Source organism: Dasypus novemcinctus, chromosome 9, assembly GCF_030445035.2.
Source record: "Dasypus novemcinctus isolate mDasNov1 chromosome 9, mDasNov1.1.hap2, whole genome shotgun sequence".
In the NCBI taxonomy this organism is placed as follows: Eukaryota; Metazoa; Chordata; class Mammalia; order Cingulata; family Dasypodidae; genus Dasypus; species Dasypus novemcinctus.
The window spans coordinates 130,550,398-130,685,022 of record NC_080681.1 but is presented as its reverse complement, the minus strand read 5'-3'; the positions used below and the strand labels follow the sequence as shown (position 1 = coordinate 130,685,022).

The 134,625-nt window shown below is 65.6% G+C and overlaps 4 protein-coding genes across 4 annotated transcripts; 2 read left to right on the top strand and 2 right to left on the bottom strand.

The window, feature by feature from the left end:
- Positions 1-35,320: 35,320 nt before the first annotated feature.
- Positions 35,321-66,016, top strand: PLCH2 (phospholipase C eta 2). The gene is given in 23 exon segments (XM_058304610.1): positions 35,321-35,402; positions 42,896-43,042; positions 45,408-45,650; positions 45,783-45,913; positions 47,945-48,115; positions 48,550-48,643; positions 48,706-48,909; positions 48,998-49,118; positions 50,272-50,443; positions 50,644-50,751; positions 51,786-51,941; positions 53,848-53,940; positions 54,225-54,307; positions 55,215-55,312; positions 55,595-55,777; positions 56,027-56,134; positions 56,581-56,705; positions 56,795-56,879; positions 57,306-57,452; positions 57,567-57,646; positions 59,508-59,588; positions 59,590-59,794; positions 61,287-66,016. Coding segments are annotated over 23 exon segments (4,008 nt in total). The 5' UTR covers positions 35,321-35,359; the 3' UTR covers positions 62,417-66,016.
- Positions 63,546-78,426, bottom strand: PANK4 (pantothenate kinase 4 (inactive)). The gene is made up of 19 exons (XM_058304609.1): positions 78,283-78,426; positions 75,084-75,166; positions 74,470-74,684; positions 73,833-74,016; positions 73,423-73,515; positions 72,898-73,051; positions 71,890-72,071; positions 71,251-71,332; positions 70,513-70,613; positions 68,806-68,961; positions 67,749-67,861; positions 67,263-67,350; positions 66,300-66,451; positions 65,352-65,407; positions 65,141-65,190; positions 64,821-64,925; positions 64,308-64,408; positions 64,151-64,219; positions 63,546-64,061 (listed from the first exon to the last, which is right to left on the bottom strand). Exons 1-19 carry the CDS (start codon positions 78,404-78,406, stop codon positions 63,848-63,850), a joined length of 2,322 nt encoding a protein of 773 aa, XP_058160592.1. The 5' UTR covers positions 78,407-78,426; the 3' UTR covers positions 63,546-63,847.
- Positions 78,427-80,155: 1,729 nt separating this feature from the next.
- Positions 80,156-81,530, bottom strand: HES5 (hes family bHLH transcription factor 5). The gene is made up of 3 exons (XM_004485199.2): positions 81,439-81,530; positions 81,194-81,359; positions 80,156-80,922 (listed from the first exon to the last, which is right to left on the bottom strand). The coding sequence occupies exons 1-3, from the start codon at positions 81,490-81,492 to the stop codon at positions 80,672-80,674; spliced, it is 471 nt and encodes a 156-aa protein (XP_004485256.2). The 5' UTR covers positions 81,493-81,530; the 3' UTR covers positions 80,156-80,671.
- A 19,237-nt stretch (positions 81,531-100,767) lies between these two features.
- On the top strand, positions 100,768-128,309 carry LOC105747618 (tumor necrosis factor receptor superfamily member 14-like). The gene is given in 10 exon segments (XM_058304741.1): positions 100,768-100,965; positions 101,127-101,221; positions 118,253-118,472; positions 119,623-119,785; positions 120,199-120,233; positions 120,235-120,325; positions 120,923-121,078; positions 122,180-122,270; positions 122,487-122,641; positions 123,443-128,309. Coding segments are annotated over 10 exon segments (1,461 nt in total). The 3' UTR covers positions 123,700-128,309.
- The last annotated feature ends 6,316 nt before the right edge of the window (positions 128,310-134,625 follow it).

Genomic DNA, 134,625 nt, shown 5'->3' with positions numbered 1-134,625 from the left:
GGGCGGTGACTATCCGAGGGGCTGCATGGGGAGGGGGAGAGGGATGGCCGAGGCTCGGCGGCACCTGTGGCGCTGAGGAACACAGGGGAGGCGAGGCAGGAGGGACACAGGTGAGGAAAGGATGACTTCACAAAAAATGATAAGCTGACATTTTAAAAATCATTAAAAGAAATAATATAAAATGACACGCATCGGAGATTTTATCAAGCCCGTTGTTAACGAGGTTGCAGTGAGACGTGCCCCCCAGCTCGGCGGCTCGGGCCGCAGTCAGACCCCTTAGGGGTCAGTGATGTCGTCAAGCCCGGGGACAAACAGAAGCAAAACTGGTGTCACCCACGGGCTCGAGGCGCAGGCCTCCTGGCACCAACGCGAGGAAGCCTGGCCTGCGCGTGGCACGGCTTCGCGAAGGAGGGCAGGGGGCGGCGCGGGGGGCTGGGCGGGCCCCCCTGCACATTTCCCGTCGCTGTCAGGAGCTGCCCTGCCGCGGCCTCCCAGCCCGGCTCCTGCGGGCTTGCAGAGGGTCCGAGCCCCCAGAACGGAGCCTGCCCTAGAGGCCGCGGCCAGCCCTGGGGGGAGCTGGGCAGCGGGGCGGCCACAGTGAGGGCGCTAGGCCTGCACCCCGGGAGGCAGCAGCTCCAAGGGGCTCAGAGAGCCCCTGGAACCCAGGCCTGCACAGGGCGACGCGGGGGTCTCAGGCGGCCTGCGTGGATATGTGTGTCCCCTGCCTGGGCCCTCAACCCCCCACCCCGGCCGACAGGGCCTCTCGTTGACTGAGAACGCGCCGTGCGTTCCCGAGTGCCCTACGCAAGGCCCTCCAGGGTGCCCCTGCCGGGGTTCGGGCTCTGCTGTGCCAGGAGGTGGCCGGGAGACGTGGCCTGGCCTGAGCACAGAGCCCCAGAGGACAGGGCAGGGCACGGCCCCCACCACCTGGCCCCAGGCCCCAGGAGGGAATCGGGACCCAGAGTGGGCAGCTTGGGCTCCTGTGAGATGGCCACGGCGGGTCACCGGCCACCAGCCCCCTCGCTGCCAGCGCACCCCGAGGTTGGCCTGGGAACGCATCACTCAGAAGCGCCTGCTGTCCCCAGCCTCGCCCGTGCTTGGGGCCTCGGCCCGCACCCCGTTTCCAGTGGCCCCGCCTTTGAGGACGCGGCCTCCATTTCCTCCTTCGCCCGGGAGGGGGGGGGTGGTGGGTGGAAGGTTTTGGGGGTCCCTGCGAGCCTTGCATCTGGGGGCAGGCCCCAGGACGGCCAGCATGGTGGCGCCGTTGGTCCGTTTACTCTTCCCCAGGCACGTTTGCATTTTCGGGGTCCAGGGTGAGGGTCTCGCCCCAAAGAGTGAGCCCCCTGATGGGCGTCCTGACACCATGGCTCCGCCGGCCAGGCGCTCGGGCTCTGCCCGGCCCACCTGCCGCCATCCCAGGACCCCAGGCACAGCCTTTGCGGACCCCCGAGCTCCCCTCCCCTCGCCACCCCACGACCTAAGGAAAAGGGGTGAGAGCCTCCCTCTTGGAAGTGCGGCAGGGGCGAGGTGGAGGCCCCCGTGTCCCGGATGGAGCTGAGGGAAGTGAGTCCAGGCACGGGCGGCAGCCCCCCGAGCGGGAGTTGGGGGAGGCACAGGGACCCCAGCCCGGCCGCAGAGCACCCGGCCGGGGCAGCAGGCAGAGGTGGGGCCCAGTGGAGTCAGCTCTGAGGTGGGGGAATGGGGGACCCCTGGGGTTGAGCCCAGCGGCCAGCGAGTGGAGCCTTGGCTGGGGAAGTGACGTCGGGCGGCTGCAGGGCACGGGGGGTGACCGGGGCTGCCGGCCCCGGGGCCTGTGCCCGCTGGGGGTCCTGGGGGCTGCAGAAGCCCACCCAGCCCCCCTGTGCCGGGACCTTGCCCACCGTCCCCCGGGAGCTCTGCCCTGGCTCTGAGCCAGCCCGGAGCAGGACGGGGGCGGGGAGGGGCGCAGGCTCCCCCGGGCCTGGGAGGGGCGTCGTCCGCGTTGCTGAGGCAGAGAGCCCGAGCTCGGAGAGGCCGGGCAGGCGTGGGTGTGACCCGGGAGGGTCAGGTTTGCTCCTGTGTCCGTCCTCTTCGCCTGCTTTGGGGGGTGGGCAACACTGGCTGGGTTGAGCTGGTTGATGCATTCACTAAGGGCTGGGCAAGGCCTAAGGAGGAGGAAGCCGGGGGGACTTCCCAGAGGAGGAGGTCTCGCAGTGGTAGGAGGAGAGGGAGGGCCATCCGTGGCCAGAGTCAACTCTGGGGGCTGATGGGGCTGACTGAGGACCCCGGGGCAGCCTCCCGTGGGCCGGTGGGCAGGGCAGCGCCCAGGACCCCGCAGAGAAGTGAGGCACAGGCCCTGTGGGCATGGGGCCAGGAGGGAGCACCCGCCAGGGACGATGGAGCAGGGCGCACGGGCCGGGGGCACCCGAGAGCAGCGCGCAGCCCACCCCCATGCCCCATCCCCAGCGTCGGAGGCAGGCCCTGCCTCGGGGTGCTGTAGACGGGGTGGGGGAGCTGTGCCTGTGCTGGGGGGCCACGAGGGGCCCCCACCCGCCACTGTCTCCAGCACTCAGCTTCCTCCTAAAGCGGGGGACGGGGTGCTCCAGCCCTGCCACCTCCACCCAGCAGGTGGCACCTGGGGTGGCACTTCCTGAGCCCCGCTTTCTCCTCTGCCACGCACGACCAGCAAGGTCCCACCTCCCCAGGTCTGCGGAGAGCCTTGGAGACCGGGTGGAGTGCTGGCAGGTGGGGGGCCTCGGGGGGCCCTGGACAGGCGGGGGGCGCCGGGGAGGCTGGGGGTGCCCTCCTGGGCCAGCCTGGGCCTTGCTGTGGCCCCTGTCCAGGTGGGCCCTTGGCAGGCTGAGTGGGCTCAGGGTGTCCGCCCCCCGCGCAGGTGGCCTCGGCCCCCGTCTGGTATGCACCCGACACTAACGTCACCTGAGGCCATTGGCGAGGTGTGGCCCAGCTGGAGATGCAACATGGTGTCCGTAGTTTCCTCCTCGTTGTTTAAGCTGCTTGTTTGTTGCCTGCCCGTGAACCGAGAGGGCTCACAGGCCCAGCTGGCTTCACAGAGGAGCCCCAGCCCCCTCTCCTGCTGCCCTTCCCTGCTCGCCAGCGTCAAGCCTTCGAGGAGGGTCTGGTGGCTTCAGTGTGCAGAAGCTGGGCCAGGACCCCAAGGCAGCCCCGGGCCTCGGCCTTCCGCCTGGCAGCTGGGGGGCTGGGACGGCCCCACTGCCCGCAGCCGCCTCGGCGGTCTGTGCAGCCACTCCTCACCGCGCTCGCGCTCGGTGGCAGCGCCGGGAGCTCCACGAGAACTGGAGGAGCGGGCGGGGCGTGCCGGCCCCCTCCCCACCCCGGCCTCCTCTCTGCCTCCTGCCTTGGGGCCCTGGAGGCTGTTGGGTCCGGGTTCAACCCACTGGCCTGGGATTTGGGCGCCGGGCTCCCCAGTGCTGGGAGATGGCGCGGGAGCAGGCTGTGGGCCCAGGTGAGGGCTGTGGGGACCTCTCCAGGTGGGGAGAGGTCCGCCAGGCCAGGCCTCCCTGGACCCTGGGGTGGGGTGGGCACTGTGGGGGTGGGGGTACTCTTTGCACCTCTCTTTACAGATAAGGAAAACAAGGCTTAGAGAGGGATTTGCAGTTGGGCAGAGGCGGGCTATAAGCTCAGTTCTGCCCTAAAAACCCCACCTTTCTAACCACCTTTCATTTGGGCCTCAGGGACTGAGGGCTCAGTATGGAGGGCTCAGGTGAGTGTGGAGGGCTCAGGTGAGTGCGGAGGGCTCAGGTAGGTGCGGAGGGCTCAGGTGAGTGGGGAGGGCTCAGGTGAGTGCGGAGGGCTCAGGTAGGTGTGGAGAGCTCAGGTAGTAGAGAGGGTGTTGGTAACGACCCTCACCACATCAGGCTGCGTCTTGTCATTAGCGGTTGGCTGGTTGACTGGCTGGTTAGCTGGTTGTTTGGCTGACAGGTTGGTTGGTTGGTTGACTGGTTGGTTTGCTGGCTGGTTGACTTGTTGGCTGGTTGGTTGGCTGATTGGCTAGCTGGTTAGCTGATTGGGTGGTTGGCTGGCTGGTTGGTTGATTGGCTGGTTGGTTGATTGGCTGACTGGCTGGCTGGCTGGTTGGTTGGCTGGTTAGCTGGTTGGCTGGCTGGCTGGCTGGTTGCCGTTCACATCCACCAGCGCCCTGCTCCCTCAGGCCCCGTTCTGATGGGTGTTGAGCATGCATCTGCTGTTTGTGTATATTTTTCAGGATGCGCAGTGCTGTTTTGTTGCCAGAATTTCTAATCTGCCGCTGGTGCACAAGCACTTTGATTTCAGGAGGCCTTTCTATCCCAAAGTGCTTCTGTCCGGAGGTCCCCTCCAGGGCCGTGCTGGAGCGGCTGGGGCCAGCTCCCCGGTCACTTTGTGAGCGGCTGTTACGCACAGCTGCTATTAAACATCGAATTGGACTGATTATATTACACAAAACATACACGAAGGCAACAAACACCCAAAGCTCACCACCCCATGATTTGACCCTCTTTCCTACTTTCTATGCCCTTCGGCTTACTTACGTCTGTTGTGGAGGAAATGAAACGCGGTGGTGCGCTGCCACACGTCCTGCCCAACGCCGTGTTTGGCTTGACTCGGCCGCAGTGGGAGGATTTGCAGGACGGGAACCGGCAACACGGCGCAGGGCTCTGCCCCTGCCGCGCCGGCCGAGCAGCGCTGGCCAGCATGCCACCCGTCGTACCAACAGAAATCAGAACCGACCAATTCAAAACCATTTATTCATGAACTCATTAAAAACGATACACTGATTCCATGCTACATACATATGTTTTGAAAAATCAACTATATTTTTCAAAATGAAAAATTTAGTGAGACGGAAGGCATTGCTTTACATTTTCCAAATCTTCTGGAGGACCACGGGGCTCTCACCTCTGCCTCTGCGTTCCATGCCTCGCCATATGCTGTTTCGGTGGAAGGAGATGACGGCGGCTGCTCACCAGCGGGCAGGACGTGTCGGGCAGCGTGGGCGTTCTTCGTGTTGCGCCGTCTCTGGACGAGTGGTAGCTTCTTAAAGTTGTTGTTGACGGTGGACTGTGAAACCCTCCGACAAACTTTTGTGTTCTGTTAGGCTAACAGCCTCTGCTTTGGTTTTTGCCCTGGATGCTGACCTGCGTGCGGCTTTGTGACATCTTGTTTTGGTCACTTGAATCATAATGGCCCACCACGTTATGCAAATTTGCCAAAGGTCGACATAGTTCATGAGATATTATCGAAAAAATCATGTTGCCCCATGCACCAAGGAACTCATCAGAAGATCTTCAACTGGAGAATCTGTCAAACACACGGCGGTGGCTATGAGGCTTCCAAAACGCTACTTGTCACTTAGGCATGAATGTTATTATTGGCAACAAATGCTGTCACTTTGGTTTTTTTTTTCTTTTTTTAAAAGACTTATTTATTCCCTCCCCTCCCTGAGGGGGCTCCTTCATCTGTCTGCTCGTTGTTTGTGCTCGCTGTCTGCTCACTGTGTCAGCTCACTGTGTTGCTCATCTTCTTCAGGACGCACCTAGAACTGAACCCAGGACCTCCTGTGTGGTAGGCAGGCGCCCAACTGCTCGAGCCATATCCACTTCCCTGTTGTTTTTCTGAAGTGGCGTTTTTGTGAACACGAATGCCAAATACCAAGCAGCGTACCTGCCGTGTGCCGTCTGTTGTTCTTTCAGGTCAAGGTGGAGCTGCAGGTAACCCAGGGCTGGTGCAGCTGGTAACACAGCCACTCAGGTGCCTCCTCTCGAGACCGCCGGGCTGTCGGACAGAATATTAGGAGGACGTGCACTCAGGGGTGAGATTTGATGCAGCAAATACTTTTCACTCTCCTCAGTGTCATCACAGGAAACCCGGCTTTGCCCCTGGAATCTGGGCATGCGGTGGAAGAAACGACTCCCGGGGCTCGCGGGAGCGCGGCCCGCTGGCTGGCGTGGGGTCGGGCCTCTGTGGCATCCCACCGCCCGGCCGGAGGGAGACACACAGCGTCCAGGGCTGCCAGGACCTCGCAGACCGGAGGGTCGGGGAGCGTTGGGGTTCCGCGGACCACACTTTGGGAAGTGCTGCGCCACGGCGCGGTTTTGGGCCTCTGCGTCCTCGGCTCGGCCCTGGGTGTAAAAGCCCGTCCCGTGCCCCTGAGCCTCAACGGCCGCCACCCTGACAGGGCCGCCCGGGCGTCCTCCCGTGAGACCCCTGGGGGCCAGAGGGGCCTCTCTGGAGCGGAACGCCAGGGCCCCGGCCTGCACGCCCGCCCTGCCGAGCGGCCTCCTCCCAGCCAGCCCAGGCCGCTGGCCTCTCCCTTGACCGGAGTCCTTCCCCTCCTGCTGGGACTCCGAAGACCCCTCCTGGGCCCTGGCTGGACCCCTCAGGGTGGGGGTGGGGAAAGGGTTAAGTTTAATTCCCCAAGAGGCAGCCGGAGCCAGCCCTGCCGGTGGAGGAGGGAGGGAAAGGGGTTCTAGCTGCTTTGGAGCGCCAGGAATTTGAAAAGTGGAGCCAAGGCAAGGGCTGGGGCAATGGTGAGAAGTGAGGGCGGGGCCAAAGCGGGAAGGGCCAATGGTGAGAAGTGGGGGTGGGGCCAAAGCAGGAGGGGCCAATGGTGAGAAGTGAGGGCGGGGCCAAAGCAGGAAGGGCCAATGGTGAGAAGTGAGGGCAGGCCCAAAGTGGGAAGGGACAATGGTGAGAAGTGAGGGCGGGGCCAAAGTGGGAAGGGCCAATGGTGAGAAGTGAGGGCGGGGCCAAAGCGGGAAGGGCCAATGGTGAGAAGTGGGGGTGGGGCCAAAGCAGGAGGGGCCAATGGTGAGAAGTGAGGGTGGGGCCAAAGCAGGAAGGGCCAATGGTGAGAAGTGAGGGCAGGCCCAAAGTGGGAAGGGCCAATGGTGAGAAGTGAGGGCGGGGCCAAAGTGGGAAGGGCCAATGGTGAGAAGTGGGGGTGGGGCCAAAGCGGGAAGGGCCAATGGTGAGAAGTGGGGGTGGGGCCAAAGCAGGAAGGGCCAATGGTGAGAAGTGAGGGCAGGCCCAAAGTGGGAAGGGACAATGGTGAGAAGTGAGGGCGGGGCCAAAGTGGGAAGGGCCAATGGTGAGAAGTGGGGGTGGGGCCAAAGCGGGAAGGGCCAATGGTGAGAAGTGAGGGCGGGGCCAAAGCAGGAAGGGCCAATGGTGTGGAGTGGGGGTGGGGCCAATAGTGAAAACTGTGCCAAGTTTGAAAAGCGCTGCAGGTGTGAAAGCAGCGTGGAGCCTGTGCAGCCCTCTGGGGTGTAGAGAGCACGGGCGGGAACTGAGAGCGGGAACCCAGAACTTAGACGTCTGGGATAGGCTGCAACCCCTGAAGTACCCAATCAGTGGGTACCTGATTGGGTACTCGCAGGGGAGGGACCTGCGAGTTAGGTTTAGGGTGTAAATGTCACTGTTTCTCGCTGTTTGGCGCCCTGGCCATTTTATCCAGGTTGTGCCAGTTTTTGCAAGATCATTAATAAAGCTTTTTTCTCCCCCCGAATCGGGTGAGCCTTTGTCCTCTCACAGGCGCAGCTTCCTCCTGGCAGGGGCTGCCCCTTCTGAGCCCTCGGCACCTGGCCCTGCCCCAGCTCCCCCCCCCCGCCCCTGACGTCGCTGTGCTCGGGCCTGTTCTCCACGTTCTCTGGACAGCCGCGGCTCCGGAGGGTCCCACTTTCTGTCCCCCGATAGGCCCCTCCCGCCCCCCCATCTCTCCCCATGGACCCGCTGGCAGCCTGGCAACTGCCCCACCCGACCCTCTGGGAGCAGGAGCTGCAGGGTTGGTCCGAGCTGGTGAGGCGGGGGCTCTCTCCCAGGGAGGAGGGCGCCTCCCGGATGGGGCCAGTCCAGGGGGCTTCTCAGAGGAGGTGGGAGGGCTGGGGGTTGGGGTGCAGGGACACGTGGGCTCGGAAGGAGTGGGTCCTGGCTGGCGCCGAGGGTCCCGCCTGGCATGGAGTTCCCAAGGGGAGCTGGGGGAGCTGGGGAGGGCGGGCACCCCTCTCTGCTTTGGGGTCTTGGGCCAGGGGTCCCTCCCAGGGAGGCGTGAGTCTGGGGGAAGAGCTGGGCTGGGTGGGGGCTGCCCTCTCTGGGCCAAGTTTCTCCCTCCAGAGACCAGAGGGGTCTTTTGTGGTCTTGGTGGCCGGGGGCAGTGGTGTCCCCAATGTCTCCTCCCCGAGGCAGTGGCTCCCACCTCTGCCACACGTGGAGCTGTGGAATCCCGGAAGCCAGGGAGACGGGTGGAGGGGGGGCAGCTGTTTCCTGGGCACAGACGTGGGGGGAGGCAACAGCACGAGTGGGGTTATGGGGGCCTCGGGGCTCTGGTGCCAGCCTTGGGGGCCCTGCCAAGAGGGGGCCGCGAGTGGCCCTCAGGGAGGATGGCCGACCCCCGAGCAGGTAAGGGACCCTCTGTGGGGCGAGAACGGCCGAGGGCGCAGGGGCTGGGGCCGACAGGGCTGCTGCTCTGCCTGCTTCCAGGGATGGCGGCGGCTCGTGCAGGGGGGCTGACGGGCGTCTCGCCCTGGACACGCAGGGCCAGGGCCATCCCGAGTCATCTGAGCCGGGCCTTATGTCCTGACCAAAGGGGGCCCTGCAGGATGGCGGTCCAGGGCAGGGGCTCAGCGGCCTGCCCCACCTGGCCTGGCCCCGAGGGACAAGGGCATGTGTGGCCCCCGGGGCGGGGGCAGTTCCCGAGGGCCGGGCGTCGGCTCTCCGCCCAGGCCACGTGGAGGCCAAGGCCCGAGATGGGTGGTGGGCGCCCCTGCTTGGCCTGGGGCCGGGGTTTGGGGGGTGGGCCTCGCGTGGACGGCTGCACGGCGCCTCCGACCTGCAGCCCCCGGCGGGCGGGGGGCAGGCGCGGGGCTGCTGGGCCCCGGGAGGGGAGCCCGGCGGGGGGACACGAGTCTGCTGACCTCACCACCTGTGCCCGCCTCGCCTGGCTGGTGGCAGGGCCCGGCGCGGCACCTGTCGCCAGGTTTGGCTTGGCCGTGCCAGCCCGGGAGCCTCGCGCCCGCTCTGCAGGCGTGTCTGGGCACAGCCTTGCTCCGGCTCGGCAGGAAGCAGGCGCTTCTTGGGTGCCCGGCCGCAGCGTGGGGACGGTGGCTGGAGCCAAACGGCCTCTGCAGGAGGCTGGCCGAGGGCAGGGTCCCGCTGAGCCGGGGGGCCGGCCTGGAGACCCCGAGGTGGCGGGTGAGCCTGGGCCCGGGCGAGCGCAGGCGGGGGCGCAGCGACGGGGCCTGCGGACGACCTCGGGCCTGGGGCCCCGAGACTCCAAGCTGCGGGCTGGGTCAGAGGAGGCCGCGAGGTGGGGGCGGGGTCCCCCCGGACCTGCCCCCCAGGCTGCTCTGAGGGGCCTGGGGCGGGGTGGTGCTGGGCAGCAGGGCTGGAGGGGCCCTCTTCCCACCTGGGTGGGGTGGAGCACCCCGAGGCGCATGGGAGGGCCCGGCCCCCAGAGCCAAGGCCCCCACCTCACCCCGGGCCTGGGGCTAAGGGAGGGGTTCCGAGGGGGGGGGAGGGGCTGGAAGGGGCTGGGAGGGGGTGGGGGGCCAGAGGACCGGGAGAAGGGAAGGAAGATTCCTGGAGGGAGCAGAGCCCGAGCAGAGGCTCAGAGGAGGGGCTGAGCCTCGCGGGAGGGCGGGCAGGGGGGGGGCGAGGAGGCAGGCGGGAGCTGGGCTGGTTTCTGGGGGCAGCGGGGGTGAGGCCGGGTCTCGGAGGCCCGTCCAGGCAGACTGGCACCGCCTCGACTCGCTGCGCTGGCCGAGGGGCAGCCCAAGTGGCCAGGCCCGGCTGGGAAGGGAAGGGGTGGCTGAGCCTGCAGCCCCCTCAGGCCCGGTGTGAGGAGGCGGCCGTCCGGCCTTGGGGACACCCCAGGCAAAATGGGCTCCTGTGGGACCAGCCGGTTTCTGTTAACTGATTCCTCTTTTGCCTTCGAATTTCACCAAGATGCGGGGAAGTCCCAGGCTGGGGGGCTGGGGACAGGAACACCAGGGGCTCGGCTGCGGCAGGGCCCTGTGGGATCCCCCCCCACTGCACGCCCTGCCCCCGCCCTGGCATTGGGGCTGCTCCTGGGGTCAGCGGACCCGGGTGGCAGCGCAGGGTCCCCCCAGCAGCGCACGCCGGGCTCGGCCGGGGCCACAGGCGCCCACCTGCCTGACTCCCACACCCTCTGGCTCTCCACAGGTCGTGATGTGCAGTGGGGGGCCCCGGGGGCCCAGGGGCCCAGAGCAGCCACCCCGCCTCCCGAGGGCGGCCGGCGCCAGCTGACCGGGCTGATCCCACCTTTCACTGGCCACTGCCCTGACCACCGGGAGCCCCAGACGCCCCCGCCATGGCGCCCCCGCCAGCCAGCTCCACACCCGGCCCACTGCCCAGCCCTGCCGCCCGGCCCCCTGCCTGGCCCCCTGCCCAGCCCGAGGAATGCAGGAGGTTCCTGGAGGCCAACGTCCTGCCTGTGGGTGAGTGGCCCCGGCTCAGGGTGCAGGGTGCGAGTCTCTGTCCCGTGGGCCCGGGCTCCACTGCAGGGGGGCTCGCTGCTCCCACAGAGCAGCCGGGGTGCCGTGGCGCGTACTGTGGGGAGGAGGGTCGGGGAGCACCTGGCACAGGGCATGGGGCAGCAGCCCAAAGCACACCCCCCACCCAAGGGCCCCAGTCAACACCGCACCTTCCACCTGGCCGGTGCGGGCTGGGTGGGTGCGGGAGATGCCCAGAGCAGGGCCGCACCCCTGCCGGCTGCCCCGCCCCTCGTGGCCACCATGGCAAGTACCCCAGGGGGCCCTCTGGGGCTGCCGGCCTCCTCCAGCGAGGTCCAGCTTGGACAGACCTGGGCACGCCAGGCCCAACTGGGTGGGTGCTGGAGAGGGTCCCGGCGCCTCTGGTCCTGGGTGTCCGTGCGCCCTTTCTCGGGCCATGGCCGTGGCTCCCGGAAGGGGTGCTGGGGGGGGGCTGATGTGCGCATCACTCTGTCAACCTTCAGAAAAGACTGGACTGTCGCATGCGCTGCGACGTGCGGACTCTGAAGCGCCCGGCAGGACAGTTTCACAAAGCGAACGCGCTGCGCAGCCGCCACCCAAATGCGGACACAGAACGTTCGCCGCTCCTGCGCCTCTGCCCGCCTCCCACATGGTTGGCACTGATGCCCGCGGCTGCTCGGTGGCTGCCGTATGTGGCCTCACGCAGCGTGGCCAGGGGCAAGGGCCCTGCAGCTGGCAGAGTCTGGGGTCCGCTGGTGGCCCGCCACCTTCCCTGGGCGGCTCAGACGCTGCTCTCTGGGCCGGGACCCCCATGGGTGCAGCTCCAGCTGCTTTGCCCCTATGTTACTTGCTCCACGTCCAGCCAGATAGCTGTGGATTGTTCCAGCAGCCGACTGGGTGTGAGCCTGCAGGCTGGGCCTGGGCTGACCTGGCGGAGGGCCTGGGACTGCTGGTGGCCGGGCTGAGGCCAGTCCGGGCTGTGTCCACTCGTTGGCCCCGGGCCTCAGGGACGGCCACCCTGCCAGGGCCTGCCTTGGCCAGACGCTGATCTAGCAGCCGCCCGCCTGGGGTGGAGTGGGTAGAGGCGACGCCGGGGGCAGCCCTCTGCCCGCCTGGGGTGGAGGCGGAGGTGTCCGGCGGCCCGGCGCGTTTCTTCCTAGATGTGTTGTCCGACCCGGGCGCCGTGCTCCGAAGGGCGAGGTTTTCGTGACACGGGGGAGGGCTCCAGGGTCTAGCCTGGGAACCCACCACACTGGCCTCAGCTTCTGAGCTTCTGCTCTGCTCGCTTTCCACCTCTAGCAGCCGGGGGGTCTCCCGGGCTGGGCGCATGTGTGTCCCTGGCTGGGCGCGTGTGCGTTGTGTGTGTGTGCATGTGTGTGCACACGTGTGCTTGGGGCAGGTCGGAGGTCCCCGTGGTTTCCTCCTGTGTGCGTGCTTGAGGGTCTGGGGCCTTCCGGGGGGTCTCGTGGGTCGAGGACCCCCTCCACCTCTCACGCAGGGCCCAGGGGGCCGGGGGACCCCGCAGCTCCTTGGACACTGACTCGGCTTTCCTGGGACGTGGGGAGGAAATCGACATGGGAGGATCCTGAGGGCAAGGGGACGTGGACCCTCAAGGGCCTGAGGCGGGGCGAGGGCTCCAGGCCAGGCCCCGCCAGCGCGGGGTTTGCAGGTGTGGCCGTCGGCCACGTCTAGGGGAGTGCGTGCGTGTGAGCAGGCACCTGCCCTTCTGGGTGCCCCTTGCTGCACGCTTGGTGGCTGCTCCCCGAGGGAGAGCCATGGTGGAGGTCAGCATTTGCAGGCAAACGTGGGCCCGTGTTTACGCACATGTGCACGTGTGTGCCTGTATCTGTGTGTACAGTGGGAGGGCCTTGCACTGTGAGCGCGGTGTGTGAGCATGGTATGTGAGTGTGCAAATACGGTATATGCTCTGTGTGTGAGCACAGTGTGTGCGTGTGCAAACATGGCGTGTGTATGTCCAAACATGGTGTGAACACAGTGTGTGTACAAACGGTGTATGTTGTGTGTATGTGCAAACATGGTGTGAGCACGGTGTGTGAACATGGCGTGCATGTGCACGTGCGTTCATAAAGTGTGTGCACGTGGTGTGTGAGCATGGTGTGTATGTGCACAAGTATGGTGTGTGCGTGCACAAGGTGTGTGGCCATGTTCTCGTGTGAGCAGGGTGTGTCTGTGCATGTTGTGCAAGCATGCGTGTGAGCAGAGTGTGAGCGTGTGAGCAGAGTGTGCGCAGGGTGTGAGCATGGTGTGCGCGTGTGTGAGCAGGCTGTGCGTGGGAGCGTGGGAGGGTGCCCCGCACGCCCGTGACCCGCTCCGTGTGCCCTGTGCCCCGCAGAGCCGCCCGGGCCGGTCAGCCCACATTCTCCGGACGGGCCTGGGCAGGGCTCCCTGCCCGCGGGGCCGTGTCTGCCGCCACGCGCGCCGTCCCCCGCCCGCGCCGAGGCCGCGTTCCCGCTGCTGCCGGGGGGAGGGGAAGTCGGCCCTCCTGGGGGCGGGCAGTGGGGGGCCCCCAGCTGCCCTCGAGGCTCTCGCGGGCGCCTGGGCCTGCGGTCAGCTCCGTGTCCCGCGGGCCCTTCCTGGCTGCTCCATCAGCGGCCACGGGCTTTGCCCCCTGACGCCCACGAAGCGTGCCCGCCGGTCGCACGCTCGGAGCTGGGCCTGGCTGTGGCGGTGCCTGCGGCTGAGCAGAGGGTCAGGCGGGTTGGTGGGGGTGGGGTGGGCTTGGCTCTGGCCGGGGGGCGGCTTGCTCAGAGCCCACCCATGGCCCCGGCGCCGCCTGGGGCCAGCCCCCGAGTCCCGCCCACGGCGTCCCACGTTCTCCCCTGAGCAGAGGGGCCTAGGGAGGCGGGGCGGGCCCAGCAGCCCCTCTGCACCTTGGGAGGCCTTTCTCCCCGGCCGTCCTCGGCCTGCAGCCCCCCCCGCCCCGTTCACCCCCATCGCAGAGTTCTGGGAGCACAGGGCCCCTCCGCCAGGGCGCCTCACAGCAGGGAGAGACGCCGTGCCAGGCTGCCAGGTGCTCAGGGCTGCCTGTGTGCCCTGCCAGGCTGGCCAGGGGCTGACCAGGGGCTGGAGGAGGGAGGGTGTCAAGGCCAGAAGCACCCAGGGCCGACGCTGGGCGGGGCAGGGAGCCCCGGGGCCCAGCACCCAGCCAGCCCCCCTCCTGCCAGCACCATCACTGTGGCCCCTCACAGGTGGCGCTGCCACCCCCACCTGATTCTCACCCCGATTTCTGGGTATCCGTGGTAACGGGTTTCCTGAGAGCTACTTAATCCAACCCCCTGGGCCAAAGGATGGGGAGCCAGCGAGGGGCCCCTAAACTTCCCGGGATGGGAGCAGAGACGGGGCCTGCTTTGCGCAGGGGTCCCAGCCCCCCTGGACTGGGGTGGATGGCGGCGTCTGGGCCCGGAGGCCTGTGGAGGCGCCGGGAGGGACCCCCAGGCCCTGCCAGGCGCTGACGAGCGCGCCGGCCGAGGCAGCCCCATCCTACGCTTCGCGGTGCCTGCAGGCTCCGACGGGGGGTGGCAGCGGCCCCGGGGGCCCCCCACGGGCTCCCCCACACCGGCCCGGGCTGTGGTCCCTGCTCCACTGTCCGTGGCTGAGCCACGGAGCCCACGGCCCAGGGCAGCACCGGAGGGGCTCAGGCAGGTGAGCGGGCTTCGGGGCTGCCAGGTGATCCCCGGGCAGGGTGCGGGGGGGAGAACTCGGCCCCCACCCCCTGCCCTCGCTGAGGGGCGGTGCCTCCGCCTGGCAAAGCAGGGAACGTGGCATCATGGCAGTGCCCAGCCCGGCGCCCCCACGGCTGGTTTGGCCTGTGCCCCTGACCCCCTGCCAGGTCCCACCTGCTTTCTGGCCCCTGGCCTGGCCTGGGGACAATGGCCGGGGTCCTCCCTGGCTGTGCCTGCCCGCTGGGCCCCCAGGTGTCCCTTCTCCAGGGCGCGCCCCTTCCTGTCCCATCACGGGCATGAGCGCTTTCTTCTTGGGCGCAGTGGGGGGGCCAGATCGGCGTGCACACTTCCTGGGTGGTCACCCTGCTCCCCACAGGCCAGGGGTGCTGAGGACGGCAACGTGCGGAGACCCCCGCTCACAGGCCTGGCCAGGGAGGTCAGGAGGCATGCAGACCGTGCTGCGGGAGGTGGGGCGCCGCGTGGCGCTGCCCCCAGGCTGGGAGATGCTGCCCCCCCCCGTCGTCCCTGGGTGGACGGGGCCGCAGAGGCACGTGGGGCCTTGGGGGGAGGCCTGGACGTGCTGGGAGCACGAGGCCCCGCTCTCGGGGGCGTCCCCCCCGTCTGCGTGGAGGGGCTGTGGGGGCGGCAGCCTTTGGGCCACGAGGCTGCAGGAGGCGACATGTGTCCCCGCGGCAGGCGGCGCCTGCGCTGGGCCCCAGGGAGCTTCCTGGCTTCAAAGTGCACTCGGATCCGCCGCCCCCCCGGGACTTCGCACCCCCGGCCGGCCTTTCGTGTGGCTTTTTTCTGACTATGAAAGCAAGACTGGCTCAAAGGAGAAGCTTTGGAAAATACAGAGAAACAGGAAGAAGCAAATGAAAGCCGCCCGTGGGGCCCGCTTGGAGAGCCCCATCCCCGCGCCGCCTCTTCCCTCGGGCCCTCGGGGCGCCTGGCTGTCAGGGGCACTGCAGCCCCCCGCCCGGCCCCCATCGCTGCCCTGTCCTCAGGGCCTGGGGGCTGCCGGGGGCCCCGGGCAAGCGCTTGCCCTGCTCTGTGCCCCAGTTTCATCCTACAGGCAAGTGGCAAGCTTGCTAAGGCCGGTGATGACTGGTCAGTGCATCCCCGTCCCCTCCGCTTAGTGGCCCCAGCTCAGCCATGCGAGGCTGAGCCCACGTGGAGGGGACAGAGCCCCTTCTGAGTCTGGCAAGGGACCACAAAGCCACGGACCAGGGGCCTGGGGTCTGGGGGTCCAGGCCCGCCCCCAGGGCGGGAGCAGGTGCCCACTCCTCCCCGAGCAGCCCCCTGCCCACAGAGATGCTCAGACTCTCGCCCGCCGCCCACCCCACGAGCCCGGCTGCCGTCCCCCTGCTGGGTCCCGGGGCGGCCCCAGCTCCGAGGCTGGAGGACTGAGACCCTGTCACATGCGCGCAGTTCCTGCGGCGGAGAACAGGACGTTTTAAGACCAGATGCTGGTGCAAAACGAAACACACACTTGCTAAATTTAGCCAGTCGAGAATTGCACATTTACCCAATTAGACCGATCGATCCCAGGCGAGGCTGCTCCCCGCCGCCGCGGCTCGTGCGCGTGCCGTTCCGGCGCTCTCGCTGGCCTCAGGCTGCGGGTGCCCACGATCCCGCTCTGCACGGCAGCTGGGCCACTGCCCAGGGGGTCTCGGGACCCGCTCCCCCGAGCAGAGGCCACCCCCGCGTCGCCCCAGAAGCCCGGAGCCGTGCAGGGCCGGCTGCGTGGAGGGGATCGTGGGGGTCACTCCTGCAGGGACCTCGTGGCCTTGCTGGGAAGGGCAGGGCAACGCAGACGCCAGCAAGGGCCACGGCCTGCCCTAGACAGGGCAGCTGAGGCTCCATGGCCGGGGGTGCAGCGCTCAGAGGGGGCCGCCTCCGGGAGGGCTTCCTGCAGGAGGTGTGGGAGGGGAGTGAGGGTGGGGCAGGGAAGCTTCCGCCTGCGGGGGCCTGGGGGCTGGGGGGCCTGGGGCCTGGGGCCTGGGGGGGCCTGGGAGCTGCCCACAGGTCCAGGCCCACTGGAGAGAGGCTGGGGGCCGGCGGGAGGAGCTGGAAGGAAGGCGGGCTGGGATGGGGCGAGGCTGGCAGTAGGTCGTCTCCGAGAGGGCACCGCCGTCGCGGGGCCTCATTCCTCTCCTCGGCCTCCCCCCAGCTGCCCTGGCCCCCACCGGCTCAGGGTGGCGCTTTCTTCCACGTCTCCGCCGTGCACTCCCATGGGCCCGAGCAGGCGGTGCCCACGTTCGTGGCTGCCTCCCTCTGCCGTCCCTCTGCGTCCTGGCCTCTGTGTCGCCAGCTCCCTGGGCTCTCGGCCCGTCCCCTGGGAGCAGGGAGCCCCTGGTCCTCTCCCCTGGGCGCGTCCGGGGGCCCCGCACTGCTCCGGCAGATAGCGAGGCTCTGCCTGGGGCCCTGCCCTGGCCCCACCGCCCCATTCCCGTGAGAAGACCCAGCCCCTCCCGCCCGAGCCGAGCCCACACGGCTGAGAAAGGCGCGCCTGGCCTGGGGGTGCCCGGGGCAAGGGGCGGGCGTCCCCGCAGGGCAGCTGGAGGCGCGCGCCCGGCAGAGTCAGGGACGATGGGGTTGCTCCGGGGACAGCCCGGCAGGGCTGGGCTGGGCCGAGGGCAGCCGGACCAGAGGCCGGAAGCGTTGGCGGCGCAGGGGTGTCCGGGCGCCGTGCCCACCCAGCGGGCAGGCCTGCGGGCTCCATTCATGCTTCCAGCACAGCCCGCCGCGGGCGCTCACTCGCGCGCGCCTCTTCACCGTGAATTCTTCCGCGCATCGACCCACTGTGCGGGCGTCCAAGCTCCCTCACCCACTGCTGCCCGGCGGCCATGGGTCCTCTCTCTTTCCCGCTTGAGGGTCCCAGGCCCACTTGGGTGGTCGGGGGGTGTGGGGAGGCAGGAGGGGGCACGGCCCCGAGTGGGGGTGGGCAGAGCGGGGGCTGCCTTGGGAGCAGAGCCGGGCCGGGGCGGGAGGCCTGTTGCGTGTGTGGCCGGGGGTCAGCGCCAGCCTCACCCACACGGGGGGAGCGCCGCTAGGTGAGCCTCGGGCCGCCACCCCCAGTGCCTGCGCTCCGCGGCACCCAGGAAGGGGCACAGTGCCTCGTGCCGCACTCTGTCCGCCCTTCCCGGCCTTGATGGGGCCTTTGTCCCCACACCCGGCCACGGAAGTGCCTGATGCCCCCCTGGGCCAGACAGCCCCCCAGCACCGCCCCGGGCCCAGCACCAGCAGCTCCGGGAATGCCATCGTGGACCCCCGTGCAGCACACCTGGAAAGACGAGGCCCACAGGCCGGCTCCAAGATGCGGTTTCCTGCCAGCTGGCCCTGGCACGGGAAGGGACCCGGAGCGCGTCCAGGGCGGCGGCCCGGGTGGGACCCACTCTGGGGCTGCAGAGCCAGGCTCCTCTCCGGGCCGCAGCTCCTGCAAAGAGCCCGAGGCAGCAGCGGGTCTCACACCTGGGGAAACCGAGTCCCAGAGGGGGGCAGGGCCCGGCTGAGGCTGCACACGTCTCGGGGAGCCAGGCCTCCTGAAGTGGGGCCCACGGTGCGGGGTTTTGCCTCAGGGGCCCCCCTGGCTGGCGCCTCTGAAGCCTGGCTCCTCCCCCTCTGCCGCCTGCCCCCATCTTCCCCCGGGGCCCCGGGCCGCCCGCGGCTCCCCGGCTGCTCCCTGTGGCTGGGGCGGGAGCTCTGCGGACCCCACGTGCTCAGGCCTGAGCACCCCCACCCACAGTTTCAAACCTCCCACGTCAGAGACCAGAGATGGGAGTGCAGGGTCCTCAGGTGCGACAGCGGCCCCGGGGGACGGACGCCGTGGCCTCGCCTGGCGGGCGGGGAGTGGGGGGCCCGGGAGGCAACTGGGGGCTGGGTCAGAGCTCAGCCAGGACGGGCAGGAGTCACCGAGGCCTCTGGGCACAGGCCGCCTGTCCCCCCCACCCAAATCCCCCCTCCCCCTCGTCCTTGTGGCAGACGGGGGACGGGAGGGGGTTCTGGGAAAGAAGCAGAGGCAGCGCCCCGAGAAGCAGGCCTGGGGGTTCACAGAGGAGGGTCCCCGGGCCCAAGACCATCTGGTGGCTGCTGATGCCCGGGGGCAAGGGGCCAGCTGCGGGGGGCGGGAGGGCCAGTCCGTTGGCACCAGCTTCCCTGCTGGCCCCTGGCTCTCCAGGCCCAGGGCTGCCCCCCCTCCTCGTGAGCTGGGGGCCCCTCCCCCTCCAGTTCCAGGCCCTTCTGCAGCGCAGCCCCCGTTCAGGTGGGGGAGGGGAGCCCCAGGTGCTCCCAGCCCTGGGTCGGGGGCAGGGGGATGGGATCGGTGGGCTGCAGAGCCCGCTGCTCCTGAGCGGGCGGGGACAGGACGGTGGTCCTGGCCGCACGCCTGGCCCCGCCCCCTTCTCACTCTTTCCCCCCCCCCCCCAGCTCCCGCCACTCAAGGGGGCAAGAGGCGAGCGTGCGGGGCGGGAGGGGGCAGGAGGGGGCGGGAGGGGGCGGGAGGCAGCCCCGGGACTCGTCTTTGGGGGCAAGCACTGTGGCCGCGGTAGGCGCGGGGTGAGCCAGCTGGTTCCGAGCGGCCGGCTATGCCCGCGCGCCCCCCGCTCTGTGCCTCGCGGAGCCTGCGGCCCCGGCCCCCTCCCGGCGCGGGGCGGGCAGGGGGTGTGGTGCGGGCGGCACGAGTGACAACGCGCTCCTCGCGCGGCGCCTCCACGGGCGCAGTGTCACCGCGCCGAGCTCACCGTGCGCACCGCCCCGTGCGGGCCGCGCGAGCCCGCGATGCGGGGGGAGCCGGAGCCGGGCCGCTGACGGCGCCCCGCGCCCCGCGCCCCGCGCCCTCGCCCCCGCCCGCCGCCGCCGAGGAGACAATGGACGCGGGAGCCGCCCCGCAGAAGCACAGTAGGTGCCGCGCGCCCCTGGCTCCTGTTGCTGCGCCCGCCGCGGGCTCCGTCGACGCGCGGGGCCACCCCGGGGCGGGCCGAGGGCCCGGGAGGGGGCCGGGAGGGGGTGCGGGCTGCTCGCCGCCGCCCCCCGCCCTCCCCCGCTGCCTGCGGGCAGCAGCTTCCGAGGCTTCGGCCGAGGAGGGAGGGCTCCGCGGGGCGCGGGCGTGGGCAGCCGGGCTGTCCGGGACCCTCCTGGAGGCCTCAGTTCCTGGGGTAAGGGATGGGGGTGGGGAGCTGCCCGTGCAAACTTTCCCTGAGTCCGCACCCCGCCCCTGCTCTGGGTGGTGGGGTGCCGCAGGGCTGCGACCCCTGCTCAGCCCGGGGCAGGGGCACGGGGGCACCCACGCCCGGGTCTGAGTGCTGGTGGACACTGGCAGCCCTCAGCACGCCCGGCAGGCCAGGCCCCGACGGGGGTCTCGGGGTGTTGAGCAGTTCCTGGGGCTCAGGGCCTGGGGGCAGAGTTGGGGGGCTTCATTTAGGGGAGGCGGGCACTTCTGGAGACCAGATGCCGTGGAGCAGGAGGCCCCCAGCCTCCCCTCCCCTCCCCTCCCCTCCTCACCCTCTCCTCCCCTTCTCACCTTTCCTTTCCTCTCCTCCCCCCTCCCCTCCCCTCTCTCCTCCCTTCCCCCTGGGCTGCCAGTGCCCCTTTGGCCAACAGGCTGGGGCTGTGCGCCCCCCTCAAAACCAGTCCCCCCCCACAGTCACCTCTGGGCCAGGCCCTGCATCCCCGCGTCCCTAACGCCCTGCTCTCCGTGAGGCAACGGTGGCCCTCCTGTGCCTGGACCCCAGTCCCCAGCGCTCTGTCACGGGAGCTCGTGTGTGTCCTGTTTCCCAGAGGGAAGTCCAGGGGCCACGGGGGCTAGGACTCAGGGCAGGTCAGAGGTCACCCTGTCTCTCCTGGGTCATGCCCCCTCCAGGGCTCTGGGCCCCTGCTGGGCCCCCGGGAGAGGCTCTGGTATCCCATGTTGCCTCTACGGGACCTTTGGGGGGCGGCCTGGGGGTCCCAGAGGAATGAGGGGAGGCAGGTGTGTGGCAGCTGCGGCCGTGCTGGGGGGGACGGCACAGCCCCCTCGCCTGTTCCCAGGGGTGCAGCCAGAGCCCACGCTACTGAGACGGGGCAGGGGTGAGCGCAGGGGCGGTGGGGGAGGGGCTGGCCCGGCCCGGGCAGGGCGGTCGCCACGGGCTCCCTGGGACGTGTGTGCCGTGCCCCAAGGCGCCAGGAGGCTCTGGCTGCGGGCCTTGGGGTGTCAGATGCCCCCCTCCCGGGTGCACCATGAACACGAGGCCGGGGTCTGCAGGTCCCTCCCGTCACCTGGGGCCACCACTGCCTGCTGTTGGGGACACTGAGGCATGCCTGTGGGTGCCTGCTGGGCCGGGGTGCGACGTTCCGAGGGTGTGGGGCGGGTGGTGGAGGGTGAAAGGCAGGGACCCCTCCTCCCCGTGCGAGGTCCCCGGGGTTCGGGGTGGGAGAAGAGCCCTGGCAGAGCCCGTGGGGTCCACGTCGCAGCCCCACGCAGGCCGGCCTGCGGGGTGGCCCTCGGCGGCCGCTGGCGCTCAGGTTACGTAATCCCCCACCCCATGCACCAGCGGCAGCCAGGGCTGACAATCGGAGTTGTAATTGGATTTTAATTTTTAATGACTGCGATAGATGAAGAGCTGTGGGCCAATTTGTAAGCGGCTCTGTTTCCCCGCACCTAACGGACGCATCGCGGCTGTAACCGCCCCCGCCCCCTGCTCCCCCACCTGCTCCCCGGCAGGGCGGAGCCGGCCCCCAGGTGTGTGCGAGGCCACCCGCCTCCGCGTCCACGCCGCCCGGGGCCTCAGCGGGGCCTCAGGCCAGCGCAGCCGGGCACCCCTCAGGCTGCCGCCAGCCCACCCCACCCAGCCCCGCTCTGCCCGCCGCAGGCCCCGGGACCCACTGCGCAGGGGTCCCCGCTGCCCATGGTTGCCGGGGAGGGAGGCGGCGGGGCGCTCAGGTTTCCCAGGCTGTGGCACCTGCTGGCCATCCAGCCGCCATGCCCTGCTCTCGGCCACTGGACCTGGCTGGGACTTCCCTGTGCACTCGGGGGCCCTGGCTCTCCTGCGGGGGTGCAGGCCTGCAGGGGGCCCCACGTGCCTGCCAGGCCCCCCGAGCTCGAGAGGTCCCAGGAGGCTCCGGCTCCCCTGCTGCGACCCGCCCTGCAGATTATTCTTAGGTCTGTTGTGTAACAGGCGAGCACCGGAGGCAGAGGGAGGCAGCTTCTGGGAGACGGCTCGGCAGCGGCCAGCCAGGGGGAGAGGAGCTTTTGTCCCCTCTGCCTGCCCGGCACAAAGGGACAAAGGAGGCTGCCTGCGCCAGCCGGCCCAGCACCGGGCAGAGGGGCCTGGACCAGGCCGCACGCCCTCCTTCCGGTGACCCCGGAGCCGAGCCTGGCTCGGGGGCCTGCCCTCACCTCCCGCCCCTGCTGCCGTGTGCGTGCTTGCGTGTGTGCGTATTCCCCTGCCCGGGCCCAGCTCCCGAGCTGCCCAACGCCCGGGTGTGAGGCCCACCCGTCACCCGGAGCTGTCCCCGCGCCCATCTTCCTACCTTCCGCCCCCCAGCCCCCTCCCATGCTCCCAGCAGCCTTTGGGGCAGTAATTCCAGGGCCCCCGCCCCCACAGATCCGAGCAGGCACCTCACACCTGATTCCTGAAAGCTCCCGCCGTGTGCCAGGCTCCGGTGGGCGGGCAGCTCCAGGAGGGGCCGGTCCTGAGCAGGGGGCAGGCCCCAGGGCGGCCGCGGGCAGGCCAGTCGCTCCCAGGGCAGGGCCCATGGCCAAGGCCTGGGGTGCTTAGCTGCTGGCGTCCTGCAGGGCCACCCCCTCCTCCTGCACCCGCAGAAGGCGTGCGCAAATTCACACACACACGCTCACACACGTACACTCACACGCAATGCTCACACGTGTGTGTGTCCACACATGCAGACACACGTGTGTGTAATGGCCGCGTGCACACGCTCACATGCATGTACATGCTCGCACGGGTGCACACTCGTGTATGGTGCTCACACATGCACGCACACGCACACGCACGGCAGGAGGCGTGCAGGTGCTCAGGACTTGACTGTCACTGCCGATCGCGGCTCTGTCTGTTGGGACGTCACCGAGTGGAGGGGTTGCTGACGCCGTGTGCGCGCTCGGTGGGGCGCGGGGGCCCTGGGTGCCTCTGAACCCCCTGCCCACCCATGGCCACGGGGCCTTAGGCAAGTGCTTCCCTCTTCTGCTCTGGAAAGCAGCGCCTGGAGCCGCCTGCCTGAGGGGAGTCACGGCAACTCGAGGTTGTTAGAGCTGCACGTGGCCCCGTGGCCCTCGGCCCGGCACAGCGGGCTCCGGTGGCCGTGGCTGCTGCGGCTGCTGCCCCTCAGGTGGTCCCGAGCAGCCAGGACGGGATGGAGGCGCCTGCTCATCCAGAAGGGCATTGCCAACAGCCCCGGGCTGTCCTCTGTCCTCCTGGGCTCCAAGGGGCCCACGCTTGGCCATGGCCTCCAGTCCAGCTCTAGGTGGCGTCTCCGTGTCCCGCCGTGGCCTCATCCAGTGGCCACACCTTGGGGGTCTTAAGACGCAGACTTCCTTCCCTCCCAGCTCTGGAGACTGGGAGTCCATCACCAAGGAGTGGGCAGGGCCTTGGGCCTCTGGGGCTCTCGGGAGGTGCTCCCTCACTTCTCTTGGCTTCCGGTGGCTTCCGGTGACTTCTGGCAACCCCAGGTGCTCCTCGTCTAGCAGGTGCGTCTCTCCTGGCCCTGCCTTCGGCTCCACCGGCCTTCTCCCCGCCTGTCTTCTCTCCTGCCTCGGACCCGTGCCCCTGGATGTAGGGCCTGCCTGGCCACCCTGGCTGAAGTCACCTCGAGATCCTTAGTTGCACCTGCTGAGCCCCTTTTCCGACGTAGCTCCCGCTCACAGCTTCTGGGACGTGGAAGCCCTCTTTGGGGACACTGTTCAACCCTCTGCAGTGGCCACGCGGCCCCAGCCTGCCCCACCCCCTGCCTGACCGTGTGTGACCCAGAGAAGGGACTGGTGTGAGGCCGCTGGCCTGAACAGAGCTGCTGGCACGAAGGCTCCTGCCCCGCCTCCTGCTCCCTCCATCCGAGGCGCTCCACCTGGGGGTCCTGGGGGAGGGGGGAGGGGTCCCTGAGGCACCAGCCTCGGGCTCCGTGACGGGAACAGAGGGCCGGGCCTCCCGAGCCGTCGCATCACGCCAGCCCCGCTGCCCTCCCACGCGCCCGTCCAAGCAGGCCCGGCGGCCCGGGTGCCCTGGGTGCTGCTCTGACAAGGCCTCCGGACGCCGGCGCTGGGACTGCTGGCCCAGGCCCGGGAGCCAGCGCCAGCGTGACCGGGAGCGTGGAAAATGCAGCTTCCTGGGCCCCACGCTGGAGGCCGGGCCCGTTGCGCTAGGGCTGTGCTCCCGGGTGGTTCCGCAGCAGGCGCCAGGCGCCTGACAACGCCGCAGGGAGCGCGCGCGGATGGGGGCTTGCAGGTCTCCACGGGGGGTCTCAGCTCTAGGCCGGAGGGGGGTCTCTAGGAGCTGCGGCCTTGCCAGGCGGGCTGGAGGCTGCAGGGCAGAACCCCGGGCTTGCAATGGCTTGGGTTCCAGTCCCGCCACCAGCCTCCGGGGCCCGGGCAGGGGCCTCGGCCGTGTGTTCACCTGCAGGATGGGCTAGGGGTGGCCCTGGGTGAGCCGGTGCAGAGCCGTACCCCGCAGCCCCAGACCCGGCCGCCCGCCGTTCCCCCGGCCGCCCGAGTGCACGGGCGACATTTGGGGTCCTGGGCCCAGGGCCGGCCATCGGCCACAGATGGCTTAGATGCGCAGCGGAAGGTGGGCTGGATCCCGTGCGTTTGCCCCAGGCCTTCGCGGGGTGTTTGGGGCCTGGGTGGCTGCCCTCCCGGGGTGGGCCGGCGGGTCCGCGTGTGGCGTTGACTGGTGGTGACGTGACCACTTCCCGAGAGCCTCGGATCACCTCCCTGACCTGCACATGCTGAGGGCACCAGAGCCTTCCACGATGTTCCGCAGCCTCCAGGAAACAGGAAAGGAGCTGGTGCCCGGCCCCACGCCTCGCTGGCCCACCCCCTGCCCTCCTGTGCACTCGGCTCTCCCCAGGAAGCCTTGGGCAGGCTCGACGGAGGCTCAGCACCCGGCCCCGGAACCACTGCCTGGCTCGAGGGCCCCCTCCCCTCTGTGGGCTCTTGCAGTCTCTCTGACCCTTAGTCTCTTCATCTGTCAAAAGTGGGTAACGATGGGCCTTGCCACACGGGCAGGTGGGGTTGTGAGAGGAAGCTAGTAAAAGTTTGGAGAAGGTGAGGAACGTGCCAGAAGGTGGGACCCCCCAGTGCAGCGTGGGAAGAGGGCTCCCGCACGGTGGCCTCAGTCCATGCCCCTCCCCCAGGGTCCGTCGCTTGGGCATTCAGCCCGTGTTGTCCGACTCCCGCGAAGCCAGGACTGGGGTGCGATTTAGAGCAGGGCTGGCCGGGGCGGCGGGGGCGCCTGGCCCGTTCTGGAGGGAGGCTTCCGTCGGCATCCCCGTTGCCGCCGCCTCCCACGCTGAGGCAGCTGGGGGCCCTGCCCTCACCAGCACGGGCGTCTGCGGGAGCGCGGCCAGCAGAGGCGGGTCGCAGGGGCTGTGCCCAGGAGCCAGGCCGGGGAGGCCAGGCCGTCACCTCTGGGCGCTGGGCCCAGCGTCCCTCCAGCCCGGGGCCACCGCCCGGCCCGAGAGCCTCGGAGGACAGGGGCAGCCCTGTCGGTGCCGCGGGGCCCGGGCTGCGGCGTGAGACGGTCAGCTGCAGCTGGGGGAAGAGGGCCGGCCCTGAGCGGGCATGGGGGCCCCGCGCCAGGCAGCTGGGCCGGTGGGGGGACGGCCAGGTGGGCCCTGCGGGGCCTGTAGCTGTGGACAGCGCGGGGCGCGGGCGCCGGCCCGGATTTGAGAGGCGCTGTCACCCGCAGGTGGGGAGGGGGGAGGTCTGAGGGCACAGAGGCACCCGCGGCCTGGGTCAGTGTCGTCCTTCTGGAGTGCTGGGCCCGTGCCGCGCGCGTCCCGTCCCTCCGCCTGGGCTGGGCTGACGAGTGGGTGTGGGTGGCCCCTGCCCGTGGCCGAGCTGCCCCCACTCTGCTCCTCCCACGGGAGCCCTGGCCGGTGCCGTGTCCATCCGGTTTACAGCAGAGGACGGAGGGCGCTGGGCACGGGGAAGTTTCCATGGCGATGCTGGGGGGCCCCAGCCTCAGCTGCCCCCCAGGCCTCACCCGGGACAGCAGCTGCCGACGTGTTTCATCTCAGCCCCGGTGCAGCCTCTGTCCAGGATGAGCGGCGGGGAGGGGCTGCCCAGGAGGGGCGGGCCCTGGCCTCACCTTCCCCGCCCGCTCCCGCTCCCCGCGGCCGGCCTGTGGGGCCAGAGGGCAGCAGGGGCTACCTGTACCACGCGCCGTCCCCCCGCCCTTGGCGCTGGGAGAGCGGCAGATGGGCCTGGAGGACGCCTAAATAATTCACGGGCAGCGGGCCTGGCACGCTCGGGCAGGGCGCCCCCGCCAGAGCTCGGGCACCAGCCCCCTGGGGGCCTGCCCCAGTGGTCTCTGTCCCGGGAGGGGACCCCCTGTCCCGGGGCACTGGCGTCTCCGGCTTCTCTCCAAGTCGCCTCTGCAGCAGGCACCCAAGAGAAGTGGTTCCTCGGCTCGGCGCCGGCCCGGTGGACCCCGAGAAGGACCTGCCCTGGGGCTGCCTGGAGGAGGAAGCGCCTGCTGGGCACTGAGGCCCCGGGTGCCCAGGCCGCGGCCGCTGTGGCCCTGTCCGTCCGGTCCTGGTGGGCAGCCCCCCGGCGCCCTCGGCGCAGCCCCCGCCGTCCACGCCCACGCCGGTCTGGGCTGCCCACCCGCCCCACAGCATCGGTGCCACCCGTTCCGGGACAGGACCCGGGCCCCCTCCCACCTGCCACAGCGTTGCACCCTCCCCCACACTTAGGGGCCACCGGCGATGACCGCCCCTCCCGCGTGGTGTTCCGTGTCCTCCCAGCCACGCCACAAAGCTGGTCGTGCCGTCGCCCCATGTTAGCGATTCGGACACTGTAGCTGGGGAGGGGAGGCGCTGCGGGACCCTCGTCCCGCACGCGGGGTCCAGCATCTGAGCAGGGCGTGGTCCGTCAGGGCTGCTCCCCCCTCCTACCGGACCACCCTGACCGTGGCATGGGGTCTCTCGCCCTCACGCCCCATCCCAGGGCTAAGGAGGAAGGTGGGGTCCCCCGGACAAGCCCCTCCAACCCCCCGCTGCAGCAGGCGCAGACCCCCACCCCCTCCCCCCTGCCCCCGCGGGGCCCCTTGCTCTACCGTCCCCTCTCGCAGCCCTTGGGGGGGCGGCCCCAGCTGAGCATGTCCCTGCCAGCCCCTCCCCCCGAAGTGTCCCTGCCCTGTTCCGTGGGCCCCACAGAGGGCCAGAGCCCGGTCCCCGACCCCCATGGCCCCCAGATGGGCTGTGGTGGCTGCCACGTGCCCAGGACGTGGCCCTGTGAGCCTGTGGCCGTGGCAGGGAGGCAGCTTCCCCTAGCCCCAGCCGTGGGGTGGCAGGGGTCTGGGGCAACTGGGGGCCCGTCGGCTGAGGGCTGCCCAGGCCTGCTCGGGGTGCCGGGCAGGGGCAGGTGGGAAACCCCCGGTCCAGGGAGGTGGGTGCACCTGGGGGGCAGGGCCTCGGGGTGGCGCCTGATGTGGGAAGCGGGGTCCACAGCCACGGCCAGTTTCTGGGCCGCCACGCCACTGTCCTCTTCTCCCGGGCGGTGCTGGAAGCGGCTTTGCCGCAGGGACGTTCCAGAGCAGAGCTCCAAGCACAGGCGCTTGTGGGGCAGCAGCGGCCGGCCTCCCCGGGCAGCTTACGGCGAGTGGGTGTCCGGGTCTCCCCTGGGCCTGCCTTCCTGTCACCCAAGCACTCGGGGACCAGCAGGCGGGGGCCCTGGAGGCTCAGCGTCCACTCAGCGAGTGGCTGGCGGCTGCCGCTGCCTCCCCAGGTGCCTGGAGCCTCAGCGTGATGTGGCAGGACGTGGTGGGACGGGGCATGGCGTGGTGTGATGTGGTATCACGTGGTGTGCCACGGCAAGATGTGCCACGGCATGGCGAGGCGTGAAGTGGCGTGATGTGCCGTGACGGTGCGATGATCTGTGGCATGGCAGGCGTGACGTAGTGTGGCAGGGTGTGATGTGCCATGGCAAGGCGAGAAGTGGCGGGATGTGCTGTGGTGTGGCAAGGTGTAAAGTGGTGTGACATGGCGTGGTGAGGCATGAAGTGGCGTGATGTGGCGTGATGGCGTGATGTACCATGGCACGGCGAGGCATGATGTGCTGTGGCATGGCATGATGGGCTGTGGCGTGGCGAGGCGTGAAGTGGCGTGACAACGTCGAGGACCACGTGCCCAGCCGGGAGGGGTGGTTTCGGGCTCCTTGTTCTGCTCTGCACAGGGGTGGGGTGAGGGGAGCCCACGGGGAGGGCGCACCTGCTGTTCCGGGGAGCGGAGCCGGATGGCCGAGGGAGCACCAGGGCAGGCAGGCGGGCGCTGAGGGGCCTGGGTTTGGGGGCGGGAGGAGGCCCAGGGCCCCGCCCCCCGCGGAGGGGATTGGCTGGGGTAAGCGCCCGCAGGACCTGCCGGCCCACGAGGGGGGGGCCCTGGGGCCAGGCCGCACAGGTGGGCAGGTGAGCAGCGCCTCGGGGCCTCAGGTGTGAGGCACCCCTGCCGGCCCCCCACCCCCGCCGTGAAGGGCAGGGTCTGGCCCAGCCGTGCCCCGGCCGCCCTCGTACCTGTTGCGCTGGCGCGTGGGCGCAGGCGGGCGTCCTCGTGGGCGGCTCCCTGTTTGTGTGTGTGTTTAAGTGTCTTTTTAAAGCACCTCTGCAGCTGCGCCTGACTCAGTTGTATTATTCGGCGGCAGCGCTGCAAGCAGCACATTAGGGGGTTATTTTGGGCTTGGCATTATTGAGAATTATTATATTCCGTATTTGTAAGGAAACCGCGTCGCGGGGGGACGATCGGGCCGCGTGCCGGTGGGGGAGGGTCGGCTGCGGTGCGGGAGAGCAGGGCCCAGAGCCAGCCGCGGCCAGGCGGCCCCCGACCCGGCGTCCACGGCCCCTGCCCAGGCCGCTCTGCCAGGCTGGGATGCGAGGGCGCCCTGGGCAGGCTTTTCCTGGGTGGGCACCCGTCCAGCCCCGCCCATCTCTACGCCACCCCCCGGGCGGGCCGGACTCCTGGTGAGGCCCCTGCCAGGCACTGTCTGCCCCCCTGTCCACTTCCGGGCGGCCTGCCCAGCACGGCCTTTGCGCCACCTGTGGGTGTCCGGGCAGGGCGGGGTCTGACCTGCTCATGGCCGCTGCGGGCCCTGGCGCCGGGCGGGGTGGGGCTCCAGAGGTCCCTAAAAGAGCGGCTGCCTCCTCCCAGGACAGGGCGGCCACCGCGTCACGTGCGAGGGGGCACCCCGGCCCCCGGGGCCCCTCGCTGTGCTGCAGCCCGCGCCCTGGAGGCGGGGGTTCAGGGCGCTGCCAGCGGCCGCTGGGAGGGATCAGCGTCACTTCCGCAGGCGCTCGGCTCCACGCTCGCCCTGACAGCGTGTCACGGCCGCCCGCTCCTCGTCAAAAAGACCGAAATTGCCCCTTTGCTCTTGGTGGAGCCTGAAAAAGTCCTGGCGGTGACTCAGCCCTCGGGCGCAGCGGGCGCGCTGGTGCACGGGCACACGGGGTTGGCGGGGGGGGGCCTGTCCCAGGCAGCGGGGTCACCTCCAAGCCCCGGGCCAGGCCTGGGCTCCGGCGGACGTCCACCCCCAGGCTGGCCGCCATCCTTAGCCACCCGCCCTTCCGGCCGTCGCCCCGGACCTCCTTGGGTGGCCTCTCCTTTCTGGGCCTCAGTTTCCCTGCCTGGGACCGGGGAGCCAAGCCCTCCTCTGACTTTGCTCAGGGGTCTTGGTGGGAGGTGGGCAGTGCTGTCTCCCAGGTGTGGCCACAGCGGCCTCGGGCCAGGCTCCGCCGGGCCCCCGGGCTGGCCAGCCCAGGTCCAGGGCGCCCTTGACCCTCGGCGCTCTCCCCGGACGAGCAGAGGCAGGTTTTCCCCTGCGGAGCCTCGCAGCCCCGGCGTGGGCTGGCCGGGGACGGGGTGAGGCTTGGGCGCGGGCAGCTGGTCACCCTGGTCTCGCCAGCCCCAGGGGCTGTGACAGCGAGGGGCTGGGGACCCAGCTGCCTCAAAGGGCCCTGCCACTGGCGGCCTCTCTCCGGCTCCCTGAGCGCCCGGCCAGCTGGGCCGCAGACCCCACTCCTGCCCCCTGCGCGGGCATCTCCCGGCCCCCTGACCGGCTGCTCCTGGACTCTGGGATCTGCTGAGCTGGGGGCACCTGCTCCCCCGAGCAGAGGGAGCTGCGGGGGAGGCGTCCCCACCCCACCTCTGCGGGGGGCCGAGCCCACGGGGCAGGCTTTGGCCCTGAGGGGCACCCGAGGGCTCCCCAGAGGAGGCGGTGCCCCTCAGGTGTCTGACCAAGGGGGAGGGGCGAGCCAGGTGGGGGAGGGGCTGCGTGTGGTGTGGGGGGGTGCTGGGCGGCCCGCCCCCTGCCCTCCCCCGAACGTCCCTGTGACTCACTCCCCGGCAGGCCGCCCCTCTTCCTTCTTCTTTTCTTTTCTTTTTTTGCCCTAAAGAAAAAATAAACATTTGCCTGCGTAGCGTCGGCTGCCTGCTGGGCCCACGCAGCTGGGGTGGGGGTGGCGCAGGGCTGGGGGTGCGCAGGGCGCGGAGAGGCTCTGGGAGTGGGGCAGGGGGCCCGGGGTGGCTTCCTGGGCAGACCCCCGCCCGAGCTCTGGCTTCTTCGCTGCAGGGTCTGGGTACTGGGGGGCTGCGTTGCCACCGTGGCAGGGGTGGTGGCCTGTCCCCACCTCAGGGTCTGTCACTGGAGCCCTGATGGCCCGGGAATTACGGCCGGGGCTGGGGGCTTTGGGGGCGGGGCAGGAGGGCCAGGCAGGCACTCGGGGGGTGCCTGGTTCCTGCAGGGGACGCAGGCAAGGGGTCGTCCATGTGTCCTGCTGCCGCACACCTTTGCCAAGGCCGGATGGTGGGCTCCCGGGGCCCGTGGGGTGGTGGCTGCGTGGAGCTGGGGTAGCAGCGGCTCACCCGCTGCCCGGACCCCGAGCCCCGGAGGGCGAAGCCAGGAGGGAAAAGTGGGGCGCGGGGCTGGGGGTTCTCGAGCCACGTTCCCAGGGCCGGTGAGGTCGGGGGGGGTCGCCCACGGCGACAGGCGAGAGGCCAGCACCCCCACAGCTGCGCCCCCGGCCCCACCGCGCCCCCGCGGGCCCCTGGAGGGGCGTCCCCGCCGCTCCCCGTGTCCCCAGGCGCTCACGCGGCGGCGTTTCCTCTGCAGGAGCCTGAGAGCGTGTCCTTGTCCCCGCGGCCCCTGCAGCTGTCCCGTCCCCCCCACCCCGGGCCCGTGCAGCCACGTCTCTGGTTTCTCCCGTTGGGTGGGAGACGTGTCTCTGGGTGCAAGATGTTGCTGAGGAAGCACTTTCGGGAATGATTTTTACCCAAAATCGCCAAGTCCGGGGAAGGAGAAGGCGAGCGCCCGGTGGTGGCGGGGGCCACCCTCAGCGCGGCGGGGACGGGGGCCGGCGGCCGGGAGCGGGGTCCCTCCAATGCAGGGATGCTGCCCGCACAGTCGTGACCCGGGGGTGGGCACTGGACCCCTTCTGGGCCACCCCCGCCTGCCCAGAGCCCTCCCGGGAGCAGGCTCCGGACCCCTGAGGCTGCGCCCTCTGGCAGCCTGTGCTTCCCAAGGACCACGCGGCCCGGGACCCCTCCTCTGCTCCCCGGGGGGCGGGGGCCCCAGCCAGCAGCTCCTGGCCTGCTCGGTGCTCGGTGCTCCCTCCCCAGTCCCAGGCGTGACATCCCGCACACAGCAGGTGCTTAATAAGTGCACATGGACCGCTGGGAGGGTGTGGAAGAGGGAGGAGGGCAGAGGAGGCAGTGGCCATGCTGGCCCCTGGCTTGAGGGCAGACCCCCTGGCCCTGGGGCGGGGGGCTCCCGGGGGGGCCGCGGTGCCAGGCAGGGGCTGCCCCCTGTCGTCTTGCAGGCAGTGCGCCGAAGCGTCTTCTGCCTGGAACGGGCCGCGTGGCCCACTTCCTGCTCTGGGGCCAAGCTGCCCCTCCCCCCGCAGGGCTGTGGCAAGCAGCGGGGGGCCTGGGAGCTGCAGTGGGGTTCGCCCTGCCCCTCTGGCAGCCCCCGGGACCCCCTTCCTCCAGCAGGCCCACCTGGGTTGGGGACTCCAGGAAGGACCACGGGGGCGCAGCACAGGCGGGGGGTGTGGGCAGGGGCGGGGGCCGGGCAGGGGGGAAGGGGTGGCCCTGAGGGCGGCTCTGGACTTGGTTCTGGGCTCCCGCTGGACTCCGTGCCAGGCCAGCGGCCGTTCTGCCTGGCAGCCGGCAAGTGGGCCGCGGAATCTAGGTCAGCCGGGGCGGGCAGCGGGCCGGGCGCGGGGCAGGCGCCTGCTCCCACGTGCTCGGGCACGGCTGTGGTGGGAATGCCAGGCCCGCGAGCGGACCTCCAGCAGAGGCTGTGCTTTGGGGGGTTCCTTGGCCGCTCAATCAGCACCCCGTGTTCCAGGTCCAGCTTCTCGGGGCTTCTTCCCAGAGGCCCCCTCTTTGGAGGTCAGCGGTGCCGGCCGTGCCTTCCCTGGGGGCACTGACCGGCACTCTGTCCTCTCCCTGTCCCCGTGCCTTCTCGTCCCTGCAGCCTGCAGTCAGGTGGAGTGGCCTGTGGCCTGTGAGGCGTGCTCAGTTCTACCCCTGGCCCCCGTGCTCTGCTGTGAGCCCCGTTCAAGGATGAGTGGGGCGACTTTCGTACCCCAAAGACAGTCATCCCCGGCCCACCCTGGGTACCCCTTGCCTCTCCCCCTGAGGACGGAAGCTGCTCAGCCCCCTTTGGGGTGTGCTGGGCAGGTCTGGGGCGTCCTGGTCACTCAAGGGGCCCCCTGGTGTGGCTTCGGTCTTACCGGAAGCTGTGGCTTTGGCGGGACTGAAACGGGTGAGAAGGCGCCGGTGGCCGGCTTCAGCGCTGAATTCGTCATCTTTCCCGGGGACGGACCCGGCCGGGGCCATCAGCCGCAGTGGCACAGCCGTCAGCGCCACCTCGTCACCAGGGCCACTGCCCCCAAGCCCCTTGACACTTTCCAGAGCCGTAGGACATGCCGGGTGGTGGCTGGGGTGGCCCAGGTGCTGGCACTCAGGGGGGCCTTGGAGGGAGCTCGGCCGGCTTTGCACCTGGGCTCGGCTGTGCCTCAGTTTCCCTATGTGGCCTGATGGTCTCTGAGCCCTCCGACTCAGCCACTCCGAGGTGGCCTTGGAGCAGCAGGATCGGGGACACGCTCGGGGCTTCCTGCACCCACCTCGGAGCGCCGCCCGGGGCCTGCCGGCCAGGGCCGCGGCTCGGCTCACCGTTTCCCGCGAGGCCATCGGGGCGTGTCCTTGGAGCCCCCCTGCAGGACGGGACGGGGGGGCCGCAGCCGCGCCCCGGGAAGGCCTCTGAGGCACGGCCCACTCTTCACCACTGGGGAGGCGAGTCTCCCGGTCACCGCGCCCCAGGGCCGCTGTGCTCCCCCGGGGACCTCGACTGGGCGTGGAGACCGTGCCGTGGGACCACCCGTGGCGCCACACTTGGGCGCACCCTGGTGGTCTGCCATCCTGGGCGCTGGCGGCAGGGGCCACTGGGACTGCGCAGCCGGGCGGACCTGCCCCCCAGCCTCCCTCCCCACTCTGCCCCCGCCCCCTGTCTCTGAGCCTCTGCTGTTCTGCCCCGGAGTCTCGTGGGGCTCCGTTTCACCTGTTCAAACCCAGGCCCGCGTGTGGCCCGACGTGGCTCACTCAGACGCAGGCATGTGCACGATGACACGCCAGCCAGCCCCGGCACACGCCTGTGCCCGCGCACAGACCCCGCCCTGCGGTCCAGCATCCTCAGCCCAGGACGGGGTCCTGCCTTCTGCGCTGTACGAGCTTCCCCAGCGCGGTGCCCGTCCAGAAAGATCGTGCTATCAGGGGCCGCACAGCGAGAAGCGTGGCAAGCGCCCAGGATCGGGGTGGACTGCGCGGTGGCCCTCGCGCTCAGCCTTTTGTGGCCCGGGTCCTGTGGGATGGGGAGGGGGAGGTGTGGGCTCAGCAGGCTGGATAACGGCTTCGGTCAGGGTGAAGCCGGAGAGGGGGTGGGTGCCAGCCGCTGCCCAGGGAGGGTGCGGTGTCCCCTGCCACAGTCGGAGCAGGAGCTGGCTGGGGGAGCTCTGCCACCTAGGGCCTGGCCGGGACCCTGGGGCTCTGGCCCACCCCCCTGGCCACCATGAACTCCGGCCTCCCTCCCAGCCGCAGCCCCGGCCCGGCCCTGTGGGGCAGGGGCAGCGTTTTCCAGCTGGAAGGCGAGGCCATGCAGGGAGGGGGGCGGCAGAGGGCGCAGCGCCCGGTCGGCCTCTGCAGCAGGCCCCAGGACGTCCTCCGGGGGCCGCGGCCCCCCGCCCTGGGCGCCCGGGCCTGGGCTCTGCCCACAGGGTTGCAGTGGGGTCTAGGGGTCCGTGCTCTTGGCCTCGGTCTCCTCGTCTGAATCTGGGGATGGCCAGGGAGGAGGGGGCTCAGGTGTCCCTTTCCCCCATACCGCCCCCTCCACACAAGAAGACAGCTGAAGCCCTCGGGGGCCGAGGCCCTTCATCCACGCCACCGGTCCCCAGGCCACGGCCCGGCCACGCCACCTCGGACACGAAAACTGCCCCGCGGCCGGGCGGCCCACGAGCTCAGGATCCGAAGCAAACCCCGGGCCCGCCGGTGGCGCTAATCACCGCCGGAATCGGGGGCCCCGTGAGCGCGGGTGGCGCTGATGGATTATTCAAGAGCACCTGAACTTGGGTTTCACCCGCCCGTCTAGCGAGGGCAGACTCGGTGGCCCCGAGCCCCGGGGGGACGTGGCCGGGCCAGCCCTGCGCCTCCTTCTCGCCCACCGTCCTCCTGGGGCCCAGCTTCTGGGTTTCCCTCCACCCCCCCTTCTCCCACTGCTCTCTCCCCACTCCGGTTCCTCCTCCTCTGCTGCTGCCCCCCCCCCGCCCCGCCTTCGTGGCTCCGTTCAGCCCCGCCCCCTCTGGGCCCCCTCCCACCGTGGCCGGCGGTCACCTTCAGGTGGGCTGGGGGGCCGGGGGACAGGGAGCTTCCACCTTCTCTGGCCCCGGGTGCCCTGACCACACGATGAGTGGGGGCACGAAGACTCCCCAGAGCCCACCGCGTGCCCCCTCCGCCCCGGCCCAGGATCCTCCATGGCAGGAAGGGTGCCCCTCCCCCACACCTGGGGCCCGGCCTGGCAGGAGGTGCCGGCTCCGAGGGGCACCGCCGCGCCGCGCACCTGCGCCCTCCCCAGGGCCCAGCGCCCCTCTGTCCCCGCACACCCGCAGGCCACCCTCAGGGATGCAACTGCCAGATGCGGCTGCGGCGGGCGCGGCGCCGTTCAGAACCGCTCAGAGATGGGGAAGAGCCTTTGCTGATCTGGAAAACACTGTTTCCCTCGGCTGCGGCGAGTGAAAGCCAAACGCGTCCCCAAGAGAAGCCAGGACGAGCAGCGCAGCCAGGGAGGGGGGGTCAGGGTATAGCGGGGGGTCAGGGCTGCTCCTGCCGGGCGGTGAGGGGGTGCAGGGCCCCCAACAGGGTCTCCGCTGCCCCCGAAACCCTCAGGCTTCAGATCCTGAAGCCTCTGCGGTCACCTGTGCAGCCAGGTTGCAAATATTGAGGGACAAGGGGGGGGGGCAGCCAGGGAGCACAAACAGCTGGCCCTTTCCCCCGGAGCAGGTCAGTGGCTTCTCGGGCCAGGACAGCTTCTGACCTGGCCGGCGGGGGATGACCCCCTGGCCCCCTCAAGGGGCCACAGCCCTGCCTGGGTGGCTTGTCCGGATCCAGCGCTCGGGCTCGTTGGGAGCCTTCGCAGGGGTCGCCAGCCAGGGGGCGTGCGGTGGGAGGGCCCCCCTGGGGGTCTGCGGGCCCCCGGGAGGGCGGGGGTGGGCCGAGAGGCCCCTGCAGCGCCCGGGGCAAGCGTGTGGCCAGCGCCCCCGGCCGCGCGCGCGGCCTCCGGCGAGGTGGGCGCCGGGCAGCGCAGGGTTAAGGGCGGGCGGGGCTCCGCGGGGGGCGTGCCCGGCGCCGGCGCCGCCCCCTCCCCGCGCGGGCTGCCAGGGGCGCTGTGCGCGGGGCGCCCCGCCTCGGCTGCGGGCGCGCGCGGGGCTGGTCGGGCTCCGGGCCCCGCGGGCCGTGCCGGTCGCCATGGAAGAGCCCGGGACCCCCGGCGGGCTCGGCCGGGACCGAGGTGAGGGGGCGGGGCGCGCGCGGACCCGAGGGAGGGGCCGCCCCGGCCCCGCGGGGAGCCCCGCGCCCCGTCCTCTTGGCCGGACGAACCCCTCCCCCGCCGTCTGCACCCGCCCGGCCCCGCCCCCGTGACCCGCCGCGGGCCGGGCGGCTCCGCGGAGAGGGGGCGCCCCTCGGTGGCCGCGGGGTGGAGCAATCCGGTGGGCGGCGGGGAGGAGGTGCCGCCCAGCCTGGCGAACACAGGTCCCCTGGAGGAGGCAGAGGGTCTGGGGGTGTCGAGGGCTTGTGGGCTCTGGATGGTGCAACCCCGGGGACTGCTGGCCCCTCCCCCACACGCCAGCCCCTTGACCAGGGCCCTGGAGGCAGTGGAGTGCCCGGGCTTGGTCAGCACCTAGGACAGGGCCCGCCCCCCCACCTTGCGCCCTCCCTCCTGGAGCGGGGGCCGCAGGCTCCTGCTGGGGTCCCAGGCACTGCCCTGGGCACACAGCGAGGGACGGAGCCGGTGTGGGCTGCGCTGCAGGGGCTGGGGGCGGGAAGCGGCGGGGGGCTCTGTCCCCAGGCTTCCGGGGGGGGGGTCTTTGGAGCTGGACGCAGCAGAGCTTCTCCTCGGCAGGTCGCGTCCGCAGCACTTGCTCCTGGGCCAGGGGTGGGGAGAGGCAGAGCGCAAAGGGGCGAGGGGCCAGGACCGACCTGCAGCAGGAGAGACTTGGTCAAGACAGCAGGAAGAACTTTCCAAGGGAGAACAGGAACTTGCCTGCTGGAGATTTATTCGGGTCTCGAGTGTTCTGGCCTCTCTCTGACCGGAGGGGTGAGGCTGGGCGAGGAAGGGGGGCCGGGCAGCAGGGGCTTCCCAGCAGCCTGTCCGGGAAGGATTCTGGCAGTGCTCTGACACGCGGGGTGACCTCACACAGAGCACAGGACCTCAAGCCTCCCGTGGCGGGCGGGCACGCAGGGGCCCAGGCGGTGGGGAGTCCAAGCCAGCGAGTCGGAAAGTGCCGGGTGCCCACTGTCCCCTGGCCCCCCTCTGGGCCGAGACCCCCTTTGTGAACGGGGTGGGGGGGCAGTGTGGCCCCTGCAGAGTGGCCCGTGGGGCCGCGCCTCCCAGGCCCCCGCGGCGGGTGGTCCCTGGGCGAGCCCGCTCCCTCCGGCCCCGCCTGCACACGGTTCCGGGCGGTGGGGGCCCCCAGGCTGGCGGGCCTCGGTCAGCAGCACGTGCCGCCTGTGGCCAGCGGGCATCGGGGCTGCCGTGCGGCCCTGCGAGGGGAGAGCGGCCGCCGGGCGCCCCGTCCCGGTCGTGGGGAGAGCGGGTGGTGGGTGGGCGGCAAGCCCACCTCCCGGCGCCGTCCTGCGGTCCTCAGGCGGGAGGCAGCGGCACAGCCCGCGTCTGCAGGGACACACGTGCCGCCCTGTCCCCCGCCGGCAGGGAACGCAGCCGAGGAGGAGCAGATGGGCCCAGAGGCTCCGGTCCCTGCCTCCATCTGCGCAGCTAATGAGCTGACGGCGACAGTTTCCTCCGCTCCTGGCACCTGGCTCTGGGAACGCGTGCGGCCCGGCCCTGCCCCGGAAGTGCCGCCTCTCCTGGGGCAGGGGGGGTGCAGGGGCCCCCGTCGCCCCTCTCTGGTGCCTGAGGCCGCGCTCCGCGTTCCCCGGGGCTGAGGAATCGACGGGCGATGCTTCCTCCCCAGGGCGCTTCTAGCACAGTCCATGTGGGCTCCGGCCGGCAGGCGGACTTCCTGCGCGGGGGAGGCGGTGGGCGTCCAGGCTGGGGACTGGACGGGCACGTTTGCTCCGGCTCTCCAGAAGCCCGGGGTGAGGCCGTCTCCCGCCTGGGAAGCCCCGGCTGCCACCCTACCTGCCGGGGGCCGGGGGCCCAGGTCGACCGCCCACCCGGGGCCTTGGGAGGTGGGCGGCCGGCAGGGAGAGTCCTGCCCGCTCAGCTCAAGCCGTGCTTGGGGCAGTGGCCGTGACACACCCTCGAGCTCAGCGCCCAAAGGCGGGGGTCCCGGGGGCCAGGGTGGAGCCTGGGGCAGGGGGCAGGGGGCCGCGGTGTCCTGGGACTGGTCCCCTCAGCCCGCTCAGGCCGAGCGACTCACAACGCACCACTTGGCGACCCAGGCCAACTTGATTTCAAGTGAGCAGGAGCTGGCCCGGCTCAGCCCCACATCGGCTCCTCTCCTTCATCTGGAACTTTCCACCGCTCCCGCTGTCCCGACTCCGTGGAGGCGCTGGGTTGGGGATGGGGACGCAGCAGCCGCGCCCTTGGAGAGGCAGCCCTGCCCCCTCCCAGGGCCATCCCCGGGCCGGCCAGGGGGTGTAAGGGCAGCTCGGCGGGGAGGCTCAGGAGGGGAGAGTGGGGTACGTGGTGCCCCAGGCCCCAGACCGGAGCAGCATGAGCTCCTGGGTGGGGGCTTCGGGGTGGCTGCTGCCCCTGGGGTGCCCACGTGCACCCTGTGTCCATGGCCCCCAGAAGGGTGCTGGGGGCTCAGAGGACGCAGCCTCCTGCCTGGTGTCCAGGGCTGACGGCCCCGGCTGCTCCTTCTTGTGTTTCCTCGCCCGGTGTGGCTCCGTGCCCGCGCCGCCCGGCCCTGCCAGCTGCCGCCTGCCCTCCCCCCCAGCCCGGGCTCCTGGGGGGGCATGTGGGGGCAGGGCCGAGAAGCCCCCCTGCAGGGGTGCCCCTCCCCGCACCCGGCCCCCTGCAGGGGTGCCCCCTCTGCACTCGGCGCTCGTTTCCTCCCCTCCAGCAGGCTCCGCTCCATCTGGGGCTTTTCAGGAAAGTGCCTCCACCCCCGCCACCGCCAGCCTGGCTCCCTCCTGAGCGTCGCGCTGGGGGCTCCTGGGCAGCGGCCAGGGCGCTGGACGTACCTGGTCACCCGCCCTCACCTGGGCCGGGGGCCAGGGTGGCGCCCCCTGGCCGGCTGGGCCTGCTCTTTGCAGGTCATGCGGAGGGAGGGTGGCCTTGGGGGCACGAGCGGCTGGCGCTGGGGGACAGGAGCCCCGGGTCGTGGGCGAGGGGCCAGCGAGAGCGGGAAACGCCCGGTGGGACCGGGGATGGTGACACCCACCAGGCCAGGCTCCGGCTGAGCTGAGCTGCCATGAGCCCTGGCTGGGGGGTCCGGGGGGGCAGGGAGGAGGCCCGACGTTGGGGGCACCAGGCGTCCCACGGGCACCCGGCAGCAGCTCTGACGCGGGGACCGTGCCCTGCTCTGAGTCAGGCCGCCGCCGAGAGCTTCCCCAGGACGCACAGCCGCCCCTGGCTTCCCCGGGGGTCCGGCCGGCCTGTTCCTCCAGGCCTCTCTGCCCCTTCCGTGGCTGCGGGGCCGGCGACGCCGTGGGCCCTCACCCGGAACGTAGGTCGTCCTGGTGGGAGTTGCCAGCCACGTGGGGGCACGGCCGCGAGAAATGGCTGTCCTGGCCGAGCGGGGGTCCAGGGAACCCCCTGCTGCTCCTGCCACTCCATGGGTGGTCTGGGCACCCTGGGTGCTGACCGGTCAGAGCACCTGGGGGGCCAGGCCGTGGCTCCTGGCCCGCGGGCTCTGCCCGGCGCCCCCGGCCCTGGCCACAGGCGCCCGCCGCGCTGCCTGCAGGAGGATGGGTGGGAGCTGCTCGCGATCCCCGATGGAGCAAAAATAGTTGGGGAGCAGAGGCGCCCAGACGTGCGGGGGTCGACTGCTTCTCTCAGACGCTGGCGCACTCCCCGCCATATGCGTGGGGGTCCCTCCCCCGCGCGGCGCTGGGCAGCAGGTGGGTGGCCCGGGGGACACTGCGAGTGCCTGCTGGTGGCTGGGGAGGGTCTGGGGCTCCCCGGCCCACTGCCTGCCCAGCTGGCCGGGCAGGGGGACTTCCCGGGTATGGGTGGCGGGAAGCTGGCGATGACCAGTGGCCCGGGGGAGGGCTGGGGTCTTGCCTAGACCCCCTGCTGCTGGCCCTTCCGGCGTGGGCTGGAGACAAGAGGGGCCCGTTGCAGCTCCTGCGGAAAGACGGAGGAAAGCTGGGAGGGCGAGATGCCATGGGGCCCCAAGCCGGCTGGGCTGGGGGCTGGGGGCTGGGGTTCCCGGGGCGCGGTCCCCTCGCGGCCCATCCCACACATCCACGCGCCCCGGCTGTGGGGTCTGGGGTGCCCCAGGGATCTGCCCCATGTAATTGTGCGCGTGCCGGGAGGCCCGGGCGTGTTAGTGGGTTTTGTGGAAGATTAAATCGATTTTCCAGCCTTCCTGGGGTGAGGCGGGGCTGAGCCGCACCGGCCTCTCGCTGCCACTGGGCCCTTGCTGGCGATTGCTGGGACAGGCTCCGTTCCCGCACAAAGCCGGAATCAGATGCTCGCCGCCGCCGCTTCCGATAGGCGCCCCGTTCCCGCGGTGGTGGGGGGCTGGGCAGAGCAGAGTCAGGTGGGGGCCCAGCCCTTGGCGGGGGGCCAAGGCTCGGCGGGGGGGGCCACAGGGCCCTGCCCCTGGGGAATGGTGGGCTCGGGGGCGCCCTGGGGCCGGCCCCCCAGACCCGGCACGGTGGCCTTGGCCCAGGGGCTGAGCCGCCCCTGTCCTCCCAGAGACCAGCCTCTGCACTCCTCCTCCGTGATGCCCCCTGCCCGCCGTCTGCCCCTCCTCGCCCCACCCATCGGGTGCGGCTGTGTTCCCAGGCAGGGAGCCGTCCCTGGGGGGGTCCCAGGTGCTCACAGCCATGTCCCAGCCTGGGGTAAAGCAGGTCTCGGGGCGGGGGCAGGGCCTGGAGGGGCTACAGTGATGGGGGTGGGGGCAGCAGGGGCGGGGCAGCGGGGCTGGGGACAGTGGGGTGAGACCAGGGTGACCTGCCCCGCCAGAGCCCCCGCCTGCCCTGGGGCAGGGCCTGCCCGCACGCGGCTGCTGCACAGGTGTGCCAGCTCAGCCCACCTGCCCCTGGGCCTCAGGTGTGTGGCCTCCAGGCTGGGGCCTCGCGGGAGGAGCCGGCGGCCGTGGGGAGGCCTGTGGCTGGAGCAGGGGACTCTGAGCCTGGCCTGGGGTGAGTGGGAAGGGGCTGCCCGTGGGCGTGGCGGGAGCTCCTGGGGGGTGGTCCACGGAGGGGCTGAGGGCCCGAGCTCAGGGCGTCCTGCCGGGTGCAGCCGTGGGGGCGTCCTCCACCCGGCGTCCACCTGCGGTGGGCTTTGCCCTTGGGCAGTGCCTGGGGTGGGAGGCCGCTGGGCCCCTTTTTTGGGGAGGTGAGGGGGGTGCTGGCCAGGTAGCTCTGGAGCCAGGTGGGGGTGCAGCCAGCCAGGGGTGGGCCCCAGGGGTGAGCGGCCGGCAGAGGGGCCAGCGGTGGTCCCACGGGGGCCACGTTACAGCGTGCCTGTCCGTGGGGTGATGTGGTCCTGGCTTCTTCTTGAACCTTTAAGCTGGAGCGGGGGGCACGGCGGGAAGGGGCCCCCTGGCCGTGTGCTGGCCGGGGACTAGGGCTGGCCACAGCGGTGCCAAGAGCGGGTAGGGGTCCCTGGTGTGGGTGGGGGCCGCTCCTCCTGGTTTGGGCAGCCGAGCCACCCTGGTCAGGAGAAGGGGTGGGCCCGGCCTGGGCAGGCCCCCGCGGTGCGGTCGGGGCCAGGGATGCTGGACGCCCGTGTGGGCCCTTCCTCGGTGGGCTCGGCTGCTGCGGCTCCACGTCCTGCTGTCCCCAGGAGGGCGGGGGCGGCGGGCTGCGCCCGGGCCTGCGGGTCCCGACGAGGGCAGCTCCGCTCCCAGCAGCCAGGACACGGCACGGGCCCCGGCCACGGGCAAGGCCGGCACCGGGAGACTGGACCGTGGGGGCAGAGGGTGGGGCCCCGGGGCCTCCAGGCGACGCCGGGGTCGGAGCTGAGCGAGGCCCACTCAGGCGGCCTGTCCCGAGGGCCGGGGGACGCGCTGCTGCCCTGTCCCTCTTGGGCCCTCCCGCTTCCGGACCCCGGGCATCGCTCGGTGGCCCCCAGGTGTGGGGAGGGGCGGGGTCCGATCACGGGCCCTCGGTGGCCTGAGCCCACAGGGCTGCCCCCACCCCAGGCCTGGGTTGGAGGGCCGCGGAGCCCGGGGACGCCCGTTCCGTCCTCCCTGCCGTCTTCAACCGGTGCGCGGCAGGGGCGCTGGCAGCCCAGGGCCTCGAGCGGCGTGGCCGCCCCGTCCCCCCTGGCCGCCAGCCGGGAGCTCCCTTGGCCTAAATCCTCTGACCGGTTGGATCCAAGCTCCGGATTAGCGCGGAGACGGGGCGGGGCCGCGGCGCCGCGGTGCCCCCAGCCCTGGCACGGACACCGCTCCTTTGGGGACTCCTAGAGTGGGCGGGCCTGGGGCCTTAGGGGCTGGGGCCCGGGCCAGGGAGGGGCGCGGGCCCCATGGCTTCCGCTGAGGGCACAGTCGCCTGCCTGGCGGAGGCGCTGCTCTGGGTCAGCGGTAGCGTGGCCCTGTGTCCACAGTGGCAGCTCGGTAAGGGGTCAGGCCTGCCCGGCTCTCGGGCCGCAGGGTGGGGAAGCGGCCGCTGGCTGCCCGCTGCTCCCTGGTCATGGCCTCGGTCCCCTCCCATCCCCAGCCAGGGCTGGGCCCGACAGGCCTGGGGTGGGCAGGGTCCCTCAGGGCCGGAGGGGACGGGAGGGCGTGGGGGGCTGTTTGGGCGGAGCCGGCCCCAGAAGACCCGGTCAGGGTGTCCGCCCCCAGCTCTGCTCGGCTGGCACACCCGGCCCTGCCCCCCCGTGGCCTGCCCCAGGGCCAGTGTCCCCGCACGACCCGCTGACCCAGAGGCCCCTCCCCTCAAAGGGCAGGCGTCGGCTCCTCCGACCCGCCCCTCCAGGCTGGGGTCACCACGACGTGGTCCTCCTGGGGTGTGGCCATGGACCCTTCCGTGCCTGCGGGTTTCCGTGAGCAGGGGCAAGGCCGGGCCTGGCCTGACCCCTCGGCATCTGCAGCCTCCCCGGCCATGGGCCTCCTGGCCCAGGGCTGGCAGCCTCCTCCCACTGTGCCCCACTGCCGGAGGAGGGAGAGGCGGCTGGGCCTGAGGGGCCGGGGCCCTGGAGGGGGCGTGGGCACAGCCTGGCCTGGCGCCGGCTTCCTGAGGACGCTGCCGAGCAGGGAGGGTGGGCGGGGGGAGACTGGGTCCCCTCAGCACGGCCGGGGGTCTGCCAGGCGGGCTGGGGGCTGGCATGGTCGGACACCCCCTCCTGGGCAGCTGCGCAGTCACCGCCTGCGCGCCGCTCCCTCGAGCTGCCGGCTCATCTGGGGCTGGTCCAGGGGGCCGCCGATGGGGGGAGGGCAGGGGCGGGGTCCCCAGGGCCCCTGGAGCTGGGCAGAGCGTGTGTGTCGGGGTGACCTTGGCTGGACGGGAGGCCCCGGTGCTCTGGGCCGGCTCCTTGGCTGGACAGGTGGGCGGGGAGGTGAGGGTCGGCCGTCCCTGGGCACCCCCACCCAGGTGCAGGGCCGCGGGCCGGCGGTGCAGGGGCAGGCTGCGAGGGGGAGGCACGGCCCGGCGCTCACGGCGCTGCCTCTGTGTCCCCGCCGGCCACCACGCGTCCAGTGGAGCGGTGCCTGAGCGCCATGCAGGCCGGCACGCAGATGGTGAAGCTGCGCGGCGCCTCCAAGGGCCTGGCCCGCTTCTACCACCTGGACGAGCACCGCTCCTGCCTCCGCTGGCGGCCGTCCCGCAAGCACGAGAAGGCCAAGAGTGAGTGGGTGCTGGGGGGGGGCCGGGCCGGGTGGGCGCTGGGGGGAGCCGGGCCGGGGGGTGTGGGGGAGGGGGCTGGGCCAGGCAGGGGCCGTGGTGGGGGTGCTGGGCAGGGTGGGCCCTGGTGACGGGGGGCCGGGCCGGGTGCTTGGGGGGGGGGCTGGGCCGGGGGGTGCTGGGAAGGGGCTGTGGCGTGGGTGCTGGGATGGGCGGGCACTGGCGGGGGGCGGGCTGGGCAGGCCCTGGCAGGGGGTCTGGGCGGGGCGGACCCTGGTTGGGGGCTCGGCAGGGCAGGGGTGTCTCTGGGGGGCGAGGGGCTCCATGGCCTCTGCACTTGGCGGTGACCTCTGGCCCTGCTGGCCCCTGGCATTAGCCGTCCGGGCCTCGGGGAGAGTGTGGCTCCCGTGCCCAGCACTGGGGTTCCCAGCCAGGGACCCCGGGGGCAGCAGTCCAGGGCGGGCAGCCCTCAGAGAGGGGCGTGGAGGCTGCTGGGGCCCGGGCGGGAAGGCAGGGGCGCGCAGAGTCGGGTGGGGGTCCCAGGGGTCAGGAAGAGCACCCAGAGTCCTCGTGGGATGGGAGGAGAGCTTTCTGGAAGCTTCTCTGGCTTCGACAACTTGGGAGGGACCCGGCGTCTCCAGGGCAGGGCCTCAGCCGGCGGTTGCCAAGGGTGCCGCCGCCGCCACGCGCCCAGGAGAGCGCCGCGCCGGGAGGCGCCCGGGGCCAAGCGGGGGTGACTGCGCAGGGAGGGCGCCCGCATGGGGGCGGGGGCGGGGCCCCAGCGCCGCTGCTGTGCCAGGAGCCTTTCCTGCGATGGGCGGTCCTGCAGGGAGCACGGCAGAGGCGGGCCTAACGCCCCCGCAGCGCAACGGGCCACCCCAGGGGACACGGTGGAGTGTCCCGTCATACCAAATGCTGCAGGGAGCCGCAGAGATGGCCGGCAGCCGGCAGGGGGCAGCGGGGTCCAGGGACTTCCAGCGGCTCCGGCCCTGCTCCCGCCCCCGCCCCTGCACTCGGGAGCAGAGCTCAGTGCTTGGGGCCCGCGGTCTGGGAAGGGCTCCAGGGCAGGCTGTTGCCAGGACTGTCGGCCGCTCCCTAGCCTGGGGTCCACGGTCCCCTCCCCGCCACCCACACGGCACCAAGTCAGGCTGGTCGGAGCCGAGGAGGCAGGGGTGAGGGCGGCAGAGAGAGCTGCGAGGGGAAACCGAGGCCCGCGGAGGAGCACGCGCCCCTCGGTGGCCGGGAGGCCGTGGAGGGGGGTGCCCAGGGCCCAGGACCCCCACCCAGCACCTGTCCACCCCATGGAAGGTCCTGGCCGGGCCCCTGCCCAGACTGGGGGCGCCGTGAGGTTGGGCGCAGCCTGGGGGTGGGGGCAGGCGGTGGGGCCCACTGCCCAGGGTGCCCGGCCGGAGCCCGCGTGTCGGGGCCGCCCCTCCAGCTCAGCGCTCACGGGCTCTGCGAGGCCTGGGGGTGTGAGACGAGATCCTCGAAGGAGCCTGAGTGGGGGGGGCCGCGCCACCCCACGCCACCCCCGGGCGGGCCACACCCCTGGGGTGCCCACAGGGTCCCCGGCCAGCGCTGCCTGTCTCTGAGCGGGCGCTCGGGCATCGTCCCACCTTGCCGTCTCACCCTGCGCGGTGATGTCTGGGGCGCCCCCCTTCTGGGGACGGGTCGTTTCACACCCAAAGGCGGGACCGCGCGACCAGAGCCCAGAGGCTGAGGGGCCAGCCACGCCCCCCGCCCCCTTCTCCCGCCCCAGCTGCCCGGAGCGCCCCTGGAGCGCCCCCTCCCCTAATGCCCCTCTCTCCAGGGCGGGTGGGACGTGTGGCCGCGTGGAGCCCCTGTGGTGGCCGGTCCCCCAGCCCCTGGCAGGACGCCCAGCAGGGCCGAGGCGCGGGGTCCCACGAAGGGGAGGAGCCCCTGGCTGGGCTGGGGGGCTGGGCCGGGGGGCAGGGCCGGGGGGCAGGGCCGGGGGGACAGGGCCGGGGGGGCAGGGCCAGGGGGGCAGGGCCGCTTACTGGCCCAGGTGCTCTGGGTCCCCTCATCCCCTCTCTCCTCGTTCCCCCACCTCATGCTCCCTCACCGTGCCCTCCCTCGTCCCCCATCTTGTCCCCCCACTTTGTCTCCCCCGTCCCCCTGCCTCGTCCCCCCCACCTCATCCCCTCTCTCCTTGTCCCCACCTTGTCTCCTCTGCCTCGTCCCCTGCCTTGGTCCCCCACGTCATCCCCTCTCCCCCCATCTCCCCACCTCGTCCCCCTGCCTCGTCCCCTCTCTCCTCGTCCCCCGTCTCCTTGCCCCCGCCTCGTCCCCCTTGCGGGCCTGGGTGCCCCGAGGCTGGACACGCGCGTGACCCCAGGACACCCCCCAGTCTCCATCGACTCCATCCAGGAGGTGAGCGAGGGGCTGCAGGCGGAGGTGTTCCAGCGCTACCCCGGCGGCAGCCTCGACCCCAGCTGCTGCTTCAGCATCTGCCACGGCGAGCACCGCGCCAGCCTGGACCTGGTGGCGGCCAGCGGCGACGAGGCGCGCACCTGGGTCACCGGGCTGCGCTACCTCCTGGCCGGCATCCGCGACGAGGACAGCCTGGCCCGCCGCCAGCGCACGCGCGACCAATATCCTTGGGGGCGGGCGGGGCCCGGGGCGCGGGCCGCAGGGGGCTGGGGGGCGGGGGGGGGGGCGGTGACGCGGGGCCCGGGCCGGGCGCCGGCACCGCGGCAGCCGCGTTGGCCCTAACTCGGCCCGAAGTGGCTGAAGCAGACGTTCGACGAGGCGGACAAGAACGGCGACGGCAGCCTGAGCATGGGTGAGGTGCTGCAGCTGCTGCACAAGCTCAACGTCAACCTGCCGCGGCGCCGGGTGAAGCAGATGTTCAGGGTGAGCACCCACCGCCCCCTGCACGGCGCCCCCCCCCCCCGTCCGCCAGCGCCCCCCACCCCCGTCCGCCAGCGCCGGGGCTGCCTTGGGGTGGACCGCCTCGGGGTGGGGGCCGGGGCAGGTAGCCCCCAGCACCGGCCGGGGGCCCAGGCGCCCCCACGTGAGCCTCCGGCCACGGCGCCCCCGCCCGCCCCGGTCCCCGCGGTGCCCCGGCCCCCTGGCGGCACAAGTTAGGAGCCGGCGGCCTTTATCGTCTGTAATTAGCTTTTCTTTCCGGAAGCCCCACTGGGCGGGGGGAGAGCGCTGCCAGGCCGGGGGCGGGCAGCGTGGGGAGGGCTGGGGGCGCAGGTGTGCGCTGGGCCCCCCCGCAGAGCGGCCTGCCCCACCCCTCCTGCAGGCCACGCGGGGTCACAGGCCCCCCCCACCAGGAGAGGCCGTGCCAGGGGCCCGGGGCAGCTGCCACCCGGGAGCCCCGGGAGCTGCGGTCTGAGGACCAGGCCCCGCGCTGCGTCCTCGGGAGCGGGTGGCCCGCGAGGGGCCCTTTGACCAGCCCCAAGGCCCCACCTCGATTAGGGAAGCCCCTGGCATGGGGGGCCGCGGGAGAGACGCAGGCCTCAGGGCTGGCTCTGCGCGGCCACCGCTGTCCCGTGACCCGCACCCACTGTGCGCGGGGGCCCCTGTTCGGCTGCAGCGCTCTCCTGACGCTGTTGCATGCCGGCAGCAGCGTGACCCGAGCAGGGGGCTGCGCGGTGCGTGGAGCGGCTGGAGCGGAATTCCCTTCGACCCGGGCCGCGCCGGCCTGCAGGCTCCCAGCGGCCAGCGGCACTTGCCCTTGGACCCATCCAAAGAGCGGGGCTCGTGCCCACCGCCCAGCAAGGCGGGCTCGGGGACTGGGAGTGGCTTCAGCCACCGGCGGTGCCATCGGCAAAACTGGGGTGGCTGTGCCACTGGGTGGGGTGTCCGGGATCCCTGGAGGCCGCTGGCATAAGCCTCCTCTTGCCTCCGAGAGGCAAGGGCGAGAAGCACGGGGGTCGCAGTCCCGTGGGCCTCATGGCCGCCCCCCCCGCCGCGGGGAGGGCCACCAGCCCCTCCGTGTCTCGCCAACACGGCCCCTTCCACATGCGCTTGGGCCCCGGCCTGGGGTGGCCGGCTCAGGCTCCAGCTGTCCACGTAGCGCCAGGCACGCGGGGTCTTCGCCAGGCACCTGCTGGCCCTGTCCCCGGGGGCTTGGTGCCACCATGGCAGGTGCCCGCTGTGCAAGGACCCAGGGGTCAGCTCCGTGATCGTGAGCCCCTGTCATGAGAGGACGGCAGCGGCCGAGGGGCCCACGTGCCACTGCCCTGGAGATGTGGAGCGGGGACGCTGCCGAGCCCCGGGGGCTGCTGCAGTTGGGGGACCCGGCCGTGTGGGCCCCTGGCGTGGGGGCGGGGGGTTCTGAGTGTGTCTTTTTAAAATTTTTTTAAGATTTATTTTTATTTCTCTCCCTTCTCCCCCCAGTTGTCTGCTCTCTGTCCATTCACTGTGTGCTTTTCCGTGTCCTCCTGTGTTCTTGTCAGTGGCACCGTGAATCTGCGCCCTTTTGTGTTGCGTCATCTTGCTGTGTCAGCTCTCTGTGTGTGTGGCGCCATTCCTGCGCAGGCTGCACTTTCTTTCGCGCCGGGCGTCTCCCCTTATGGGGCGCACTTCTTGAGTGTGGGGCTCCCCTACACAGGGGACACCCTGCATGGCTGGGCACTCCTTGCACGCATCAGCACTGCGCATGGGCCAGCTCCACACGGGTCAAGGAGGCCCGGGGTTTGAACCACGGACCTCCCATGTGGTAGGCGGACGCCCTAACCACTGGGCTGAGTCTGCTTCCCCCGTGTGTGTCTTAAAGGACCACTCGGTGGGGCCCGGGACACAGGGGTCCAGGGAGCAGCCGCGCGGCCGTGACTGGGCAGTGGCGAGGGGGGCGGGCTGGTGCTTCCGGGCTGGGGGCCCTGGGGGCGCGTTCCGGGGTGGCCTGTGCCAGGACCCAGGCCTTGGTTGCAGGAAGCGGACACGGATGACCGCCAGGGGACGCTGGGCTTCGGCGAGTTCTGCGCCTTCTACAAGGCCATGTCCACGCGCCGCGACCTCTACCTGCTCCTGCTGACCTACAGCGACCACAAGGACCACCTGGATGCGGCCGGCCTGCAGCGCTTCCTGGAGGTGGAGCAGAAGGTGTGGCCCCGGGCGCGGCTCCGTGCTGGGGCGGGCGGGGCTTCCGGCTGGCGCTGTCCCGCGCCGCTCACCCCCGGCTCCCTTGAAGCCCCAGCCGGCCTGCGCGGGGCGCCCCCTCCAGGGCCTGCGCGGCCCCCGCCAACCCTGCACCCTCCACCCCCCCAGTGCAGCCGCCGAGGCCCGAGACCCCTCCCGCCCCAGGTTCCCCCTCGGAGCCTTCTAAGGCTCGGGGCCGGCCTGCAGGCCACTGGCCGCTGTGTCCCAAGCCACGTGACTCTGGGATGTGGGCCGCGGGCCCAAGTGGGGGGCAGACTGCAGGGCTGGATCCTCCCCTCGCTGCGGCCCCCCTGACGTGGGGGGGCAGGCGGCAGGGGCGCGGGGGGGGGGGGGAGCTGCCCCAGGCTAGCCTGGGCTCCTGCCCCGCTCTGGCCTAGATGACGGGCGTGACGCTCGAGAGCTGCCGGGCCATCATCGAGCAGTTCGAGCCCTGCCCGGAGAACAGGAGGAGGGGCGTGCTGGGCATCGACGGTGAGTGCCGGGGGGCGGCGGGCGCTGCGCCGCGGGCCGGGCTGACCCGCGCGCCCCCCCAGGCTTCACCAACTATGCGCGGAGCCCGGCGGGCGACATCTTCAACCCGCTGCACCTGGCCGTGCACCAGGACATGACGCGCCCGCTCAGCCACTACTTCATCACCTCCTCGCACAACACCTACCTCGTGGGCGACCAGCTCACCTCCCAGTCCCGTGCGGACATGTACGCCCGCGTGCTGCAGGCCGGCTGCCGCTGCGTGGAGGGTGAGCCGGGGCCGGGCTGGCGCCGCCGCAGAGCGAGGACGCTCCCGGGCCAGGGCGCCCAGAGCTGACCGGGGCCTCCTGTCCGCAGTGGACTGCTGGGATGGCGCCGACGGGGAGCCCATCGTGCACCACGGCTACACTCTGACCTCCAAGATCCTCTTCAAAGACGTCATCGAGACCATCAACAGATACGCCTTCGTCAAGAACGAGTGAGGGCGCAAGGGGACCCGGGGGGGGGGCCCGGGGGCGGGCTGGGGGGGTTCGGGCTCTTCTGTCCCTCCCCCATGCCCCGTCTGGGACATGGGGCCGGCTTCGGGGTCCCTTGTGGAGAGAGTGGACGCCCAGCTCCGAGGGCACAACCGGCCGTGCGGGGCGGGCCGGCGGGTATGCGAGCAGCCCCCGCACCCCGCGCGCCTCAAGTGGGGGGGGGGAGACCCGAGCTGGGCTGAGGAAATGGGGTGAGAGCATCCCTCCCGGGAGGGCTGGCCCCTCTGTCCGAGGGCAGGGGGAGGAAGGGGCCCCCACTGGGCCGCCCAGCCCTGGCACTGCTGTGGGGAGGGCGTCCCCGGGCGGAGGGGCCGGGACTCGGGGTTCCCCTGCCACAGCCGAGGCCCCGGGCACCAAGCTCCCCAGGCAAAACTCCCGCCTGCTGTGCCCGCACCACCTCTGTGGGCGCCGCGCCCTGCCCGGGCCAGGGGGTGGCGCGGCTTGGCCCCACCCCGCTCGCCTCTCCGCACCACAGCACTTGCCCGTCTCTGGCTCTGGTGCGTGAACCTCCGTCTGGACCCCTCACACTGTCTAAAAGAATCACAGTTGCCTTTTGGTAAAAATCCAAGGAAAACGCGCACGTGCTTTAAAAGCAAAATAACTCCAGAGCATACTGCAGACTGAAACACGACAGAAAAGTTGACAAGGCGAAGTCCCCTGCTCCGCGCCCCGTCCTGCGCCAGCAGGCAGCGGCCGCATTCTGCTGGGTGGTGCATGCCCGTCTTGCGAGGCAAGACGCCCAAAGGGGCATGTCCCCAGTGTCGAGGTTGGGGGGATCTTCCTCGCCGTCCTTCTGCGGCGCCCGTGGCCCCTGGTCTACACCACGGCTTCCTCAGCCATGCCCTCCGGCTTTCCTGGAGTTTCTCGTCGCCTTTCTTTTCTCCTTACGGCGGGGGAGGCAGGTGCCTTCGTTACTTTTCCTGCGCCGTCTTCCAGCTCCTGTCCCACCACCCAGCTCCTCCAGAGAGCCAGTGGGGGCCCCTTCCAGAGTGGCCGCCAGCCCCGTCTCCCCAGGGCTCCCGGGAAGTCGCCGCCCTGCTCGGTGGTGCCGGGGCCCCGGGCTCGCCTCGCCAGCCCCTCCTGCCTGGGCCGCAGGTACCCGGTGATCCTGTCCATCGAGAACCACTGCAGCGTCGTCCAGCAGAAGAAGATGGCCCAGTACCTGACCGACATCCTCGGGGACAAGCTGGACCTGTCCTCGGTCAGCACCGAGGACGCCACCACGCTGCCCTCCCCGCAGATGCTCAAGGGCAAGATCCTGGTGAAGGTGAGACGAGACCCCGCCCTCTGGGGTCCCCGTGTGGCCAGGGGCCGCTCGACTCAGCCCCCCCCCCCACCGAGTCTTCCCCTCCCACGCGGCTGCCACCGCCCTCTGTCTTCCCACGCGCGCGGGAAAGCACCCCCCCCCATGCCAGCTGCTCCTCCGGGGCTCGGGGTGCCGCCCCCCCAATGCACCCCCTCCTCCAGGGGAAGAAGCTGCCGGCCACCATCAGCGAGGACGCCGAGGAGGGCGAGGTGTCCGACGAGGACAGCGCGGACGAGATCGACGACGACTGCAAGCTCCTCAACGGGGACGTGAGTGGGCCCGGGCAGTGCCGGCGGCGGTGGTCAGGGAGGGGCGTGGCCGGGAGGGCGGGTGGCCGGGGCAGGACCCGAGGCTGCTCGCGGAGCCGCCAGGCCGCGGGGCGCGCACTCGTCCTGGGCCCTCCACGCACACACATGCGACGGGCGCTCTGGCTCTGGGTGGCGGCTGACCCTCCGGGTGGCCGGCCCCACGCCGCATGGCCACTTCCCGTTCCCCTGTCCGAGCTGCCCCTCAGGCACTGTCCGCCCTGCACGCAAAGGCCGCGTCCGCTCTGGTCCCGCCCAGCTTGGCCCAGGGACGGAGGCCCTGCCCAGCCCCCCCCTGCCCGGCGTTGGCCCCCCTCAAAGGGGAGGAGGGGGCGTGAGGGCCTGGGGCTGTGGGCGGCACCGCTCCCCGGGACAGCTGGGGCGCCGTCCCTGTGGGGCAGCGAGGGCTTCCTGCGAGCCGGGCTCGGGATCGTTAGCACCTTCTCCCCACGAGCTGCTGAGGCGGCAGGAACTGTATCTGTCCCTGAAGGCCTGTAGGGTGGGAGGACAACTGAGCAGCGGCGTCCGGGCTAATTATTTTAGAACACCCTGAGGCAGGGGCCGCGCTGTCCCTGTCTGCCCGAGGCGCTGGCGAGCTTGTTCTGAGGCCCACTGGGCACCCACGGGGACGCGTGATGCCCGAGGCCCTGCCCTGGCCCACTCAGGCCACCTCTCCGCCAGCACCTGCCTGTCTGCCAGGGCGCGTGGGCGGCCCAGGAGGGAGCCGGCTCCTGTGCTGGCGGCGTGCTGCCCGGAGGCCCTGAGTCTGCGGCGGCAGCCCCGGGGGCCCGGAGTGGGCGGCCTCTTGCAGCTGGGGGGCCCGGAGCCGGACTCCACGGGCCTGCCGGGCGCTGCCTGCACATCCCGGGTCGTGTGCCTCCCGTGAGCCCTGGGTGGGCAGCACAAGGCTGTGGACAAGTGGCACGAAGTCCATGGCAAGTGGGGGTGTCGCCACCGCTGGCTGCGATAAGCTGCTGGACGCTGCCCGCCCCTTGCAGACCAGCAGCCGGAAGCGCGTGGAGAGCATGGCCAAGAGGAGGCTGGACTCACTCATCAAGGAGTCCAAGGCCCGGGACTGCGAGGACCCCGATGACTTCACCGTCTCCACGCTGCCCAGCCCCGGCGGGTGCAGGCCCCGGGAGGACGGCAAGAAGGTGAGGCCGCGCGTGCACACCTGCACACCTGTAAGCACGCACCTACACGTGTACCCTGCACAGCTGTACACACATACCCTGCACACACCTGCACACACACTTGCATACCTGCACGCACACACCTACACATGTACCTGCACAGCTGTACACATACCCTGCACACACACCTGTACACACACACCTGCACACCTGTACACCTGTAAGCATGCACCTACACGTGTACCTGCACAGCTGTATGTACATACTTTGCACACACCTGCACATCTGTACACAAACACCTGCACACCTGTAAGCACGTACCTACACATGTACCTGCACAGCTGTACACACATACCCTGCACACACACCTACAAATCTACACACACGCATTTTGCACATACCTGCATATACATACCTGCACACCTGTACACACACATCTGCACACCTGTAAGCATGCATGAATGTGTACACACCTACATATGTACCTGCACACCCATAAAACACAAAACCTGCACACACATCTGTGCACATACCTGTGCATGTGCCTTACACACCTGCACACCTGTAAACATGCACCTACACATGTACCTGCACACATGTACTCTGCACACACACCTGCACATCTGTACACACGCATCCTGCACACCTGTATATACATACCTGCACACCTGTACATGTACCCTGCACACGCACCTGCACACCTGTATACATGTACCCTGCACACATACCTGCACACCTGTACACACACACCTGCACACCTGTAGCATGCATGAGTGCATACACACCTACACACATACCTGCACACCTGTAACACACACCTTGCACACACATCTGTGCACACACTCCTGGGCTCCCTGGGACCCCCGTGCTGGCAGCATTCACGTGGTTTTAGTCCTGGGAGTCCCCAGGAGCAGCACCTGTGCGGCAAGCACACCTGCGGGCCTGGCCAGGTGTGGATGTCAAGTCCACTATGCTCCCTCCCCTGAGCAGCAGGCAAAGGCTGCACCCATGGGGGGAGGAGCCTGGCCCCAGGGGACGCCCCGCGTGAGGGGTCAAGGCTGCGGGGCAGTGCGCAGGAGGGCTTCCTGGCGGAGGCAGTGGGCACAGGCCGAGCCGCGGGGTCCCCACCCTCCTGCGCCAGGTGAGGACTCGGCCCCGGGTGTGCGGGGAGCCTCGGGATGAACTGGGCCGAGGACGTGGAGGCCAGGCAGCGAGGGGCATCCGAGCGGGCCCGTGGCATGACGTGCCTCCCCACCCCTCAGTGCAAGCAGTGCACCCTCCAGTCACAGACTTTGGGGGTGTGAGGCCTGGGGCCCTGAATTTTCCTGTACCCTAGAGGGGGGTCCCGTGGGTGGGCGGGGGGCTGGGGGCCCTGGCAGCAGGGGCCGGGCAGGGGTGCAGCTCATGGAGGCTGCGTGGACTCGTGCCCCTGTCTTGTGCGGGTGGTGGGGTGGCAGTGGGGGGTTGGGCGGGGGGGCAGGCGGCTTGAGCCGGGGGTCCCAGATGCTGCGGCGCTTGGGGAACCAGGCTCTCGTTCCCCTAACCTGGACCCGGGGGACCCTCCCAGGAGGACCCCTGCCCGGCGTGCCCTGGGCAGCTGCCGAGGCGTGGTCAGTGGGTGGCCGCCCCCCACCCGGGGCCCAGTCCTGAGGCAGGTGGTCAGACCCAGGACGCAGGAGAGCGCCGGCCTCAGGGTGCGGGCTGCATGGAGGGTGCCTGCAGCCAGGGTGGGGTCTGGGCGAGCCTTGGGCAAGAGGCGCTGTCCTGCGGCTTCTGGGGGCGGAGAAGGGTGTCGCAGCTCCAGCGCTGCCCCTCCCAGGCACGGGCAAGCCCACCTCTTCCGGGAAGGCCACCGGGCTGCCCCATCCCCTGTCCGGCTCCGGGCTGGGCTCTTAGCCCACTGTCTCCCCCTCTCCCCCGGGGTCAGAGCAAAGCCGAGGACGATGCAGATTCTGGGGAGGACGCCGGGGCCAGCCGACGCAGCAGCCGGCGCCTCGTGAGCAGCTTCTCCAGGCGCAAGGTCGGGTCCCTGCGCCACCCGGGCCGGCCAGAGTGGGGCGGGTGGGCACCGCCAGCCCCCGGGGCCCCTGGCCCACCTGGACCTGCTCCCGAAGCCCCTGCAAGGCCCCTGGCTGCCAGGGGACGCCGGCTCAGGGGCCCTCTCTGGCCAGTGCCTCCCCTGGTACCCTCTCGGGCACCCCACCGCTGCCCCGAGCGCCCCCCAGCCGGCCCCAGCCAGGGGAGCTGGGCCCAGCGCTGCGCCCTCCGGCCCGCCCGCCCTGATGGCGCCTCTCTCCCGCACAGAAGAAGGCCTGCAGGCTGAAGAAGGCGGCCAGCGTGGAGGAGGGGGATGAGCGCCCGGAGCCCCAGGGCAGCCAGAGCCGAGGGTCGGTGCCCGGTGGGGGGCCCAGCACCCCTCCCTGGGGGCAGCGCCCCGGGAGGCTGAACCCAGCGCAGGGCTGGCGGGACCCTGCCTGGCCAAGTCCTGGGGCCGCGACTCGTGAGCAGCTGGGGGTGCAGCCATTGCCCGGGCAGCAGCAGGAGCAGGGCGGGGGCTGGGGAGGGGGGACAAGCGGGGGCCAGGGCTCAGCCGGGCAGGGGGGACCGGGGGACACGGGGAAGCCCCGGGTCGGGAGGGTGGGGTCTGCCTCAGGTCGCCCTGGGCCCCCGCGCTGCTGTGTCCCAGCTTCCTTCCGGGGGCCACGTGCGCCCCGGCTTCAGAGGTCCCTCGCCAGCCAGGCCCTCGTCCCACCGTCCAGGCCAGCCTGGCCCGGCCCTCCAGCTCCTGCCGCTCCCACCCCTCCCCCCTGCTCCCACCCACCCACCTGTGCTCTGACCCTTCCCTCATGCTCGCACCCCTCCCCCGTGCTCCCACCCCTTTCTAGTGCTCCCACCCACCCACCTGTGCTCCCACCCCTACCTGATGCTCCCACACCTCCCCCATGCTCCCAGCCCTACCCAGTGCTCCCATCCCTCCCCGAGCTCCCGCCCCTCTCCGGTGCTCCCACCCCTCCCTGATGCTCCCACCTACCCACCTGTGCTCCCACTCCTCCACCTGTGTGGCTCGTCAGCACCTCACGCTTGCACAGCCTGCACTGAGCTCCGGGTCTCCCCACCACTTCCTGTCTCCCCTGGCCTCCCAGCCCAGGACTCTCAGTGTTCAAGAACTTGCCATGCTGAGTGGACGAGCACGTGCAGAGCAATTGCTGAATCTGGCTGCCCGGCCCGGGCCCGACTCGGCCGAGGGGCGAGGGTGCCGACCTCGGGCTCCTCACTGCCGCCCCCACCCTGCAGGGTGACGCTCCAGAAAAAAACCATGAAGCTGTCGCGGGCCCTGTCGGACCTGGTAAAGTACACCAAGTCGGTGGGCACCCACGACGTGGAGACGGAGGGTGAGTGGCAGCGGGCGTCTGGGTGGTCGTGCAGGGGCTGGGGCCAGCCGGCACGGGGCAGGGGCGAGGCTGGGGCCGGCGGGCGGGGGCGCGGGGCCGGCGGGCACGGGGCAGGGGCGAGGCTGGGGCCGGCGGGCGGGGGCGCGGGGCCGGCGGGCACGGGGCAGGGGCGAGGCTGGGGCCGGCGGGCGGGGGCGCGGGGCCGGCGGGCACGGGCTGGGGCACGGGGTGGGTCGCCCGTCGGGGCCCCCAGCCTCTGAGGCCCGGTGGCGCCGCGCACAGCGGCGTGCAGCTGGCAGGTGTCGTCCTTCAGCGAGACGCGGGCGCAGCAGATCCTGCAGCAGAAGGCGGCGGGGTACCTGCGCTTCAACCAGCGCCAGCTCTCGCGCATCTACCCCTCCTCCTACCGCGTGGACTCCAGCAACTACAACCCGCAGCCCTTCTGGAACGCTGGCTGCCAGATGGGTGGGTGCCGGGAGGGCGCGTGAGGGCAGCACCCGCTGTGAAGGGGACCTGCGCCGCCTGCCAGTGCCCCCCGGCCGTGGGGCGGGTGTGGGGTGGGCGCGGGGCGCGGGCCGGTCCAGGCCGCAGGGGCCCCGGCTCGGGGGAGGTGGATGTCGAGCCTGACCCAGGGGGCCTGGCAGGGGGCTGGCGAGTGGGGCAGCGCCCGCGGCCGCCCGGTGCCCAGTGCCCAGCGCCGCCTCCTCCCAACAGTCGCCCTGAACTACCAGACCGAGGGGCGCGTGCTGCAGCTCAACCGGGCCAAGTTCAGTGCCAACGGCAACTGCGGCTACGTGCTGAAGCCGCCGAGCATGTGCCAGGGTGAGGCAGCGGCGCGGCAGGGGGCGCGGGGCGGAGGCCACCGGGGATTTGGAGGTGGGGAGTTAGGGAGCCCTGGTCCCAGGGTCACAGGTCAGGCGCAGGCAGGATGTGTGCTGGGGAGCCGGCGCCACCCACCCTGGGCTGCAGGGTCTCGGGACACCCACCACACCCCACCCCGCCATGCGTCCCGGGCCCGGCCCCCACCCGAGGAGGCGTGGCCCCATACGAGTTGCTGTGCCCGCTCTGTGCACCTCCAGGGGCAGGGGCCCACGTCAGGCACCCGGGCTCAGCCACCTGCCCACGCACGCACCCCCCATGGGACGTTGCCCTGGCCTCACCCGGACCCCTGCCTGTAACCGGGAGGCGGCCGCGGCCGGCCCGAGTGCCCACCTGGCAGGTGACGGGAGCTGGGTGCAGGCCGAGCCCCACTCAGGCCCCTCCCCCAGGCGTCTTCAACCCCAACTCGGAGGACCCCCTGCCCGGGCAGCTCAGGAAGCAGCTGGTGCTCCGGGTCATCAGCGGCCAGCAGCTCCCCAAGCCACGCGACTCGGTGCTGGGGGACCGGGGCGAGGTAGGAGGGTGGCCGGCGGCCAGGGAGCGGCCCCGGGCGGGGACTGCACCCCGGACCCCGAGTGCCACCTGCACTGCCCTCGTCCCCAGATTATCGACCCTTTTGTGGAGGTGGAGGTGATCGGGCTCCCAGTGGACTGCAACAAGGAGCAGACGCGGGTGGTGGACGACAACGGTGAGGGCGGGGCGGGGCCGGGCCAGGGCAGGTGGGGTGGTGGGGCTAGGACAGGTGAGGAGAGGTGGGGTGAATGGGGCGGGGCTAGGTCAGGCAGGGCGGGGCTAGGCCGGGCAGTGTGGGTGGAGCTAGGACGGGGCAGGGGCGGGGCTATGATGGGTGGGACGGGGCTGGGCTAGGCCAGGTGGGGTGGTATGGGCGGGGCTGGGGTGGGCAGGGGCGGGCCTAGCCCTGGTGGGTGGGGCTAGGCTGGGGTTGGGGCGGGGCTAGGATGGGTGGGACGGGGAGGGCAGGGAGCAGGGGAGGGCAGAGGCGCCTGTGCCCCGAAGGTCCCGCTGTGGCTCCGGAGCTGGCTGCGTGTGTCTTCCCATGCCGCTGCCCGCTGGCCCGGCCCCGGCCCGAGGTGACGCCTCCCTGGGCCCTCAGGCTTCAACCCCATGTGGGAGGAGACGCTGGTGTTCGTGGTGCACATGCCCGAGGTGGCGCTGATCCGCTTCCTGGTGTGGGACCACGACCCCATCGGGAGGGACTTCATTGGCCAGAGGACGCTGGCCTTCAGCAGCCTCATGCCAGGTGGGCGGGCGGCCAGCGCAGGGCCCAGGGCAGGCTGGCGGGTGGGGCTTGGCTCTCGGGTCATCCTCAGGGCCGGCTGGGGCGGGCGCGGCCAGTGACCCCCGGCTGCCGCAGGCTACCGGCACGTGTACCTGGAGGGCATGGAGGAGGCCTCCATCTTCGTCCACGTGGCTCTCAGTGACATCAGCGGTAAGGTGAGTGCCGCCTGGGCACCTGGAGGCCATCCCCAGCCCTGCCCCAGCGCGGCCCACCCAGCGGGGCTGGGGTGGGAGGATGCGCCCATACCTGCCAGCTGGACCTCCAGCTGGACCTCCGACCCAGGGCCCACTGAGGTGCCCCTGCCCTGGAGGCGGCCCCAGGCAGCTTTGCCACCCCTGTGCCCAGGGCGTCACCAGCTCTGGCAGTGCCCTCCCCTGTGGCCCCCTCCCCGGGTCAGAGCGCCCAGCCCCCAGCCCCCCCTCCCCGCCTGGTTCTCTGTCCCCTCCTCCCAAGTGTCCTGTGCACGGTTTGCCACGCTCCTCCCAGCACACAAGCCCCTGCCCAGGGCAGGCAGACGGACAGCGCAGCCTCCACGGGGCTGGTATCGGGGTTGCCTTGTCCAAAGCGCAGGGGCACGGCCGAGGCCAGGCCAGGCGAGCCTCGGGGGCCTGCTGGGCGTGGCATGTGGGCGCACATGGGCACTAACCCCCTCTCCTGCCCGCTCTGGGGGCAAAGGTGCCGGCGGCCCGGCTGTGCGTGCACCGCGCCCCGCACTCGCCGCCGGTGCCCTCACCTGCCTGCCTCTCTTTGGTCTTGCAGTGGGCTTCTCTAGTCCATCTCCACCCCTAGGAGCTCGGCCTCGTTAGGAGCCGCGCAGGTACCCGGGGCGGCCGCCCGCCCCCGCCCGCATGCCAACATGGCCCCCCCGTTAGCATCTGTGGCTCCTGGGAGCATTTCGGAAGCTGTCAGCTCATGTGACATGGCTCACCCCCGGGGCCTGGGGTCCGGGGCCATCCGCAGCCTGAGCAGCATTTAGGAAGCAGATCCAGGGTCTCCGGTGCCCGCCCGCGCCCCTCCCCCACTCAGTCCCACCCACACCCCCGCGTCACTTTCTCTGTAAGCCCCTCTTCCTCCCTGTGCCCCCCGTGTTCTCCCTCTCTCTACCCCCACTTTGGGTAACTCCTTCCCCTCTTCTGCCTTTTCCTCCCCTTCTGCCCCTTCCCCCCCTCTGTACCCCTTTCTTGTCCCCCCCAGCCTCCCCCTCTCCCTCCCTGACTCCGCCTTTCCTTCCCCTCTCCACTCTGCCGATCCCCCACCCCACCCGAGCTTGGGCTGGGCCCCTCCCAAGGACCAGAGCTGGGGGCCGACCCTGGATCTCCTCCTAAACGGCTTTCCAGCCCCCTCCCCGAGCAAACCGCAGTGCGCGCGGCGTCTTGAATTGGGCAGCCGATTCAAGTGCTGGCCGCTGGGCTCCTCTCCCCTGAAAGGGCCGCTCCGCATACCAGCACGGCCATTGGGGGGCTGTTGGGGTCTCGGGGCGGCGATTTCTGTAGGGGCGCGGGCGAGCCTGGCACAGCAGCAGGAGCCGCAGCTTCCGGGCCTCTCCAGCTGTCCAGGGACCTCGCCTGTCTTGCTGCCCAGGAAGGCAGGCCAGGGCCTGGCACTGGTGCCTGGGACTGCAGGAGCTTGACCCCCCAGGGCTCTGCCAGTGCTGGCCCGAGAGGGTCTCTGCAGAGAGCCAGGGGAGGCTGCAAAAGGCTGCTGGGAGGAATGCAGGAAGGCTTCCCGGAGGAGGCAGCCCCCAAGGGAGCGGTGCTGCCCCAGGGAAGGGGCACCTGGGCTGACCGGGAGCCGGGGCTGGCACCTGCTGTGCCCAGAGTCCGACTGGTCGCCCTGCAGGACCCTCGAGGCTGGGGGCAGGGTGTGGAGGGCACGGGCGCCGGGGCTCTGCCTGGGAGAACTGAGTTCGGCCCCCCCCCCCCCCCGCCCGCTGGCCCACAGCCCCCTCCCCGGCGGGCCGGGCCTCGGGCTGGGCCACGCCGCCGCCGCCCGCCATGCTGCCTCTTCCTCTTGCAGGTCAAGCAGACCCTGGGCCTAAAAGGCCTGTTCCTGCGCGGCCCCAAGCCCGGCTCGCTGGACAGTCCTGCTGCTGGGCGGCCCCCCCGCCCGGCCCTCCGTTAGCCAGCGCCTCCTGCGGCGCACCGCCAGCGCCCCCAGCAAGACCCGGAAGCCGGGCTGCCCCGAGCTGCCCGGCTCGCAGGACGCGGGCGTCCAGGGGGCGGCCCACCATGCGGTGGCCGTGGGCCCCGGCCCGGCAGCCCCACCCCAGGAGGGCCCCGGCGGCGGCGGAGGCAGCCCCCGAGGTAAGGCGCCGGCACTGGCGGTGGCGCGCAGCCCGGCCCAGGGAGCGCCCCCACGGGCCCCCGCCGGCCCCGGGCCTGCCGGGGTGGCTGCCACGTGCATGAAGTGCGTGGCGGGCTCCTGCGCCGGCGTGGACCCCGAGGGCCTGCACCGGGGGCGGCCGCCCAGCCCGGGCCCGCCCGCGGCCATCAGCCAGCAGCCCCGGGCCCGGGCGGACTCGCTGGGGGCCCCCCGGGGCAGCAGGCCCCGGCAGCAGCGGGGCCAGGGTGGCAGGCGGCGCGGCAGCAGCTCCGCGTCGTCCGGCTCCAGCAGCCCCGATGGCCGGGGCAGCCCCGAGGCCGCCCCCCGCAGGCCCCCAGGGGTCCTGCAGAGGGAGATGGACGCCTCGCTCGTTCACAAGCTGGAGGACACGAGGAGTGAAGCCCCCGGGCTCTCCTCCGGTAAGGCCCGCCCCCGCCCACCGGCGTCGCCGGCCCGTCTGCCCCTGGCATGGCCTGAGCTTGGCGCTGCCCGCTGCCGCTGCCTTGTGGAGCCGTCGCCATCGTGCGCTTCGTCACGTCTGTGTTTGATTTGGCTCTGCCAGCTTGTCCTGTCTGGCCCTGACAGTCCCCCCAGCAGCCCCCCGTCGGCCCCCGTAACTTAGCTGTGAGGGCTGGGGTCCTTTTGTGGGGCTGGGACCTGGCACCCGGCCTCTGAGACCCCCGTGTCCTCTGAAGGGCCAGGCGCTGTGCTCACGAAGGGACAGCCCATCTTGCCTGGAGCCGCCGCTGGCCATCAGTCTGGGCCTCGGGGTGGCCGCCGAGTGCGTCCGGCTCGGTCGGTGACACTGGGGGACACTCGGGCTAGCAGGGCCCTCCTGGGCGGGGTCTGCAGGGTGCTCTGCCCCTCTGCCACCCCTGACCCCTTTCCCAGGCCTGCAGACAGCTCCCAGCACCCACCCTGCCCTGGCCTTCTTGTCCCCCAACCCTGCTCCCCTGGCCGCTGGGGCCCCTGGCTCTCAGGCACCAGCCACAGTCCCTCCCGGGGAGGCCGATGTGTCCAGGAGCCCCGCACCGAGCGCAGCCAAAGCCCACTCCTGGGCGCAGCCCGAGCGCCCCCCCAGCCGAGGCCGCGCCTGCTCCCCCTGCCCCCCTGCCCCTGCAGTCCGCCTGTCTCAGCCCGACGTGCTGCCCGCCCCCCCCCCCCCCCGCACTGACCCTTTTCTCCTTTCTGTCCCATGCACCCTCCGCTGCCTCCGTAGTTAGGAACTGACGGCAGCTGAGCGCCAGGTACGGGGCTGGCCCTGCTGTGCGCCCTGAGCTCGCCCCAGCCCCGGGGTCCCCGCCTGGACGGTGGCTCGAGGCACCGGCCATCTGCTCCCGGACAGCAAGCAGAGGGCAGGCCCCGGCGAGCAGGCGGCAGGGGCGTGCACGAGCCCGAGCCGTGGGGGTCGGCGGGGCCTGGCCCAGGGTCCTGAGGCCAGGGCCGCCCTGACATGCTCCCTCTCCCACCCAGACGCCCGCCCCTTCTCCACCCGCAGCCTGGAGACCATTGCCGAGGAGCCGGCCCCGGGACCCCCACTGCCGGCCGTCCCCAGCGCCTGCCGGGCGAGCCCCCCAGGGACCACCCTGGAAGTCCCCACGCCCCCTCAGCACAGGACCGGTGTATGCGGGGACCGCGGGGCGCCCCCTGCCAGCAGGCAGCAGGCGCGCAGCGGGCAGACCCCTGGGGAGGCGTGCGCAGGGATGGCCGACAGCCCGCCGGGCGGCGAGGGAGCCTCGGCTCCAGTCCGCGAGGTCCGGCGCGAGGGCAGGGGAACCCCGGAGCCCCGGGGTGGGCGGCTGCCTCCAGCCGCCCCCGCCCCAGCCCCCGCCGTGCGCTCGGATGCCACAGGCAGCGACCGGCTGTGGCAGCAGCTCAAGCCAAGCAGCCACAACAGCGTGTCCTCGTCCTCCAGCGTGTCGTCCAGTGACACTGTCATCGACCTCTCCCTGCCCGGCCTGGGCCTGGGCCGCAGCCGCGACAGCCTTGCAGGGGCCCCGGCCGGACACCCAGCCCCTCGGCCTTGCTCGGCCGCCCACCTGGACCTGCGCCCTGTGCCCAAGAGCAAGTCCAACCCCAACCTGCGGGCCGCGGGCCGGCTGCCCTCGATGCCTGACCAGCCCTGGCTCCGGGCCCCGCGGCCGTCCTGGGGCCGCCTCTCCCTGGGGGGCCTCCCCGACTGCCCCGTGGCCGCCAAATCCAAGAGCCTGGGGGACCTGACCGCCGCCAACTTCGGCCCCGGCCTGGAGAGCCGCGCGCCCGGCCTTGGCCCGGGCGCGCCACGGTGGGACGCACTGACGGAGCAGCTGCGCCGGCTCACGGGCTTCCAGAGGGCGGGGGACATCACGTCGCCCACCTGCCTGGGCCCGGCGGGGGCGGCACCTGGCGCCCTGCGGCGCTCCTCCTCCCGCAGCCAGAGCCGCGTGCGCGCCATCGCCAGCCGCGCCCGCCAGGCCCAGGAGCGGCAGCGGCCGTGGCAGGCCCTGGGCATGCGGGGGCCCCCCGAGGAGGAGCGGGGCACCCCCGAGGGCGCCTGCTCTGTGGGCTGCGAGGGAGGCGCAGAAGCGGCCGGTGCCGACAGGCTCCTCCTGCTGCGGCTCTGACAGTGGCCCTGGGAGCACGGCGTGGTCCTCCCTCCAGGGGTGCTGGCCCTGGACCGGGCCCCCGGTGTGCGGGCCGGGCGTTCGCCGCGTCTTAGACGGCCTCGCGTGGGCCGGGCATCCCTCTGCCGTTCCCCGGGTCTCAAGCTGTGGCCCAGCGCGTGCGCGCACCCCACCGCGTCCTGGGATGCGGCCCTGTGCCCCAACCCCGTGTACCCTGGACACCCGAGCCCCGCTCCAATAAGCGCTGCCGCTCCTCCTCCACCTGGGAACGGAGTCCATGCGAACCCTGCCCCGCCCCAGCCATGGCGGATCTGTGAGGACCGGCCACAGCTGGCACCCAGGGGCCCAGTGCTCGGGAGGCGGGGGTGGGGGTCCCACAGCCTGGGCTCTCGGTGCTCAGGCCCTGCCCCTGCTGCATCGGGACCACTGCAGAGAGGCCTAGACCCCTGCGCAAAGCCATCGGGAGACTGAGGCCCCCGCCTTGGCCCCCGCAGGAGGGAGGGCAGTGCCTGGGAGTCTCCCGGCAGCAACGGCGGGCAGAGCAGTCCCGCTGCTGGAGAGGCGGGTGCCAGTTCCCGGGCTCCTGCCCCGGGGGAGACGAGGAGCCTCCTAACACCGCACCCAGTGGCCTTCCCACCTGAGACCACAGCCAGGGACGCCGCCCCGGCCACTACCCGCCAACGTGTTTGCGGAGTCTGGCCTCTGCAGCTGGGGGATGCTGGCACCCCGAGCCGGGGGCTGGGGCGCTCCCCGCTGCCCACTTCAGGGTGGCTTGGAGGCGACAGTGACAAACACTGGCGGGCCGGGGCATGGGGCCCACAATGCGCCCTCGATGGCGCTCCAGCCAGGAGCCGCCGCTGCCGCCAGAGGACGAGGCGGGGTCAGGGCCGGGTGAGCACCCGCAGCCGAGCCGCGGAGCGGAGCCGGCACTGCACCCCGAGACCCCGGGGCCACCGCCACCCCAGGGGAGGAGCCGCAGCGCAGCCCCGCACGGTCCCGGGTCCAGGGGGCCCGCGTGCTCAGCGGTGGAGACCTCTGTGAGAAAGACCTTCCACAGAGAAGGGTCAGCAGAGCCCCGGGCACGCTACAGCCCTGTCCACCCAACAGCGAACGTGAGGCTGCACCAGCATGGCTTTAAAAAACTCTATTTGCTGTGAGCCCCAAGCCCGCCGGCATTCGTCCGGGCCCGTGTGTGCGTGCTCACGTATACACACGTATACACATGTATGTACAGGCCAGTTAACAGTCAGACGCGCGCCAACGCAGGCGTCCCGCGGTGGAAGCACACGCACTCAAGCAGGGCCTTGCTGAGCAGGACCTCTGACCAGGCAGCACGTGGGGCCCGTGGCTGGGGGGCCTGGGGTCGCGGCGGCCGAGGTGCGGGGGGCGCAGTGGGTGCCCAGACGGGGCTGCGCAGGGCCAGTGGTGCCGTCACTCGGCCGGGACCTCGTACTTGAAGATGACGCTGAAGAGCTGGCCGCCGAGCCGGTCGGCCAGCCAGGGGTTCTTGATGACGGCGAGCTTGAGGCTCTCGCAGCGCAGCGCGGCGTGGTAGTTGGTGTGGACGGCGCGGCCCATGCCCTCGATGACCACCAGGTCCACCCCGCGCTCCCGCACCAGCACGGCCAGCCCCCGGTCCAGGCGGCTGTGGGAGGGAGGGGGCCGTGAGGCGGGGCGGCGAGGGGCCGGAGGGAAGCAGCGGGGGCGCCCCTGCCCGCGTCACCCCACGGTCACCTGAGGTCCAGGCACGGGGAGCTGGAGCCCGTCGGCACCAGCAGCAGCCGCCCTTCGCGCAGTGCGGAGCTGGGGGCAAAGGAGGGCAGAGCTCACGGGGCGGGGCCGCAGCCCAGCTCGGAGCCGCCCCCCACCCACCCCCCCTCCCCACGCTCACTGGATCAGGGGGTCCATGCCCGCGATCCGCTCGGCCACGAGGAGGGACTCGCTGTGGGTCACGTCGTTGAGGGCGGGCCCCGAATTGCAGGCCAGGATCACCTGCGCGGGAAGGCCGGGCTCGTCAGGCGCCGGGGGACGCCCGCGCCCACCCAGAGAGACCGCGGCGGCTCCGCGGGGGGCCAGCACTGGCCCTGCCAGCCTGTCGGGAGCCCAGACCCCGCCTGGCGGACCCTGCCCCGGGGGATCCCTGCCACGCCAGGAGGGAGTGCCCCCGAGGGCCTCGCCCTGACTGCAGACACTTGTCCTGACACGGGGGCTCAACTCCGCCTGCAGCCCTGATGGGCGCGGGGGTGCTGGGGTGCTGGGGCGAGGCTGGGGCTGCCGACTCCGGGGCCCGGAGGGCCAGGCCACCCCCTCGGCTGCCGGCCGCCCCCTCGCTCCTCCCCTCACCTACCTGCGCCGACCCCGCGAGCCCCGGGGGCTCCCACCGCACACGCCCCTGGCCACTCACCTCGGTCCCTCTAAAGAGTAGCTCCCTGACAAAGGGGAAGACTCCCAAAATGAGGTCTATTCCACTGTTATCTGCGAAAATTAAGGCACATTTATGAGGGGGCCCCTGAAAGACAAAACCAGGATGCTCAGTTGGGGACGGGCGAGTCCAAGCGTCTCGGCCCCACGCGCCTGCCAGCCCGCCCCGGGGACCGCCAGCCCGACGGCGTCCGCCTGGGCCCGGGGACCCAGCGCCTGACCTCTATGGGGCCGGGGCCTGCCCGCCGCTCGGGGAGGGGCTGCCTCCCGCTGCCCCCGCGGCCCGTTTGGGCTCCCACGTACCTTCAGCCGCTGCAGCCACTCGCCGTAGGAGTCGACGAGCCAGGGGCGCGCTGTGAGGGGTGGAGGGCACCAGTGAGCAGAGCAGTGGGTGGGGGCACGTGGCCGTGCTTCTTGTCTCACCGCCCCGCGCTCAGAGCACAGGCCCGCAGGCCCCTGCGCCCTGGCTGCGCGGCGCCTGCACCCGCCCCGCAGATGCCCGCCGCGGGCCTACCTTGCAGTTTCCTCTTAGCTTCCTCGAAGCCGAACTGGGGATCCGATTCCAGCACGCTGTGCGGAGGAGGGAGGAGTCAAAGGAACGAGCAGAGGCTCCTGCCGCCACCGCCGCCTCTCGCAGGAGCCCCCGACAAGGCGCCCGGCAAGGCTGGCGGACATGCCCGCGACGCGCTCCGCAGGAAGCTCGGGGGGCGCAGCCTGGGCTCTGAGGGACCCTCCGCTGGGCTGCGGCGCCCACTCGAGGCGGCTTGGGGGCCTTCCAAAGGCGGGGTGGTGACCCTGGACACACAGCGCGACCTCCACGGGGCAGCGCACCCATGAGAGCTGGACACCACCGACCACGGGACAGACGGACGGATGTGTGGACGGCGCGGCCTGACGCGGCAGGGAGGGCGCGAGCGACGCGAACCTGCGGCAGCGCACCGCCCGGTGGGCCCGCTTGCGGGAGGCCCGGCCCGCTGCTTCTGGGACAGGGCAGCCCGTGTGGCCTCAGACCTCACCAGGGGGCCAGCTCTGTGCCCAGCCCCCAAGATTCACCTCGAGACACCCCCAGGCCTGGCCCCCAAAACAAGGGACCCCTTCCCTGGGCAACTCGGGGGCACTGTGGGTAAAGGCCTGTGCTCCGCCAGAGAACATTAAAGAGCCTTTGGTTTCTACCGGGTACGGCAAGCGTGATCTTGGGTTTTTGCTGCCAAAAACCTCGGGCCTCAGGTTCAAACCTGCCCCCACGGGCCGCCGCACGCCCGCTCGGGGACCCGAGGGGTGGGCGCAGGTGGCTGGCTGCCCTGCCCCTCCTGCCCTGCTCACAGCTAAGTGGCCCACGGGGCGGGGCTGGCCACGCGGCAGCCACCTGGACACTCCACGCCAGGGCCCGCAACGGGCCGAGAACCCTGCGACACGCAAACGGCTACAAGGACACAGGGAAGGCCGGGCCCTGGACACCCACTCGGACACGGCTCTCGCGCCCCAGTCGAAGACGTTGCCCGCCAGGAGCCCCTGCACCAGGGCCAGCTGCCGGTCCTCCCAGCACAGCGCGTCCAGGCCGCGCAGCACGCTTGGGAAGCACTTGAGCGCCACGCCGTTCTCCTTCTGCTTGACCTGCGGGGAGAGGCGGGCGCTGGGCGACGCGACGACGCCCTCACCGCCCCCGCCCGGCCAGGCCCCCAGACCCCTTTCCCCCGGCCCCAGCCCACCCCTGCCCGCCGTCTCCCCACCCCGCCCGCAGGAGGCTCGGGCAGCTTCCGGAAGGAGCCGCGGAGGGCCTGAGGGCCCCGCGCATGCGGCCCCCTCCCCTCTGCCTGCTCCACAGACACTCGGAGATGCCAGGGGCTCCTCGTGCAAACTGCCCTGCTCCCCTGGCTCCGCGCAGGCCCTGCCTCTTGCCGGGCCCCTCCTGCACCCCCCACCCTAACTGGCCCCCGCGCAGCACCCCGTGGGGCCTGGGGCAGGCGCTGCCGACTGAGGTGGCCTGCTCCATGGCTGCGGGCAGCAGAGCTGAGCTTGGCCGCTAGCCGCCCGCACCTCGCGCTGCCCTTGCCAGCGCACCACTCGTGCACGCAAGCCCACCTGGCAGAGCAGACTTGTTTATATATTTTTCATTTTTTTTAGTATCGGAGACCAAAGATGGAACCGAGGACCTCGTATGTGGGAAGCCGGCACTCAACCACTGAGCCACATCGGCTTCCCTGAGTTGGTTTTTTCGTTTGTTCTGCTTCTCTTTGTTTTTTCAAGCAGCACTGGGATCCAAACCCAGGACCTCCCGTGTGGGAGGCAGGAGCTCAACTGACCCACACCCGCTCTGCCTGTTTTTTTTTCCCTCTCAAGGAGGTACTAAGGATTGAACCTGGACCCTCGCACGTGGGAAGCAGGTGCTCAGACCGCCGTGCTCCACCTGCTCCCCTGGGCTTACCTTAGAGTAGGGGTCTGGGAAGCTGAACTCGTTCAGACAGTGCTCCCTGGTGTCCAGCAGGCTGCGCACCGTCAGGGTCCCGTAGGCGCTGAGGGCGGAAGGCGCGGTCAGGGGCGGAGGGCCGCCCGCAGGGAGCGCAGCAGGGCCGGGGCACGGCCTGGGGCCCACACACCCCGCGTGGCGAACATGCTCCTCCTCCGTGCCGGCCTGGGTTCCGGTGACGCGGGGGCGCCGTGGGGAGGGGGTGCCGTGGGGAGGGGGTGCCGTGGGGAGGGGGCGCCGTGGGGAGGGGCGCCGTGGGGAGGGGGCGCCGTGGGGAGGGGCGCCGTGGGGAGGGGGCGCCGTGGGGAGGGGGCGCCGTGGGGAGGGGCGCCGTGGGGAGGGGCGCCGGGAGGGGGCGCCGTGGGGAGGGGGCGCCGTGGGGAGGGGGCGCCGTGGGGAGGGGGCGCCGTGGGGAGGGCCGCCGGGAGGGGGCGCGGCACTCACAAGGGCTGCTGCCGCAGCGTCTGCAGCTTGCTCCAGTACTTCTGGCGGAACTTCTCGGCCCGCTCGGCTGCGTCGACAGCCTCCGGCTGGCTCGCCACGGCGCGCTTCACAACCTGCGAGGGCAGGAAGTCAGAGCAGGCGCGCGCTGCGTCAGGGTGGGTGTCAGCTGACGGCCCCGCGCTGCCTCTACAGGGTCTCCGGTGGGGCCAGGCCAGCCCCGGCACGGGCAGCTTCTCCGGAACGGGAGGCAGTGGCCCTCGGCCTGCCTCGACCCTGGGGCGCTCTGGCCTCGGCACGGTTCTCCCGGGCAGCCTGCAGCTAGGGATGGGCGGTGACCGCTGGCCCTAACTCACACACTGCGCAGCCCAAGGCACAGACCCTTGTTTGCCTCTCGCCACCAGCCTCCTGCGTTCCTGGGCGAGGACGGGTGGTCCCGGGCCGTCCCGGACTCCTCCGAGCAGGCAAGGCTGGCACCTGCCACCCCGAGGACACAGCCGGGAGGAGCCGCTGCGGCCTCCGACCCCCGCACTTGTCACTGCAGCTACTGCGAGGGACCCGGCCCTCGCGCTTTCATGAGGTGCAGTCCCAGTCCACAGCACGGGCCGTGCACCCTTGGGACACCGAGGAGCTGCCTCCGGGGCCTCTCCGGGGGCTGCGGGGGGCCCTTCACGGCCACGCCCCGTCCCAGAGCCCAGGCCCCGAGCGCCCCCGCCCTCCGCTGCCCTCCGCCGAGCTCATGGAGGCGTCCACCACGCCTCTTGCTCTGGAGACAGGGCACGAGCTGGTTATTTGGGGAACTTGTAGATGACGCGCCGTACTCACACCCCGTCCTCAGCCACGGGCCCGACAACCCCTCAGGGTCCTACTCTCCCCCAAGAAACAGGAGTGGCCGCTCTCACGGGCACGCTCGTCCCCTCTGCCCTCCCCGCGGGGACCCGAAGCAATGCCTGGCGCCTGGCAACACTGCCGAGAAGGTGACTCACAGAACAGTGAGCAGAGGGCGGGCTCCCGGGTACCTGACGTGCCCCGTCCCCAGCAGCCGCCCCTCGAGCCTCACCCCGTCCAGCGCCTCCTCAAAGCAGGTCAGCCAGTACTTGCGGGCCATGGCGTCGTCCGTCAGGTCCACGGTGTCGGGGACGTAGGAGGCCGGGTCCAGCAGGAGGGGCAGGTTCACCAGCGGCCGCTCCAGCCGGTCCATCTCCAGCAGGTCAAACTGGGCACGCGGAGAGAGGCAGCTGCAGGGGCCAGTGCACTGCACTGGAGAGCCCAGAACCTTCCGCAAGTTCCCAAGTCAGCTCTTCTCCACGAGGGCGGCAGCGCTTGGAGCCGCGGCCGTCAACAGGCCGCCACCCCCTTCCCGAGCCTGCTCTTCCTCCTACCTGCCCAGGCGCCACAGCCAAAAGCCTGGGCCCCGTGGCCTGGCCTGGCGAGCTGGTCTGCCCACAGGCCCCACTTCCTCTGCCACCGCCCTGGCCAAACCGCTGCGACCTGCCGCCCAGCCCCAGGACTGCCCCCAGGCTGCAAGGCCAGAGCACTTCCTGGACTCGCTCGTCCTGCCTCTGCCCCAACACTGCCCAGCGCAGGGCCCTGCCTGTGGCTCCACTAACTGCCCCGACTCTCAGCCCTCGGTTCTGCCACGTCCACACGCCGGCAGAGCCCATGCCCCCGGCAGGCAGGCACCCGCCCTGCCACACGCGCCCTTCATGCTCTCTTCCTCTCTCTAAAGCACAGCAGTTGTCTGCTGCCCCAGACTGAGCTTCTAAAACCCACATCCTGCTTGACGCTCACTCGAGACAGTTCCACCTTATGCACCATGTGGCCGATGGTGGCAGTGCCGCACGGGCACTTCCCTCAGCACGATGGCAGCTCGTCCTGCTGGCTTAGCTTTTATTCCCACCCAGGGCACCGAGCAGAGCCCGAAGAGGGAACCCCTTCCTGGGCCCCTGACCCTGTAAGGAGCCACCCAGACACACCTGTGGGAGTGGGGCCCACTGGGAGGGGCGTGGCCTGTCCCAAGGGGCGTGGCCTACCCTGCCCTTGGCTATTCTCTCTGGAGTGTCCCCGACCCACGCTCCCCAGCCAGCCTCCTTAACTGTCCAATTTCCTAAACACCTGTGCATAATTTCTAAGACTCTCTTACAGAGATGCAAAGGTTACGTGCCATGTGTGACAGGTCACTGGTCACTCTGTGATAAGCCATGGAAGGGACACTTTCTGCCACAGGGGGACCAGGGTGGTCCAGGGTCCGTGGCCCCAGTTGGGAGGCCGCTCTGCGCAGGCACGGGCCACCCACAGCACCTGGCCGGGCAGATGTGCGCACGTGGGGCCGTCCCTCGCCATCCGCGCCCACAGGCCAGGGCCCCTAGCTCGAGGTGGCCCCGCCTCGGGGGCCGGTCTGAGGAACGTGCTTTACGGCCGCCAGGACACCCCGGGCAGTGGCGGGAGCAGCCGGGTCGGGGCCTGCGGCTCCAGGCTCTACCCCGCCGCAGCTGTGGCCTCGCCCACGGCCTCCTCCCCTTCTCCAGGGTCCTCCCTGGGGGGGTGGGCGGCAGGTCTCCACGGTTTGAAAACGTCGGGAAGTTCTCAACAAGGGGTGCAGGAAAGCAGGCCTCGAGCCTGCGGTCAGCTTGCGACAGCCGCGCGTGGGAAAGCGCCTGTGGACCCGGCCACAGCGACGCGGGGCTTTTCTCAGGAGCACACGGAGAGGCCCAACGAAGTTCTGTGCTGCCCCACGGGACCCCGAGAGCCCAAGCCCGCTACTCACGGTACCGCTCCTCGCCCTCTGCGCCGGGCTGAGCTCGGGGGCTGGGCTCATCAGGCCAGAGCTGCCCGCGTAGTTCTCGCCCCAGCTGTACTGGTCGGGGTCTGCAGGGCGAGAGGCCAGGGGCCCAGGTTGACCTGGGGACAGCACAGTGCACCTGGGGAACCCCGGAGGCCCCTGCTCAGCCCGGGGACAGCCTGGCCACACTGGGCCAGGGAAGAAGCCGCCTGCGGGCCTGCCGCACCACGCGAGCTGGGGCTCGGGTGCGTCTCGGCTCTTTTGCTTTGTCCTGTCCTCTCAGTGCTCGTCTGTTTCGCCCTGTTGACGCAGACCCCCTATGGGTGCCCTTGCCCTGAGCTTTGGGGGCGGTGATAAGGCCGCCAGGCCTTCAGAAAGGCTTGAAAGACAAGCGGGCGCATGCGCTCTAGGGACGGCTGGCGGCGGCAGGAGCCTGGGCGCGGGGAGGTCCCCGCCCTCGCCATGACGACAGCCTGGCACGACGCCACAGGCCAGCAAGGAGCCGCTCCAACAAGGGCTGGCACGTCCCCTCCAAGGCCAGGAGGGGCCTGCGCGCTGCCAAAGCCAGCAAGTCTGCTGCGCGGCGCAAGGCTCGGGGCCGGGGGTGGAGGCCCAGGGCCCACCCGGACGGCTTCCTGAGGCCTCGCTCTCCCCACCCGCCTCGCCTGACGTGCAGGATGGCGTTTCCGCAGGGCGCAGGCGCCCCGGCACTGCTCCACTCACTGTCTTGCTCGGCTCCTCTCAGGAACGCTCCGATGGCCCCCAGGTAGCCCTCGTGCCTCAGGAACAGCGCCTGGACTTCTCCCTGCCACGGCCAAATGCCACATGGAGCTGCCTCGGGGACATGGCTCCAAGGGGGTCTGGTCAAATCGGGGAGCATGGGTGGACCCCATGCTCCAGGGTGGCCTTGGCAATGGGCCCGTGTCTAAGTTCAGAAGGGAAGCTGCGGTAAGAAACCCAAGCACGACGTTTCCATCGGGAAACCGCCTCTGGGAGGTGAAGGGCCGCCCAGTTCATCCGCCTGCGGTTCTGGGCTTCCTGGCATGCAGGTGGCGGCAGTGGGGTCTGCCTGCACGGGTGCCACTCTGGCGTGCTGCACGCTCGTCTGTAGCACGCTGTCGGCGCTGATGCTGCAAGCCCGGGCCCGTCTGAGGCGTGTGGACGGCGTCGCTGGTCACAGGCACAAACGCAGAGGAGGACGGGGCCCCAGGCACAGGGTGCCGGAACCAGCCAGAAGGACGGGCAGGGGACAGGCGGGGCCGGCCGGGGCGCCCCTCGCGATGGCCCCGTGGGCACGAGCCCCGTGCTCGGCCCCGGCTGCCGGGGGGCGCGCGAGCGGCCGGGGAGGAGCTGCGGCGGTACCTTGGAGAAGAAGTTGATGCTGTAGGTGATGGTGCGCATGGTGGCGGGGTGGCCCCGGATGAAGAAGCCCCCAAAGTAGACGCGGTCGAGGCGGTGCAGCCGGGCGTGCAGGCAGGCGAGCTGCCCGACGTCGTTGCTGATCATGTGCAGCAGGCTCTTGGCCACGTCCTCCCTGGAGAACTCTGGGGGGCACGGGGCGCGTCAGCGGGGCCGCCGGGCCAGGTGTGGGCCGGGGGGGGGGGTGAGAGGACACGTGCACAGGAGGCTGGGCTGGAGAGCAGCTGTGCGTGTGCGCGAGGACGTGTGAGCGCGAGGACGTGTGAGCGCAAGGACGTGTGAGCGCGTGAGGACGTGTGAGCGCAAGGACGTGTGAGCGCGTGAGGACGTGTGAGCGCAAGGACGTGTGAGCGCGTGAGGACGTGTGAGCGCAAGGACGTGTGAGCGCAAGGACGTGTGAGCGCGTGCACACATGAAGACGTGTGTGAGCGTGAGGACGTGTTCACGCATATGCACGAGGGCGTGAGGATGCTAGCACGTGTGTGCGTGAGGACGTGTGCATGTGAGGACACGAGTGTGAGAGGACCTGAGTGTGTGAAGACCTGTGAGCACGTGTGCGCACGTGAGGACGTGAGCGTGAGGACATGTGAGCACGTGACCTGGGCTGTGCCCGCATGGAAAAAGCTTTGTTGTCAAGCAAAAAAGAACTTTCCTAAAAACGCCCTTTCCTAACTCTGCCACCCCCCCCCCCCCCGGGTAAGCCAGCAGGGCCGCACGGCCGAGCCCTGACCTCAAGGTACCGGCTGCACAAGGCGGGGCCATGAGCACTTGGGGGCGGGAGGGGCGACGAGGGTCCACGCGGCGAGTCGGCCTCCTCCGAGAAAGCAGCGTGGCAAGAGCCGGGAGGCTCGTGGGGAAGGGTGCCCGCGAGGCACAGCACCGCCCCTCCGTGCCCGTCGAGCCGCGGCCCAGGGCTGGGGCAGGCGGGGGCGGGCCGGTGCTGGGCAGTACCTTTGTCAGCCGTGGCTGACTTCCCGAAGCTGCTGGCAATGAGGTTGCCGCCCAGGCCGAGGGTGCAGTGGGCGCCCCCGTAGATGTCCTGCACCAGCATGTCCACGTTGGCGTGCTGGCCCCTGGAGGCCAGCTGCAGTAACTCATCAAACTTCTGTGGACGAGCAGACGGCAGTAGGTGAGGCTCCAGGAGCTGGGCTGCCCAGAGCCCCGGGCCCACGTGCACCCGCTGAGTGGACACTCGGGGCCTCTCAGCACATGGGATCCAAGGCGGGGAGAGGCAGGCGGACGCAGCGCCCAGCAGGGGACGCACCGGGCTGCTCACGACCCCGTCCTCACACCCCCGCCGGGGCCAGAGCCCAGGCAAGAGGCAGAAGAAAGGCCTGGAAATGAGCCGCCTTCCTGCCAGCCCGGGCCGGTGGCGAGCCACGCAGTGGAGCACCCCGGGCCGCAGGGGCCCTCGCCTCTGCTCGGCAGAGCCTGCAGCCCCGGCGGGGGGCTGCCACACCCCCCAGGCAGAGGTACCTTGGTTTTGGTCAGCAGGGCCCCGAGCCCCCAGAAGGTGCCGCCCCCAATGGAGCTGCCGCCGAGCCACTCGAATGTGTCCTCGTTCTCCACCTGGGAAGCGGCAGGGGTGGGCGCCTCAGCCAGCGGGTCCTCACCAGCACCCGGCAGGTCCCCGAGGACGGCAGTGGCGCAGTGGCCCCATGAGCAGGCCTCCACGTGGCACCCCGGGAAGGGCAGGCTTGGAGGGTGCTGGGGTGGCCGCAGGAGCCTGACCCCAGGGTCAGCGAGCGTGGGTGCTGGGCCGCAGCTCTGCGGGCATGGCGCTCATCTCCACGGGTGCCCCTGGGGTTCCGGGGCCCTCGTGCCCACCGTGGCTCCGGCACGCGGCGCGCTCCCCAGGGGGTCGCTAGTCCGAGGCCTGGCCTCACCTTCACCATGGAGACGCCAGAGCCGATGTTGACCAGGAGGTACGGGAAGATGTCGGGGTGGTTGGTCTGGAAGCGGAACTCGGGGTCGGCGTCCTTCTGGTAGACGAACGCTTCCTGCGGGATGTTCTTCAGCACGAAGTTGCAGCCCTTTATGAGGCAGGTTATCACGTCCTCCCTGCCGACCCTGCCGAGGAGCGGCCTGCCTCTCAGCACGCGGCGGCTGCAGCGGCGCCCGGGGGACGCTGCCTGGGCACAGCCGCCCGCGGCTTCTCAGCCCCCGTGCAGCAGACCCCGGCTCTCGGCTGTGGCCCTCCACCCCGGCACCAGTCGTTGGCACCTCCTCCCGGCCTCGGTGCCCACGGCGGGGCGACGCCAGGCGTCCTGGTGAGCCCGAGGCGGCCCCCGCCCAGGCGTCTGGACCCCTTTGAGCTTGGTCTGTAGTCCTGGCCCCGGCCCAACCGCCCCCACCCCACTGCCACCCAAAGCCATGCCGGGGTCTTGGGGCCTTTCCCAGTCACAGGGCCAAAAGAGGTGGACCCAAGAACTGCCCAACTTCAGAGGCCCCCAGCCCCCTCAGCCTCCAGAGCCCCCAAGGTCCCCGACCCCTGGCTGGGGGCGCTGCTCCGGGCACACCCACTTGAGCCGCAGCTTCTCCTCGATGAGGTCCTTGAACTTGTAGGCGCCGCCACCCGTGGCCGGGATGACTGTGGTCTCTGTGCTGACCAGGTGGTCCTTGATGAAGTCCAGGCAGGCCTCGATGTAGCTGTTCTCAAACTTGACGAAGTGCAGCCGCGCCGTGACCTGCTCCTGCACCGAGACCTCGTAGGGGGGCTCGTGGTCCCGCTCGGCGTCCTGGGAAAGGAAACCGGGGACCCCGTGGGGGAAGGCGCAGGCCACGGGCCAATCGTCCTGGGCGGGCCCCGCGAACCCGGCCACACCCCCGCGGTGCTGACTCCCAGATGAACCCCGAGGCAAGCCGACGCGGAGCGAGGAGCCAGGTGGGGGCAGGGGGGGCTGGACGCTGCGGCCCTCGGGGGGTCCCCGCGGGGAGGGAACCTTCCCGAGGCGCAGAGCCAGGCGCGGGCGCCTGGGAGGGACGAGACCGAGCCGGGAGGCAGGGAGGGACAGGTGCCAGCAACTCCCAGGCCCGCCAGGGGCCGACAAGGCCGAGAGCCGAGAAACGGGGCGCCGCTGCTCTCGCGCCCCTGGCCAGCCCCCTCCTCCTGCCAGGCGGGCGCGCCGGACGCTCACCTCTCCCGAGTGGTCGAAGGACCGCACGCGGGCGACCTTGTGCTGCACCGTGGAGTAGTAGGCCAGCTTGGTCAGGGAGCCACCTGCGGGGAGAGGCCACCGGGGAGTCCCAACGGGGACTGAGGGGCCTGGCTGGCCCCCCCGGGACACTTCAGGGGAAACAGCGGCGACAGAAGGCCGCCTGTGCGCGCCGCGACCCCGCGGCCAGCGCTTTCTCCTTCACCACCTCAGGCCCTCCTCGTGCCCTGCCTAGCAGAGCCCAGTGGCGTGAGCGTCCCCTGCAGGCGCGCGTCCCAGAGGAGAGAGACAGCCCTGCTTCCGGCAAACCCGCTGTCGTCAGGTTGCTGAGCTCCAGTATGATGACGACCCCAAGGCAGAAGGGCGGGGAGGTCCCTGCCCTCCCTAACAGCCACCGCGCGGCCCTCTGTCCTAGCCCAGGCGCCCCAGAGCGGGGCTGCGCCGAGGACAGCACCCCTGCCCCTGGGCCCCGGGGGCCCGCGCTCAGGGCGGCAACACAGGCCCCACGAGGAGCCGCAGGAAATTGGACAGGGGACCCCCAGGCTCTCTGCCCCAACGGCCAATTTTCTAAAAACCGTCCCGGAGAAGTCCTGCTGCCCCTAAAACGTGGCCAGCCACTCAACAGACTTCCAAAGGCCACAGCACCCACAAAACTGGAGCGGCCTTTCCCCGCGGCAGGCCACCGCCCCACGGCCACTGTCCAGGAGGGCCAGGGCGGGCGCCTCGGCGGGGCCGTGCAGGAGGCGTGCTCCTGGGCAAGGCCCCAAGTGACACATGAGGAGCCACCAAACGCTCAGCTCGGCGACAGCCTGCAGAAAGTCGCCCTTCCCCGGGGCCAGACCCGGGCGAGGCAGGCCCCCTGTACGGGAAGGAAGGGCCAGCGCTGCTTCCAGAGGGCTTCGTGCCGAGCACGCCAGGTGGGGCGGGGGCGGCCGTGGGAGGACCCCCGGGCCCGAGGGCCAGGGCCACCCGAGCGCCCTGCCTGGGACCAAGCGCAGCCTCCTCTCCGAGCGCCACGCCACAGGCGTCAGGCCGTGAGCTCAGGGCGCAGCTCGGTCCCTTCGCCCTCCTCCCTGCCCGCCCCGGCCGGGCCCAGAGTCTTCCAGGGAATTGCTTGTGACCTGATCCACCTCCGTGCAAATAAAGTGCTTTCTCAAAGGACAGGTAACGCAAAGATGGACAGCTGTGCTTTAAGGGATGTGTCAGAAACTACTAGAACCCCAGGCCACGGAAAGTCCGCCTCAGAACGAGCGTTCGTTTAGCCTACGTCACCGCGTGGCGCGGGGTTTGCGGGGCAGACTCCATCGCCCAGCAGGCAGCAGCTCTGCCACCGAATCCCCGAGTCTCCTCACTCCCCGGCCTGGAGGGGACGAGGGGAACCTGGGGGCAGGAACGGGGGTGAATGGAGCCAGGTCAGTCTGCAGCAGAACTGGCCCAAAGAACAGAAGAGTGGGTCCCTGTAGGACCCAGAAGCAGGCTGGCTTCTTCCGGGGGGTCCCTGGAAACGGGACTGTGCCATGCAGGCGTCTCAGTTCCTTTCTCCCCGTGGCGGGCACTGCCACCAGGCCCTCCGGCCCTCACGCCCGCCCTGAGGCCAGCTACACCCCCAGCCTGCCTCGCCTGCCTCCGGGCCAGCACACCAAGACATCACATGGGTGTCCTCCCAGCGCGCCAGGGACCGCCACCTGCTCCAGCCCCATCTTTTCTCTTTGGGCTCCAATGTAAGGAGGGCCAGGAGCCTGGCACCCCCCGGTGCCCGGCCCCTGCCCTGCCCACCGGCAGAGCCTCCCGCTGCCGGCTGGGACGCAGCCTTCCTGCCTCACCCTGCGAGCACGGCAAAGCCAAGAGTTTGTTTCGCGACCCACACCCGGCCATACTTTTAAAGCAGTCAGTCAACCAGCTGGCGTGGTGTCCCCACCTGAAAGGGGAAGAGGCTCCCCAAGGACACTGAGCCGCTCCCGTGGGCTGTCAGGGACAGCAACCAGCAGCATGAACAAACGGCGGCTGCAGCCAAGATCCCTGCCCAGGGAGAGGTCAGCAAAGCCAAAGGGCCTATTGGACGGGGCCTCCCCAGCTGGAGGCGCCCCCGGAAACTTCTGTACTTACTCGCCAGTCACCTCCCGACCTGCACCGTAAGTCTCCTCGCCTGTGATTCGGGTGCTGCAAACGCCTCCAAGGCTGCTGTGAGGGTCAGCCAGCCGTCCAGAGGGCCCAGGAGGGGCCTGGGGCCCACTCGGTACTCAAAGCACATAAGCCAGCGTGGGGAGCGGTGGGGTGACTGAGCACAAGCAGTGGAGGACATGCCCAAAGGCTGGGGTGGGGAGAGGGGAGGGCACAGGGGCTCTCGGCCTGGGGCAGAGCCTGGCAGCGGCCCGGAGAAGCGCAGGGCCTTCTGGGCCGCTCGCGGAAGGAGCTGCTGCTGGAGGAGGCCACCAAATCCCGAAGTCCCGCGTCCACGGCCGTTGCAACTCGCGCCGCCAGGCGACGCCCCCAAAGCAGAACCCGCTGGTCCCGCCCGGGCTTCCGGCTCGGCCCCGGCCCCTGGCCCTGCCCGAGGCCGCCCTCCCGTGCTGACCGGCTCGAGCCGGGGCCGCCGGTTTCGGCTCGGGCTCCGTCACAAATCTGACGCCGGCCTCCGAGAGGCGGGGGCATCACCCCCAGCGACGCAAGACAGACTGGAACCGACCGCCCGGGCCTGCGCCCCGGCCGGATGCCGGCCCCTCTTTCGCGGCGCGCCCAGGCGCGATAACGGGAGGCACCAGGGGCTCGGCGGCCCAGACTCGGGCGGCCGAAGGGGTCTGGGCCGAGGACTGATCACTCGCGCGCGGCCGGATACCCGCGGCGTCCGGGGGCGTGCAGGCTGGCGAAGCCCACGGCGGCGGGGTGGGGGTGGGGGGCCGGGACTACGAGACCCGGCATGCCCCGCGCCGGCCCCGCGCAGCGCCTGTCGGGCGTTGTAGTCCGGCCGCCGCATCGAGACCGTGCGCCGGCGCCCCACGTACTACAAGGCCCGTCAGGCCCCGCGCGGGAGCCCGCGAACTACAAGGCCCGTCAGGCCCCGCGCCGGCACGCCCCGCCCCCGCCCTTCGTCCTTCCCGCCGCCCCCGGCTCGCCGGTCCGGCAGGCGGGCGCCCTGGGCCGCTCGGAGCCGCCCCGCGCCCGGGGTCCGGCCCGCGACTACCTATGTCTATGGCGAAGCGCTTGGCGTTCTCCAGGTTGCGGAAGATCTCGTCGGGGGGGAGCGTGATGCTCTTGTCCAGGCTGTCCCCGCTGCTGCCGCCGCCGCTCGCTCCTCGCTCCGCCATTTTGAATGTGCCTGGCCAACCTCATCAGCCATGGAGATATATGCGCATATATTTGCCTGTTAAACGCCCCGCGCATATATTATGCTAATGTGGCCCCGCCCCACCCGCCGTCTCCTGCTCAGCCCCCGGGGGACGAGCTCGGGCCGGGCCGGGCCGGGCGGGGGCGGCCGAGGGGCCCGCGATTGTTCTCCCGAGACCCCGTCAGCATTAAACATCTGGCACGGGCCGGGGGCGGCTTTCTGTGTTTTGCTTTCCCACCGAGCCGGCCAGATGCTCGGCTCGAGCCTGCGCCCGCGCTCAGCTGGACGGCCGGGGGTGGGGGCCCGCCCCTCCGCCCCCCGCCCCCCCCGCCGGGGTAAAACCCACGCCGGGAGGGGCTTTCAGTGCCCAGAGGCCCACGCAAACCCCGCGCAGGGGACCCTGTCCTCCAGGAGCCCCGAGTCGGGGGAGGCGGCCGCCGGGGCCATACCCCGCAGTGGCCAGACCCCGCAGGTCCGAGTGGCGGAAAGTGCGGTCGGGAAGCAGGGCCCTGTCGCCCCGGGAGCCAGCCTGGAGGAGGCGCCTTTTAACAAGGCAGGGAATTGGGGGGAGTTGGCAGGAACAAGCTGAGAACCAGCCCCCCGCTAAGCCGGCGCTAAGCCGGCGCAGGGCTGCGGGGGGAGCAGGCCGGGAAGCCGCCGCCCCTCCCTCGCTGGCCGGGCTGGCCGGGCGTGGAGTCGGTAGCCTGAGGCTGCCACTGGCCGCCGGCAGGGAAGGAGCCAAAACAGGAGGCACTCAGGGCCGCGGGGTGGGCGTCCAGGGAAGCCCTGGGTGGAACAGCACCGCCAGCGGCTCAGAGGCTGAGACCCCAGGCAGGGCGGTTGCAGCAGGCCTGGGGACAGGAGCCCTGCCCGGATCGTGGTGCGCCAATGGGGCCAGCCGCACCTCAGTGTCCCACTCACCACACGGGGCGTGGGGGGGGGCTCCCTGGAGGAGGTGCCCTAAGACCTGCCCTATAGGATGCATAAAAGGACTGAAGGCGGGGGTGGGGGAAGAATGGGAGGTGCTGGGAGTGACGGCCCTGTGTCCCTGCCCCCAGCCAGCTCCTTCCTCCGGGGTCCTTTGCCCCCTGGGTGACCTGGAGCTCAGGTTCTGGACTTAGCAACCCCTCCCCCGCCTCCCGGGCCTACCTAAAAATAAATGCCCTTTGCCGGCCAAGGGATCAGTCCCGGCAGCCTCTTCCCAGGCTGTCCAGCGTGGGGGTGGGGGGAGGGGTGTGGGGGGAGGGGGATCTGTAGGTTTGCAGAACAGGGACCTGGGCAGTCGGTGGCTGCAGGCCCGGGGGAGGGAGGGGGGGCAGGGGTTGCCTCCTGTGGGGTGGGCCCTGCCCAGCCCCCTTGGGCTGGCTCAGCTGGACTGAGCTGGGAGCCCCTTGCCTCGCAGCCCCCCCCCCCCAGGAGAAAGTGACAGGTCTGGGGCCTGTACCTGCAGCCCCTCCCACCAGAACCCCAGCTCCTTCCCACCGCCTCCACCCCGCCCCTTCTCATCTCTCCCTTTTCTCCCTCTCTTTTCTCCCCTCCCTGCTTCTCCCCTTTCCTCTCCACCTCCTTCCTTCCCTCAGCCAGAACCAGACAGTCCGGCAGCCGAAAGGTGGTGACCGAGGACGCCGAGTCCCGGCCCACCCGGCCTGGCTGCACACCAGGGAACGCCCCCCGCCCGTGGCTGGCCAAGAACCGAAGCGGAGGACGCGGAAGACTGGACAGTCAGTTTATTGGAAGCCTGCGGAGCAGTCCGTGCGCTCCCACGGGACAGAGTTCAAATACTGAGTACACACGTCGTGCCCACAGGACCCACACCCCGGAATCCTGTAAGGATCATAGCGGAGCCCCCCCTGCCCCACAGCCCACCGTCAGCCCGGCCAGGCCGCCGTGCGCCCGGGCGCGGCTCCCGCTCCTGTGAGGAAGCACCGAGTTCGGCCTTCACAAAAGGCAAATGTGCCCGCGGCGCGCGCGCCCCCCGGGGGCGCTCCCCCGCCGCGGCGGCCCTGAGGCCAGTCCTCTCCCGCCGCCGAGCAGCCTGGCAGCCAGGGCGGCCCCGCGCTTCGCGGAAGGCCCCCCGCCGCGGGGCGGGCGCAGAACGCCGCGCTCCGGGCAGGAGAGGGGCCCTGATTGTCCGACGGCGACGAGGCGCGCTCCGGGGACGCCCTCCTGCTGGCCCGCCAGCCCCGGGAGGGCGCCTCCCGGACAAGGGCGCGGGGTCGCGGGAGCGGCGCGGCCGGCCGCGGGGTCACCAGGGCCGCCAGAGGCCGCAGGGGGGCTGGCGCGCGGCGGCCGCCTTGGCGGCGGCGAGCGCGAGCGGGGGCGCGGGCGGCTCCTTGGGCGCGGCGGGCGCGGCGCTGGGCCGCTGGAAGTGGCACAGCAGCTTGGTTTGCGTGTCGCTGGCGGCGTGCAGCGTCAGGAACTGCACGGCCTCCTGCAGGCACCAGGAGTAGCCCTCGCTGTAGTCCCGGTGCAGGCTCTTGGGGGCGGCGGCGAAGGCTGCGGGAGACGGGGCGGTGAGCGCGGGCGGCTGGGCGCGGGGCGGCGGGGAGCCGGGGCGGCGCGCGGGGGCGCGGGCTGGCGCGCGGGGAGACGAGCGCGGGCGGTGGGCGCGGGGGAGCGCGGGGCGGCGGGGAGACGAGCGCGGGCGGTGGGCGCGGGGGAGCGCGGGGCGGCGGGGAGACGAGCGCGGGCGGTGGGCGCGGGGCGGCGCGGCGGGGGCGCGGGGAGCGCGGGGCGGCGGGGAGCGCGGGGCGCGGCGCGGGCCCACCTTTGCTGTGCTTCAGGTAGCTGACCGCCATCTCCAGGATGTCCGCCTTCTCCAGCTTGGAGTTGGGCTGGTGCCGCGCGAACTCCTGCTCCAGCAGCAGCTTGAGCTGCTCGATGCTGCTGTTGATGCGGTCGCGGCGCATCTTCTCCACCACCGGCTTGCGCAGCTGCGGGGAGGCGGGGGCGTCAGGGGGGCCGCGGGCCGCGGGGAGCCGCCGGGCGGCGCGGGGGCGGCTGCGCACTTACTCGGTTTTTCTCTTTGGGGCTGAGCAGCTCCACGGCCACGGTGCTGGGCGCCATGCGGGCGACGGCGCGGGGCGAGCGCGGAGGCCGAGCTTCCCGGCGGGCGGACGGCGCGGCGGCGCGGGCGCCCTAGATATAGGCGCGGCGGCGGCCCGGCGCCTGGGGCCCGGGCGCCGCGGCCGTTCCCACACTCGGCGGCCAATGGCGGCGCGGGCCGCACAAAGGCGCCGGCCCATTAGCGCACGCTAAATTGCCTGTGAATTGGCGCGGGCACAATGGGCGCCCCCCGAGGGGCAGGTGGGCCGCGCGGCACAATGTCCGGGCTGTGGGAACGCGCTCGCCCCCATTAGCATCCCGGGCCCGAGGCCGGGAGCCCCCGCCTCAAGATGCTGTCTTTTCCCAGGCCGCGCGGCCGCGGGGGCGGGGAGGAAGGAGCGGCCCCGCGCCCTGCTTCCCCCGCGCACCCCCCCCCCACCCCCGTGCCCGCCGCTGGCCGCCCGAGGCCACGGGCGCCGGCCACGGGAAAGCCGTCTGAACGCAGGCGGGCAGCGGCCTCCCGCGGCCGTGGACGCTCTCTGACCCAGAGACCGCACCCCACCCCCGTGGGAAAGGGGGGGGTGAGACCACGCTTCTCCTGGGTGGGCACCCCACTCGCCCTGTCCGCAGGTGGGGGTGAAGGAGGGGCCGGGGCCTAGGGTCTTCGGGAGTCCCCAGGCCGAATCACCTGGGCACATGGCCTCCCCCTGGCCTCGGTCTTTTGAGCTGGAAAATGGGGTCCACCTACCCCTCTGGGGTAGCCCACAGGAGCCCTGCACCCTGTCCTCCCCAGTTGTCTGCCAAGCAGTGGCATCTGGGAGGCTCTGGCCAGTGGCCACCGTGGCCACCCATGGATCGTGGAGGGCCACGGTTCCTGGCCCAGTTGGTCCCCACCAGCCAGTGCCCCTGGGGCTCTGGCCCCTCAGCCCACCCTGGGCACCCCAGCTGCCTCCCTGCTGGCCGCAGCTCTGGGGCCCTGGGGATGCTGATGACCTCCCAGGTAGCCTCCTGGGCACTCATGACTCACCTGGGAAGGCTTGGCCACCCGTGGCCCCTGCCAGCCCTGGGACACTGCCAGGGTTGGCTTTCCTCAGGTGTTTTGCCAGTGGGTGGGGAGGGGGCGCCAGGTGGCTAGGTGGCAGGCAGGGGTGGGAAGGGCAGGCCTGGAGCCCTGCAGATACCATACCCCCCCACACGCATGTGGATTTAGGTAACGCTGGTCAAGCTGAGGACCAGCAGCCCCGGCCCTAGGGGAGAGCCGGCTCCCCCGGCAGCTGGGAATTCCAGCTGCCCCCCAGGCAAGCAAGGGGCCCCAGGGGCTGGCCTCAGGACACTGCAGCCACCTCCAGATGTGGCTGGGAATTGCCAGACTGTGAGCAGGGATCTGGCCAGGACCGCTCCTGGCCTTGGTGGTGACCCACAGTTATGAGGACACCTGTTTGGGAGTCTGACTCAGAGGTCCGCCCGCACAGGGGGCCGTTGGTCACCGAGTGATGGACCTGTCGGGACAGAGACACCCTCCCCATCCCGGCCTGCTCAGCGGGGAGGTCAGGCTGGGTCTGGGGCTCTCTGGGGGTGGAAGCATCAGGTGACTTTGCGGCAGGAGGGGGGCAGCCCCTGCTCGGCCCTGGTACCTCCTCCCCCCACCCCACCCCACAGCCCCACCTTTGCAGGGGACACGGGCCCCCGCTGGGCTGTGGGGGGCTCACCCTGAGCTGGGGGCTCTCTCCAAGCAGGTGGGGCCCCACCAGGGTGCTGTGGCTCTTGTCTGATACAAACGGGTGAGGACCCCCAGGGTGGGTGGGGTGCGGGATGGCCCCGTCAGGATGGACCTGGAGGCCATCGCACCCCCAGCTGCTGGGGGTCAGTGGCACGGTTCCTGCCAGTGGCCTTCACCTTTGGTGTCCGTCCCCTGTCCGGTCACGGGTTCCTTAGGTGGGCTGAGAGTGGGGGGCCAGGGAAACTTAGTTGCCCGTGTCCACCTTGCCAAGTGGTGCTGGCCAAGGCGGGGAATCCAGAAAGACCGGGCGAGCCCCAGCCCAGGCCGGCCATGGCCGCCGCCTCCCCCGGTGGAAACGGGGCCTGAGCCCCCCTGTGCTGTGGCTGCCCGGGCTGCCGGCCGCGGGGCTCCGGACACGGAGGGAGGGCGGCCCGCGGGCAGGCGTCCTGCTCCCCCTCCAGGCTTCGGAAGGGGCAGTGGGCTGCGCCCAAAGTAGACACGTGCCTGGAGATGCGGCCCGCCCGCCCGCGGTGGCCGGGGCCGGCAGCCTGCCCGAGGTGCGGGTGGCGGGTGGGCCCGGGCGGGGTGGCCTCCCCCCTCCCTCCTCCCCCTGGGCCTGAGCCGCTTTGATCCGATTTTCAGTTGTGGGAAATATGAAATGAATGGAGCTCAATCCGGCCCGGCCGCGGCCAGGATGGGGCGGGTGAAAGGCTGTGCCCGCCCGGCGCAGGCCAGATGGCTGCCCCGCGCGGCCCGGCGGCCTCCGAGGCACACGCCTGGCCTTTGTGGCCGTTTAACACCGTGAATGGGCCCGAAGTGTGGGAAACTCGCTGGGCTCCCGGCTCACACCGTCGGGGTGAATAGCGGCCCGCGTGGCATGGGGAGGGGGCCGGGGGGAGGGGAGGGGGGCCGAGGCCCGCTCCAGGCTGGCGGGAAGCACAGTGTGCGGGTGGGGGAGGGGACGGCCGCGATCCGCCTTGGCTGTCCCCCAGCAGCTCTGGGGGGGGGCTGCTGCTCCCAGCCGGGACTTCGGGGAAGGAGGGAGAGCTTGTTCTTCCCGCGCTCGCCAGAGCCCCCCACCCTGGAGAGCTCAGTAAATCTGAGTGCACTCTGGAGGGGGAGAGGGTCTGGAGTTAATGGTATCTCGCCTCCCCCCGCCCCCCCAAAAATAACCCCTGAGGCTGGGAGTCTTGCTGTGGACTTGGGGGGCTCCGGGCAAGAGCCCACTAGTCTGGTGTGGTCTGTTAGATTTCTAAATAACCCGCACCCCCAACGCCAAGGGGGTTTCGAGAGCGGGGGCGGGGGGGGGGGAGGCTCTGGGACATTTGTTCCCAGCTGCCGGAAGAGGCCATCTTGGGGAGAGCCCAGCTCCTCCCCAGACCCCCCCACAGCGGAAGTCTCTCATTGCCATGGGCACCAGGACCTCCCAGCTCCCGCAGGACTGGGGTGGCGGGCACACGGTCACTCCCTTGGGGCCACAGGGGCCCTGCCTGCTACCCTCCACCCCATGATTCCCCCTCCCCCAGAACCCAGGCCTGGGGCCAGCGGCCACGGGGGCCGGCCAGGGGCCTGGCTGCCCCCCGCCTGGATGTTCCTGGGCCCCAAAGGGTTTCCGGCGTGGGGTGGGGGAGCAGGCAGTGCGGGGAGGGCCAGGGGTAAAGTGGCTTTCTGGAAAAGGAGGGACGGCCCTCGGGTCCTGCTCCAGAGCCCTTCCGGGGAGGGGGGGGCAGCTACACGCACCAGGTGGAGGAGGGGCAGGGGCTGGAAAGCTGTGCTGCCCGGGCAGGTGGGCAGAGAGGTGCCCCGCCTCCAGGGGGGCTGAGCCCCACAGAAGTGCCCAGCAGCCCCTGGAGTGCTGCTGTGCCTCTGCCCTCACTCCCTGACCCCCCAGCTGGCTCCAGATGGGCCCCACGCCGGCCCTGTCCAGTGACAAGGACACTTGCCCCTCGTGTACCCAGTCGCGAAGGGGAGCAGCTGGTCTGAGCAGCTTGGGGTCTCGAACCCCAGCCAGTGCGGCCGCCTGTGGGTGCCAGAGGGGGTAGTCTGGCTGCCCAGAGAGAGGTGGGCACTGGTCGCTGCTGAGTATGCCTGGTGGGCCAGAGGGGTCATGGTCTCTCCTTGGGCATCAGGCAGGAGCTACGGGGGTGGGGGGGCAGCCTGAATTACTGAGCACCTACTAAGTGCCAGGCACAGAACAATGGGCCTCAATTTCTTAGAACAGCCCTGTTAAGGGAGTGCCCCACCTTACAGAAGAAGAACCAGAAGGTCACAGAGGTCCCTTGGGGGCAGCTAAGACAAGGATGATAAGAGCCAGCCTTTCTGAGCAGGGCTAGGTGTCTTGTGTCTCCTTGTGGATTCCGTCTTGACTGCAAACCCACAAAGTCCTGTTCGTGACTTCCGTTTTACAGAGCAGCAGAGCCACACCGCCCGAGGGCCAGAGCTGGGATTTGAACCGGCAGCAGCAGGGACAAGGCGGTGGTGGTGATGGAGGCTGGTGCGTCCCAGGGCACAGATCCTGGGGCGCAGGGGTTGGTCCCCAGCTGGGCAGGGCTCTGGAGGGGCCGGGGTCGCGCAGGATGACGCAGGGCTGCCCCTCAGGGCGCCCGAGTCCCGGGCATGGAGGCAGCGGGCGCTCCGGTGGTCGAGCAGGTGCTAGGAGCACACGCCCCGATGGCGGGTGGCCCGGACCGGCGGGACAGAGGCGGTGGGCGCCCGGAGGTGGCCTGTGAGGCCCGCGCGGTGCCCTTGGTCGCCGCCACGGGCGCGCAAAGTGTGGGGAGCTCCGGCTGCGGGCCGGTCGGTGTCAGTGGGGCCTCGCCGCACGTCCGCGCGGGCGGGGTGGGGGCCCCCTTCGGCTTGGATCCCTGCCGCCCAGCCCCCATTTGAGAGCCAGGAAAAAACTGGGTTCAGAGCTGGTGGTGGGGCTCTGGCCCCTCCACCCGCCCCACTCTGGAAGGTTCCATTCCCTGGGCAGCCATCTGGGGGCCGGGGAGCAAGTGGATGGGGCCCATGGCAGGTTACAGAGAAGATCAGCAAACCAGCTGGCCAGGACGCCCCTCGCGCCCACCTTGGGGGGAGGGAGAGGGGGCACCCCACACACCAGCGCCTTACGGGCAGAGGGAATGGCAGCCACGCTCGGAGGCGTGCCCAGGCATGTGCCCTCTGTGTGCTTCCATGCGTGTGTGCCTGCGTGCCCCCCTGTGGGCGCGTGCGTGCCTTCCTGTGTGTGCCCTTGTGCATGCTGTACATGCGTGTCCGCGTGTGCATGCCGTGCTCGTGCTCCTGTGCGTGCGTCCATGCGTGTGTGCGCTTTCCTGTGTGCCCGTGCGTGTGCCCTGCGCCTGGCAGTCACGGGCCTGAGTCTGGCCCGTGGGCTGGGACCCCATCCCCTGGCAGGTCGGGCTGACAGGCGCTTCTGGACCCCCCTGGGTGGGTTGTTCCCGGCCCCCGAGAAGGTGGCGCTGGGCGGGCAGGGCTCCGCGCCGCCCTTCGCAGAGCAGGTGGCCTGGGATCTGGGCGAGCATGCTGCAGGAAGGACCCTCGTGGGGCTCGCGCCTGCCCAGGACCCTCAGAGCAGGCCGACGACCCTCGTTTCAGGGCAGCAGGCTGAGGAGGACACCAGGGGTCCGGGGGGTGCCGCTCGGACCCAGGAAGGGGCTTGGGGCGCCGGCGGCAGGGTGGGCACTGGGCCTCCCCTGCCCTCCCGCGGCAGCCTCTCCCTGGCAGCCAGGGTCTGGGGGCTCCGACGTCGGCTTCTCGACGGCGAGGGGCTGCGAGGCTGCCGGGCATGTGTTCTGGGGGAGCCCCTGCTAGCCCCTTGGGACACGCACAATCCCAGGCCAGAAGGCAGGCTGCAGGGAGGTGAGGGGGGGTTTTGGGGGTTGGGGTCTGCCATCCTGAGGCCTGGGCTTGACCCACACTCCCGATGTGAAGTCGGGGTGGCAGGTGGGCTGGGAGCAAATCCCGTGGAGCTCCGGGGGGTGGGCCTCTTCCCCAAGAGGGCGCCGGCCCACGCACCGCGGTGCACGGGCCCCTGGCTCACAGGCCGCCAAAGACGACAGGAAGCCGGCGCTTAGCAAGCACCTGCCGGCGCACTGGCGCACACGCTGTCATGATCGGGCTCCCCTCACAGGCGAGGAAACCGAGGCCCCAAAGGAGGGCATGAGCCCCGAGGCCACATGGCCAGTTCCCCACCCACCCCAATGGGTCAGAGGACACAGGCTCTTGGGGACCTCAAGCTTGGGTGGGGGTGGGGCAGCCCGGGCTCCTGCGTGCAAGTCTCCACCCCTCCCCCACAACAGCCTTGGTTTCCCCTTCTGCACCCTAGGGCCCCGCAGCCCCCCTCCCAGGCCTCCCAGCCCCTGAGCTTCTGTCGCGCAGCCGCTCCCCAAGCCCTGAGCTCTCCAGGTTGGGAATCCAGGGGCCTGCTGGACCACTGCCCTCTGGGCCTCTGCTTCCCGCGTGGGACACGGGACACTCCCCAGCCCCCCCGCTAATGGCCAGGGCACGTGCTGGCTGCCACCAGGTCCCTGCTGGGCTCAGAAGGGCGATGGAAGTCCCCATGCATTGGTTCGGACTCTACAGCCCGCTGGTAGTTGCCGGGCTCTGCTCTGTGCTCTGCCCGCTTGGACGAGGCCCTGAGCCGGAGACCCCTCCAATGGGGGGGTGTGTGCAGAGCCCAGGGCAGATGCCGGGTGGGTGGGGCATTCTCCTAGGAGCAGTGGAGAGGTTAGGTCCATGCTGGGTCTCAGCTTACCTGCCCTAGAATGGGCTTCCCACCAAGACACCTGGGCCCCACCCAGGAGCTCCCCCCACCCTCCCCGGAGCTATAGAGAGGCGGGGGGGGGGGGCTGTGCAGGGAAGGGAGACCGGAAAGACCCTCGAGGTGGAGCTGGACTGGGCTGGCCCTCAAGTCACTGTGATTCAGGTGGGCTTGGGCCCTTTTCCCCCAGCAGCTGACCTGAGCAGCTGCCCAGCTCTGCATTCCAATCCCGCCTCTTCCTCACCTGGAAAACGGGGTGACGCTCCCACCTGCCTCACTGGGCTGCGCAGCCCGTGTATGACAGTCCCGGGGCGGGCTGGACGCCCCTTCTCCCTGACCGTTGTGTCAGATCGAGGTGCGGCGCGCCAGCCCGCGCCCCGTCACCCCAGGCCCGTCTCTCGGCAGCTGGCACGGTGGGCAGAGGAGGGCCCAGGTTCGCCCCAGCACCAACCGCGGAGTGGTACCTGCTGGTGACGCAGGTGAGACGCCAGGGCCAGCCGCCCCGAGGCCCCCGGCCCCTCCCACCTGGGCCCCGCCCCGCGGCGAGTGTGGCCGGGGGGGGGGGGGGGGGGTTCCCCCTGCTGCGGGGTCTCCGCGCTGCTGTGGGGTCGGACGTCCTTGGAGCGAGCTGGGCCCCGACCTCCCGCTCCACCAGCCCCAGCCCCCCGCGCCTCAGTTTCCCCCGCGTGAAGCCCTGGCGCGGGCGGTGGGAAAGCCCGGGCAGCGCGCGTCCCACGTGGTGCCCCCGCCCCCCCCCCGCAGGGTTGCCTCCCGAGCAGGTTAAAGCCCGCGGTGTCAGAGAGCAGCTCGCGGTTCCCAACCCCTGAAAGGCCGCCGGGCCCTTTATTGCTCTATTATAAGGCCGAGCCAGATGGCCTTTTGGGAGTTGCCCCCGCCCGCCGCCCCCCGCGGCCGCCCTCATTCACCAGGAGGCAGACCCCGGCTCTAATGCCGCGGGGGGGGGCCGGGCACGCTTCCATTGTGGCCGCCGCCGCAGTGTGGGAACCGGGTGCCGGCGCGAGCTGCAGGCGCGCGCCCAGGGCGCCGGGAGCCGGGCCTGGGGAGCTGGGCGGGGGGGCGGGAGCGTGGGGGAGGCTGGCCCTGGTCCCACCCCCTGGCTCTTGGCGACTGGGGGCGGCCAGGAGGTCTCACAGCCCAGGTCCGAAGGGCGCTGAGGGGCACTGGACCCCCAGCTGTGGGGCCTGGGGCCGGGCCCTTAAGCCCGGTGTGCCTCAGTTTCCTCCTTTGTAAAATGGGAACCGTGAGCACAGCCCACCCGGCTAGGGGCGGTTTTTACATTTTTAAATAGTTGAGAAACCATCAAAAGAATACCACGCTGTGGCACGTGGGAAGACGTGAAATTCGAATTTTGCCGTCCACAAAGATTTGTTGGCACCGGTCACGCCCCCTGCTTTAGATCTTGCCTTTGGCCGTGTCTGTGCGGCTTGGGTGGGAGGTGGCCGCGTCCCTGAGGCCAGCGCCACTGTCCCCACCGTGTGGGCAGCAAATTGAGGCCCAGAGAGACGGAGAGTTGGGCCCGAGGCCAAGCTGGTGGGCAGCGGGGCCCCGGCCCAGGGCAGGGCGCCGGCCGAGGGCTCCTGCTTCGGGGTCTACTTTGGGCCCCTCGCCCCCACCACGTCGGCCACGCGTGCTGCTTCCGGGCCTGGGCGCAGGGGAAGACCCCTTCGTACTTCAAAGCACCCCGGCTCAGTCATCGCCTGGCAGCCTGCCCCCCCGGGCGCCCCCGACCCAGCCAGCTGCCCGCTCGCTGGAGACCTGGCCACCCTTTTTGCCTTCCCTGTGTCCCCATCTGTTTCTGAGGGGCTGGTCAGGCTGGTCTGGCTGCTGGGGGCTCCCAAGTGAGCGTGGGGTGGGGGCCAGCGCCGCCCGAGGGGGTGGGAAACCCGGGGGAGCAGCAGGCCGGAGGCAGCGGGCAGGGCTTTGGGGGCTGGCGGCAGATTTGCACATGAATGTGTGGCTGGACGGGAGGGCTGCGCCTGGGGTTCCCTGCTGGTGGGGAGGGGCCGGGCAGCTCCGGGACTCCAGGCCTGGAGGCCCCGTTCCTGGGTCCCCGTGGTCCCAGCCTGGGCAGCCCCCTCCCCAGCCCGGCTTTGGTGATGGCCGAGGAGAGCGGGATTTGAACCCAGCGATGCAAGCACCATCCATGGTCCTTCTCCCAGATCCTTGGACCCCCCCCAGCTCCTCCTTGCCCCCATCCCAGGACCCCTGCCCTGACGTGGACACTGGGGTCAGCCACACCCGGCCCTGGGGGTCCATCCTTATCAACACTCCCCTCAGAACAGGGTACGCTATGGCGCCAGGGTACCACTGGAACTGGCCAGTCGGGGCTGTTGTCAGGGGCAGGGACCCCTTGATGAGGCCCAGCAGTGGCCAGCAGGGAGGACTCCTGCCTGAGGCCCCAGGGCACCCACCCGGTGGCTGCCGGCCAGGGGACATCCGCTTTGCAGATGAAGGTGGGGGAAGGGAGGCAGCCAGAAGCCAAGGCTGCCCACCCCCAGCCTGGCAGCGATTGCCCCCTGCCTCCCCCCGTTACGCGGTGCTGCAGGCCACGGCCACCAACCTGGCTGCGGACGGGGCAGGAGATGGGGGCGGGGTCTGCAGAAGCCCCTCTTCTGGGTTCTGGTCTCCAGCCTCGTCCTGGCTCTGCCCAAGGCTGGCACCAGTTCCTGGGGGCCAGAGTCCCCCAGAGAGGACCCTGTCCAGCCCTCTGCTGGCCCCAGAGCTCTGCCTCCGCCATCAGGCTGCCTCTGCCCTCTCCGCTCTGCCCCGTGCTCTGGCCTCATGTCACAGCACCGGCTGGCACGGGGGGTCTGGCTCTTGCAGGTGCCCACTCTTGGGACTTGGTGTCCTGGACAGGTTTCAGGGCGGCCGGGTCCACCCCAGGAGCCCCTAGGCAGTCCCCACTCCACCCCGGAGCCCCGGTCACCGTGAAGCTCCCTGGGGCCTGTTTTCCTGGGTGGGAGATGGGGGGGGAGGGAGACTGGTGGTCGCCGCCGCCCCCCCCCACGCGGCCCCTGCAGGGGCCGCCGGGTCTCCGCTCCAGGCCTGCAGGGGGTTTGGTCAGGAAGTCGGGCCTGCCGTGGGGTGCGCGGGGCTCCTGGGCTTCGTGGGTCCAGCTCTGGGCCCCGCAGGCCATCTGGGGAGCTGCTGTCCCAGCGGGGGCGGGGCGCCCCCAGCCTGCCCTTGAGGACCCCAGAACTGTCCCCGCAGGCTGCGCCTCTGGCTGCTCCCCGCCCCCAGGCGGCCCCTGACCCCACTTGGCCCGGGACGGGGCCTTTGCGGGGGGACCCCAGGAAGTCGCCCTCTGACTCCGGCTCTCTGGGGAGGCTCTGAGCTGGGGCGCCCAGTCCTTGGCACCCCCTTAGGGGCCGGGCTCTCGGGGCCTCGGCGTGTGTAAAACAGGTTAACAGCGCACTGTGGGAGCCGCGGGGTCCACGGAGGCCCCCACCGCACGGTGCCTCTCTGGGGTCCCAGGCACTGCCGGGCCGCTGCCCCCTCCCCCTTCTCGTTGGGCGTCCTGGGGTGTGGAGGCCCCGCCAGGGAGAAAGGCCACGGCCTGGGGGTCTAGGCCGGTGGTGGGGCCTCAGTCAGGCCCCAGGCCTGTGTCCGTCCCCTCCCCCTCAGGCGCTAAGCCGTGCAGGGACGTGTGCATCCTGCTCAGCCGCATGCAGTGGCGCCAAAGACGTGCGCGGGCCCGCTTCCCCCTCCCCACCCGGGCCGCAGCCCTGTGCACCTCCAAGTTTGCTCCCCCTGCCCCAGGTCTTCCGAGTGGGGGACACAGCCACGCTGGGGTGGGGGGTGGTCATCCAAGCACGTGCTTCCCCCGCCCTCCCCAGGGCAGAGGCTGGTGCCACCAGGAAGGCGAGTGGCAGGCACCCGCGGCTGGCCCAGCATTTGAGTCTGGGGGCAGCGAGCGGCTGTCCCGGCCGGCGTGGGCGGCTCGGGGGACCCTCCCTGGCCGTGGGCCTCCTGCGCCTCACACCTCGGGGAGCACCCCTGCCCCCAGCCGGCCGGGGTGGGGGCCCGGAGCGGGTGTCCTGCGCCTGAGATAATCCCGGCTTTTGAGAGGCTGAGAGGCTGGCCCCGGACTTTCCCACAGCCCCACATAAAGGCCCCGGCGCCAGCTGCTCGGGGCACAAAAGGCTCCCGCCATTCAGGGCCTCGCGGCGGGCGGGGCCGGGCCTCGCGGCGGCCGCGACCAGCAGCGCTACCTGGCCACCCCCGAGCCAGGGCCCGTGCCCCAGGGGAGGCCAGCGGGGGCCAGGCGGGGTCCCAGGCCGGCCTCGCGCCTCTTCCTGCCTCTTCACTGGTTCCCGGGCGCCCGGAGTGAAGGGTCCCCAGGAAGGGGCCCTGCGCAGCCCCCTGCTGGGCCGCGGCGCCCTGCCTCCGCCATCGGGCTGCCTCTGCCCCTCCCTTGGCAGCTCCGACCCGGTGCATCCGAGCCTCTGCCTGTGCCGTCCCACCAGCCACCCTGTGTGGCGGTGCACGTGACAGGACGGGGCAGGTGGGGTCTCCGGCCGGGTCGCCCCTCTTCCTTTCTGAGTTGTGGGCTGGCAGTGCCTGCTCCAAGGGACAGCCCCTGGCTCAGCTGCTTAAAAAGACCAGGTCCTGGAGGGGGAGCTCTGAGGGGTCCCTGCCCCTCTCCCCAGAGCAGCACTGATGAGGTTCCCAACTTGATAATTGGGGACCTGGCGAGGGGAGGGAGGAGGGGAGAGGCTGAGGGGCTGCCTGGAGGAGGAGGCAGTGGGAGCTTGGCCTTGGGGACCGAGCAGGGGAGAAGCAGCAAGACTGGCCGGTCTGCAGAGGTGCTGATGGGTGGGGGCTGCCCGCACCCTCGGTCCAGCGTCCGGGGGTAAGCACGCCCTCCCAAACTTTTCACCTCTCTGCTGCTTCAACTCCACAGCCTCTCTTCAGCGGCCAGGGAGCGCGCAGGGCCGCCCAGGGGCGTGGGGGCGGGGCTTTCTGGCCAGGTGGGAAGGCTTGGCCAGGGGCGAGCGGGGACGAGGCCTGGGGAGGGAGGGAGGGAGATGCTGGTGTCCTCGGCGCCCCCACGCCCCCGCCCCCTCCCCCCTCCCCGGCGCTGGGACCCTGGGGGCCGCCCCTTTGCGGCGCTCAGACCGCTGGGCCACGCCCACCGGGGGGCTTGGGGCGGGGTCAGGGGCGGGGCGCAGCCCCACGTGTCCCCGAGCCCCCCACCAGCCGGGGACCGGGCATCAGGACCCTCTTCCAGCCCAGCGGCCCCGGCCGCCCGCGCGCATTGTCCAGCCCTGGCCGCCGATTGGCTGCCGAGCGTGGGAAAGCGCGCGCGTCCGCGGCCCCACCGCCCTGCGCCGCTCAAGGGGGCCGCCGCCTCCCGGCCTGGTCCCGGCGCGCGGGGTCCCGGCGCAGACGCCTCCGGAGCCCCGAAGTGAAGGCGCGCTCAGGTGCTCGCGGGGCTCGCGGGCCCCCTCGCCCCTCTCTGCCCTCCTCCGTGCCCCGCAGGGAGGACAAGTTCCCGCGGCGCCCGCCCAGCGCCAGCTGGGGAAGGCGACATCCTGGGTGCACTCAGCGCCGGGCCTGGCAGGGGTGAGGGGTGTTACCAGGGCCGGGGCTGGGGGGATGGGACGGGCTCCCCTCCGGCTCCCCCGATCCTTCACAGCCTCCCTCCCTCTCTGCAGCTGCAGGCACACCCCGGGCCTGGCATGCCGCCTCCAGGAAGCCTTCCAGTCCTCTTCCTGCACACAGTGGCAAGAGCTTGTTGGAGCCCAAGGTCCACCCCGCCCAGGGGCACCCAAGCAGCCCCCCGCCCACCGCGGGGGCAGCTCCCAGCCGCTGAGAGCTGCCAGCAGCCAGCTGCGCTCCTCTTCCCGCAGGGAATCTTGCTTTCCCTCCTCTTTCCGTCCCCAGAGCCAGGACAGGCCCAGCTGTCCATCCTCGCGTGGACAGGTGTGGGCTCTCCCTGTGTCACCGTATTGACGAGAGGGTCCTGGGGCCGAGAGTTGTGCATGTTACAAGGTTGTAAATCGTCAAGTTTGTGCGTCATTAGGGACCCCCCTCTGCCCCCTCCGGGGGGGGGCCTGGCGCTTTATGTTAAGCCAGTGTGCGGGGTGGGGGGTGTCGGATGCTGTGCATTGGACAGGTCGTGGCCAGCGGACCCCAGTGGGTGAGGGGCCGAGGCTGCGTCCCTGTGGGATGTGGGGTCTGTCACACAATGGCAGAGGTTTGGGGGTGCTTACTCTGTGTATCGCGGAGCTGCACTCCAGTGGAGCGTGAATGCCTGTGCCCCCTGCAACTGCGTCACCTGCCCGAGACCGCCTGCCTGGATCCGGGGATCAAGGACCCCTGCCCAGGGAAGGGGCGGGGCCTGCTGGGGTGCACCCCTGGGGGCGTGGCTGCCTGCTGGTGCCTGGCCCTAGTGGAGGGGCAGCCCTCCCTGAGGTCGGGCCTGGGGCAGCTCCTCTCCCCAGGAGCGCTTTGGGGGAGCCCCTTGTTCACAGAACCCCCTGTGAGCCAGGCCGCCCTGGACATGGGCCCTGCAGGTTTGGGACTGTCCCAGGGGCCCCCAGGGAACCAGGCGGGTGCTCCCCAGCAGTGTGTGGGGGGTGCCCTTCCCGGGCTGAGCAGGGGACACTTCTCCTGCAGCCTCTCTCCTCCCCGTCCCCCCACGCGCCCCCCTCCCCAGACAGCCCCGAGGGGCTGGGGAAAGCCCAGTGTCCCCGGGTACGAGCACAAGCGGGAGGGGGCGCCGTGCATCTCGGGAGTGGATGGGTGCTGCCGCAGGTGCTGGCCCCACACCCAAGTCCCCCGTGGGCTCCCGGCGCTGTGGTGTGCGGAGATGGGGCAGGCCCTGCAGAGGGACCCCCCGCCCCTCCCTGCCCGTGCCTCTGTGCCCGGAGCTGGGGGCACAGGCTCTGCCTGGCGGCTCTCGGCCTGTCCGTGGGCCGTTCTGCTGTGCCCAGCCTGCCCGGCTCCCCCCACCCCTCAGGGAGACGCTGGGGCTGTCCCCGAGGCCACCAGGGGCTGCCCTCGGCAGGGGGGCTGGGGGGCCTCAGTGAAAGGGACCCCGGACTCGCCCAGGCCCCGTGACCTTCCCGCAGGTTTCGGAAAGCCAGTTAACAAGGGTGCTGGGGTCCAGAAGAGGAAGTTGCCTGTCTAGGGTGCTCCCAGCCCGCAGGGGCTGCCCGGAGGAAATCCTGTTCTTTCCCAAGGGGGAGGGCGGGGCCACACCAAGCGGCCTCGGGGGGCCCCGGACGCCTGGGGCCCACGTCTGCCCCTGGGCCCCTGCCGGGCCTCGAAGTCCAGCTCATGCCTTGGGGTGCCCACCTGTGCCCCACTCGGTCGGGGCTCTGCTCGGGAGGAGATCCCTGCGCCCTGGTACCCAGCACGCAGTTGGAACCCTGCGCCCCGGTACCCAGCACGCGGTTGCCGCTGCTTTCTGGAAGCCCCTGCACCCTTGGTCCACTTCCGGGGAGCGGGCTGCCGTCGTCAGATAGTTCAGCAGCAGTCTTGGGGGCCCCTCGTCAACATCTCCTGGGGGGCAGGAGCCCTCGTGCATGAGGGGCTCATGTGGGAGGAGGAGGAGGGGCACCCCCTCAAGGACCCCCGTGGGGAGTGGGTGGAGCTCAGCAGTTGAGCGCGTGCGCCACGGTACAAGGTGCCGGGTTCGATCCCTGGTACCGCCTGAAGAAAATGAAAAGAGAAAGACCCCCGTGTGCAGGCCCCCACTCGGGTCCCCCACCCCGTGCTGGGCCCCGGGCACGTCGCTCAGCCGCCTTGCCGCAGCCGAACCGCACAATGTGGCGGACTCACCACAATGGCACAACACCACTCTGGAATATTCCGCTGACCTGGTACCTGGTGAGGGGACACGCCTTCTGGTTTCTCCTCCCGAGGGACCTGGGCACACCTGGCGGGCAGGTGTCACCCTCTCCTCCCCACAACGGGGTGGTCACCGCTTTCTTCCCGGCCCCCAGCTCCTTCCCTGCCCCGCAGCCGGGCAGGGCCGTGCTGCTGGGACTCGGGCTGTCCCGGGGCTGGGCAGGTGGGACGAAGGAGCGAATGAGTGAATGAATGAATGATTGAGTTGGGGAGGCTGCCTGGAAGAGGGGTGTTTTGTCAAACTGCAGATTGGCCAGCGCTGGCACTCTAGCCACAAAGATAAAATGAACCTCATTTGTTCAGCATCTTCTCTATAAAATCACACCCAGTCACTGCATTTAAATACGGTCATTATTTTCCATAATAACAATTCAGGGAAACCACGCTCATGGTTCACGTTTTTAAAAAAGGAACTCACCATAGGACGTGGACTCTAGTTAGCCGTGGCCCTCTGGCCACGCTCTTTTCTAATTTGGAACAAATGTTTCCTAACAGCGCAAGGCGCCAGCGATGTCGGGGACCCCTGCACGATGCTAGGCAGGTTTGCTCTGTAAGTTCACAACTTGTACTGTGCACCTACTGTTTATGCATGTTCATGCCTGAAGGATACACTTCAATACAATTTTTTTAAATGAAAAAGGGAATTACAAAGGACTGAAATGAGGCGGTAGTGGGGAGGCCCGCGGCCTGCAATTCCCCTTCTGTGAAATTCCGTGATCCGGGCTGGGAACGGAAGCCTCGTGACCCGCGTGTGCCCTCGCGGGTGGCCGGGGGGCAGGGCCGAGCCGGAGCAGGGGCCCTGGCCGACCGCCCTGATGAGCGGCCCGCGCCCAGCGCCCCGTCTCCAAAGCGCGGGCAGCACAGCCTGCGGGCCGCCAAGGCCGCCAGGCCCCCCGCCCACCGCCCCCCTCTGCTCTTGACCACCGGAAGGGAGTTGATGGTGGGGAACTCCCAGGGGTGCCCCGCGGGGCCACCCCCTCGCTGACATCGCATGAACCGACACGGGAAGTGGCAAGCAGGCAGGTGCCCGGAGAGACGGCTGCCACGTGCGTGCCGTGTCTGGGCTCCGCGGTCCCCTCCCAGTAAAGGACAGCGTGTTGCCGTCCCTGCTGCCCTCTGGTGGGCCTGTGGGCACGGGCGTACCGAGCACACTCGGCTCAGGGGCGCTGTCCGGGCAGGCGGGTTGACCGTCCTGGCCACGACGCCGCTCACACAGTGGCCCGGGCTGGGCGTGGCGCAGGGGGCCCTGCCTCCGAGGCCGGTGGGTCCAACCCGCCACAGCCCAAAGCCGCGCCCTGGGTCGGCGCCGTCCCTCGGGGGGCTGGCCGGCCGGCCACTGGGGGCAGGTACCCCTCTGGACCCCTCTCCTGAGGGCACCGCCGCGGGTGCTGACCCTGCCGACCTCGTTCCGGGTGGCGGCGCACGTGTCCTGCCTCGGCTGCTGCGCTGTCCCGGGGCCTCGCAGGGCCCGATGTGTGACGCGGATCCTGTGCCTCGCGCAGGCCGCGGGTCCAGGCTGCCGTGGCACCCCTGGCCCTCTCCAGAGGCTGCTGCACGAGTGGCCTCCGGCAGGCATGGTGGAAGTGCCCCTTGGACACGACTCCCGGGGGCCTTGGGGGCTTCTCCAATGGCACGAGAGCTCACGGCCCTTCCCAGGGGCGCAGAGCAGGCGCGGCCCCTCCCGCCTGAGGCCACCCCGTCTCCTGCTGCTGCGGGTTGAGGGTCACAGGGCGGCAGGCGAGGGGAAGGGCCTGGAGCGACGGTGCCCATGGCCTGACACCAGGGGCCGGCGGGGGCCAGCAGGAGGCGGTGACCATGGCGCCGGGGGAGGGGCCATCCAGTCTGGAACCCCGAGGAGCCACGGGGTGGCGTTGGTGGCCCAGGCCCAGTTTGGTCCTTACTGGCCATTGCAGCCACCAGGTCGTGGCAAGAACGCAGCCGGAAGGTGGGCGCGCAGGCCCCTCGGGGACCCCGTGGGGAAACCCCCTCACCCGGCAGAGGGACCGGCTCAGGGTGAGGGGCTCACAGCAGGAGGGGAGGGGGAGGGCCGAGGCCCGCAAGCTCCAGGGCCGGCGCTCCTCTTGTAAGTTTGTTCTAGAAGGCCTGACTCCACCCTCCGGCAGAGTCGGGGAACGGACTCGAGCTGATGGGGTGCGGGTTGGCGTGCTGCCTCGCGCCCCGTCCCGGGGGACCCGGCACCCGTCGCCGTGCGCACGGGCTCCCTGGGCTCTGCCCCTGAGGCCAGCCGGGGCCCCTTCCCCAGCCGAGGGCCCCCTGCCCTCGTGGCCTGCTGGGGCTGCAGGCTCCAGGCCCTCGCATGCGACTCCGGGGCCGGCCTGGTGGCCACCCCGGGTGGAGCTGTTCCCGCCCTCAGGTGGGCAGGCCAAGGCACCTGGCCTGAGCGGGGCGTGCTCCTTGGTGGGCTGTGTCCTGTTGGTCCTGCATTGGAGTCAGGACAGACACAAGGGACGCCGCGGTCACTGCCAGCCTGCCCGTCGGGCGGCCGCTGCAGGGGCTGCCCCAAGGTCCCCCGTCGATCCCGGCCGGGCCCTCATCCCGGGTCCCACGCGGCGGCCCCATGGGGCTGTGCAGCTTGGGGGGCGGGGACTGGCCGTCCTCACGAGGAGGGGGCCTGTGTGGCATCTGGGGGGGCAGCCTTCCCCCCCGTCTCTCCCCCTCCTCTCCCCCCCTCCCCTCTCCGTTCCTCTTCTCCTTCTTCCAGGAAGAAGGGCTCCCCCCCTGGGCTCCCCCCTCACTGCCCGGAGCAGCCCTGTGCCCTGACCCCAGGGCAGGGGTGGCCTCTGGGCAGAGGCTGGTTGAGACTCCTCTGGGCACCACAGTCCAGGGCTGGGCATGGGGGCAGGGAGTCAGACTGGAACTGTCTGGAACTTGACCGCGGCCTCCTTTCCGAGGAAACCACGAGGTCCCTCGGGGCTGGCTTGTGAGCAGCCTTTGTCATGTGAGAGAGAGAAACTTGCTGCTGCGAGAAGTTGACACACCCCAAAGAGCATAACCCAACAAGTAAATCTGTCTGATATAGATGTGGAGTGGACACAGCCATTCCAAGGTCCACAGGATGGAGGAATAGAGTATGGATTGGAGTGGACTTACTGATATTCTATTCATGAACTATTGTGATTAGTAATCGAAGAAAACGTGGCATTGGTGTGGAGAAAGTGGCCATGGTGGCTGCTGGGGGTGGGGAGTGGGAGGAAGAGATGAGATGTGGGGGTGTTTTTGGGACTTGGAGTTGTCCTGGGTGGTGCTGCAGGGAGTTACCGGACATTGTATGTCCTCCCATGGCCCACTGGGTGGACTGGGGGAGAGTGTGGGCTATGGTGTGGACCATTGACCATGAGGTGCAGTGGTGCTCAGAGATGTATTCACCAAATGCAGTGAATGTCTCATGATGATGGAGGAGACTGTTGTTATGGGAGGAGGAGTGGGGTGAGGGGGGTGGGGAGTATATGGGGACCTCATATTTTTTTAATGTAATATTAAAAAAAAAAAATAAAGACAAAAAAAAAAAAAGTAAATCCGCCTGTGCTGCAGCCCCATTGCGTCCCAGGAAGCCAGCCTGGCACTTCTCAGGACCCACCCTGACACGGTGTGCGCTTCTCTGTCCCTCTGCAGCTTTTGTGACCTTCTCATCGCACGCCTGGGTTGTAGGCATGTGTGCTGCGTGTGTGCACGCGTGAGAATGCACCTGTGCGTGCCTGTGCACCTGTGTGGGTGCGTGGGGTCACAGCACGTGCGCAGGTGTGCGTGGGAGTGCACGTGTGGGCTCTGGCACGGGGGGTGTTTGTTTGCTGAACGCTGCTGGGAGCCGTGGCCCACGAACAGGCGGGCTTTCGTGGTGGGAATGTGTTCAGGTCCGAGCCCACAGCTCCGAGGCTGGGAGTGCCCAGATCACGGCATCCTCGCAGGTGCCGCCTCTCGAAGGTGGGCCGCGGGCATCCTGGACCCCTGCCACGGCGCCGGCTCCCCTTCCAGGGCGCGGCCTCGGCTTCCCGCCGCTGCGCCTGGCCTCTCCCGGCTTCTGTCTGAGCTCTGGGTTCCTCCCTGCCTCCGCTGCTCTCTGTCCTGTTTATAAGGGACCCCAGCGGGGGACCAGGACCCACCATGGGCCACGCGCCTCGAAGCAGTGCAGTCCAAGGGTCTCACCCCCCAGGAATGGATTAGCTCCAAGTACATGATCCCTTCTGCGGTCCACAAAAAGTTTTAAACTGTCATGGCATGTGCACGCATGTGAGCAAGTGTGTGTGTGCCCATGTGAGTGTGTGGGTGTCTGCAAGTGTGTGTATGTGTATGCATGCATGCGTGCAAACAGGGTGTGTGCGATACGTGCATGTGCAGTGTTAGCATGTGGGCATGGGCAAGTGTGCACATGCACACGTGTGGGTATGTGCATGCATGAGTGTTAGCATGCGGACATATGCATGCAAGTGTGCATGTGTGCATGTGTGGGTGTGCACAAGGACATGGGCACATACTTGTGTGCAAGGGTGCATGCATGTGTCTGTGAGTCCATGAATATGTGAGTACATGCATGGGTGTTGGCATGTGGGTGCATGTAAGCGAGTGTGCAGGTGTGTGCATGCACATGTGTGCACGTTTGTGGGATGTGTGCGTGAAAGTGTGCATGCATGGGCATTCACAAGCAGGTACATTGTGCACGTGTGCATGTGTGTGCATATGTGGATGGCTGTGCATGTGCTCACACATGGGCAATAGAATGCTGGCGCGTGTCCAAGCATGCGTGTGCACGTGTGTGGTGTGGTTGTGTGCAGATGCGTGTGCATGTTGGCACGTGGTATGTCAGTGTGTGTGCACGTGTTCATGCTTGCTTGTGTGGGTCTGCGTGTCAGCACGTGTGTATGGCTGCACGAGCGCACGTGTGTGCGCACGCCGAGATGGGGGGCGGGGTCTTCCTGCGATGCGGTCACCAGTCACGGTCCCAGCAATGGACACGGGCGAGAGCAAGCGGGTGCTCTCGCCGTGGCTGGCCCTGGAGGAGTTCGCACGTTTGCCCCTCAGCAGCCAGAGGCCCCGGGGCGAGCCGCCGCCTGGCCGAGTCACCCGCTCGCTCCTGCGGAGAGGGGAAGCCCGCCCATTGGGCGCCAAGTGCGAGCGGGTGAGAAGGGACGCGTGCTTGGCTCTGTGGAGAGCCGGGGCTCGCTCAGCGGTGGGTGCCGCCAGGGGTCTGCCTCTGAGCCCGGCTGCGGGCGGCGGCTTTTTGGGGCCTGGACAATGCTCATGGTTTCCCCGAGTTCAGTCTTTGTCCTGTGCCCTCAGGTAGGCCTCGGCGATGTGGCCGTCGGGGACATGCCTCGCCAGCCAGGCGCCTCTCCCTTCCCCCTGCCCAGCGGTTACTCCCAGCCGCCCGCTCTGTGCCAGGCCAGGGGACGGAGGAGCGAGCCGGGAGGAAGGGCCCGTCCTGTGGGAAGGGGCAGAGATGGGCAAACCCGTGCCATCGGGGACCCAAGGGCGCGAGGCGAGAGGGCACGGGCGGGCCCCGTCCTGGGAGCGGGTGCTGACTGGCGGGGCTGGAGCTCCCGGGAACAGCGCAAGTTGGGCCACTGCGGAGAGGGTTGCCGCCACCGTTTTCAGAGCTAGACATGTGCGGGGGCCTTTGCGGGGCGGGCTGGGCCTCCCCACTGCGCGGTGTGGCTGCCTGGACCGGTCAGCTGCGGCCGCGCCTGCAGCCGCGTCGTGGGAGTGCTGGGTGCAACGGTGGATGCAGGGCGGCGCATCGTCGGCCCCCGCTTCTAAAAACTCAGCTCTTTTGAGATATAATTGATGTACGGTAAAGCACACCCATATATTTTTTAGGGGGTACTGGGACTTGAACCCAGCACCTCACACACGGGAAACAGGTCTCAACCACTGAGCTACATCTGCTCCCCAAAACACACCCATTTTCAGGGTACGATTTATTGAGCTTTGACAAATGTTTACACTCAAGTAACAACTTCCAAAATATAGGTCACTTGCATCACCCCAAAGTTTCCCTGCTCCTTCCCAGTCAGTCCCCCGCCCGGGTCACGGACAGCCCCACCTTGCCTCCTCGCACTCAGCACTACCTCTCTCTGTTCCAGGATTTCATAGAAATGGAACAGTGGAGCTAAGTCCTTCGGTCTGAGCTTTCTCTGGTCTTTTTAACGCTGAGCAGCACACAATTTGTTCATCTAGTCCCCTGCTGATGGGCCTTTTGGTGGTTCCCAGTTCTTGGTTATTATGAATAAAGCTACTATGAACTTCTTTTTTTCTTTTTAACTTTATTTTTAGAGAAGTTTTAGATTTACACTTCCAGGAAAATTATACTGAGATATAGGGAGTTCCCATATAACCTCCCCCATATACAGTTACCCCTATTACTATTATTTTTTTCAACTAGACAATTTATTCCTTTTAAAATTTTTTGTCTTTTTATTTATTTTCTTAATGTTACATTAAAAAATTATGAGGTCCCCATATACCCCCCACCCCCCTCACCCCACTCCTCCCGTAACAACCACCTCCTCCATCATCATGGGACATTCATTGCATTTGGTGAATACATCTCTGAGCACCGCTGCACCTCATGGTCAATGGTCCATGTTATAGTTTACACTCTCCCCCAGGGAGTGGGAAGAAGAGATGTGATGTGGGGGCATATTCAGGACGTGGAGTTGTCCTGGGTGGTGCTGCAGGGACAGTTACTGGACATTGTATGTCCTGCCATGGCCCACTGGGTGGACGGGGGGAAGAGTTACACCTATTATTGGCATCTTAATTAGTGTGGTACATTTGCTACAACTGATGAACCAATATTGAAACCTTGGCACTAATCAAAATCTATAGTCTACATAATGGTTTACACTTTGTGCTGTACAGTTACTTCCATGGTCCTTGACAAACGTGTCATGCCATGCACCCATCACTGCGGTGTGAGCCCTGAGAACCTCGCCGCCCCAAACATGCCCTGTTCCACCATTCAGCCCCTGGCAACACCTATCTTTACATCACTGTTACAAGTTAGCAAGATAACATCCATGATAACAGCTAATCTAGTTTGGTCCATGGCCACATACCCCTCCATTGTCCAGTCCCCAAACCTGAGAGACCTGGGTGACCTCCACTCCAACAGCTCCAGCCTGAGAGGGAACCCAGATTCCACGGGGCAGACGGAAGGACTTATCCTGTCTGCAGTTGCAAACACTCCCCATTTTTGGGGGTTGGGAACTGTCCATCATCAGCATTTTGTCAGTTTTCCAGGACAGACCCCCAAAAAATGGAGAGGAGGAGTTTTCCACTGCTCTGCTGTGGTTCTGAGCTCAATCAGCATTTGAACAGTCCAAAGATTTAAGTCTCTGTGAAATAGACTTAACTGGCACATTGAAAATTGTCGGTTCAAATAGAAGGAGTAGAAGAATCATGATTAGGGGGTTTAAAAATGAATCTAACTATGTTACATTGGGAAAATAGATTTTTGTATATTAACCCATGCCCTGAAGGGGCAGATGTTCCAAGCGCCCTCAGGAGCACTCTTGTTTGAGGCTTTGTTTACTGTGGCAGTTAGTGAGATCTGTCCAAGACCTGCATAAGCGTAACCTACGAAATGACCTCCTGACTCACTTTGAAATCTCTTAACCATAAAAACTACTTTTTTTAAAAATTTAATGTTACCCCTTTTGTTCAAGGCCTTTTTCCAAATGCATCACCAATTAATGCTTGGTAATAATCCCTTGGTGCCAGGGAGGCTTATCCCTAGGAGTCATGTCCCATGTCAGGGGGAAGGTAGTGAATTTATTTGCAGAGTTTGACTTAGAGAGAGGCCACATTTGAATAACAAGGACATTTTCAGGAGGTAACTCTTAGGCATTAATTATAATTAGGCAAAGTTTCATTTTTACACGAATAAATTTCGTATGTACAAACATTAAGATCGAGGACTTGACATATAGGCCTATATTCTTTTCTTAGGAATGGCTTATATATTCCAGAGATTTCTACCATTTTATTTAAGAATAGAACAGGGTCTCCCCAGGATAGAAGTTTAATATTTTGTTAGCTGCTCTGTGGGCTTCTACCTATTGAGAAAACACACCTATAACAACATGAACACATTCATGTTGACATTCACAAAGAAGTATGTTTTAGGTGCATTTTCCCCATTTATCACCCCACCATCTGCTATGAAAATCTGTAAACAAGTATTGGTTTCGAATTATATTTTCATTTCTCTTGACTGTGTACTCAGGAGTGGAATTTCTGGGTCATATAGTAGGTGTCTGCTTATCTTTATAAGGATTTGCCACACCATTGTCCAAAGTGGTTGAACAATTTTCTATTCCCTCTAGCAGCATGTGAGAATTCCAGTTGCTTTATAGTCTTGCCAACACTTGCTATGGTCAACCTTTTTAATCCCAGCCTTTCTAACAGGTGTGTAGTGGTATCTCATTGTGATTTTAATTTGTACTTCCCTGATGACTAATGATGTTGAGCATCGTTTTTAAGTGCCATTCATACATCTTCTTTGAAGAAATATGTTTGAAACTTTTGCCCATTAAAAAATAGATTTTCTTCTTATTGAGTTGTCTTTCAGTTTACGAATATTTTGACCACAAGACATAAATACGTAAAATATTTTCACCTAGGGTATGATTTGCTTTTTCATTTCCTTAACAATCCTTTGAAGATCAGAAGTCTTTAATTTTTGTGAAGTACAATTTATCAATTTTTTCTTTTACAGTTCATGTGTCTTCTGTGCTAAGAAATCTGTCTGGGGAGCAGGTATAGCTCAGTGGTTTGAGCACCTGCTTCCCATCTTCCTACATATGAGGTCCCGGGTTCCATCCCTGGTACCTCTTTTAAAAAAAAAGAAATCTTTGTCTACTTCTCAAAGCCACAAAGATTTTTCTTCTATGTTTTCCTCTATAACTTCTATAGCTTTAACTTTCACATTCAGGCCAATGATCTGTTTTTGTTAATTTTTGTGTGTGATGAGGTTAAAGGCTGAGGTTCATTTTTTCTTTTAGAATCTTTTTTTTTTTTTAAAGATTTATTTATTTTATTTATTTCTCTCCCCTTCCCCCCCCCCCCCCCCCCCGTTGTCTGTTCTCTGTGTTTATTTGCTGCGTCTTCTTTGTCTGCTTCTGTTGTTGTCAGTGGCACGGGAATCTGTGTTTCTTTTTGTTGCATCATCTTGCTGTGTCAGCTCTCCATGTGTGCGGCGCCATTCCTGGGCAGGCTGCACTTTCTTTCGCGCTGGGCGGCTCTCGTTACAGGGCACACTCCTTGCGCATGGGGCTCCCCTACGCGGGGGACACCCCTGTGTGGCACGGCACTCCCTGCGTGCATCAGCACCGTGCATGGGCCAGCTCCACACGGGTCAAGGAGGCCCGGGGTTTGAACTGCGGACCTCCCATGTGGTAGACGGATGCCCTAACCACTGGGCCAAGTCCGCCGCCAGAGGTTCATTTTTTACATATGTTTACCCAGGGTTATAGCATGATATGCTAAAAATACCACTTTTCCCTACTGACTTACCTTGCCCCACTGTCAAAAATCAAGTGGCCATCTATGAAGGGGTCTATTTCCGGACTTTCTCTTCTGATTTAATTATTTTATACCATTCTTTATGCCAGTACCACACTCTCTCAATTACTGTAGCTTTATAATAAGTCTTTTAATCAGGAAATGTAAGTCCTCCAAATTGGATCTTCCCCTACAAAATTATTTTGGCTATTATAAGTCTTTTTATTTTTGTAGAAATTTTAGAATCAGCAGGTCATTTTCTATAAACAACTCTGCTGGAACTTTGGTTGGGGATTACATTGAATCTATAGATCAATTTAGGGGGAACTGACTATGTATCTTCCAAAAAATGTAATTAAAAAAGAAAGAAGAAAACAACAACAACAACAAAACAACAATATTCAGCTTTCTAACTTATGGATTGCTGAGATCACCTCAGTGATAGGTTGGCTTGAAGAGAAGGCAACGCAGAACTTTATGAAATAAAAGACAGAGAGAGACACACAAGAGAGGAGATAAAGGTGGGATCAGGGGACTCACGGCTTGTGGAACTGAGCGGCTCAACCCTAGTTTCCACCTTGTATTTATTGGAGACTACCAAGCAGCTGTTTGCTATCAGAACTGCAACATCATCTACAATAACAGGAACAACTGCAACATCTACAATAGAACAGGTGTAACATTTACAATAAGGAACAGGTAAGCCAGTTTCCCACAACAATGGTTGTGATATATCTCTCCATTTATTAGCTCTTCTTCGATTTCTTCCAGCAGTGTTTTCTACAGGCCTTGCACATATTTTGTTCATTTTCTTCTTAAACATTTCATGTTTTTTTATGCTAATGATGATTTTAAATTTCAAATCCCAATGCTCATTTTTAAAGATATTTACTTCGTATCCTGTTACTTTCTTAAGTAAACTTAATAATTCTAGTAGCCTTTTTTGGTAGCTCTCTTAGGATTTTGATATCCATGATCACACTCTCTAAAAAAAAGCACATTTCCCCCCCTTCCTTTCCAATCTATGTATCTTCTATTTATTTTCTTCTCTTATTTCATTAGTTTGGCCCTCCAGCACAATGTTGACTGGAAGTGGTGAGAGTGGACCTGATTCCTGATTTTGGGGGAAAGCATTCTGTCTTTCACTATTAAGTATGAAGTTAGCGGCAGGTTTTTCCTGGATGCTGTATGCAGATTTATGGGGTTCTTTTTCCACATCACTCCCTCCTCCCTAGAACTGTTTCTTGCAATTTCCAGTTATCCTTTGACTTAAAACCTGCCTGTGTCTTTAGATGTAAAATAGGTTTGGTGTCTTTTGGTCACCCTATAGTTTGGTCTCATTTTTTAAAAAATCCCGTATGATTATCTCTGCATTTCATGGACTATTTAGACCATTTATATTCAATATAGTAACTCGTGTGGTTGGATTGGGGTCAACATCTTGCTATTTATTTGTTCTTCTTTGTTCCGTGTTTCCTCTTCTCCCACCTTATTTTTATTTTTTTGAGGTGCCTGGAATTGAACCTGGACCTCTCATGTGGGAAGCCGGCACTCAACCACTGAGCCATGTTGTTTCCCCTGAGTTGGCTTTTTCATCGTTTTGCCTGTTGTTTTGTTTTGTTTTGTTTTTAGGAGGCATAGACAACCTCCCATGTGGGAAGCAGGGACTCAACCACTTGAGCCACATCGGCTCCCCCTGCCTTTTTTTTTTAGTTTTTTAAAAATTAATTCTCCCCACCCCTTCGTTGCTTGCACCTGTTGTGTCTGCTTGTCGTGCGCTGGTCTTCTTTTCAGGAGGCACCGGGAACTGAACCTGGGACCTCCGACGTCGGAGGGAGGTGTTCAGTCACCCTAGCCTGCTCCCCACCCTGCTGTGTCTCTCACTGAGCTCTCCTCGTGTCTCTTATTGTGTCATCTCGTTGCATCAGCGCGTCACACCAGCTCACCGTTTCGCTCACACATCCTAGGAGGCACTGGGCGCTGGACTTGGGGCCTCTCGCGTAGCGGGTGGGGGCCCAATTGCTTGAGCCCATCCGCTTCCCCTGCCTTACTTTTTTTTTTTTTTTTTTTTTTGTAGTTAGAACATTTTTTTTGTTTTGTTTTGTTTATTTTTTTTCTTTTTTTTTATTTTATTGACTTTGTAATAATATTACATTAAAAATATATATGTGAGGTCCCATTCAACCCCACCCCCCCACCCCCCCTCTCCCCCCCCCAACAACACTCGTTCCCATCATCATGACACATCCATTGGATTTGGTAAGTACATCTTTGGGCACCTCTGCACCTCATAGACAATGGTTCACATCATGGCCCATACTCTCCTCCATTCCATCCAGTGGGCCCTGTGAGGATCCACGATGTCCGGTGATTGCCTCTGAGGCACCATCCATGGCAGCTCCATGTCCCAAAGATGCCTCCACCTCTCATCTCTTCCTGCCTTTCCCCATACCCATCGTCCACCATGTCCACTTTTCCCAATCCAATGCCACCTCTTCTATGTGGACATTGGATTGGTTGTGTCCATTGCACCTCTATGTCAAGAGGAGGCTCAGATTCCACATGGATGCTGGATGCAATCCTCTCATTTTCAGTTGTAATCACTCTAGGCTCCATGGTGTGGTGGTTGTCCTTCTTCAACTCCATCTTAGCTGAGTGTGGTAAGTCCAATAGATCAGATTGTAGGTGCTGGAGTCTGTTGAGGCTCAGGACCTGGCTATCACATTGTCAGTCCAGAGATTCAAATCCCCTAAATATATCTTAAACCCCAACATTAACTGCACCTCCAGCACATTAGCATGAAAGTCTTATGAAGGGAGATCCCATCTGAGTCCAGATTCATCACACATAAACACCATTTCCAAACAGCGGCCATCTGCCCTGGTAGTTAACCCCATCGGCCATGACCATAACTCCCATGGGTCTCTTTAGCCCTCAAAGGAACCAATATCTGGGGGTTGTATCTGCTTTATCTGTCTCTCTGACTCTTCTCAGTTGTGCATGAGGGCAATCCTTCTGCCAGCCTCCAGACTCTTTTTTAGAAACTCGTAGCCATATAGACTCATTTCTCCTTTCCATTTCCCCCTTACTTTAGGTCAAACAGCATTTTAAAGTCATGGTATTTTATGTAGACATGGATATTCTGCTGATCCGCATTGAACCTTCCGTATAAGGTCATTTTCCAGTTGCATCATCAGTTGGTAGTTGATAGTGGTCCCTCGTTGCCAGGGAGGCTCATCCCCGGGTGTCATGTCCCACGCTGGGGGGAAGGCATTGCATTTACATGCTGAGTTTGGCTTCGAGACTGGCCACATTTGAGTAACATGAAGGCTGACAGGAGGAAATTCCCAGGCACAATGTTGCTCTAGGCCTTGTTCTTATTTTAGGTTTATCAGCTCGCAAGCATAGTCATTCCCCTGCCTTACTTTTGATTATTTTACCATATTCTGTTTTATTCAAGTGTTTGTCTTTTAGTATACATCTTCCTTTTGTTATTTAGTGGTTGCTCCAGGGTTTATATTTTGCATCTTTACTTATCACAGTATACTTCTAAATAATATGATGCCACTTCACATACAACGTAAGAATCTTACAACAGTATATGTCTATCTCCCCCTTCCATTCTTTTTGCTATTTTTCCATAGATTTTACTTCTACATTCTATAAATTCAATAATACATTATCATTACTTTTGTTTTAACTATTCTGTTACCTTTTAAATAAATTAATAAATAAGACAAAATGTCTCGTATTTACTGGCATATTTACCATTTGTGTCAATCTTTATTACTTAAGTTTTCATTTGTGTCATTTTCCTTCTGCTTAAAGAATACCCTTTACCATTTCTTGTAATGCAGGTCTACTGGAGATGAATTATCTCAGCTTATGTTTGAAATCTTGAAATGTAAGTCCTCAGTCTTTATTTTGCTTCTATTTTAAAAAAAGATAGTTCCACTGTAGAATTCTAGGTTGAATCTTTCTTTCAGCTCTTTGAAGATATTGTCTCATTGTCTTCTGGCCTGCATGGTTTATGTTGACAAGACCTCTTGTTTTTGCTTCTTTGTATATAAAGTGCTTATCTTGGACTGATCTAATACCATTTTTCAGAAATTTGATGATTATTTATTTTTGCATGAATTACTTTTTGTTTATCAATCTTGGGGTCTGCTGATCTTGAATTTGTGGGCTTAGAGCAGGGGTTCTTAACAAGGGGTCCATGAGCTTGAATTAAAAATAAAAAAACATTATTCTTGTGGGATGTGCTGGTGCAGGTATGATACAGGTATTAAACAATACACAGTATAGTGTGGACTTAGTAAAGGGTCCTTGGTTTTCACCTGACTGGCAAAGGGGTCCAGGGGACAAAAAGGGTTAAGAACTCCTGGTTTAGAGTTTTCTTCAAATCTAGAAAAATTTCACTTATTATTTCTTTAAATAACTTTTCTGTTCTCATCTCTCCTTTCTTCTGCCACTCCAATCACATTTATGTTGGGCTGTTTAATATTTGCCAGAGGTAACTAAGACTGTTCATTTTTTGTCTGCTTTTCATTTTGGATACTTTATTACTATAGCTTCAAGTTCACTGATATTTTCTTTTGAAGTATCTAGTCTGTTGTTAACCCTATCCAGCATGTTTTCATTGAGATACTGTTTTTCATTTCTATAAGTTCCATTTGGTTCTTTTTTATATCTTCCATTTCATCACTGCGTTTATATTAATATTTTCCTTTAAATTGTTTATATGGTTGTTTTAAGGTCCTTGCCTGTTAAACCCAACACCTCTGTAGTTTTGGGGTCTATTTCTATTTACTTATTTTTTTCTTGTTCACTTTTTTGGCTCATTTGTATGTCTAGCAAATTTTGATTGGATGTTGGGCATTGTGAATTTTACTTTTTTGATTATCTGGAATTGGAAGAGGTATTTCCTTTAAGGAGTATTTTATTTTGTTCTGGCATTCAGTTATGTTACTTTTTGTTCACTTTGGTCTTTTGTGGGTTTTTTTTACGCTCTCTCAGAGCAGATCTGGACGAGCCTTTGCTGGAGGCAGGCGTTCTTAACCAGGAGTCTGTGAGCTTGAATTGAATTATTCTTGTGGGATGCGCTGGTGCAGCTGTGCTGTATTTGTTAAATGACACGCACTGTAGCGTGGGCTGAGTGAGCGGTCCCGGTTTTCCTGGCTGGCAAGGGGTCCGTGGAACAAACGAGGTGAAGAGCCCCTGCTCTAGGGACCGCTCAGTCTCCCTGATAGGCATTCCCCTCTGGGCTCTCTGCCGAGCGCCCTGAGCGGCCAGCGAGGGCTCTCAGCGCTGGCTGCCCAGAGCTCTAATGCCTCCCTGCCCTGCCGAGCACTGTGAGCTGTTCGGCTCCCAGCCTCCTCGTTGCCCGGTGTCCAGCCTGTGGAGTTTTATCCACCACAGGCGCAGCTTCTTATTCTGTGACTACTCAGAAAGTCCCTTATGCCGATTTCTGGAGCTTTGGTTTAGTGCCCTCCTTTCTGGAACGTTGCTTGCATGTCCACCTGCTTGAGCATTCCTGCACCCTCAACCTAGAGGGACTGAGACGTTGCCCTGATGTGCTTCTGTTGAAAGGTGTGACGCTGTGGACGTCAGCTCATTTGTCTTCCTTCTCGGGGAATCCCATGCCCGTCCTGCCTGGTGTCCAGTACCTGAAACAGTGAAGCTCTCTGTCTTTTGGTTTCTGGCTTACATGACAGGAGGGTAAACCCAGCTGTGTTACAACATCATGGCTGGAAACAAAAGTAACCAGTTCCCTTTTGGTGAAGACTCCGGTTATTTCCAGCATTCTCTCTGCATGAAAGCCCGCTGCCGACGTGCCTGGACAGGCCTCTTTGCACCCTCGGAGGAGTATCTTTAGAGGATGAAATTCTCACCTGGGACTTTCTGCGTCAAATAACGCAATGCTTTAAAAACTTCACCATGTGTTTCCCAACTGCCTCCCAGGAAGGCTGCGTCAGGGCACAGCCCTCCGGCAGAGCAGGGCAGTACCTGCTCGCCTCGCAGTTCCCGAGCCCTTAGTGGGCACCTGCTGTATGCCCAGCCCTGAGCTGCAGAAACTCTTTGCTTGAGCCTTCCCTGCCCGTCTTCAGTGACCTGGTCCCCTCCCGTCTTCTCTCTCTACCTCCTCAGCTGTTTTCAGCCCCTTCTTAGTCCCCAAAGTCCACCTAGATTCTCTTCCGCCCCTCTCTGCTGGCGGCTCGCAGTCCCTACCTGCCCAGAGTCCCAAAGGCACCCACGTCGCAGGGTCTGAGGCCCCCCCCTCGCCCTGCTCCGTGCTGGTCCCACCCCGAGGCGGGGGGCGCCCACCCCTCCACGCCCGCCATCTGCAGAGCTCTCGGCCCCAGCCAGAATCGGGGAGTGGGGGGCCCCTGCTTCTGGCAGACACTCTGGCTCCTGCCGGCGGGCTCGGGCGCACTGGCTCTCTGCACCTCGGTGACCTCGCCTGTGAGGTGGGTCTCGACGGTGCCGGGGTCCCTCCTGGGCACTGACCCAGGGCTGCTGTGGGGGGGGGGATGGCCCCAGGAGAGGGAGTCGTTCTTAGGAAGGGCGGGGTGTCAGTGGCAGGGGAGAGCCCAGGCCCAGGGCAGTGTGGGGGGCCCGTGACGGGGGTGAAGGGAGACGGGGGATGGGCTGGCGGGCAAGCGAGGGGCCGAGGGTGCGGCGGGGGGCTGGGGAGGAGCTGGGCGAGCGGGACCTGCCATGCGGCTTGAGGGCAGCCCCCGGGTGCCGCCCCTGCGGGGCGAGGGGGAGCTAGAGTGCAAGGGGGGTCCAGGCGAGAGGCTGTCGGGGGTTTGAGGAATGTTCTGGAAGCAGCGTCTGCGCCCAGACCCTTGAAACACACTTGGCTCCCAGGTTCCTGCTTCGGGGGGGAGGGGACCGTTTTCCAGGGGACGGTGCCCGGGCTGAGTCGAGAGGGGAGGCCGGGGGCCGCGGGAGCCGAGGCGCCTGGACATGTCCAGGGAGACACCCGGGCCTGGTCCGGGGCTGGGCCGAGGCCCTCGCTCCACGCCCGGCGCCAGGCTGGGCTTTCTCAGGGGCACCTGGCCCCCCGGAAGGCCCCGGCCGCCCCGAGCACTGCCCCTCTGTCCAGCCTGCGCTGCGTCACTCCCCCCTTTCATACTCCACCAGGCCTGCTCTGCGCCGGGACTTCACCCGCCCTTTCTCAGAGAAGCCCTTTCCCACCTGGTCCTGGTGACAGGCTCCTCCTACTCATCCATCAGAACCCCACTTGCCATCTGCCACCCGTGATGAGAGTCTCCGCCACGTGACCGGGAGTTTTGCCTTGAAATGTGTCTCCTTCTGGAGACGGTGAGCCCCAGGAGGGAAGGGCCAGGCCTGAGCCAGGTCCCGCTGAGGCTGCCCTGAGAAGAGGGGGCGGGGTCTCTGGGGCGGGGTCTTGGGAGGGTCCAGCGGCTGCGAGGCCTGAGGCTCTGAAGCCCGCGGGGCCTAGGACTAAGCATTCTGCTTCTCACCCCAGACCCTGGAAAACTCCCTATGGAGGAGGAAGGGGAAATGTGACCCGGGGGCTTTCTGGACAGTCCCCTGAACCGTCCTGACCACAGGGAGGCCACGGGGTGCAGAGCCCCGGCGGCGAGGGCAGGGGTCTGGCGGCAGCCCCCCCCCCCCCCCCCCCGTGTGAGGCTCCTTGGGCGGGGGCGGGCTAGGATGGGATGTGCTCTGGGACCTGGCCCCTGGCAGCCTCAGTTTCCCCATCTGAACGGGGGGGTGCATGGTCCCGAAAGCCGCTCCCTGGCCTCCTCCCTGGGCCCTGAGGGTGTGGGGAGGTGGGCAGGAGCCCCGGGAGAGCAGCCTCGGCCCCACGGCTCCCTGCTGCAAGGGCCCGGGGCGAGGACGGGCCCCCGTGGCCCCAGCGGCTCAGGTCGCGCAGGGCCCTGGAAGGAGAGGTCCTGGGGGCATGGGCCCCGCCTCCACCCCGAGGACCCCCCTTGTGGACCCCCTGTGGACCCCACGCCTTGAACCTCGGGCGATGCTGGGGGTGGGGGTGGGGCAAGGGGGAGGGGCGGAGCCTGCCCTGGGGCAGTCGAGGTGGTGGACAGTTCCGCCTTCTCTGTGCCTCAGTTTCCCCACTTGCCTAGGGTGGGAGCCCATGAGGGGCTCTCTGAGGTGCCCCTGATGGAGTGGCAGGCAGGAGGGGGGGGGCCTTGGGGCTGCTCCAGGGGTGCAGATGCTGTCCCCCATCTTTGGAGTCCTCTGTCCTCCCTGGGGCATCAGTGGGGGGTGTGGGCAGGAAGCAGCGGGGCCCAGCACCCCCAGACCCTGCCCTGGACCCCGGCCCAGCCTGGGGGCACCTTCCGCTGCTGGGGCTTCTAGAACACTCCCCCGGCTCATCCTGCCTGAGGGGAGGGGCAGGGTGACGCCTCTTCCCCTTTGCGGGAAACGCCCTTGCTAGCAGGAAACTGCAGGATGTTCACCGGACAGGCCCGGCCGCCTGGGGGGCCTCTCTTCAGACTCTCCCATTCCAGGCGAGAAACAGAGGCAGGAAGAGGCCTGGGGCCGGGACCCTCTGGGTGCCGGGGGTGGGGGTTGGGGATGGGGGTGGCGGGGGCGGGGGGCGGGGTGGGGGTTGGGGGTGGGGGGGCGGGGGGGGGTTGGGGGTGGGGGGGCGGGGGCGGTGCAGGCGTCTGATGGCTGGGCGGCCATTGGCAAGTCGGCCATTTGGAGGGACTTGAACCATGCCCACTGGATCCCAGCATTTAAGGATCTGTCGGTCAGGTCACTGGTTTGCCTCAGCTATAACAAAAGAGAGACTTCAGTGACCACACATGAGGAGCAAAAAATAGTTTGGAAAAGTCACTAAACAGACAATTGCAATCTTCATCAAGTAACAAGAGCAATACCTGGGGATGGGGAGAAGCTGCTTTCCAGAGTTAGCATCTTTGGAATTTCGCAGTTCTCAATTAAAAAATTACAAAGCCTACAGAGAACAGGAAAGTATAGAGACCATCCCTGAGGGTCCCAGACATTGGGCTTACTAGTCAAAGACTTCGAATTAACTGTCGTAAATAAGCTCAGAGAAATGAAGGAAGCCAGGGGCAAATACGTAACGGCAGATGGGAGAACAATGTATGAACAAATAGAGACTAAGGCAAAGAGACAGAAAGTATAAAAGGACCCACACAGAAATTCTTTAGCTGAAAGGCACACTATCAGAAATGATAAATTCACTGAAGGAGATCCTCAGATGATTTGAACAAGCAGAAGAAAGAATCAGCCAGCCTGAAGATAATGCAATTGAAATTACCCAATCTGGAGAGCAGAAAGGGAAAAAAGGATGGAGAAAAATGATCAGAACCTAAAAGACTCGTGGGACATCATCATCAAGAATACCAACACATGCATTATAGGAGTCCCAGAAATGAGAAAGAGAGAGAGAGAAATATTTGAAGAAATAATTCCTGAAACCCCCCAAATTTGATGAGACACCCAAATGAACTCCAAGCAGGATCAACTCAAAAGATCCACAATGAGACACATTATATCAAACTCTTTAAAGACAAGGATAAGAAGAAAATCTGGAAAAAAGCGAGAGAGAAGCAACTTGTCATGTACAAGGGATCCTTGATAAGATCAGCATTTGAAGTTTCATCAGAAACCACGGTGCCTAGAGGCAGTGGGACAATATATTCAATATGCTGAAAGAAAAAAAACACCAAAATGGCCAATGAAGAATTCTATATCCAACAAAATACTCCTTTTAAAATTAAAGAGATGGGGAGCAGATGTAGCTCAGTGGTTGAGTGTCTGCTTCCCATGTGTGAGGTCCTGGGTTTGATCCCCAGTACATTCTAAAAACAAACAAAAACAAAACAAAAAATTAAATTTCTCCTAGATTAAAAAAAGGAAAGGAAGTTTGCCACTGTAGAGCTGCCCTACATGAAATGCTAAAGGGAGTCCCTCAGGCTGAAACAAAAGAAAAGACACTAAATGGTAGCACAAAGCCATATTAAGAAATAAAGAAGGAGGAATTGAGCAACAAAAAGATATGACATTTTAAAAACAAATAACACAAGGTGAAGCAAATACTTCATTATCAGAAATAACTTTAAATATAAATGGCTTACACTCATCACATAAAAAACAGAGATTAACAGAATGGAGAAAACAAAACAAAACATAATCCAACTATATGCTGCTTGTCAGACACTTACTATAGACCCAAAGATACAAATAAATTGATAGAGAAAAGATGAGAAAGGATATTCCATGCAAATAGCAAATAAAAGAATGCTAGGTGACTATACCGATATCAGATAAAGTAGATGTTAAGTCAAAAATTGTTAAAAGTGACAAGGACATTTTAGGACATGTTATATTGATAAAAATGTCAATTCCTCAAGAATATGACAGTTATGAGCATACAGGCATCAAACAACAGAATCCCAAAATACATGAGACAAATATTGGAGACTTTAAAGCCTAGTTTAAATAATGGATAGACTATTTAGACAGAAGATCAATAAGAAACAGAGGCCTTGCACAACATTATAAACCAAGCAGATTTCATAGATACTGAAAGAACACTCCTCTCACCAACAGCAGAATACACATTCCTCTCACATACACACGGAACATTCTCCAGGACAGACACTATGCTATGCCATGAAACAGTTCTCAATAATTTAAAAGTATTGAAATCACACGGGGTCCTCGATCTCGATTGTGCCAGGAAAAACAGAATTTTCTGAGTTCAATCGACTGCGCTCGCTGCAAAACGAGAGGGGTCATTCATGGTGCATGTCTCCGTGCCCCTAAGAAGGCGCGTGTGTGGGGGGTGGGCTTCCGAGACTGCAGAGCAGCACTCAGGAACTCGAGGTACTTAGCGTGAAGGTGGCGATGGAGGCCGCGGGGGCGTGAGCGTGGCTTTTACAGGAGGCAGATTACAAACTTCACAGGGCAGAAATGATCCTTTGGGAGACATTGCTTAACGCTTTATTGATCTGGGGGTAATCAAGAAATGGATATCCTTATAGGTTTCTGGAAGGAAAGGTTGAATATTTTCAGTACAAGGTTTAATGATCAATCATGGGTTACAGAAACTAGTGTTTTTTTTAAGATTTATTTCTGCCCCCACCTCGTTGTGTGCGCGCACTGTCTCCTCGGTGTGTCTCCTCGTGCGCCAGCCCACTGTCCTGCTCGTCTTCTTTAGGAGGCACCGGCAACGGAATCCGGCCCTTGCAGGTGGGAGGTGAGCGCCCGACTGCGCGAGCCACACCCGCGCCGAGACTTGCTTTTTAAGTATTAGGAATGGAATGTTGCAGGGACTGGAAGGGTCGGGGGGGGGGGGGGGGGGGTGGGTGGTGGGTGAGTGCGCGTTCTTATGCCTCGGCAGTGCTCCCCAACGCTGTCTCTGGAGTCCCTGCAGCCCCATCAAAGTAATCACGGCCCTTTCTGCGGAGACTGGAAAGTTGAACCTCAGATACCTGAGGAACTGCCAACAGCCCCGAAGAGCCCAAACAAAATAACAGAAAACAACCCAAGGGGAAACTTACTCTAAAGCTACATTACTCAAAACAGTGTGGTGCTGGCCTCAGGAGAGATGCATAGACCAATGGCCTGGGGCAGAGTCCAGAAATGAACCCTCACGTCTGTGACTAACTGCTCTTGGACGAGGCGTGCAGTGGGGAAAGAACCATCTCGTCAACAAACGGTGCAGAAAAACTGGATATCCACGTGCAAAGGAACGACTTTGCACCCCTATCTCACTCTAAGTACAAAATTTAACTCAAAATGGATTGACAATGTAAAGGTAAGAGCTAAAACCATAAAACTCTTAGAAGAAAACAGGGGAATGTCTTCAGGACCTGGTGTTAAGCAATGGGTTCTTAGAGTTCATGTCAAAAGCATGAGCCACAAAAGAAAAAAAATAAATGGGACTTCACCAAAATTTAAAACTTTTGTGCATTGAAGGACATTAAGAATGTGAAAGAACGACAAATGGGAGAAAACATATGGAGACCATGTATCTCATAAGGAATTAATGTCCAGAATATATAAAGAACACCAAGTCAACAACAAAAGAAAAGAATCCAATTTAAAAACAATGTACTTGAATACACATTTCTCCAAAAATTTTCACATGGCCAATAAGTACATGAGAAGATGTTCAACGTCATTGAGGAAATGCAAATCAAAGCCTAACTGAAATACCCCTGCACTCCCACGAGAATGATTTTAATCAGGAAGATGGGAAGTAAGTATTGGTTAGGACGTGGGGAAATAGGAATCCTCATGTATTGCCAGTGGGACTGTGAAACGGTGCAGCTGCGTGGAACGTTTTGGTGGTGCCTTGAGAAGTGAAAGGCAGCGTTCCCATGTGGCCCCGGGCTTCCACAGTTAGCTTTGTCCCAGGAGAAAGGAAGGCATGTGCCACGCAGAAACCGGGCCCGAGTGTACAGCAGCCTCGCCCTAAAGGGAGGAAGCAGCCCGAGTGTGCATCAAGACAAATGGCTCGACCAAGAGTGGTCCCCCAGGCAACAGAGACCAGTCGGCTGTAAGTTCTGACACGTGCCGCAACACGCTGAACCTTGAAAACCTAGTAAATGAGCAAAGCAGTGAAGCTCAGCGGTTGAGCGCCTGCCTCGCATGTATGAGGTACCCGGTTCAGTCCTGGTACCTCCCACAAAAACAAAAACCAGTGTACTAACTGAAGTAAGCCAGACACAAAGGGCAAGCGTTGGATAGCATTACTTACATGAAACCCCTAGAACCTAGGCGAATTCATAAAGACAGAAAGTTTTTGAGGGGGTGGGGGAAGGAAGTGCGAACTAAGTGGAAACCGGTTCTTGTGGGGACGAGGCAAGAGCTTTAGCCGGAAGAAAGCTGCTCACTGCGCAACCTGGTGAGCACCCTGAGCAGCCCTGAATTTGCTGTGCAAAGGTCACCTCCACCGAGGGAGGGCTGCGCGCCCCGGGTTCCCGCCCCGCTCCTCCGCGCCCACTGCGGTTTCTCTTTCTCTTTCGGCGATGGCGGAGCCCGGGCCTCGTCCTCGTCCTCGTCCTCGCCTGCCGGGGCCTGCGGCGTCCTGAGGGGACATGTGGCCTTCCCCCCGGGGGCCAGGCACCCGAGGTCGTCGCCCTGAGGCTGGTGAGTGGCCGCGCCCCTTCCGCGCCCCCCGTCTCTGCTCGCTGCGTCCCCCCCTGCCTGCTTCCTCCTTCCCGCACACCTGCCCCGCGCCCCGCTCCTGCCCCGCGCACCCCGCCCTGCCCCGCGCACCCCGCCCTGCCCCGCGCTCGCCCTGCCCCGCGCTCGCCCTGCCCCGCGCTCGCCCTGCCCCGCGCTCGCCCTGCCCCGCGCCCCTCTCCTTCCCCGCACACCTGCCCCGCGCCCCGCTCCTGCCCCGCGCGCCCCGCTCCTGCCCCGCGCCCCGCTCCTGCCCCGCGCACCCCGCCCTGCCCCGCGCTCGCCCTGCCCCGCGCTCGCCCTGCCCCGCGCTCGCCCTGCCCCGCGCTCGCCCTGCCCCGCGCCCCTCTCCTTCCCCGCACACCTGCCCCGCGCCCCGCTCCTGCCCCGCGCCGCCTCCTCCTGCCCCGCGCACCCCGCCCTGCCCCGCGCTCGCCGCTCCTGCCCCGCGCTCGCCCTGCCCCGCACCACCCTCCTTCCTCGCCCCTGCCCCGCGCCCAGCTCCTGCCCGGCGCCCAGCTCCTGCCCCGCGCACCTCGCTCCTGCCCCACGCCCCTCTCCTTCCCCGCACACCTGCCCCGCGCCCGCTCCTGCCCCGCGCCGCCTCCTCCTGCCCCGCGCCCCGCTCTGCCCCGCGCTCGCCCTGCCCGCGGTCCCCCCTTGCGGGTCGCTCGCTCAGGCGGACCCGCCCCAGCACTGCCCACCCCTCACGGCGCCTCGCAGACCTGCTCCTTCTGCGCCCCTCCCGCTCTCCCCGCTCCCCCCCGCCCCGCCCCCGTCAGGGCCAGCGGGGTGTCCCCAAGGTGCGCTGGGGCCCCTTCGTGCGCTGGGGCCCCTTCCGGCACTGGAGCCTTCTGCTGGGAGGCGCGGCCGGGCGGGCCGTCCCCGGGGCCTGGAGATAAGGGGACCTTGGCCACCGGGTGGGGCCGCCCGGGGCAGGCTCCTCACCAGGAAGTCGCGATTACCAGGTGTGTCAGCCCCTGATGGGGCTCCCCACCCGGCTCGCCCCCGCGTCTCCCCATCTGGGCACAGCCCGAGGTCTGACCCTGCTCGCTCCCCAGCTGCCCGCGTCGTCCGTGGGGCCCGTGGGGCTCAGCCGCCTCTGCCCCCACAGCTCCAGCGCCCCCTCGGCCCCCCCGCCCCCCCCCCCGTGTCCGCGTCGGCCTGGGCCCTGGGCGTGGTCCTGCTGGCGTCCGCCCGCCCCTCCCTGACGCAGCCCCTGTGCAAGGACGAGGAGTACCCGGTGGGCCCTGACTGCTGCCCCAAGTGCAACCCAGGTGGGTGGCGCCTTGCGGGGGCCCCCTGCCCTGCACCGGCCCACGGCCCCGCCCTGGCAGGAAGCCAGGACACAGGGGCCACGGGGGCCTGGCCAGGTGGAGCCGGCCACCAGCGGCCAGGGGAGGGGCCCGGAGCGCGCGCCCTGCGGCCAGGTGGCAGAGCCGGTCTTGGGGTCGGGGTCCCAGGCAGCCCACCAGAACCTTCCAGTGTCCCCAGAGCAGGCACCTCTCGGAAGACAGTCGGGGCTCTGGGTTTTGGGGTGGGGAAGCTCAGGTGCCCTGCGCCACCCTCCTTGGGCATCTGGGGGGGGTTGAACGGGAGGGGGCGGGAGAGGGGAGGAGCGTGACGGTGGGAGTGGGGCGGCCCCAGCGCCCTGGCGCTGCCCTGTGAAGCATCCACCCCGGGCCCTCAGGTTTCCGGGTGAAAGAGGCCTGCGGGGAGCTGACCCGGCACGGTGTGCGTGCCGTGCCTCGCGGGGACCTACACTGCCCACCTGAATGGCCTGAGCGAGTGCCTGCAGTGCCGCGTCTGCGACCCGGGTACGAGGCCCCGCCCGCCCCTGCCCCCGGGATGCGGGCAGACCCACACCTCCAGGGCCCCCCCTTCCACTGACCCCTGACAGGACCCACCCCCTCCCCTCAGGAGCTGAGGCCCCGCACGCAGGTGTCGGGTGAGGGAGGGACTAGAAGCTTCCAGCTGCACCCACAGCTTCCTGCCTGCCCCAGCCCCCTCTGGAAAGCTCCTCCCTGATTGGCCGCTGCTCAGACCTGGCCTCCCCCCCTCCACCTGATCAAGGATGGGGGAGGCTGGCTCAGGTCTCTGCCCTCTGACTGGCCTGATTTGCACACCTGGGGGGTGGGGTGCTGATCTGAGCCCCTGCAGGGCAGAACGGGCCTCAGTTTCCCTGTGAGGGACCCCTCCTGGGACCTCCGGCCTTGAGCCACTGTGGCTGCTGCTTCTAGTTCCATTTGGGCCTGGGGGCCGGGGGCCGAGCCCCTCCGAGTCGGGCACCCCTGGGTGCAGCCTGGCAGGAGCCCTGGGGCGGGGTCAGAGTGCGAGGCCCACAGGGCTGGGAGTCCCGCTTGGTCCCCTCCTGGGGGGCTCGGCCGCTGCTGACCGCGTCCCCTCGGACCCAGCCATGGGCCTGCGCACCCGGCGGGAGTGCTCCAGCACCGAGAACACCGTGTGTGGCTGTCCCCAGCGCCACGTCTGCGTCAGGGAAGACGGGGACCACTGCGCCCTGTGCCGGCCCCACACCACCTGCCCGCCCGGCCAGCGGGTGCGGGAGAACGGTGAGCTGGCGCTGCCCCACCCAGGCCCTCACGGCAGGGAGGGCAGGAGCCGGGGTGCTGTGACCCTCCCGGACCTGTGCCCACCCGGCCAGGTCAGCCTCAGCCTGGGTCCAGGCCAGCGGGCTCTCAACGTGGGCCAGAAACCTCTGGAAGAGGCCACAGGCAGAGAGGGGAAGCCGGGGCGGTGGGGGGGGGGGGGACTGGAGAGGCTGGGAGAGCAGGGGGAGGGGGGGAGAGAGGGCTCAGGACCCCCTGGGGGGGCAGCCGGCGGCTCCTCAGAAAGGGACCTACTGGGGGTTACCGGATGCGTAGCAGTCCCCCTTCCGGCGCGTCCTCAAGCAGGGGCGCAGTGGTCTGCTCGCCGATGTTGGCGGTGGCATCAGTCACCGTCCCCAGAAAAGGGAGCAGCCAAGTGCCCGTCAGCCGATGACGAGGACCCGAATGGTCTGCCCACCGCTGAGAAGCCCCCGCCCTGACAGGCAGGAGCACGATGCGCGGGCCCCGAGGGGCCTCGGGAGCCCGGGGTGGGGGGAAGGAGTGTGAGGACTGCGCGTGCGTGTCCCTAGAGGAGACTTAGCGCAAGCAGATTCGTGGGGTCCGGAGCAGGGACGGAGGGAGCAGGGACGGAGGTCGCCGCGGCTGGGGGACGGGTCAAGGCCACGTGGTGCTGGGGGATGGAAGAGTGGGGGTCCGCGTGGTGGTGGGCCACAGCCTCGTGCGGGCGGTCGCAGTGCGGGAGGCGTGTCTAAGTGTGGGTGAAGAGCGAAGCTTTAGGCTCTTTGTGTTCCTAAAATGCGCGTCTCAGAGAGGGAGCTTAGAGGGTCTCAGGGTGCAAAGCTTTCTCTCGCCTCTAAGGAAAACACGAGCCGCCCCTCGCCGCCCCCCTGGGGTCTGTGGTTGGTGCTGCCTCCGCGGGGACAGCCCTCCGTGGACACTGGTGCGTGAGGGCACAGCCGGGCCCTGGACTCCCGCCCAGCCTGTGGACGTCCAGGGCAGCTCAGAGCCGCCCCAGACCCCTCTGCCCACAGCGGCGGGAGGTGCGGGGACCCCACCCCAGCCCGGCCACTCGGCCCCCTGCCCGACGGTCCCTCGCTTTCCCAGGCACCGAGTGGCAGGACACGCTGTGTGAAGACTGCCCGGCGGGGACCTTCGCTCCCCACGGGGCCCTGCACGAGTGCCAGCCCTGGACCCAGTAAGTGGCTGGGGGGTCAGTCCCTGCTCCCAGGAGGACACACGGCCCCCTCCCGTGGGAAACGGGCAGTTGCCCACGTTGGGCCGAGGGGCTGGCCCAGAGGATGCTGGGTGATTCCCGGCCCCCGGCCCCCCGAGCTCCTCGCTCTCAGCGCGCCCCCTCCCTGTGTGCGAGGCCGTCGGAGCCTTCGGAGCTGCCCCCCGCCGCTCTCCCCAGGTGCCGAGGCCTGCTGGAGTGGGAGGCGGCGCCCGGAACCAGCAGCTCAGATGCCACCTGCGCCTCCTCCAAGAACTACCTGTGGGCCCTCCTCCTCGTCCTTGTCAGCGCAGCACCCATCGCCTGGCTGTACCTGAAGAAGAGAAGGGCTCCAGGTGAGCAACCCCTCGTCGGGGCGTCCCCGCGCCCTTGACCGTCCAGGGCTCCTGGACCCTCTCGTGGGTGATGCTGGCCCCGGGGGTGAGCTCCCCGTCTCCCCCAGCCCCGGGTGGGCTGTGCTCAGCTGCGAGGGGCCCCTGCCCGTGCAGGCCTCCCCCAGGACTGTCCGTCATTCATCCCCTTCTTTCCCTCGTCCGTTCACCCACCGGGCGCTGGCGCCTCCCCCGTGCCGGGCCCTGGTGGCCGCGTAGCCCAGCTCTGGGTCAGGCAGGCGCGGGCCCGCAGTGCCATCCTGGGGGGACGTGCCCAGTCAGCTCCTGGGTCCTGACCCTTGACCCTGATGCCCGGGGCATGGGGGTCCCAGGGCTGGGGAGAGGGCTCCGTGTGTCTGGTGCCGCACCTGCGGCAGCGGAGCCCCTCCCTGCGGGAAGGGTGCTCCCCCCTCCCAGGAAGATGTGACCATGGGGTGTGACAGCCGGGGGCAGGTCGGGGCACCCCAGCGGGTCCCCCCGTTTCCTGGGGCTTCCCGGGCAGCAGGCCCTGCAGGGGTCCCCGAGCCCTTGCAGGAGGAGGTTCTGTCTCCCGGAAGGTCTCCCCGGGAGAAGTGGGGGGCTCAGCACCCCTGCGGTCAAGGCCCCCAGCTCGATCTGAAGGCCCCTGGTTGCCCAAAGCCCCCTCCTGCTGTCCGACCCCGGCCCAATCCCCCCAGCTGTGTGCCACCTCCAGCACTGCCTCCCCGAGTGAGGTGGGCCTGACCTGACCCCTGACCTCTGACCTGCCTGCTCCTTTCCTTGCAGGTCGCTTGCCCAGGTTGAGACTCTCTGGGTGTTACAGGTCGGCCCACTGCCTTGGACAGAAGGACACATGTCCTCAGACTACAGACCAGGCAGATGGCCCCGAGCTGGGGTTCCGGGGCTGGGCCGCAGAAGGCCGCCCCTTCCCGCTGCACCCTGCCCAGGATGCCACCGCAGTGGATGCGGACGCCGAGGCCTCCGGGCTCCTGCAGGACCCGCTCGTTGTCACCACGGTGGCTGTGGAGGAGACGGCGCCTTGAGATGGAGGGCCTGACCCGCTGGGCAGCGGCCGCTGGGACCCTGGCCTGAGACAGCCCTGGCCACGCTCCCCGGGCTGCCACTGGGCCCTGGGCTGACCGTGGGCCGGGAGAGCTGCCGGGGACCGCCCGCCTGTGCGTCAGCCTCCGCGGCAGACGGGGAGCCGGGGTCCCTGCTCAGGCTGCAGTGGACGCCGCCCTCTCCCGCACCCATGGAATTGCGGCCTGGAGCCCGCCCCCGCTGGTGCTGGCCGGGCCCCCTCGGGGAGGTCGGTGTGCTGAGGACCCGGGCCAGGCCCTGCGCCCCCGCCTCCCTCCACAGCAAGCCCGGGGCCGCCCCGGCCCTGCAGTGCCCAGCCTTCCCCGTCCCTCCCGCGCTGGGCCTGCCCCTGGAGGGTGGCCCTGCCAGCAGCGCCCACCGTCCCATCGGGCGGAAGACGACGGCCAGTGGTGCGAGGACGTGGCCAAGCTCCTCGTAGAGCCACCTGCTTCAGCAGCCCCGCGGTGCGCGGCCTTAATAGGTGCCTGGAGGGCGACGGGACCAAACTTTTCCCGGAAGGAATCATGTACATGAACTGAATGCATTCCCAGGCCAAAGACAACGCCCATCTTTAAGGCAATATGTGAAAAAGATAGGGCTGTAGATACATCATTACTGTACATGAGAAAAAACCCGCAGTGAATCCTTAGATTAGATAAGTAAACACTGCCCTTTGCCTGTGCTGAGAAGAGGAGGAGAGGACACGGGGAGCGCTGCTTGGAAGGAGGGGCCCTCGACAGAACGTCAGGCACTTGCACTTCAGGTGTTCTTTCTCTTTTCTGCCTTTTCTCAACTCGCACCACAGGCTCTGACACACTCTTTATCACCTTGGCTTAAAGCTTCTCCAATGAGCACTGCTTCTGTCTTCTTTTGAGAAATCCTCGAAAGTAGGAAATTGCTCCTTCAATGCCTTCACAGATCTGCTTCTCAGAGCTTTGTCCGGAGGGCACTTCTCCGTGAAGGTTTGAAGTTCTGCCCATTTGCACACGTTCCTTTTCTCAAGGACCTGGGGACCTGCTCCCTTCTCGCCTCCTCACCTGAGGAACTCTCTTCAGCGCCTCTCGCTGCTGCTCCTTCTCTCCTCCCTGCGGCTCCCCAGGGCTGAGCTTTTCACCACGTTCCACCAACTCCTCAGCGTTCCTCCACCAAGTCCTCAGCGGCAAGACCCAGGGACTGTCCCAAAGACACCACCTCCTGCCCAGCCCCACCTCTGCACCTGCCCCTTGGGGCCAGCGCACGCCCTCGAGGTCTCCCTGAGTCAGGCTTCTGGCCACAGATCCTGGCCTGGTAACACTTTCTCTTTTGTGGTGTAGGTTCTGCTCGACATTTCTTCCCCCCCCATTTTTTCCTTTCCCTCGGGTCTAATCACAGTTAACAAATTGGTGGGGAATAAAATCTCCTGCCTCTCCATAGCCTCAGGACACTGGGTGTCAGTCCTCTTTTTAAAATGATCAAACCAGCTGTGGCTGGCCTTGAAAACTTCAACACACTCATCACTGGATTGGGTTTGTTTTTCAAAAGATCGGCGTGCAACATTTTCGCCTTTTCATGTACAGTGGCTTCCGATACAAGGTTGCCCGAACTGCTTCTCCTTTGCCCGAATCCGTAGGAGCTTTTCCACTTCCTGGAGTGTGTGGGAAGCTGCTTTGTTACTGCTTGAGCTCCTTTCGCAGCCTCAGCCTTTTCATCGCTTCTTCAGTCTTCGCGGTGGTGGCGGCGCTGCTCGTCGGGAGGTGACTGGCCCCAACAAGTGCTAGCTTGCATGTTGAGTACCAAAACACACGGTAAATTTACACATCAAAATGTGAGTACCAAATTAGATGAGTTTCAAAGGGGCCGCGCACTGAGGTCTGACTGTGATCATTTTGGCTTTGTGTTTCTTGTGTTACCTGATGGATTCCAATCCGTCACTATCAATATTTATTTTGGTGTCCAAATTGTCCCAGATTTTTGTTCAGTTGGAGCCCTTCAAACTGGTTGCTGTTGGATTCTTTTTTTTTCCTTTCATATTTTAAAATTGTGGTAAAATACAACATGAAAGGTACCGTCAAAACCACTTTCAAGTGGCAATGTGCCACCAGGAAAGGACTCGCGGGACCAATTAAGTAGTAACCCCCATCTCCCGCCCCCGCCTGGCAGCGCTGTCCTGCTGTCTGTCTCATGGACTTGCCCGTTCTGGAATCTCCGTGGGTAGAACATCACCCCTGCCTCTGTCTGGCTCCTTTCACGCAGCGTGATGTTTTCAAGGATTATCCGTGTTGTTGCCTGTATCAGAATTTCATTCTTTTTGAAAAAAGTTTGTTAGGTTTTTAATTCAAAATACATATTTATTGTAACATAAAATACAGAGATGAGCTTCTATGTTTATATGAGGCTCCTTTTTGTGGCTGAATAATTTTATATGCACATACCTCATTTTGTTGAGCCACTCATCTGTGGATGGACACTTGTGTTTTCACATTTTGTCTGTTGTGATCGCTGTTGCTAAAAACATTGGCTTGTAGGGGTCTGTTTGAAACCCGGCTTTTGCTTCTTTTGGGGTATCTAGGAGTGGTACTGCTGGGCCATGTGGTCGTTCTGTGTTTAGTTTCTTGAGGCACCTCCAAACTGATTTCCAGGCTTATGGCACCACTTTGCATTCCCACCAACAGCGCATGAGGGCTCCACTTTCTCCATCACCCTGCCAAACACCTGTTATTTTCTGGGTTTGTTTGTTTTTTGTCTTTTTTCAATTTATTTTTTTAAATCAAAGTCATAGTGGGTGTGAAGTGGTATTCCACAGGGGTTTTAATTCTTTTTTTTTTTTAATTAGAGAAGTTGTGAGCTTACAGGACATTTGTGTGTAATGTGCAGAATTCCCACACATCACCCTTCCACCAACGTCTTGCATTGTCATGGGATACTTGTTACAGATTTTGGACTATCATCACCAAAATAAAGCTACTAACTATGCTCCACAGCTTACATTTGGTATATTTTTCCACCCCCCCATAATTAACACCACGTATTAGTATTGCACATTTATTAGAGCTGGTGAGACAGCGCTCCCGTATTTCCATGTTAACCGCAGTCCATCTTCCTCCGCATGTTCACGCATTCCCGTGCCTCGGGCGGTCCAGCCTAGGTGTACGCTCAGAGGCCCTCACTTCCATCGCAGAGCTGTGTCGTCACTGCCTCAGTCAATTGTTTAATGTTTTCCTTAGCCCAGAAGAAAAAAATCTCATACCCTCTAGCACTGATCATTAGCATTAACATAGCAACTTCTTTGACATTGATGCAAAAATATTACAGTATGGCTGTTAACTATAGTCCATAGTTACATTAATTGTATTTCCCCCTTACATCAACATACGCTTACCACCTTATAATAGTGCTGCACATTTGTTTAGTTCATAGAAGAACATTTTTACATTTGTTTTATTAACCACATCCTCATCCGCTACCGGGTTCACCATATTACATAGTTTCCAGATAATTCTCTAGCTTTCTTTCAATTGATATTTAAATTTCTGGACTGTCCTTTTCTGCCACTATCCCATTTATAAAACAGCCATGTTAGTGCTACTCACTATAATGTTACTATCAACTCCACCCACTTCCACAGTTTCACAGCCAAGCTAATTAAAAATTCTACCTATGTTAAGCATCAGTGCACCTTCTCAGCCCTCATTCTATTGCCTAGTAGCCTATGCTCTCGATTTTAACTCCATGTGTGTGTTCTTTGTATTTAGTTCATATTGGTGAGACCATACAGTATTTGTCCTTTTGTGTCTGGCTGATTTTACTCAGCATAATGTCCTCAAGGTTCATCCATGTTGCCATATGTGTCCCAATTTCATTTCTACTTATGGCAGCATAGTACTCCATCGTATGTGTGTACCACATTTTGCTCATCCACTCATTGGCTGATGGACACTTGGGTTGTTCCCATCTTTTGGCAACTGTGAATAATGCGCTACGAACATTAGTGGGCAAATGTTTGTTCGCATCCCTCTTTTCAGTTCTTCTGGATGTACTCCTCGTAGAGGGACTTCCAGATCATATGGCAGGTCTATAGTTAACTTCCTGAGGAACCGCCAGACTGCTTCCGCAGCGGCTGCACCATGTTACACTCCCAGCAACCGTGAGGGAGTGATCCTGTTTTTCCTCATCCTCTCCAGCACGTTAGCTTTCTGTCCTTTTAGTGTGGGCCATTCTCTGAGGTGTGAGATGATATCTGAACGTATCTTTGCTTTGCATTTCCCTGATAGCTAGTGATAATGAACATTTTTTCATGTGCTTTTTTGCCACTTGTATTTCTTCTTTGGAAAAATGTCTACTTAAGTCTGTCACCCATTTTTAAATTGCATTGTTTGCCCTTTTATCCTTGAGTTGTATGCTCTCTTCTTATAGCCTGGAAATCAAACCCTTATCACATCTGTGGTTTCCAAATACTTTCTGCTATCAAGTGGGCTGTCTAGTCACCTTTTTGACAAAGTCCTTTGAAATGCAAAAGAGTTCAAGTCTGAGGAGGTCCCATTTGTCCATTTTTTCTTCTGTTGCTTGTGCTTTGGGTGTAAGGTTTAAAAAACTACCACTTAGCACCAGGTCTTGAAGACGTTTCCCTACATTTTCTTCTAGAGGTTTTATGGTTCTAGCTTTTTAATTTAGGTCTTTGATCAACTTTGAGTTATGTTTTGTAAAAGGTGTGAGGTCGGGGTCCCCTTTCTTTCTTTGGCTGTGGATATCTTGGCTGTGGATATCCAGTTCTCCCAGCACCATCTGTTGAAGAGACTGTTCTGGCCCAGCTGGGTGTGTCTGACAGCCTTGCCAAAAATCACTTGACCATTCATGCAAGAGTATGTTTCTAAACAAACAACTCAGGTCCATTGGTCTATATGTCTACTTGTATGCCAGCAGTATACTGTTTTTTTTTTTTCTTTTATAACTACTGTAGCTAGATAATATGATTTAAAATCCAGAAGCGAGAGTCTGTCAATATCCTTCTTCCTTTTAAAGATATTTCTGGCTTTTTGGGGCCCCCTAGCCTTCCAAATAGATTTGATAATTGGCTTTTCCATTTCTTAAAAAAGGCTGTTGTGATTTTAATTGGGATTACATCAAAATTGTAGATGAAATAGGGTTGAATCGACATCGTAGTGACAGTCTTCCAATCCGTGCCCATGGAATAGCCTCCCATTTATTTACATCCTCTTGGATTTCGTTTAGCAATGCATTGTAGTAGTTTTCTTAATACAGGTTCTTTATCCCCTTGGTCAAGTTTTTTCTAAGTATTTGATGCTTTTAGTTGCTATTGTAAATGGAATTTTTTTCCCTGCCTTCATCAGACTGCTCATTACTAGTGTATACAGAAACACTATTGATTTTTGTGTATTACTAGTGTATCCTGCCACTCTTTGGACTCTTTTATTAGCTCTAGTAACTTTGTTGTCGATTTTTCAGGACTTTCTAGGTATAAGATCATATCATCGATGAATGGTGAAAGCTTTACTTCTTCCTTTCCAATGTGGACCCTTTCACCTCTTTTTCATGCCTTATTCCTCTATATTGGACACAGTGGTGACAGGGCGCATCCTTGTCTTGTTCCTAATCTCGGTGGGAAGCTTTCAGTCTTCACCATTGAGTGCAATGTTAGCTGTGGGTTTTCATATATGCCCTTTATTGTCTTTTTTTTTTTTAAGATTTATTTATTTATTTCTCTCCCCTCCCCCCCCGGTTGTCTGTTCTCTGTGTCTATTTTGCTGCGTCTTATTTCTTAGTCTGCTTCTGTTGTTGTCTGCAGCATGGGAATCTGTGTTTCTTTTTGTTGCGTCATCTTGCTGTGTCAGCTCTCTGTGTGTGTGGCACCATTCCTGGGCAGGCTGCACTTTCTTTCGCGCTGGGCGGCTCTCCTTACGGGGCGCACTCCTTGCGCGTGGGGCTCCCCTACGCGGGGGATACCCCTGCGTGGCAGGGCACTCCTTGCGCACAGCAGCACTGTGCATGGGCCAGCTCCACACGGGTCAAGGAGGCCCGGGGTTTGAACTGTGGGCCTCCCATGTGGTAGGCGGACGCCCTAACCGCCGGGCCAAGTCCGTTTCCCCCTTTATCGTCTTGAGAAAGTTTCAGTTCCTAACTTTTGGAATGCTTTTATTAAGAAAGGATGCTGTATTTTGTCAAAGACCTTTTCTGTGTCAGTGGAGATGGTAATGTGGTTTTTCTTCAGTTTATTGGTGTGCTGTATTACACTGATTTTCTTGTGTTGAACCACACTTGCATGCCTGAGATAAAACTCAATCATGATGAATAATTCTTTTACTGTGCTGTTGGATTGGATTAGTGAGCATTTTGTTGAGGATTTTTGCGTCTATGTTCATCAGGGGAAGAGGTCTGACATGTTCTTTTTTTCACTGTAGCTTCGTTTGGTTTTGGTATTAGGGATGATGTTGGCTTCATAGATTGAGTTTTGTAGTGTTCCCTCTTGGTCAATTTTTTGGAAGAGTCTGAGTACGATTGGTATTAAATCTTTGAATGCTTCGTAGAATTCAACCGTGAAATCATCTGGTCCAGAGTTTTTCCGTTTGGGGAGTTCCATGATTACTGTCTCAGTCTCTTTACTTGTGATTGGTTTGTCGATGTCTTCTATTTCTTACAGGGTCCGTGTAGGTTGTGTGTCCACTTACCTACGTTGTCTAGTTTGCTGCTGTTCAGTTGTTCTTAGTATCACCTTATGATCTCTTTTCTGTGGAGTCAGTAGTACTGCCCCTGCTTTCATTTCTTTCTTTTTCTTGTTTTTTTCTCAACCCTAGTCTTCCTCGAACTTGGAAAGCCCCATCCACTGGTATCCCTAGGTCCCCATCTTATCCCTTTCCTGCACAACTACTTACCTCCACATTATCATAGATTTCACCCATGTGGGCATCGGCTCACCATCTCCCTCTCTGCCCTCCCCCCCCCCATTTCCTGTAAGCTTGTCTTCCAGTCTCTAGCTCTCTGAGACAGCTTGATATGCTTATGTCATATCAGAGAGGTCATGTGGTATTTGTCCTTCAATGCCTGGCTTGCTTCCCTCAACACAAGGTCCTCAAGATTCATCCATGTTATCCCATGTGTTTGTACTGTGCTCCTTCTTACTGCTGAGTAGTATTCCATTGTGTGTATATACCACGTTTTGTTTATCCATTCATCTGTCGATGGGCATTTTTGGTTGATTCCAGTTTTTGGCAATAGTGAATAATGCCTCTATGAACATTGGTGTCCATATATCGGTTTGTGTCCTTGTTTTCATTTCCTCTGGGTATATACCAGCAGCGGAATGACTGGGTCATATGGCAAATCTATAGCTAATTTTTTGAGGAACTGCCAAACGGTCCTCCACAATGGCTGGATCCTTCTGCATTCCCACCAGCAGTGGATGAGGGTTCCCATTCCTCCACATCCTCTCCAACATTGTAATCCTCTGTTTTTTTAATAGCCACCAGTCTAATGGGTGTAAGATGGTATCTCATTGTAGTTTTGATTTGCTTTTCCCAAATAGCTAGTGATTTTGAGCATCTTTTCATGTGCTTTTTAGCCATTTGTATTTCTTCTTTGGAGAAGTGTCTGTTCAAATCTCTTGCCCATTTTTAAAAAGGTTGTATGTCTTTTTATTTTTGAGATATAGGAGTTCTTTATATATGCAGGATCTTAGTCTCCTATCAGATATATGGTTACCAAATATTTTCTCCCATTGGGTAGGCTGTTTTCTCACTTTCTTGACAAAATCCTTTGAGGTGCAGAAGGCTTTAATTTTGAGGAGGCCTCATTTATCTGTTTGTTCTTTTGCTGCTCTTGTTAGGGTGTGAAGTTCATGAAGCCGTTTCGTGTTACAAGGTCCTGTAGATGCTTCCCTACGTTGTCTTCCAAGGTCCTTGTGGTCTTGGCTCTTACATTTAGGTCTTTGATCCATCTTGAGTTGATCTTTGTATAAGGTGTGAGATGGTAATCCTCTTTCGTTCTTTTGCACGTGGCTATCCAGTTCTCCAGGCACCATTTGTTGAAGAGGCCATTCTCTCCCAGTTGAGAGGGTTTGGTGGCCTTGTCGAGTATCAGGTGACTGTATATAAGAGGATCTATATCCTAACTCTCAATTTGGTTCCATTTGTCAGTATGCCTATCCTTGTGCCAATGCCATGCCATTTTGACCACTGTAGCTGTGTAATATGTTTTAAAGTGAGGTAGTGTGATTCCTCCAACTTCATTTTCCTTTTTCAGTATGTCCTTGGCTATTCGGGGCCTCTTTCCTTTCCAAGTAAATTTCACATTAAATTTTTCTAGTTCATTAAAAAATGCTGTGTTGATTTTTATTGAGATTGCAATAAATCTGTAGATCAGTTTGGGTAGGATAGGCATCTTAATGATCTTCAGTCTTCCTATCCATGAACAGGGAATCTTCTTCTATTTATTTAAGTCTTTGATTTTCTTTAACCATGTTGTGTAGTTTTCTGTGTATGTCTTTTACATTTTTAGTTATCCCTAGGTATTTGATTTTTTAATTTAGTATTTCCTGCTCAGATTGCTCATTTTTGGGGTACAGAAATGCTACTGATTTTTGCACATTGGTCTTATAACCTGTGACTTTACTGAACTCATCTATAAGTTCTAGAAGTTTGGTGTAGACCTCTCAGGGCTTTCTACATCATCTGCAAATAGTGAAATTTTACTTCTTACTTTCCTATTTGGATGCCTCTCACATCTTGCCTCAGTGCTCGAGCAAGTACTTCTAACACAGTGTTAAATAGGAGGGGTGATGGTGGGCATCCTTGTCTTGTTCCTGATCTTAGAGGGAAAGATTTCAGGATTTCATTATTGTAAATGATGTTAGCTCTGGGTTTTTGATATATACCCTTGATCGTGTTCAGAAAGTTTCCTTCTATTCCTATCTTTTGTAGTTTTTTTTTTTTTATCAAGAAAGGGTGCTGTATTTTCTCAAATGCTTTTCCTGCATCTAGAGATACCATCGTGAGATTTTCCCCCCTTCATTCTGTCTATGTGGTGTGTTACACTGATTGATTTTCTGATGTTGAACCATCCTTGCACACCAGGGGTGAAGCCCACTTGGTCATGGTGTGTGATTCGTTTTACGTGTTGTTGAATACGATGAGCAAGTATTTTGTTGAGGATTTTAGCATTTAGGTTCATTAGAGAGATTGGTCTGTAATTTCCTTTCTTGTAGTGTCTTTATTTGGCTTTGGTATCAGGGTAATGTTGGCATCATAGAATGAGTTAGGTGATGTTCCTTCTATTTTGATTTTTTGAAAGAGTTTAAGCAAGATTGGTATTTGTTCTTTTCAAAATGTTTGGTAGAATTCACCTGTGAAGCCATCTGGCCCAGGGCTGTTCTTAGTTGGGAGGTTTTTAATGATGGATTCTGTCTCTTTACTTGTGATTGGTTTGTTGAGATCATCAGTTTCTTCTTTTGTCAATGTAGGCTGCTTATGTGTTTCTAGGAATTTGCCCGTTTCCTCTAAATTGTCCTTCTTGTTGGCATATAGGTTTTCAAAGTATCCTCTTATGATCGTCTTTATTTTTGTGGGGTCAGTGGTGATATCCCCTTTCTCATTTCTTATTTTGTGTATCTGTTTCTTCTCTCTCCTTTCTTTGTTAGTCTAGCTAAGGGTTGTCAATTTTATTGATCTTCTCAAAGAACCAGCTCTTCCTTTTTTAAATTTTTTCTAGTGCTTTGTTATTTTCTATTTCACTTGGTTCTGCTCTGCTCTTTATTATTTATTCTTTTTTCTTCCTTTGGGATTAGTTTGTTGCTATTTTACTATTCCTCCAAGTGTGTAGTTACGTCTATGATTTTAGCTCTTTCTTTTTTGATGTATGAATTTATGGCTATGAATTTCCCTCTCAGTACAGCTTTTGATGCACCCCATAAGTTTTGATTTGTTGTGTCATCATTTTCATTAGTTTCAAGGTAGTTATGGATTTCTATTGAGATTTCCTCCTTGACCCACTGTTTTTCTAAGAGTGTGTTATTTAGCTTCCATATCTTGGTGCCAAATCTGGGTCTCTGGGCCTTGTAAATTTCCAGCTTCATTCCACTGTGGTCAGAGAAATTATTTTGTATGATTTTAGCCTTTCTAAATTCATTGAGACTTTCTCTGTGGCCTCGCATGTGGTCTGTCTTGGAGAATGATCCATGTGCACTTGAGAAGAATGTATATCCTGCTGTATTTGGGTGTAATGTTCTGTACATGTCTATTAGATTCAGCTCCTCTAGTATATGGTTGAAATTCTTTGTTTCTTTATTGAGTCTTTGTGGAGATGTTCTGTCCAATGGCAACAAAGGTGTATTAAAATCCTCCACTGTAAGTGTGGAGGTATCTCTTTCTTCACTTAGTTTTTCCAGTGTTTGCCTCATGAATTTGGAGGCACCCTGGTTAGGAGCATAAATGTTTATGATTGTTCTTTCTTCTTGAAAGATTACCCTTTTTACTCATAGAAATGTCCATCTTTGTCTCTCAAAATAGGTTTGCATTTAAAGTCTATTTTATCCAATATTGATATAGGTACTCCTGCCCTGTTTTGGTTATTGTTTGCTTGTAAGGTTGTTTTCTAGCCATTCAGTTTCAACCTCCTTGAATTCCTGGGTCTAAGATGGGTTTCTTGTAGACAGCATATAGATGGGTCCTATTTCCTTATTCATTCTTCCAATCTGTGTCTCTTGACAGGTGAGTTTAATCCACTGACATTCAAAGTTATTACTCTGAAGGAATTACTTGCATTATTCATATTTTCTTAGGATTTGTGTCTGTCACATGTTTTTTTTTTCTCTTTTTGTCTTTTTAGTTGTTCTTACACTCTCCTCCAATTCTGTCTCTCCTGTTTTTTTTCTTTCCTGCTGCAGAACTCCCTTTAGTATTTCT

Bases quoted from the DNA above. Each gene is read 5' to 3' on its own strand.
- PANK4 (XM_058304609.1), bottom strand. From the start codon at position 78,406: ATGGCGGAGCGAGGAGCGAGCGGCGGCGGCAGCAGCGGGGACAGCCTG. The intron at 75,167-78,282 runs GTAGTCGCGGGC...CTCTCCCCGCAG, and splicing joins GCGCTTCGCCATAGACATAG to GTGGCTCCCTGACCAAGCTG. The intron at 65,408-66,299 runs GTGGGTGTCCAG...TCCTCCGCACAG, and splicing joins GGCGCGAGAGCCGTGTCCGA to CGTGCTGGAATCGGATCCCC.
- HES5 (XM_004485199.2), bottom strand. From the start codon at position 81,492: ATGGCGCCCAGCACCGTGGCCGTGGAGCTGCTCAGCCCCAAAGAGAAA. The intron at 81,360-81,438 runs GTAAGTGCGCAG...GCCTCCCCGCAG, and splicing joins GCCCCAAAGAGAAAAACCGA to CTGCGCAAGCCGGTGGTGGA. The intron at 80,923-81,193 runs GTGGGCCCGCGC...CGTCTCCCGCAG, and splicing joins CTACCTGAAGCACAGCAAAG to CCTTCGCCGCCGCCCCCAAG.